Source organism: Labrus mixtus, chromosome 2, assembly GCF_963584025.1.
Source record: "Labrus mixtus chromosome 2, fLabMix1.1, whole genome shotgun sequence".
Lineage (NCBI taxonomy): Eukaryota > Metazoa > Chordata > Actinopteri > Labriformes > Labridae > Labrus > Labrus mixtus.
The window spans coordinates 25,561,022-25,704,159 of record NC_083613.1 but is presented as its reverse complement, the minus strand read 5'-3'; the positions used below and the strand labels follow the sequence as shown (position 1 = coordinate 25,704,159).

The 143,138-nt window shown below is 40.3% G+C and overlaps 9 protein-coding genes across 12 annotated transcripts; 4 read left to right on the top strand and 5 right to left on the bottom strand.

Moving 5' to 3' along the window:
- Nucleotides 1–6,616: 6,616 nt before the first annotated feature.
- mogs (mannosyl-oligosaccharide glucosidase) lies at nucleotides 6,617–14,947 on the bottom strand. 3 transcript variants are annotated; one of them, XM_061058660.1, is made up of 5 exons: nucleotides 14,911–14,947; nucleotides 13,086–13,449; nucleotides 11,784–12,007; nucleotides 11,456–11,649; nucleotides 6,617–9,881 (listed from the first exon to the last, which is right to left on the bottom strand). In XM_061058660.1, the coding sequence occupies exons 2-5, from the start codon at nucleotides 13,435–13,437 to the stop codon at nucleotides 8,111–8,113; spliced, it is 2,541 nt and encodes an 846-aa protein (XP_060914643.1). In that variant the 5' UTR covers nucleotides 13,438–13,449; nucleotides 14,911–14,947; the 3' UTR covers nucleotides 6,617–8,110. The 3 variants fall into 3 exon arrangements, with proteins under 3 accessions (XP_060914643.1, XP_060914634.1, XP_060914625.1); XM_061058651.1 differs by lacking the exon at nucleotides 14,911–14,947 and adding an exon at nucleotides 14,691–14,894 and having other exon boundaries at nucleotides 13,086–13,440; XM_061058642.1 differs by lacking the exon at nucleotides 14,911–14,947 and having other exon boundaries at nucleotides 13,086–13,480.
- Nucleotides 14,948–16,425: 1,478 nt separating this feature from the next.
- Nucleotides 16,426–30,867, bottom strand: pdcd4a (programmed cell death 4a). Of its 2 annotated transcripts, none has more exons than XM_061058618.1 (11): nucleotides 30,709–30,867; nucleotides 24,504–24,791; nucleotides 23,977–24,074; nucleotides 21,422–21,535; nucleotides 21,032–21,253; nucleotides 20,691–20,788; nucleotides 20,030–20,144; nucleotides 18,497–18,604; nucleotides 17,855–17,965; nucleotides 17,603–17,742; nucleotides 16,426–16,903 (listed from the first exon to the last, which is right to left on the bottom strand). In XM_061058618.1, the coding sequence occupies exons 1-11, from the start codon at nucleotides 30,752–30,754 to the stop codon at nucleotides 16,852–16,854; spliced, it is 1,392 nt and encodes a 463-aa protein (XP_060914601.1). In that variant the 5' UTR covers nucleotides 30,755–30,867; the 3' UTR covers nucleotides 16,426–16,851. The 2 variants fall into 2 exon arrangements, with proteins under 2 accessions (XP_060914601.1, XP_060914611.1); XM_061058628.1 differs by lacking the exon at nucleotides 30,709–30,867 and adding an exon at nucleotides 26,042–26,197.
- A 1,821-nt stretch (nucleotides 30,868–32,688) lies between these two features.
- Nucleotides 32,689–46,842, bottom strand: LOC132990369 (uncharacterized). The gene is made up of 6 exons (XM_061058608.1): nucleotides 46,639–46,842; nucleotides 42,713–42,757; nucleotides 42,260–42,304; nucleotides 39,721–39,865; nucleotides 38,715–38,876; nucleotides 32,689–38,271 (listed from the first exon to the last, which is right to left on the bottom strand). The coding sequence occupies exons 1-6, from the start codon at nucleotides 46,687–46,689 to the stop codon at nucleotides 37,136–37,138; spliced, it is 1,584 nt and encodes a 527-aa protein (XP_060914591.1). The 5' UTR covers nucleotides 46,690–46,842; the 3' UTR covers nucleotides 32,689–37,135.
- Nucleotides 46,843–65,990: 19,148 nt separating this feature from the next.
- Nucleotides 65,991–86,700, top strand: mxd4 (MAX dimerization protein 4). The gene is made up of 6 exons (XM_061058596.1): nucleotides 65,991–66,211; nucleotides 66,827–66,926; nucleotides 70,739–70,768; nucleotides 82,934–83,048; nucleotides 84,336–84,498; nucleotides 86,116–86,700. Exons 1-6 carry the CDS (start codon nucleotides 66,148–66,150, stop codon nucleotides 86,274–86,276), a joined length of 633 nt encoding a protein of 210 aa, XP_060914579.1. The 5' UTR covers nucleotides 65,991–66,147; the 3' UTR covers nucleotides 86,277–86,700.
- A 4,116-nt stretch (nucleotides 86,701–90,816) lies between these two features.
- LOC132990300 (PRELI domain-containing protein 1, mitochondrial-like) lies at nucleotides 90,817–106,596 on the bottom strand. Its single transcript, XM_061058477.1, has 6 exons — nucleotides 106,437–106,596; nucleotides 103,141–103,347; nucleotides 101,918–102,143; nucleotides 99,929–100,042; nucleotides 99,158–99,236; nucleotides 90,817–93,667 (listed from the first exon to the last, which is right to left on the bottom strand). The coding sequence occupies exons 2-6, from the start codon at nucleotides 103,230–103,232 to the stop codon at nucleotides 93,567–93,569; spliced, it is 612 nt and encodes a 203-aa protein (XP_060914460.1). The 5' UTR covers nucleotides 103,233–103,347; nucleotides 106,437–106,596; the 3' UTR covers nucleotides 90,817–93,566.
- Nucleotides 106,597–106,990: 394 nt separating this feature from the next.
- On the top strand, nucleotides 106,991–109,585 carry ndufb6 (NADH:ubiquinone oxidoreductase subunit B). Its single transcript, XM_061058488.1, has 4 exons — nucleotides 106,991–107,247; nucleotides 108,802–108,894; nucleotides 109,163–109,207; nucleotides 109,449–109,585. The coding sequence occupies exons 1-4, from the start codon at nucleotides 107,068–107,070 to the stop codon at nucleotides 109,512–109,514; spliced, it is 384 nt and encodes a 127-aa protein (XP_060914471.1). The 5' UTR covers nucleotides 106,991–107,067; the 3' UTR covers nucleotides 109,515–109,585.
- A 1,066-nt stretch (nucleotides 109,586–110,651) lies between these two features.
- toporsa (topoisomerase I binding, arginine/serine-rich a) lies at nucleotides 110,652–114,810 on the top strand. Its single transcript, XM_061058464.1, has 2 exons — nucleotides 110,652–110,822; nucleotides 111,658–114,810. Exon 2 carries the CDS (start codon nucleotides 111,661–111,663, stop codon nucleotides 114,277–114,279), a length of 2,619 nt encoding a protein of 872 aa, XP_060914447.1. The 5' UTR covers nucleotides 110,652–110,822; nucleotides 111,658–111,660; the 3' UTR covers nucleotides 114,280–114,810.
- Nucleotides 114,811–116,043: 1,233 nt separating this feature from the next.
- On the top strand, nucleotides 116,044–132,402 carry mtap (methylthioadenosine phosphorylase). Its single transcript, XM_061058444.1, has 8 exons — nucleotides 116,044–116,312; nucleotides 118,236–118,322; nucleotides 118,484–118,542; nucleotides 118,720–118,887; nucleotides 122,892–122,994; nucleotides 123,664–123,903; nucleotides 129,006–129,128; nucleotides 130,360–132,402. The coding sequence occupies exons 1-8, from the start codon at nucleotides 116,289–116,291 to the stop codon at nucleotides 130,396–130,398; spliced, it is 843 nt and encodes a 280-aa protein (XP_060914427.1). The 5' UTR covers nucleotides 116,044–116,288; the 3' UTR covers nucleotides 130,399–132,402.
- A 428-nt stretch (nucleotides 132,403–132,830) lies between these two features.
- Nucleotides 132,831–135,414, bottom strand: cdkn2a/b (cyclin-dependent kinase inhibitor 2A/B (p15, inhibits CDK4)). Its single transcript, XM_061058456.1, has 2 exons — nucleotides 134,999–135,414; nucleotides 132,831–133,722 (listed from the first exon to the last, which is right to left on the bottom strand). The coding sequence occupies exons 1-2, from the start codon at nucleotides 135,125–135,127 to the stop codon at nucleotides 133,468–133,470; spliced, it is 384 nt and encodes a 127-aa protein (XP_060914439.1). The 5' UTR covers nucleotides 135,128–135,414; the 3' UTR covers nucleotides 132,831–133,467.
- Between the last annotated feature and the right edge of the window lie 7,724 nt (nucleotides 135,415–143,138).

The window sequence follows — 143,138 nt, the reverse complement described above, 5'->3', positions numbered from 1 at the left end:
TTGAGGAACTGCCTCCAAGTAATCCAGAGTCTATTAAAACCAATCTGATCACACAGAGTTCAGATCACGGGATGCTGTTATGATAACTGCAGTGTGTCTAACCTCTCTCCTCCAGAAAATGCCACAGCACAGGGACTAAGTAATGGATTTATGTAATGTTAGCACTTACCGACATTATAGCGCAGAGCTAACGCCATACCTGGGAAAGTTAAATGAAAGCCTTTGTTTTTTATTCCCTGGCATCTGAGCACAGCGAGGCAAAAATGCTTCTGTTTCTTTGTGAACAGTGTGGAAGGTTGAATATATAGAGTCCATATTTTAGCAGGTATGTCGACTTCAAAAGAGATTCAAAGTCCTGGCTAATGAAGGAAGATGAAACATGACTTTAATGAAAGGATATCTTGGCACTTCTACTGATTGGATTATTTCAATAAAGTGCCAGTAGAACATGCTTTCATATATTCTTGACCTAAAAAAGGCGCAACATGCATCAAATGTCTTTTTTAATTTCAACCAGAGTATAACATTGCATGTCCATATAAGGTCATACATTAAACCTGTCTATGTTATGCATGCTTCTATGTGGGTATCTGTGTAAGTATGTAAGCATCTTTCATTACTTCTATGCATCTTTCTACTATACAGCTTATTTACTTCCAAAAAGACCATGCACAACTAGCGTCATGTACACATTTTCATTTGAAATGTAAATGTATATTTAGATAAAGCTAACAGTCTCCCTCTCCAGCCATGCTAGCAGCACTGAGGCAGTGCTTTGAACTACATGTGAACATCAGCATGCAAACATGTTTGCAATGTGGACACTAACATGCGTATGTAAAGCGGGTGTACTGTATATAATATTTTCAGCATCTTATTTAGTCATTGTTTAAACATGTGCAAATGAGTAAAGCAAAGAAGAGTCAAGGCTGATAGAAAAGCCTCACTCCCTGTGTAGCAGTGTGTAGCAGCCCCACTCTGACAACTCTCCACTAATGCATGTCCACAGGTCCTGTTTATGTGTGTGATTTGGGCCTGTGTGTGTGTGTGTGTGTGTGTGAGAAGCCTCTCAATAACACAGTGTAAACCAGAATTTCCCCTCGAGGATTAATAGAGTATTTATATAAAAAAAAAAAAAAACATTTTTTTTTAAAGCAGACAGTCAGGAATAAGTACCTAACTTTACTGGATTTACACGTCAGAAAAGAGGTGGGAAGAAGTTCTTTTACACATGTTTTATCCTGTTATGTTCCCCGAGATGAGATTAGGTGTCAGAATAAGTCTGTTTAATTCATCCTGTGGGGATCACGAATGTCTCCATTAAATATTATAATCCACTGCTAAGTTGTTAAATTATAGCAGTCAGGACTGCCGCCTTTTATACAGCAAAGCCATCACATTTTATATGAGGAAAAAAAAACAAATTCCATGTTAAAATAAATACAACAGACCTACTCTGACTTTCACATTTTTACTGTTATCTACATTCTTGTTAACATTACTCCAGCTTTATTGGTTGTGTGTGTGGTTCCTAATATTTTGATCATTGCTGAAGTGAAAGCCTTGTGCCCCAGAGAAGGTTAAATATTTCTCTTCATACTGTATGTAACCCCTTGGCGGTGTTATTTTCAGGTTCTCTCTTGGACAGGCTGTGGGAGTTGTGCTTGCAGGTGGGTGCCTGATAGAGTTGAAGAGGCAGTGAGGAGTGACTGGTGACTGCCCTCTGAGATGGCTGCCTGCAGGTTGGGCAGGTCAGTCATGTCTGTTATACATATATCTTGTCTTTTCAACATTAAAGAAAGGGGCATTACTATAACAAACACATTTTATTCCAGGATGAGATAAGCTGTATCTTGTTGATTTTTCTGAACTGTGCAAAAGTCAAACTATTGACAAAAACTAAACACACGTCAATGGATCATATTACATCTAATTCTGCTCCTTACATGTTGGTTTAAGGGTTTTCGACTGTCCAAACACATAAAACAACATTTGACCTCGAGCCTCAGATAGGGTCTTTAGGTGACTAGAGCCCGTTTGGAAGTAATGTGTGTATTACTGTTATTATTATTCTGGTTTAAGCAGTTAAGTGGAGTACCCTCACCCTTTATTGAAAACCAGTAGCCACTTTGTGTTCATCCATGGATTTACAAAGCAAGTCTAAATTTAGAAGAAAATAAATTCTCAGACCTTAACACATTTTTGACTGAAGTAACTCTTTTCTCGAGACCAGATACATTCAAGTGTTAAATGTTTTTTGTGCAACATCTACTTGACAGCAAGAAATGTGATCTTTAAAAAAAAAAAAAAAAAACGTATCATTCTAACTTCAACATGAAATATGTCTCACTTCATGTACAGTAGCTCCTCAAAGTCTCAACGCCTTGGCATTCTGTCAACCAACTATGCAACCCACACTGTTTGAGAGTAAATAATAGAAGAAGCTGATCCATAGCAGGAAATCCACTGAGATGCAGAGGCTGCCATTGCTGTTTGAAATACAAAAGCATTTAAAAGCAACCATGATCTGGAGAGGTTATACAGGAAATACTGTAGTGGGTCTGCAGGACAAATGCTAAAAAACCTGAGAGTGTTTTTGATGTATTTATTTTTTTTAATTATGGTAGATTTTTATACACCCTCATAGCAGTAATATGCATATTTATCCTACAAGAAACACATTTATATTCAGCCTTAAGTGCTGTGTTGTACTTTTGACTAATACCTTTTTAAGTTTAAGGATGCAAAGCAGATTTTTTTTTTTTGCGAAATCCTACGAAAGCCAGGGTTGCACAAGAGCCGGAGAAATCCATCTGCCTCCCCCAAATCACATTCTGACATGTCTCACAGTAAAATCTCCCCCCCAGGCGCTCGATGAGGGAACATCTTCAATCTAAACCTGGATACAATAGGGCCTGTAAGACACCGCAAAATGGATTGGGAGTGCTAAAACCACAGAAACCTCTGCCGGAAACACGACTTTCTATAAATACAGGATACTCGCTTCAGCTGCCAAGTTCGTTATTTTTTCTCTCTCTCTCTCTTTCTGTCATGTTGGGCTCTGCATAGTTATATATACTACATCATCATTCCAACACTGGGCAATTGAAAGGAAAATAGCACAACTAAGAAAAATGAAAGCAGCGGAAGCGTGGTTCTTCTTTTGAAGGAACATCTCTCTCCTGCTCTTCCTCTGAGAGTGGGAGTGGGTTAGGGAAGCCCGGTACCAGGCCCCGATGCTGCTGCTGCTGTTGGTGTGGCAGGTTTCCCGTGCGATCCAAAAATACTTTCGCACTCGCCCACTTTGGTCCCCAGCCGCCTGTACTCTTTGGTTTTACAACAGGGATGGGTGAGAATCATACTCAGCTCTCCAATCGTGATTGCGGAATGTCCCAGTGTTTCTTTAACCATGCCCCCAGACTCCTCCACACACACCGCACTCGCATGGCTCCCAACTTGCCCTCTTCTGCGCTGGATCCATGCTTGCAGCACTCTGACAGTCCAATTCTTGGGCCTGATCCAGCTACTGTACCTGCTGTTACCTAACTGCTGAAGAAATCCATGAAACACAAGAGAGCAGTTTTATATTTTCTTTTAATGTCTCCTCAAACGTTTCATTCAACCTAAAAAAAAAAAAAACAACAGAAAACTGCAAGTATGTTAGATAACTGTAGATGTGTGTCAAAATGCAAATATCTGGGTTATTTATGTACCAGATACAGCAACAATCTCTTTGGACCGCAGCTCAATAACATTCACAACAAAAATCATTATCATACAACATGGGACTAATTGCATGTACTGTTGACCAACAGAAGTTAATATGTCTGCATATTCTAGGCTCTGACTCATCTGCTCCCACACTGATTTCTATTTGTTGCACTTTCTCCACTCCATTCACACAGCAGCGTGCATGAAACAATAAGAAGGTAAATAATCAAAAATAACTGTATCCATTACAGATTTATCAATGCACACACACAGTCATTACAGCGACATGCAATGCAAACTGATTCAAACAAATAGCCAACATCAGACATGTGAGGAAACAGATGAAGAATGTTAAGAGCTTGCAGCTAACAAAAGTAACTATGGAAACGGCCAGCTCTACATTGCACTAGCTTCCACAGCTCTCTCCAGAAATAAAAACTGTTGGGCTAAGAGCGAATCAGGTAAAGACAAAAGATCCCGGGTGAACCTATTTATAGTGGGCCTTACATAACATACATAGACCTATGTTGGCTGAGGCAAGTTTGGTGCTCAGCAGCAAGCTTCTGGGGGGCAAAGGCAGGGTACAGAGAGCTGGAGAGACTGGATCCTGGAGGGTGTTTTACAGAAAAACATGAAGGATAAACAGCAATTAGGACGGAGTGGATTATAATGCTGACGGCGAATGATTAAAACAGAGGAAGGAAGGCTTGCTGCTTTGATGTCAGGGAGAACAAACACTGTTACACTGTCCTGGGAGGGCAGAGATGTCAAGGTCCAAATCTACGGACAACATTAACATACAGTGTGCTAATGATAATTGACATATTAAACAGTCCATTGTCATGAAGCCTGAGGAATACACAAAGATATAATGCATACGTCACATGAAGCAGGGATTCTGAGTCAATCCCCTTTATTTCTTTTGTATTGGAGGCAAAAGAAGTTATGCCAGAAGTGTACAAACACATACACTCTTACACACATACTACCATGTGGCCACTGACAAAACATCTGACTTCTCCAGTGAGATGATATGAGCATACAAAGCCCACATGCACACAGAAAACCTGTGTGAGAGCGGCTGTAATGCAGGAGCACTGATCATGGAGAAATACAGCCTGCCACCATATCTTAAATCCAAATTGAGCCATTAGCATAATTATCCACTTATACTGCTTTAATTTTGAGTAGCTCTCCATTGTAAGTAAAATGATCGCTAAGCTGTATTCAGAAAGCCTCTTTTCCACTCACAAATGCCTTATTAATTAGCTCCCTCTAGCATAAGTTCCCAGTAATTACATTCAGTACAGCAGTCATCGCTACAAGGGGGGTCTTTCCAGACACTATTAGACAACTTTATAATTACTCTGCAGATGTATAATGATTTCCATTTTTTTTTTTAAGAGTCTCTTTCAACACTAAGGGGCAGCCATTTGGACACCATGTTCACTCCATGTTCAGTGCACTCACCAGTCAATTCACTGGCTGCAGGCAATCATAAAATATCCCCTATATAGAAGCTCTGATAAGGTTGGGATGATATGCAAATGAATAGTCCCTGACTCATCTGTTTATTATGCAGTCACATTAGTTAGCTCTGATGCTGTTTGGCTATTATCCCATCTCACTGTGAAAAAAGGGTCTTGGGTGAGGGGGATGGATTGCGCAGTGAGTGCTTTAGTCACACAGATTGTCCGCACTCTTCAAAGAAATAAATGCATTTTCAACTGTAGTTGCATTGAGGGGATGTGGAATCCATTTCCCTCTGAGAGAAACAGCGAAAGGCAGAGGATATGGCTCATCTGTGTCCCATTCCCTAGACATTGGGATTTGCGCAAGCAGCTCAGAAGGTCAAAGATTAGCTTGTGTCTCCTACAACATAGCCTAAAGACAGTTATTGCACATTGATACATCATACACTCTTTTTCTGAGATTCAAACCTGCAAAAGATTCTTTCAACTGAACTATAAACCATGTTGAAAAACAGCTAAAAGCTAGGGCTGTAATATTTCTAAAAATGCACATAGTTGCAATGTTAATTCATGTTAATTTTTGGTATCTACTTTTCTCACGAGTATAAAATCTGAGCGACAGGCTGTTGCTTGAAATAAATGTGGCAAAACAACCATCCTGTGGCTTCACAGCCTTTCTGCTGTTCTGCTAACTGATAGAGGCACTATTTTTAGCCATGCAACCTTAACGCACCATGCCAAGCCTCCGACTATACAACTGCACATGTAGTACATTCAAAGGATTCATAAAAGTGTAGAGGGTGGAGTGCAGGGGTCGTGCACACAGACTCACAGCTTGTATGATCACTCTCAATCCTCAGTTTATATTTCGTGTCAAAGTATTAACATGCACATTGCCACTGCATGGCCGGTGTGTGACTGTATACCCGTGAAAGTGAAAATAATTTGCCATCAATGTAGCTTCCATGCCTTTTGATTTTAGCTAATTAGGCACTGAGCCCTCACAGCAACTGTGCACCATGGAAACCATGCAAAACAGCAGCCTGACGTCAGCTAGCGGCCTTCAAATGTGCCAGCTAACAACGAAAGAGCTCTGAGTGACAGAGGTTGGCTGACATTTGTACCGGATATGTGAAGTGTATTATCAACAGGTTGAGACAGGTAACGCTTTGGGCTTTGTAGTCATAATGCTGGAAAATCGATCAATAACTTCTGCTAAACCTACTATTAGAGCTGTAATTATTTTGAGTTTGAAATCCCCTGACTTCTCATTCAACCTTTTTTGTATTTTTTTGGATAATATAAACTCTAGGTATGGTTTGGATCATAGAAAGATTAGGACAGAACACAAAAGGGGATTCATGCTGGGGTTTCATCTAAAAAAAAAATGTGCATACATTCAAAAAGTATGCATACAGTACATCTTTTTCCCGTAACATGCAGCAACTCAAAGTTTAATCTACGAAAAAGGTGTTTACTGCCTCATTCTCACCTTTGAATTGAGGATTCAGTCACATTAAACAGTAGTCTATCCAAAGTTGTTCTACAATACATAAAATAAATCCAGGATTAGACGATAGTATTTTCAATTAAAGATAACATGTGTTTTTTTTGTGAAGGCATCATCTGATTCTTTTATTGACTGTAGTTACTCACGATCATGACAGACAAAATATTTAACAAAAAGAAGCAACAACTGAGGGATATGGTTATTTGTGTAATACAGAACAAGCTGAGACTGACGCTTTAGGTTCAATAAATAATTTGCTTTTATCAGCGTAGATAATGAAGAAAAATAACCAAAAATTACAGTAGTCTGGAACAAATTTGAACCATTTATTGTTTTTAACAAAATATGGCTGCTTTTTAAAGCAGTTATTTAAGAAATCATTGGCAAGATTTTTTAGAACAATGTTTTTCTAAGACTGTGACCAAACAATTAAATATCAAAATTGTCAATTATTGAAGAAAAAAACAAAACTTAGGACATTTGATAAAAAAAGAAATGGCGCTATAAAGTACAAAGGCCCTTTTTTTCGTCAAAAGATTGCAAAAATGTTAATTTATGCACTTCTTTTCTCCAATCTGAACATATAGTGCTTCACTTCAGAGCGCAAGAATGAGACCAGCACTTCTCAGCAAACAAAAGAAAAATGACTGTCATCATAAATCCTCATTTTCCAAATTTAACGTAATGTATGGTATGAAGTTGTGAGGTATATGAGTTCAGGGTTTCCTAAATGCATCTTAAGTATAAAATTGAAGCACCAGACAGTGCTTGGCACCACATAGCAAAAACAGAGTAGCTGCACTTACACTTGTATGAAATTGCTCCATAGAGAATACCTGTGTGAAAAACACTTCTTTTTTTTTTTTTTAAGTTAAACATGGCAATGCGATATGAATGATATTATTCTAGACTGGGAACCAGGCAATTTTTTTTTTTTTACCTGGCAGATGCGTTTGTTCCTCCTTCTTCTCAGACAGATTTCCAGCCAACCTGTGTGGTTGGGCCAATCTTAACTGTTAATTTAGTATTTAGAAGAAGTAAAACTGTAACGGTTAGAAAGCCACTGAGACATTTTCATTGTGAACCAGGATGGCTGCTGCAACGTGAAACAGTCTGAATTTCTTGTAACATCAGTATTTCCAAAGCGGACAGTAGTTCATGTTATGTACAATGAGTAAGTTCTGAATCATGTTTTAACAAACCTCTGTGCATGTTGAAAAAGCCTATTAGTATCAGATAGGAACTGAGACGTTCCAGATTTAATCCCATTTCAAATTGGTCTGGTGAGACATATTTTTATGCTGGATTTAAAGAGTTTTCATGCATTCAAGAAATACTACTTTCTATCCTGATCATGTTTTTGTTTTGGATAAATTAAAGGAAAACATCTCAGAACAAATGAGTTGAATACACAGTATCAGTACTGTTCAGCCATCATTAATACTGTCAGGGCAGACCAGCCGGTGAAGGGGTGGCTACCTTGGCCCCTGCCAGTGCTGTCATTGTACTGTTCCCAGATATAGCCTGTTTCAATATACTGTCTATAAACATTATTGATAATATTAGTCCTGAGTTCCTCATAAAGAGCAGCTGCTTTCTCTTTGTATGGTCCTTCCGTGTTGCCATAGTGGTGCAGGGCTCTGACTGCCAAGTAGTTGATGTTAATCCATATCGGTCCCCTCCAGTAGGGGGCATCATGTTCTGTGTTTCGCTTCATATACATTGGATCAGACTTAGAAAGTGAACGCAGGCCATAGGGTGTCCACAGCTTATTTGAGTCTCTCATGTCACGAAGGATATGTTCTAGTTTGGGTGAATCCGGTGTAAGAATGTGCAGTAAGAAAGGGAACAAGCTAATGTAACCCAAAGCATTAACAAACTGCTGCTTGGGGGCCCGGCGGACAGAGCGCACAAGGCGAGCTACAGGGAACTGATGTCGAGGTTGTCCGGGTGGCACATACACTTTCTCCTGCTGCAAGGACACAGCCTGGGTGTGGTTTCCAAAATCACTGAAAGACCTGAGTTGTTCTGACCAGTGGAGCTCATTCAGCAGGTTGTTGTCACTAAGTACTTTGTGGGAAAGTTCATAGTCCTGATGTGACTCACCTAAAAGCTTGGCTATACTGGCCATGATGCCTGAAGACAGGGCCATCCAGCAGTGTAAATCCACATGGCGCTCATCTGCAGATGGGTGTGAGGCCCGAGGGTAGTCATCCAGCCCAGAGGTCAATGTTTTGGGATTTAGGAAAAGATTGGTGTCCTTGTCACGTCCACGCCAACGGTAAGAGTTTGGTAGGGGTCCTGTCTGTGTGGTGTTGTACCACTCAAACCAGGTTTTAAGTCTGGGGAACAGTCTTCGAAGAAAAGGCAAGGTTGCTTGAGACGCCGTCTTATCTGGATTTGAAGAAAGCTGTTCAATAAGCTCCTGAAGAGCCAAGAAAAGAGTAGGTGGGTTGGCGTTCTCATTGCGCTGAACAACAAACTCAGCTGGGACTTTACTGCGAGCCTCGTCTCCCAGGATCTGCTCTCTGGGGATCCAGCCCTCCATATTCATCAGGTCCATCCAGTGGGCAATAGCCTCCCTGGTCACCTGGGGATCCCACTTGCTGAGCAGTAGCTGGTGAAAGCCTTCATCCCAAAGGAAGCCTCTGGGAAAGAAGGAGCGTGATGGTACTGCAGTGAATAAAGCACCTTCAGGGTATAGTAATGGGTATTCATTGTAGACGGACTGAACTACTGACTGGCCGTAGAAATAGCCCACTCCACCAAGCATGTTGCTGAGTGCTGCTTTGGCGAACTTGATATGTGAATGGCTATAACCTTTGCTCTCAAGCCCAAAAGTCTTTTCAAACTTTGTGTCAAACTCAGATTTCCTCTTCTCCAGCTCCTGAGTCATAATTGAGCCTACGAGTTGGTGAGGACGGTTGTGAAAGCTCCCAGACTCAAACAGGACTTCAATCTGGAATGGCGTTTGGACAGTCACCTGGTGGACCACAAAGTCGCTTTCTTTCCTTATGTCCGCAGGATTCTGTTGGTTTTGGTGGTGAGGGGGCTTGTAGGTGTCTACAGCTATGTAATGTCTCTTCTCACCAGAAGGCGAGCTGTATACAAACCTGCGGTTCAGACTGTGCTTGACAATGTCAGTCAGCTTCTCCAAGCCGGGGGAGACAGTCTGAAGATAGTTGTAACTGAAAAGACAAAGAACTTTATAGTTAACTGCCCTTTGTTTTATCAAACTTGAAATCAAAATAGTGACAATAGGCTTTTAAATTGTTTTAGTCATCCACTAATATGCAAGTGATCTCAACTGCACTAGCTATGTTTGTGAAACCTTAGCACATTGTGTCATCGCCTAAAGGCATTTTGCAAGCTTTGCAGTCTCATACTGTACTGGTGACTCAGATGTTAGGCCAACAGTCGCAGTAAAATCAAATTCTATGCTCCCACTAGCACTTGATGATCCATGTTCCTACAAGAAATCTTATTTCAAACCATTTGTATCATTTCTATCAAAGCATACCGTACCTTTTAATTTTGCTACGCTGGTCTTCTCTGGCCCTCATGCAAGTGTGAAATAGTGGAGCTCCATGTGAGTCCTGATCCACTCAATATAAAAAATACTGCAACGACGAAGTGAATGAACCCTGTCACTGATTAACATGACAGCTCGGTGCCATCTCAAAAAGGAAGACCAGAGCACCTTACATAAAGGGTTTGTTTTTTATTTTCCTATTTTGTTTTAAACCAAAATAGAAAAGCATGTGCTGGTATTATCCAGAGCACACAACATTCTGAAAATGTGGAATTAAGAAATCATAATTCCTCCTAATTCCAAATGTGTTGTTGGATTAAGAAATTGATGAAACAAAGACTGAAAATTCTCATTTTGCTGCCATCTAGTGGTGGGACTTTCTTCTAACCCCACTAATAATGTATGGTCACACTACAATACAGCGTGACATAACTAAGTATCAATCAATCAACTTTTATTTGTATAGCATCAACTCATAACAAGTGTTATCTCGAGACACTTTACAAGAAGCAGGTAAAATACCTTACTCTTTGTCTGTTAACATTACAAAAGAGCAGGTAAAAAGACCTTACTCATTGTTATGTTACAAAAAGCAGGTAAAAGACCTTACTTATTGCTAATGTACCATCCAAAGTTCATACATCTGATGGTAAGAATTAGGAAAGTTGCCACAGACTTCAGCATTCGAGGAGTCATTAAGTCAGTGAATTTCTTCTACAAAATGTCTAGAAATTTGTTGGATGCTTTTAAGAGGCTGTTAAATGACTTAGAGGCAGACACATCTAGCTGTGGATGTTCTCCCTGAAAGGTTTGTGGATGATCTTGACAAAAACATTTGCTGTCAACATTTGTTATTTGTGTCTTTTAAAGTTGTATGTTTGGCTGCTCGTTGTTTGGCTAACTCTGTTAGTTGTGCTGCTGCCTATCTCTGAGTTTATTTTCTGGTTAAATAAAGATTAAATAAATACAGTAAATTGTTTTTTGATTCCTCATACATTGTAAATATCCATATGCTATTTAATGCATGGACATTTTTACTCATGCAGTATAAACTGTCACTTTGTATTGCTACAATATTATGATGACTTGTCAATTTTCCCATGAAGCTTTGTGTGTTGGTCTGATTAGACTGAGCACTAGCAGGTAGTATATAGTGTTTCCGTCCTGCTTACTTCTACATGGTCACTCATTGCTGCAGACTTCACTCCTGTATTCTTGCATTTTTTTTACCTGGCATATTTAGCGCTGGATAATTCCCCGGTAACCGGCTTTCGGAAGGTAAGCTTAAAGTTGCCAAGCTCCTCTGAGAAACCAGTGATGGATGCAAGGCGGTTTCTCTCCTCAACATGAGCCTCCAGTGAGCCCTGTGTGTCTGCCGCTGCGTAAAACATCAGGGAGATGACTGGCGCTTGAGGGGCAGAGCTCTGGAAGAAAGTCACAAAAAGTATTTATATTATAATAAGTCTTAACTACAATTTACTGGTAAACGTTTACCATGCAAAACATATTTTGGTAATGAGAAGAATATCTGTACACAGAATAAATATTCAGTACTCACATGCTGTTTAGCAGTGATCCTCCAGGTCCAGTCTCCTCCGTGATCCCCTCCCATCTTCTTGACAAACTCTGTGGTTAGTGTGAAATCGTTATCTCTGATTTCCTGGACGCCAAAGGTAATCCCATCATGCATCAGCCAGCCATAGCCTTGCAAGCGATCCCCTTGCTCACAAGTGTGCCTCAAGTTTACATCCAGGTCAGAGAACTGACGCATCCACATCATGCCTGGGGACATATAACCATGTGAGAAGGAATATTCAGTTGTACAGCACAGATGATTAGAAAAAAAAAAAGACTTTCACATAAAATGTTAGTCCCAAAAATCAGTGGCTATCATCCAACTTAGTTTTGAGCACAGCAGTGCTTAATTATCTGTCTTAACTCAATATTGGAAAATACGGTGCCGTTTGTGCTTTCAGCTAATTAACAATATTGGTCATCCAAATTGGCTGACAGGGTAAACAGTGCTGGGAACTGTGGCAACAATTTACTTGATTTTGACAAGTGCCTGGGCTTTTTTCCCAACCTGTCCCTGATGTAGTGCAATTCAACTGTGAAGACTTGGTTATTACAGCAGGGCAAATATTTTGTTAAAGCAAAGGATTCAATATTAGAGGGAAAATCCAACCATGAAACAGTTTTCTATGATTTGAGATTTTCACATTAAAAGGTAGCATCTATTGTATGCATGTTCACTCTATGTCACTATTATATCAGCATGTAACTGTTCAAATTAGAGATTGATTTGGGATATTAATGGTACAGTGATTTATTCTAAAGTAGCTAAAAGATTGTAAAATTATTTATTTGAATAAAGTTTACATCTTGTTAACACCTTTTTAGATTCATAAAAGCCGCATGATGTTTGCACCTAGCTAAAACCTTTATTGAAATGAAAACCTTCTTATCCTATTATGCCTCATTTTATAAGATGATTCAGCCTGAAGTTTGAGTATCTTTAACATTTTTATAATCTCAGTTTGAATTCAAATAAAAACACCATATACAGGGAATAAATGAGGTTTAAAAAAACCCTTAACATGGTTTCAATCTTTAGACATATTAATGTTTACCTGAGTGACCAATACTCCCCTTCCTGCTTTACCATCACAGCCTACAAATCCCAAATAAGGACTCATTATCAAACCATATACTGTTAATCAGAGTCATCAGTCTCATTCTGTATGATATTATATTGGATATAAATAAACAATCAGATAAGAGAAAGCTTCTTTGGTACGATCACTGCTTTAGCTGTTCCGCCACAAATTGAATGAACTAGACTATTACTATGTCAGCCTACCTGTCACAATTGAACTGGGACTCCTGGTTTTCATGCCGAAATAGACCTGAGGCCTGTATGAGCCCCAGAACCTCTCTGGGGAAACCTTGGCACTGCTGCTGTTAGCATCCAGGACATGGGATGACGGATGCAGGGTCACCACACGTTTGGCCAGGCTTGACCGCATGTAGAGGGCGTAAAAGAACCAGATCAGGCTGAATATGCAGAGGCCAATTGAGATGTTGATGAAGATTTTTCCAATATCAACTTTCTTCTTCTTCTCTTTGCGGTGTAATGCAGAGGGCTTCTCATCTTTCCTTGGAGGGGGAGCAGCTTCACCAGTTACCACCCTCTTCCTCTGCCTGCCCATCATGCCCTTCTGAAGCTGGAGACACAAGTGGAGAGAGGAAAATGTTTTAGTTTTACAAAGGTAAATGTTTACAAATTTTATTATGTAGGTCCTAGAGCAGGGGTCTCCAACAGGTAACTCGGGAGCTACAGGTAGCTCGCGGGCAGGTTTTCAGTAGCTCACCTATAGCTTGACTGACTGAGTTAAAAATAAAAATAAATCTGACTACAGTAAATGCACCTCTTCCCACTATTCATGTATTTGGCCCATAAAAACAAGTGTAAAGTAGTAATGTTTTATTGGACATTGATGTGAATTTTCAGCAACATAGCTTACTATGTGGCCACAATAAGAAGTGTAAAATATTCAATTTTTTTTCTTGGACCTTGATGTGAATTTAAGATTATTGATAAGCACTGGCTTATTCCAGTTTCACATGTGTACAAACAGCAGCTTAATTCAGCTGATGTGCGCTGTGTAAATAAATGCAGGCGATTTGATGCAAGTAGCTCTTGGACACTTTCATTTTTTCAAAGTAGCTCTCAGATGAAGAAAGGTTGGAGACCCCTGTTCTAGGCACTAGTTTAGCACAATTAGTAGAGCAGGCACCCAAGAGTTTATGGTCCTTGTCACACTGGTCCCAGGATTGACTCCTTGTCCTGGCACAGTCTGGTGCAACCCTAACCCTATGGCTGTACTATCAAATAGAGGCTTAAAGGCCCAAGAAATAATAATTTTCTACTAAATTATGCACTGCAAGTATTAAAACATGTTCAGACTACAAATACATTTCATTAAAATGTGTTTTTGATCTGTTTATATTTAATTTTGGGTAACATTATTCAGCATTAACTAGTTTCTTATTTGCATGTTAATTAATAGAATACTGGCAGCTTATTATTTATTATCAGTATCTTATTGTACATGACCATAGTCAATAGCTATTAGGCCAATAACAATAACTAAGACTTTGGCCTCTTTACCATCTTAATTACAGCTTATTGATAGCAAGTTAGGGAGTTGTTGAACATGAATAATGATCTTAACTTCTACCTTATAAAGGGCGACACTACGCAAAGCATATTGAGGCCAAACTCTTAATTAGTTAGAAAACCTCATAAGCTAAGTTCACAGCAAGCGGAATATAAACTAGATTGACGGGTACCTTGAATGGTGCATGATGGCAGAAATGGCGCAATTATACGGCCGCGACCATTTTAAAATTACACTCGATAACTATTCAAAGAGTCTCAGATTCAAGTAGCGTCGAGAAACACCTGTTCTTACCATTAAAAACATCACGTTGGTGACTGACTCGCCTCTGCACCCCGGCAATGCAACATGGGGCTACTCGCTAGTGTTGTCGTAATGCTCACAGTTTTAACATAACCGACCAGTTTTCGCAGTACAATGTGGCTTTTATAAGACAGCTGCTGATTAAATACTGGGTCAGCACCTGGGTCTGGTTTAAAGTTAATTCATTAAATGGTTACCAACCTGTCAAAAAAATGGCAGAGTCTCAGCTGCTCATTATCCGTTGCTAGCTCACTAGCCACTTCCTGGTTACAACTCGCTTTAACTGACGTGTTAGTCCGCTCCCTGGTAGTGTCTGTGTGTGACGTCATCGAGGACACGCCTTCTCCCGTATCGAACTACCAAAATAAATGAAATAGCTGGTAAATACATTTATATTGAAAAAAGTATTGTCCCCTTTTGAGTTTAAAATGTACCTTTGATATGGTACATATATATGTATATATATTATTATTGATATGACACATACCGGTATGTACAAGAATGAAACATCAAAATATATCATTTACAGGGAAATATGTAATTTTATTTAAATATATATGAACTTCTTGTGTTTGTGAGTGTTATGAACAGTTTGTCGATCCAAAAAAATTGTCCATTGTACAAAGATGACTGTAGGTATACAAAAACAACATTACAGCCTCAACCATTTTTAACACAAGACAGCTCCATGCATTAATGTGTTCCATGTATTACACCCGTTTCCAACTATGAACAATTTTAACATAATTTCCCCATGACCAGTTATTTACACTTGGCATTAGGCTTAACTTGGCTGTGCTATGAAGACACATGACTTTGAAGTACAAGTACCATTAATGGAGTCAAGAGTTTGAGCCTTTGGAAAAGAATCCTTAAGACGCAAACTGCTGCTCGATGACAGGTTTACACCACCATCTTCATATAAGGAAAGATACAAGAGCTGCTACAAGTGCAAGACAAATGTGAAATCCCCATAGTGGACCACAACTGATGATGCTAATGATATTTAACTTCACTAAAGCTGCCCAATCATTTACTCTGGCTTTCATGAACACACAAAAACATAGAGAAACTTTATTATTTTGCTTTTTTAATGAATGAAATATATTTTTGTAGCAACATATTTTAACTTTGGTCAACATGTATAACTGTTACAGGCAGTGGCAGTAAAGTCTGAATATGCCCGACATATTGTCTTCAAAGAAAGGCTAGGGTTGCAATTTCACAAACTGATTCCAAGTCCAGAGAAACTTTTTTTTGACATAGGGTTTGTATAACTGTTGACAATAAATTGCTGACTCTGTGAGCTGAATATTTATTAATAACAATCAAAGTCAGAGTGCTCAGTATTTTTGCTTTTTAATTAATTTTACACTTCTTTTTTATTTTTCAAAACGTAAATTGCCCATAATGCAATATACCAAATAACAAACCCAAAACAGTTCCAAAAAACTTCTTGCTTTGAATGCTGTGTTTTACAAAGTGAACATTTGGCCTTAGAGACCAAGAACGAATGAAACAAAGAGAACAAAAAAAGCTGTTCAGAAAGGATCAATAGAACCAATTGAGCCAGAAGCTACAAAGCAGGCTGTCCTTGAAATAATTTCACATCATTTGTGGCAGAAAAAAAAAGGCTCAGTTGAGCTGAATTACTCAGGGCCCACTGACTGTACAGTTTGCTTTTTCTTTTAAGTGCTTTTTTTTTTTTTATATATATATAATGCAGCACATGAGAAAAAATAAACATGGCGAAAGGTAAGCAAAGCAAAAAAAATCTTCCAAAAAATTCAGCCTATCTACCTGTAATCCTGCCACTCTAGTATACTTCTGGAGTAACAGGTACAAAGACTGCAGAGAGAGGGGTGCATCTAATCCCAGAAATAAAGAGTATTCTTACAAAAGTCAAAAACGGTGATTAACAAGATGAATGGGACTGAACGCCTGAAACCACTCGTCAGTCTACTTTTCACCAAACGTCAACGCTGGTTTATGTATTGACAATATTTTCTAGAGAGGGAAAAGGAAACTTTGAGACTTCCAGCACGCCTGGTGTCAGGAGAAGACATGCTGGAGCAGAAACCGGGTGAATGAACCTGTAGACACCCATCCTCATCCTCCTGCTCTTCCTCTTCCTCTTGTGGATTAGCTCTTGATCACGCCACCGTCTCCTTCGCTGACAAAACGCTTCCGCCCTCTAGTGGATTAAAAAGAGTTTCAATAAATCATGTAATTGTAATGTTGTGCAACTAATATCGTAAAAAAGGTTAAGGAAGGTTACATTTGTAAATTGTATGTTAGATATTTGTCATATAAATATTAATAACAACAAGTGTAGTTATTCCGGACAACTTTTTTTTTTAGCTCTGGGCCAAAGAGCTCCAATGTTGTTCAAAATGTATTAAAAGCATTTCAAAGACCTACTTGGTAAACGTATCCATCATTAAAACAAACACAGTAACTGCAGTTTAATACCACATCATCATCCTAATATCACTTCATAGTGCTCAAAAATACATTTAAAAAAAAAACCCACACTTTTAACACCTTCTGAGGTTTGCTAAAAAGAGAAATCAGTACCTAGCTGTTCTAGGATATACATTTGTAAATTTCCCCATTGTGGGATAAATAAAGGATTATCTTATCTTATCTTAACCAGGCCTTTACTGTTATTTTTTCAAATCCAACAATATTCAAAAATGCATTTGTACTTCAATGACCAATGTTGGGCTAATAGCGCCACAGAAAAGGTAGCTGAAGTCTAAAAGGTTTTGTTAATCTTGTGGCATTTGTCGACTACGGCAAAAAAAAAAAAGAGCATAATAACACCAGCTATAGGGAATGATCTGAATATGACAATGACAAGGTTACTGGTGGTAATAAAATGATAACTAACCTGGAGGGACAGGCATCCCTCAGCTGCTTGGTGATGACAGACTCCTGGTAGCAGAGGTCCACAAAGGCCTCCATGATGGAGTGAGCGTGCGGCACGTCGAGGTTGATCTCAGGGAGCTCGCTGTAGACACGCTGGAAACCCTGCAAGGGTACAACATGGACTGTGTTACTATGAGGTAAACCGCTAACTTTATTAAGATCACGTCGTAGAGAAAGCTCCATGTTCCACTGATGAGAATAAAAAGGCACTGACCCTGTTCATCTGATCCACAGTGATGAGGCCTGTTTTCCAGAAGGATTGCAGCAGCTTCATCATCATGTGACTGGCAGTGTCGCCCTTCGACTCCAGCACCATCACTACAGCCTGGAAAACAATGATCAAACATTAAATATGTACATTGAAGAGGAGTGTGGTTCAATCTTCTAATAGTTCAGTCAGCATCAGCTGAAGTTGTACAAAATGTGTAAGATGCTTATTTTCTCCACTGGGTGGCAGTGTTTGCAGGGGATGCTGCAGGCGGACTGCTTTAAATCCTTAAAGGAAAACAATTTTTTTTATTGGTATTTATAGACTATAAAAAACTGATAAGACATATTTTCCACATGTAGAACACAAAGTAAAAGGCTACAGAAACAGCACCTCGTTCACTATGAAAACAGCTGAGGCCCTTCAATATGAAAAACAAAGCTAACTTAAATGTATAACTTTCTTCCTCAACCGTAATCACTGAGCTACATTTGGAAAGTTCAGTCCTATCTAATTCAATGTTCTGCTCCACCTTGGATCAATGTTTGTTTTCTTGTTCACTATGAGGGGAAATGTTGTTGTTGAGGTAATAAAATTAATCCGAATCATTTGGACTGTCAGGAAAATTCTTATGGTCTCTTTAAATACCTCATAGACCAGCTCGTGGTGAAAGTGCGGGACCTCCAGGTCTCGCAGACAGCGCTCTGCCTCAGACACTTCACCTGACACCAGGTACTCCTTCAGCAGGAGATTCATCTGAAACAAAGAGACAGAAAATAAGCACAAAGTCTTTCTGTGTTCAGACTTCAGCCAACACGGCTGGAATGAAGTAGGACCTGTAACTATTGTCCCGGGGGGGGGGGGGGGGGGAGTTGTTCCTACTGCAAATCCCCAAAAACGCAATTACCGGTACTGTCTTTTAGGATTTTTGCCTGAATGTAGACTTGATGATGGACAGGCAGAATGAAATGCTGTCTATTTGAAAAAAAAATATTTTCTACCCCGCTGGCTTTATCAAGGAAAATCTTTTTTATGTGTTCCAAAAGAGCCTACTTATGTAGAGTATCTTTACAACTTAAAATCACATGTGTTTTCACAGAACTAAATCCAAGCATTCAATCAAGCCACTGTATATTTACTCAGTTCTTGAGGAATATCTTTCAGATTGGGGCTATGCTTAAATCCATGAGTCTCATTTCTAAGCAATGTGTAGTTGTTTATACGCATCTGTAAATTTAAAAGGAAAAAAACATGTAGTTATGGAACAATTAGTCATACCTCCTGAGACTGGAGAGGAGCAGGATTGAGGCAACAAGTGTAAACCCCTCAAAGCTAGACCAACACTTGTGAGTCAAATCTGGGTCATATTCTAAGTGGTGACATAACATGTGGCTGCAGAGAATCAGAATGACACATTATTAAACCAGGAGAATCAACGTGGACAGGAAGGAAAAGTGACAGGAGAATAGGTAGACTCTGCTAAAGAAGTGCACAACAACAAAGAGAACAACAGCGATCAAAAGGCGGCTCCTGCAGCTCAATGTGTGCGTCAAGAGGGGGGGCACGCACACAAGACAGGCAGGAAATCAAAACTGGACAGGAGAGCCTGCAGGTCTGAGAGCTTGTGAGGCTTACACAAGGCTGCATGGCCGAGAACACACTCACTGACCACTCTCACTCATTTCTACACATGCAACAAGAAACTCTCCAAACCCTCGAAAAGTTGCATAACGCACAATTTAAAAGATGCACATTTTATACACCCACAGTCCACACCCACATAAGCATGAACAAATTCCAGATCATGGGGCAATACTTCTGAACAAACATAAAGCATGAGCACATAACATGTAATGAAAAGGGAAGGTGTGTTTGTGTGTGTGTTTTAGTTAAAGACGAGGGTGTGTATCCGAGTCTGTCCCTGCTGTGCCCTAGTTTTTGCAGATCTCCATTCTCACGGGAGAAAAGTATTCTGCTGACACAGCAGCATAGCAGAGGGCTGGCCCTGTGGCTCTCTCACCCAGCATGCATTCCTGCCTTCTGCTCAAATTATAAAGATGCAGGGTTTTGTTCGATACAAAAAGAGTGTGACCCAGGGCGTTTGGGATAAATGGAAATGAGCAGGTGACGTCAGTTTTTAAACAGTGCTGTGTTCTTCCCTGTGTGGGCCCCCGAGCTCACCTCTTTGACGAGATGTTTGACGGGTCTCAGGCCCCCGCCAACACCCCACACGTTATCCAGACGGACCATCTCTCTCTTCATGGTCAGAAGCACAACAGCACGGTCCAAAGCGACTCTAAGGGGGAAAGGGTATGCAGACTATTTATTGAGCTGTACAGTCATTGTTTTGGTGTTGAATCGTTAACTTTATCTTTGTATTTGATTCATTCTGTGTCGGTGTGATGACTTTAGGAAATGTTTTTTTCTTTAAATGTGTCTGAATAATCCCAGGGGAGATGGGCCATTTGAGGCGGGACACGGGAGGGAAAAAAAGGGAGCTCCAGAATCAACCAAATAGATTCACCCTAAAGAGACTTAAAGAATATCACAGCTCATATATTTAAAGCTCCTGTGAGAAACTCGCCATTTGTGTTGATTTTGGTGCCCCCCCCCCCCGTGGACAATGCAATAACCCATATCTCATGGCTGATTTTGTCCTGTACATGTACTGCACTCTGTCAGTCATATGGAGGCATCAGTATTCATTTCCGTCTGTTTCATAACTAGATTTAAACTCCACACTGGAGCCTTCCAAATTAATGGATTCTTTTATGTGAAAATGTTTTAATATGAATAAAAATTGAAATAGAGACACTGATTATTTTTGCTAATATAAGCTCACCTGGCGTGCTCACAGACCACTTTGCCCTTATAACAGTCCAGGAAAGACATGGGGAGGATGTGGTCAGCTATGGCTCTTGCTATAAACTGGCCCAACATCTGAGAAAATATGAAAAGGAAAAATCTTTCACCATCAATTCAGCCCCACATCTCTTGGTGTTGTTTTTTTTAATTGCAGCCATATGCCAAAAAGTTAATATAGAGCAAAGTCTAGACAATTCATTAATCCAAATATCCAAAAATATTTCTTAATGGCATTTTTTTCAGGAAATTCCATGAGCATTTTATTACAGCATCGATCTTATGCACAGAACATAAAATGACGGCCATTTTCATGTGTACCTGGGGGGCCTCTGGTGTGTCCAGTATGAGGTCTGGCAGCTCTTTGAGGATCTTGTCGAAGGCTCGGGACATGTCGTTTTGTGACAGCACCTTGCCGGTCAGATCAGAGAGCAGGCGGGAGGTCAGCTCTCTGTGGCTCGCCTTCCCCTCCAGGGAGAGAGACACGGCCAGGGAGGAGAACTCGTACTTATGTGGGCCAAGGTTCAGCTCCTTCAGCAACATCTGACCGGAGGGGGGGGGGGGGGGGGGAAGCAAGAACATGCTTAGTTAGGACTCAATCAGTGAACAACACTGCACGAGGGCAAACACATTTAAGCACTTTATTAAAATGGTTCACTCAGCCGTCAGTTTAATCATTGGCAGTCTGTGAAGAAGAAACACTTTGTTTACCTGGACCTCTTTTGTGTCTCCATGTTCAAAGTACTCCTTCACGATTGGGTTGACCATTTTTCCTAGTTCCTTCTCATCTACCTCAGGAACAACTGTTGCATAGACTGTGTCACCCTGAGCAAAAAAAAACAAAAAAAAACACAACAACACATCAGTTAAAGAAGACTGAAGTTGCAACATGGCCGTATCATTTGAGATCATTTTCACTGAGATGTTTTTGAAAGTGTTTTGTTTATCGGTCTCTGTTCCAACATTCTGCGATAAAGCCACTTTTTCTTCACTCTTCCCTTTCAAGGCGTACGTCAGTGAATGCCAAGAATGTCGGTCAGAACCGGTCCAGCTAACTTTCAGGTGAGGTTTTTTCGTTTGACCTGGAGAACAATGGGACGTTTTCACAAACTGTCAATCCTCCAAGCACACTGATTTAACAAGTTCTACATCTTCGAACTGCACAAACTCTAAAAGAATGGAGAGAAGATTACTTTGGCTTTTTTTTAGAGGGGAAAACTTAGGCAACTTTTGCACAATTAAAATAAGTATTAGTTGTCTTGAAGTCTTTTGATAAACCAAAGAGGAAAACAAATAGGAGCATAGGGAAGGAGGAGTGTAGCCACCAGTCCAAAAGGCTGATTCACTTTCCTGTTTTCCCCTCATGTTGTATGAAGTGATTGTTGACTTTATGGGCTGATGGAAGAGAACCAAAACAATCATTTACTGCCAAGAACAGGCACAAGAATGGAGCAGTGTTCAAAATCTCTGCAAAATGTCTTCACTTTTTGACTCTGACTTCTATGGAGTGCAATCATACTCAAGCCACTCATTTGTAAAAGGGGGGCAGTAAGGCAGGCATATTATAGTTTCCGATACAGAGCCTCTGAAGTTATGCCAACGTTTCGTCTTTACTTAGGAACACGATGACCTGGGCCATTTTGAAATCCTTTATCAGGATCACGATTTGAAGGTCAGCGTCTGCACATGCCCCGCGTGTTTTCCTGTACCACCCTGACCCAGTTCCCCGTTAACACACTGACATCTTTCCACAACATTCAAGGCCGAATCCCAGCAGCCCGTCTCGGCCATTATCGGGCCTCTGGCTGACAGAAGCTCCGTTCCCACTCTACAATTCAGTCAGCGTGAATCATAACGGGGAGGGGGAGACAGAAAACCGTTGGCATTGCACAGAGCCGCTGCTTGATAAGCGAGTTAAAGATTAAAAAACACTGTTGATTATGATGGGACAGAGCCACCTGGATCAAACTAATCATGTGCGGAGGCGTGTTTTATACAAGTTCAGGCCAAATCACGTGGACTTTAATAGAACATTTCCAAATGGTTTCATTGTCCAGTGAATGTCAAAGAAATGATACTTTGAATGTGTACCAATGGAGATTTAACTAATCACTGAGCGTGTGCGCTTGTTGTCTGAGAATGGACAGTGATCATCTTGTTCAGAGAGCAGAGGCCGACTGTTTTTTATATACACACGCTGCTTTTAGCTGCAGCCCTTCAACATCAGCATGTTTGTTTGACACGAGTAATAAAAGGAGTCGTGCAGTACACCACAGCTTTAATCAGTGGGCCTCTTTGGAACAAAAAGCTGCTCCACACAACAGGTCCGGCTGAAAACAACCGTGGTACACTACCTTCAGCTGGACAGGCTTTTTCAGACGTGCTCAAAAACAGGTTGGATCGCGAGCGGTCGGACTGCTGATACTCAGGTTATTTTACATGGATGGGCCTCTGCTGGAAAACATTCCTTCTCTCTAATCCACATATACTGTCACTCCTTTTTCTTCGCTGTTGAATAAAGGCATTATGGAAAAAAAAAAGAAAAAAAAAAGAAAACGGTTTCCCAAAACAAAAAAGTTACAATTTAAATGTAATGAGACAGAAAGAAAAAGTGTCGTTCCCTGTCAACCAAACAGTTAATTAGACCGTTCAACTCTGTATTTTTCTTTCGGGTTCAAATGCCAAACAAGTTTGAGTTTGGAACTATGGGTTCAAAGACATCACCTTGGCGCACAACTGTGAATTCCCCATTTTCATATCAATAAACTTCTTCATTAAGAATGTCCAAACTTGTTTGTAGCAGCCAAACTTCGATTGTCCAAATGTCCAAACATTTCTCAGACTGCGTGACAGAAAATCGTTTCACTATTACATAACGTTTTTTTTTTTTTTCCATTTCTGGTGAAATATATTTTAATCGTTGAGATATTGTAATTGAACATTTGAAACATCAGACGCTGCACGTTCTCTCGTTCTAACCACTGTTTTCCTTCCATGTCACCCTGTGTCCACAGTGTGCGAGACATTCCTTCAAAGAAAAACAGAACCAGGAGGTGTCCGGCTTTTGTTGGGAGTTCAGTCCAGAACCCATCAAGAAAAATATGAAAATAGATCTCCTGTACATTTGTGGGCTGTTGACGAAACCACAACATCTTGTTTTTTCTTCATTGTAAGTGACAATGTTTAAATGTATATGATAAAAAAATGATCACAAAAAAAAAAAATCTGTGAAAGGTCTAAATTCAAAGAGAGAAAAGTCCACTCACCTGAGAAGATTCATCATAGTTAGGGTCCCGCATGTCAGGCTCCTCGTCTTCATAAACCATCCCAGCAGCCCCCCAAACTCCTTTACCGCCCGCTCCACCTGCAGACAAACACACAGAAGGCCGACATGCAAGACGCGTGTTTAGACTTCAACTTTTGATTTGATTTGATGCAGCTGATGAAGAGCAGCCACAAATAGGGGACATGAGGAACTCTCAAAGACTTTCATCCTTGTAAATGCTAACCAAGGCTTCCACTGCTACCTTGTATTTTCTTTTCAAAAGGTTGGCCTACTTGATAACGTGTTGTACTGTTTAACAAAACCCAGTAAGTTAGTTTATTGGTGTTTACTGGTCATCCAGAGAGGAGGAAGCCTGTTGTTTTAGTGCTCCTCTAGGAAGCTAAACTTTCTCGGACTAAAGAAAATGCCTTTTTCTGAGAACAGCATCTGCAGCTGCTCCCCTTTGTGGCAGCTTCTTAGAAAACAAAACAGCAGAATTCTGCGTGCAACACTTTATCTCAGATGTACCTTTCTTTGGCAGGCCCCGGCCTTTGCCCGTCCTGGACTTGCGGTCGTTGGTGTTGACTTTGCCCTTCGGACTGTTCGGGTCGCCGCCCGCCACGTCTCCTGACTCGGAGAGCGACTCGCTGGTGGAGTTGCGGGACGATGACTTGCGCAGGCGGCGCTTTGCCTTGGCTTTGAGTCGCGCCTCGTGGAGCGCTTTCTCCTGAGGCGTCCAGTTGCCGTTCACCTCCGCCTCGTCGCCACTGTAGGAGCGGTTAGCGTCTGCCAGGTTCTCATCGTGAGAAAACATCCCTGTGTGCAGAAAAAGCAGAACAGAAGATGAAGAAGAATACTATGAAAATTCTGTGCAGGTAACTGGAAACATTTAAAAAGTCAAGTACACTGAATGGCCCAAGTTTAATTGGGGCTCTTATTTGTAGAGCAATCCCTCATTGTTACAAAGCAAGTGTCAAAACCTTTTCCTCTATTTTGTATATAGTCATAACTCTGAAGAATTAGGGTGAGGGTAGAGGATTCATAGATTTTAGGTATTTGGTGTGAAAAAGTCCTGAAGGTTATCGCGTCTCTGCGCCCAGAAAGAGAACAGTGATGTAGTTGGTGAAGAACTAGCGGTCGTTTCAGCTCATCCATGCCTCTAAAGCAAACAAGCAATTTAACCAAAAGGGAGATTGGCATTCTGAAATATGGGTACAGACGATGTTATGATAAGGAAACATTGTTGAGTTTTTTTTTTTTTTGCATGACTCAGATCTTAAGATGAAGTCATTTATCAATTTCATTTATTAAGTGTATGACCAAAGACATAAAGTCGACCAATGCCAAGACTGTGGCGGCTCAGGGGCAATGCATCCTGGTACATGTAGGCACTCCTGACACGTCTCGTGTAGCAGGAGAACTCAGCTTTCTCAGTCAATACAAACCCACAATGAGGAATTAATGATTTAAGCAAGACTTATTGACATCTCCCAGAAAGAAATCTCATTACAACTTAAACCCAGCAAAATGCTCCTGGAGTCAAAATGTTTCTATCTAGACTTCGAGAGTATATCATTTGCTTTAACTGGTGAAACTATTTTTTTTAATTTTTATTAAACTGCAGTAAAATTAAATAAATAGAGGTAAAGCTTTGCTGCAATCACTGAGGCTGGCCTCACACCTAACCATGTTGACTGCAAGCTGGACTCGGACATGGATGCATAATGGTAAAAAAAAATAATAATGACATTTTCTGCATATTACTGTTAATGAAGGATTTCGGATGAACCAAACAGCTCATGTCCATAGTGAGAAATTGCATATTCATAGACATCTTGCTCATATTGTTTGACTTAGAAGTATCTGCACAGCAAACTTAAGACATCCACGTGGGCTGCATTCAACAAGTTCCATGAGCACCTTCACCCTAAAGAAACACACAAAGTCAAACAGGACTGCATGTGCTGCATCCGTCTCCATTTGTCATGGCCATGTTTTGCACACTTTAAAGCATAACACAAAAAGATAGCAGTGCAAATGCCCACATGCTTTGACGTAACACTCACCGGCTCTATCAGCAGCCATAAGGTGGATCGATCCACTTTTTTTAATACTACTTCCCTATGAGTGTAAAGAAAACAGTTTATTTAAAAAAAAAAAAAAACACACTGTCTAGTTTGCTTCTTCCAGAGACAACAACAAGTGGGACTAGAGCGCTCCTGCAGGCATAACACGGAGGGAGGGAGGGAGGGAGGCAGGGAGCAGGGAGGAACACATGGCGCAGAAATGCTGACACCAGTTTTTTATTTTTCTGTCTTCTCGCGATTTGTCCGCAGCAGCAGCAGCTAGAGTGGCCCTGACTACATATGGCCCGGTTTGGTCTAGGAACAGTCACATGACAGAGCCGCAGGAAAGGGAGAGAGAGAAAGCAGGAGGAGGAAGAATGCCTGAGGGTGTAATGGATACTTAAGAGCCCTTATGCATGAGCCTGAAATGGCAATTTGAGGAGTTCTGGTCCTATAGATTACAGGACATGTGGACGAAAACACTCAAGAGGGAGGGGAGGGGAATATGTCCAAGCCACCGACCAAAGTAACTAGCAGCAGCAGTAGTCTGTGTGCAGTAGAAGTCACACACAAAACTTCTGCTGCAGGTCAAATTAGAGGTACACAAAAGGTGTAGGAGAATCCCAGGAATTGCAAATGTTTGCTGTTTAACTTGTGACTTCATTTAGGCCAGGCAGGTGAACAACAGATGACAGGGCAGCACCTTCAAGCCAAGCAGGACACCTCCCTGATATAACCTGTTGCATAAAGTGCAGCACCACACCCTTAGCCTTCAAAAACTGTAAACAGCCGACCATGTGTCATCTGCTCCTCTTTCTGTCCCCCCCCCCCCCCCCCCCTCCTTCCCTCATGTAGGCCACAGGGCCTGCCAGCGCAGTAAATAAGGAACTAACCAATGGTAACGTGCCAAATACAACACCGTCCAATGGGAGAGGAGCAGAAAAATGGAAAGACAGAGAAAGTTACTGCCGTTTGCCAAGTCAAGAGTTGCAAAACAAGGGGAGATCAAGTACGGCTGAAACGCAGCTGCTATAAAAGGATTTTAAAAGTTTACTCTACAGAATGTGTGTCACTGTCACAATCCCATAAAGCTGCTGCAGAAACAAACTCAGCACAGTGCAGTCCCAATGATTTTTTTTAAATGGCTCCCTCACTGATAACTTTTATAATTTTTTTTTAAAATCATACAGTGGGACGCAGAGACCTCTGGCCTACATGTTGTGTGGGAGCTTTCCACAGTCGGAGAGGCCGAGCAGCCCTGCTGAGGCGTTCAGTTGTAGGTGCCTGTACAGTAGCAGTGTTTATGAATGAGACGGAGGTCAGTGGAGCACAGTTCTCATATTACTCCCCGGGGACAGCCATAGTTTTCACAACAGCAAATGTAAAAAAGTAAGTGAGAATATGAGGGGCCCTATTGTCTAATGCTTGATTTGGGACGTGATCAAAACTGGATTCTTTCAATATAGAAGGAATAGATGTAATAATAATTATATCAAGATTTTTTTTTCGTTGTTGAAAATCATTTTACACAATATATATATATATATATATATATATATATTATATGTCTCATAAGATACCTTCACATGTCTGAAAACATGAGCACAGGACTTCTAAAATAACAGAAACAAATGTTATGCATCCGACACCGGATTTGTATTCATGTGTTTTGCTTTACTTATCAGTCAACACTTTGTGAAATTAAACACAGTTTAGAGTCCCCACAGTTTAAAAACTGTAAAAAAAATAATTTTAAAAACTAATTTGACAGCAACATACACTATATTAACTTTTGATGACATCAGTATTAAATGCAAGTTGGTACGTAGGGGTAGTCGAAGGCAACAGCATCTTAATGACCAGTTGCAATGCCCCCCCCCCCCCCCCCCATCATCAAACTTGTGTCTGTGCATTGATAGGGAGTGGACAAGTCCTGCTGCACGAGGCTGTGTGGTGGTAATCTATCAAAAAGAGAGGAGGGTGTGGATGTCCTGGAGGTTTAACTGTCATTACAGTTAATGAAAGGAGGCAGACTTTGACTTAAAAACACATTTCAGACACACAGCATAAACCTACGATCAAACTGAAGCAGGCCACACACACACACACACACACTCCACAAATTAAGCACAAAGGTTGCCACATCTGAAAGTGTGTTTGGAGTCTTGTTTTATGAATGCAGAAAGAGGTGAACATACTTCTGCTGACTGGGCTTTCTGCGACGGCTGCAGAGCAACAACACAGATAAAAGACGACACAAGCGATAAAAGCGACTCGGATAAACAGTCAAGAGTCTGGTAAAGTTTTTTTTGATAATTAGTCAATCAGGTCCAATGTATTAAACTACTGTATTTTTGTTTTGTGTTTTAACACAAAAGAATGGTGTATGCAAACATGGTTCATGAATGTATGCAGGGAGGGGGTTAACAAAAGAAGGAGCAGCAGCATAACATAATGTGTACTCAGAAGGCCACAAACAGATCTGGCTCCACATTTCAGACACTGGGGATTTTCTTCTGTGTATTTATCAAAGGAGGAAAGTTAGTCGGGGCTATAAATCTGCACTTAGGACACTCATCCCGTCACAGACCTGCCCTGAGTCAATCCAGAAACAGACACCCACCTCAGGTCGATCAAGGTTAAACATGTTTTCATGTTAACTTAGTGTGGCGACATATAAGGAATCATGTTTGATTTTTTAAGAGCCAATTCCTAAAGTGCATCATTTATGAAATAAAAGTCTTCTTTGGGGTTCTTATATTTCAGGACAACACCTCTAATGGAGAAAGAGAGTCTAAATAAACAGCCTGTGCACTCTTTGCACAATCTACTGTATGGAGGGACTATGGACGTAGAGTGTGACAGTGGCTCAGTGTCTTTCAACGAAGAAGATAGTCAGTTCAATCAGTTCAGTCGCATATTATTAAAGTGTCCACTGAAGCCCAAATGGCTCCCTGTGTGGCTTAGCCAGCAGAGTGTGAATCATGATGTGCGCCGCTTTTGAAAGAAATGTCTGCAGATTAAAAGGAAGCGGCATGAAAGTAGCAACAAAACAAAAAAACAAGCCTGCAGGTAAGGAGGTTAATACTGTGGAACTCCACTTAACATGACGGAGAACACTCACCCTAAAACAATGGTTAACTTCCTTTTAACACATATTCCTTAATTTAAATCTACTTCTTCTTTCTTTTTTTTTTTTAAACGGAGGTGAGTGACGGTTACATAGCTGCTAGATTTTTGGGTTATTGGCCAATAAACAGGAAGCACTTTAAAGCAAGAATAACTTTTCACTTTTTGAGGATCTTTACATATGTCCCGTACTGCTGTGTGAGAGTTCAGTGCTGAGACTGACCTGCATCATATGGAGGAGTTGCCCCCCCCCCTCCACCACCACCAAAAAAACAAACAAAGGAGTCTTTGACAGTCTGTTGCATGAGTGTGTGTGTGTGTGTGTGTGTGTGTGTGTGTGTGTGTGTGTCCACCTCAACAACAGAGTGCTGGTCAATCAAGCGTGGCTGACCTTTCTTGAGAAATAAGGGCGTGCAGAGTTCATGCAGAAAAGCCCATCTGTGCTCTGAAACACCACGGCAGCAGTATCGTACCCATTAGATGCTCTGATCCACCTCTGCTAACATGTTAACACACAAACCAAGTGAAATCTTACAATTACTGGTGTCAGTGCAAACAATACATTCATGCGACTTATGTAACCTTTAAACGCACGGGCAAGTGTACAGATTATGTAAGGCGCTCCTATTGGCTGCTATATCAGGGCTATACATGTCGACGTCATCGCCTGGCCGTGAGAGGAAAGCACGGAACTCAGTGTGCCATAAGCTCAAGTATCAGTCAAAAGGATCTGCGCAGCGATCAAAATCACTGCACATTGTACGTGATTGATCCGAACCCCGTGTACAATCATCGGCAAAAATGCATCCTTGTCAAACAACCGTAAAATACAAAACACACATAGATAACCGTAACACTGTCAAGTAGGCCGAGAAAGGAAAACGTGTTGACATCTAAGGAAGTGACTGAGGAACCAAAAATCACAACATACTACCGTACTAAAAAAAAAAAAAAAAAAAAAAAAAGGAACCAAAAAGAGCTCAGCTAACTCACAATGCACGATTTAATATTGACAATACATGCGTTTAACACAAGCAATGACGAGAAAACGCGTGTCTTTTGTGTTGGAAAATGCGCTCGCCAATTGTTTCTCAATGTATGCAAAACAACGACCTGTCAAAGCGGAAGTGAGCATTGCGTCCTCCTCCAATCAGAAACGTGAAAGGGTTAAACGCAAGCGGAGTGAAAAACAAACAACACCACAGCAAATCTTGTAGAAAATGTAAGAACTGTAATTGATCTTGATTGAGGGTTTTTTTATTTTATCGTATTACTTGTCTAGCTACACTCATACATGCAGGGATTATAGTAGCCTACCAGAGCTCAGTGTGTGTGTGTGTGTGTGTGTGTGTGTGTGTGTGTATAAGGTTTTAATGGAGCACATGGTGGAGCGTGGCTGGTGCTCACTGCAGCCCATCCCATGCAGGGGACAATGGATCCGGGAGAGCACGCCAACAGGCCTCTATGTAGCTCATTTGCACGGATGTATTTTTTTTTTTTTTTTTGCATCAAACGCAGGATGAATGTAATAAACTCACCGTCGGCTTGAGGAGCGGTGGACCACGTACCCACTTCGGTCGCCATGGCGCTCACCAAATGCTCGATTTAAAAACCCTCACGGTGTGCGTGTGTGCCGCTCTCCTCCTCCTGTCGAGCAAAGCTCCAGCTGCAAACAAACCCCCCGAAAAACTGCAACTAAAACCCGGTTGCAGGACAAGATATGTGGAGTTTGACACCCGGTAGAAGGAACACAAAGCCCTGAGCCTTTGTTCGTGATGCACGGTGTCAGCTAACTACTGATACAAACGCAAAAAAAATAAAATAAGAATAATAATCTCCAGATACAAAAGAGAGCAGGAAAAAAAAGGCTTCCGCGAGGTTTGCAGTGAAATGCAAAAGGTTGCAAACAACTCTCGGCGTTCACGGCTGGTGAGAGTTATAACGGAGGAGATGTGGAAAGGGTAGGAAGGAAAAGCAGCTTTACTAGTCGGAGAGCATTGCAGACAAACAGCCTGCAAGATAAACAAACTGTTTTTAACTTTGCAGGATCGAGCACAGCGCCGTCACGTGGGGGGGAAACGCGGACGGAGAGTGGTCGGTAGAGGGGGTGGGTACTGGTGCGATCCGACCAATCACAGCACGGAAAACAAAGTGCTCGGCTTAAATGTACAGAATTGGTATTTGTATAGAATTTGCTGTAAACTATTTTAGGGGATGCACAGACAGCCTCAGTTCCTTGGGAAATATTTTTTGAATGTATTAAATGACAGGTCAGGGTATTGAATCATGAAAAGTGTTACCTACTTAAGGTAACTTAACACATTAGTGTTTATTAATTGTAACTTTAATCCCATTTATGATGCATTTTGATGGCATTTGATGATGAGATTAGACATGCATTTATTTTATTTTATTTTAGTTCCGATCTAAATGTTGTATTTTGGATTTGCAAATAAAGAATGCCAATTTTCCAGCCTGTTTAAAGTTCTATTAAGACCCCAAACATGACACTATATTAGGCACCATTGTTATATTTTAGAGGAGAACACGTGACTGCTGTATAGCACCACTCCTGTCTACTGTGTTTGATTCTGCTCTCTTTCAGTACAACCTGTGTAATTTTTTTTTATGATGCAATACTTGTGTTTTGTTTCATTGGATTTGAGATGTTCTTTAGGAACTTTTTGGTTGTTGGATCGTATTCCCAATCTTTTAATCTCCTTTCCTGTCAGCTCAATACTGTCTGTCTGCATGGTTATTTGCTATTTTAAGGGAGGCATTGGTATGGCCCACTGGTTGAGAAACCAAACCTTTACAGTGGAAACGGATCTATTTTTTCTATTTATGCCATCCAAAGTCACACCACCAGATGGAGCTGAAAACACGCTGCTTGGAAAAAAAATACAATATAATGTTAGGACAGTTTTCAACACTATTTTATGGGTTGATTTGTATTTTGCATTGTATTTGTATCCCCATCAGCTAATAGTTCCTATTGCATTGCCTTATCACCATGTGGTTGACAGACTAACACAACAGGCTTGGATGGAAGGATGGTTAAACTCGTCTTTCCTCCACAATCTGCAAAATTAGAGCAGCTTATATATACTGCCTTGTTTCTCTCAATTTTGGGCTCAAGGACATAAAAAAGAAGACAAATTAAGGTCTAACTATTTCACACGGGGATCCTCTGCAAGACATAAAATGTAAGACTAAAAACGTAGCACTTGAGTCTTTTCAAATGTGTCCCTTTTAAAAAAAAAAAAGTATGAACAAGGTCTGCTGTCCGTTGTGTTCATCATATCTGCTGTCAGTAACATGATCACAGATTTAATAAAAGTCGAAGCTTTCAGAGTGCCCGGTGATTCATCCTGAGTCACAGGGACAGCTACTCATGTGTGGGTGTTTGGCTCATCGCTGCCTAAATTGCTGCACAACATTTTTTCATCACTTTTGCAGGAGACTACAAACAAAGTGTGAGTGTGTGATGTGTTTAAAAACGCATACAAGTATTTAGTGTCATTTTTTTTATACTTTATTTTGACACAAAATCCACAGTTTCTGTCAAATAAAGTGGCACACATGTTTGTGTCCAACATATTTCAATACAAATGAGCCTAAAAAAATTGAATGCAACCTAAAAATACAAATTCACTTATCTAGAAAAAAAAAAAAAAGCACCAGGATATGAGCAACCAAAACAAAATATTCAAAAGTGTGAGAGCATCTCATTTTTGGATTTAACATCAGATTTTTCTTCATTACACCTAGATACAAATCAACTTGATATTCATGATGACATAAAAATGTTTGGATATTCATATTGACAAATATCATGTTAACAACAACGATCAACTTTGGCCTGATAATAAGCAACAATGATTGGACATCACAACAACACAGCTGACAGCAACCCTCTCACACATGCATACGACACAGTAAGAGCTGCAGGTAGAAATGCACACGGATACCCTAAAAGAACACCGCACTGTGTAGTAATATTAATCTGAACTATTCCACTAAGAATGACATATAGATACTTGTATAAATCCTGCCGTCTCATAGCTGCAGGAGGAAAAGGAGAACACTTTGTTTCTCGGGAGACAAACAGTCTTCAGTAATCCTGAATCAACAGGATTTCATATTCCTGGCAAACGAGTTCAGCCGTTCCTAGTGTGGGCTCTGTGTTGGTTTTCAATCCCTCAATACTTGGCATTACAAAATAAAGTCAGTACAAATATAGAGTAAATACTTTCTTCATAAGCAGAAGTAAACAGTCCTTTTTACAGTCAAATCTCTGCGAGGTAACAGTCTTGTAACAGGCATTGGCCTTCTGTGGCAATGAGGGAGGGGTTGGGCAATTTGTCCGTATACATACAAGCTGCTGACAAGGCAAAGTAAAGTCAAACTAGTTATAAATACACTCAACTCAGATCAGGTGGTTCCGATGTTAAATCAGAGTGGGAATCAAAATAGCCTCCGTTTGTGCCGTATTACCATAACAGTCCAGCTCAGGAGCTCAACATTAGTTCTTGTAAGACAAAAACACATCTGACAATGTTTAAAAAAATCTATTTTTATCCACCAAGATAAACTTACATTAGGTTTTCAGCAGGTGGGGGGAAAAAGGCGTTTCATGACCTCCTTAGTTTGGAGTAAAGTTTCGATGCACAATCGTTTCAATTATTCAATTAAGCACAAGAAAAGAAAGTTTAGATTTATATGTAAAGGGAATAGAGCTAAACGTCCCACTTTAAAGAGACACAAAAAACTCATTTGGAGACAGAGTTAACAGGTGCATCCAGATTTTCAAACACAAGTTCAAATTGTCATAAAGGACAATTTCAACTTTAAAAGGTGAGACCCACAGAAACGTATATATCTGGGGGAAAAAACATGTATTTTATGAAATCAGGAATCAAACTAAATAATTATGTTTTCTAAATCTTGCCGTCATCTATGGTTGTTGCAGGAAACAGTCACAACATTGGAAATAGCTTTAAAATATTTGATATCGTGCAACAGTGCTATTTTCTTTTATTAATTAAAATGGACAAAAGTTTTTTTGAGAAATCAGAGGATTGAGGATTGTCAGGGTATCTATTTTTACAGAATTACAGTTTTTAATGTAATAGTAATAAATAAGGAGGCACAGACTGGGGCTATAAATGGAACCACATAATCAAAGTGTGCACTTGGAAAACCTTGAACCAAAGGCTTTTAAAATGCAGTTTTATGTACAATCACGGGCCTCTGCCCAGCACAGCCCACGGATCAGATATAAAGAGGTAAATGTCTTCTTTTTTGTCTTCTTCACAACAGCTAATTTCCTACCAACCAGCATCAACCAGAGTAAGGAAAAAGTGTGAATACTATTGCTAAATACTAGTTTTGCAAAGATCACATGAACTATGTGCTGTGTATGTTTCATAAAGACACTGCTAAGCACTGCTAGAAAATGTTTGACCATTTGATGTACAAATATACACAATTTACAGATAACACACACACTCTCTCTTTCACATAGCAGCAGTGAACTATAGAATACATTACCAAAAAAAAAATCTAAATTCATCTAGGCACCATATACTTGGATCATATCGTGTAAGCTCAAACTAATAAGAAAACAGCTCTTCATCCTAAAACCATTTTTTTTTTTTAAACTCGCCAAAAGGCTTTTCTATTATTTTTCAGAGGATGCACAGTCTATGTCACCTCTGAGACACACCTGTGAGTCACAGCAACATAGCTTTGAAAAGAGTTTCCAAGATAACCTTCCTGACCTTCCTGCAACACAAACCTGCTCACACACCCTATTAAAAGTACGTTCAAACAGGCCTTTTTCTTTTTCCTGACAAATAAAGGTGGTACTGAGTTAAACTGAGGTCAGGTTTTCTGCCCACAGAACCACACACGAGTTAAAAGCTTTCCCTTTCATGCACTTGACGATGAAGTTAGTTTTACACAGAGCAGAGGACATCCCAAACGTGGCCCTCTGCAGAGACACTGGACGTATATTAGCTACAGCAAGACAAACGTGTACAAAATGGGATTTGAGACATTCTCTCTTCCTTAATGTTGCTTTAAGCTTCAGCACATTTTGTACTCAGCAGTGGGAGTAGCAGACATGTACTGTCTAATCCTAAGACCCGAGATCGACTACCTTGATCTAATCAAAGGATGTACAGAGCATCAATCAAGGGTGTCAACCCCCCCTACTGACAGACAGAGGCTACTCTCTAATGACAGACACTGAACAACTACACAACAGTGGACAAAACCGTTTGACGTACAATAACAGACCAATCAGGACACATTTTAAAAAACGTGAGTCTCTAAAGTGAAAAAAAATGTATAGCCACAGTGATAATAATAAAAGAGGCATTATTCTAACTGTGACTCAAACCCCTACATGGTACATCTTCACTATGATGTTTCACGAGAATCACTGGACTCACATATTACAATGGGCACTTCACTTGAAAGTGTCTGCTCAAATCCCACACATGGCAGATTGTAAAGCCCTGCTGCAGTCTACAACACTTTTCCAGAGTTTTTTTCTTTTCTTTTCTTAAAGCAACATGCTATAACAGTTCTCCGTAAACATTGAAGTATATATATATATATATATGTGTTTGCTGCGATGCATAACCTTTTACATTCATTATCTAGATGAGATTAGGCTTAACGTTTCTGCCTGTTAAGAAAACAAACTCAACAGTCTGTCCAATGGAGGAATCAGATTTACATTGCCTTACAAAAAATGGCAACGGACGACCAGGAACATGTTAAAAACACGTTAAATCCAAAGTCAAACAGTCAGTCAATTAAACAGTATAATCATGTAACAGTCTGAAACAACAAACCATTGTAAAGCTTTGCCACCAACACTCTTTCAAATCAGCGTATGCACCCTTCTTTAGGGAGCAACATAAGACACAATGTATAAAACACGCACTTCTTTAATCAGCTGTAATAGTTGCCTTCTTTCATCATTTCCCTCTGATTAACAGAGTGATAAAGCTGGTGAAAGCAAAAAAAAAACCAAAAAAAAAAAACCCACCACACAAAAGGAAAGTCCCCGGTCAGTCTTGTGTCATTGAACCACATGTTCAATCATTGACCTTTTCAAAAGTTAGAAAGTAAATCAAGGGCACATTATGTGATCCAGACACCAATGTCAGAGCTGCTCTTTTGAAAATCAAATGTTCATGAAATCAACTTCATATACTCCCAGAATATACGAGAAAGATTTTTTTTTTAAAGACTACAGGAAGTCAATAAATAATAAACAGTCTTGTTCATTCTTATAGTCGCTGATTAAACTGCCTAGGATTATTGGAGAAATGTGAAATATGAGGCAATTGTTCCCAATCTTCTTGCTGTATGACCTCTTCAAATAAAAGATTTGAGACCACTGTTGTGTGACCAGTTCCACTTGTGATTGAGCTTCGTTTCTAAGACTGTTTAGGTGTTTTAGGTGCCAACACAAGTGCTAATTTGAACACCTCTGATTTATTTTGTGACTCCGTTGATGGGTCCTGGCTCCTCTCGCTGCAATGTTGCATCATGCAGGGGAAAGAGACGAAAGTAGAGGTATGTGCAGAGTGGCAGAGGTACAGTATGTTGGCCTTTTTAAAACAGAGCTGTTATTGAAAATTGATTTGTTTAGGATGTGGAAAAATGGAGGCAGAGAAGGAGGGATTGGCATTTCATCTAAAGATATGCCTTCTCCTAAACTACAATAAATGAACTCTCATAGGTCAGCTTCTTCTTGGCCTTCTTGATCCGAGATAGAATAAACTGAAACAAGAGAGTGCATCAATCTTCCCGTCCCTCTGTTTGTGACCATCACAACGAGACCTGCAAGACTTTTCTTCAGTGATTCAACTTTTCACCTACTCGTCTTGACCGATAAGGAAGCCATCAAGCGTCAACATCTCACTTTTTTTCCACTTCTACATCTCACTTGCTGACGGCGTACGATGTCTCCACGGCGGCAAAGGCCTCGCCCGTTTTCTTGGTTACACCGGAGGCTGAGGAGACACGGCTGCACCGATCGGCACAATCGTCCAGGAGTGGCGACTGAACAGCTCGGAGGGAACAGTCCACGCTGTCATGCAGCACGTCTGCCCTCTCCACTTCTTTCGCAGCCTCTTTCCATCCTTTACCAGAAAGCCCCTGCTGCAGCTCCTCTTCCGCCTCTCTCTTCACGTGGCAGCGACAAACCTCAATGCCGGAGTCACCTGTCAGCCGGCGATGGCGGAAATGATCCTCCTCATCATCTTCGTCTTCCTCTTCCTCCTCCTCTCTTTCTTGCTTTTGCCCCTCTTTGTAGTTAGAACGCGTGAAAGCAGGAACATTGGAGGACAGGCGAGCCTGTTTAGGTGGATAGACAGTAGGCCTGGGGGCGGGACCACAAGAAGGGGGCTCTTCTCCTTTAAATTTCTGAACGGCCACGGCTCCAAGTGGGTCCGAGAGGATGAAAGAATGGACTTGACTTGGAGGGAGGGAAGATAACAAGACGAGGGGAGAAAGCTGGAGGTGAGAGTGATGAGAAGGATGAGCGTGTAATGAAAGAGAGAGCGGTGGAGCTGAAAGTGAGGCTCCATTGCTTCCATTAGAGGAGCGTCTTGGTACAGGTACGACATCTGGAGTGACTGCAGGTATCACATCAGATGGGACTTGTGATGGAGGTGGCGGGGAAGGGGTTGAGGTGAAATTGGCTCCAACTCTAGGCATGACAGCGCAGTCGCCCCCTGCTTCGCTGGGGGTGGATATGTGGCTGCTGTCATATGTTTCATCCGTCACCTGGACTGAGAAGGATGTGCTGGATGGCGAGGTGAGGGAGCACGACTCGCAGGAGCAACTGGTGTAGTTGTCAGAGCTCTGGGAGGATGTCAGGCCACTAGGTCCAGGTCCAGCTCCAGGGCCAAGGTACGGAGGACAAGGCTGACGGTGGTGGTGATGGAGGTAAGAGGAGTTAGGACCCCCCATGGCACCTCCCTGCAGGGCAAAGACAGAGCTGTAAGACGGAGGAGGGGTGGTGGGCTGAGCTGCCACCTCCTCATAGGAGGGCAACTTGAAGGAAGCCAGAAAACCTGCAAGAAAAGAAATTGAACAAATAGTTGAAATGAACACAAGGACTGTAGTTTATTTAGCATCAATCCAAGAAAACACACCCAACTATCCCCAGTGTAGCCTAGCATAATGTTGTTGGATTACATAAAAAGTTACATTTGGTTCATATTGTAATGCTATGTTATCTTGCATTCAGATGTTCAGTAGTGTGCAATTTTACCCAACAACCATAAGCAAACAACACAGCATATTCAGCATGGTGTCATAATGTCCTAATGAGGCAAGGTAGTCATGATACATATGTATGGGGTTTTGCTTTTAGTGTATTTTTGGTTTTAAATTTGGTTAATTCAGAAGACCAGTGATTAAAAAATTGACTTCAAGATATAAAACACAAGGTCTATTTAGCCTTATTCAGGACCTGCGTTCATGAGAACATGTATACAAACATGTATAGACATACTGAGGTCCAGCATTGAGGAAGGGTAGCTGCAGGCTCCGTTATAGGCAATCAGGTTGATCTCCCTCTGCCTCTGCTGCTGCTGGATCCTCAGCTTGGCCCGGCGGTGTCGGTACGCACAGAAACAGCTGAAGAGGATCAGAACAGTCCACAGCAGCCAGAACCCTGCAGAAGACAAGGACATTTACCCACAATGACCCTTCAGGTTCTTCATGACAATGACAGTTTGGGATACTTTTTGTCATAAGATACAAATCTCTTGTGTGACATATTACTTTTCCAAAGCCTACACTAAGGTTTGTGAATTATAGCCTAGCTTTATTTTCACTCACTACACCAACAGGAACGTAAATTCAAAAAGTTTTTCTGTCACTATGTTCAAAGACAACCCATTAACAAAGTGGTTTAAACTAAAGTAGACAACAGATGAAGGTGTGGCAGATACATTTCAATAATAGATTTATGAATTCTTCCCGAGGTAAATGATCCTATAATATAACCAACAAAAAATACAGTTAAAGATGTCTTCAGAAAGATTTTTTTTAAACATGTAACCATCAGATTGAACTACATAGCCATGCTGCATGCTGCCTTAATTAGTTGTTTGCCGCCCCCTAGTGTTTATTTTTCTTAATCATGGAATATGAGTTGAGCTTGGGAAACAAATTCAGCAAATACAATAACTACAGTCTAAATTATTATTACTCACAATGCAAGGGAATGTTCCATAAATCTAAGATTAAACTCTGACCTGAAGTGAGATACTTTTGGAAGAAGACTGAGAAACTCTTTCAACCTTTGAATTGTCTGTAGACATTAGAGACCTGAAATCATTTAGATGACATCCCTCTCTGAATTTTCCAATCGAATTTTCGTGCAAATACACCAAACTGTCTGCATACTCAGCTGGGATATATCTATAGTCAAAAGCATCAGATTACCAATCACAAGGAAACACAAAACACTTGTATAACCATTTGAGGGAGAAGAAATCAGTCGGGTGACTCACACCAGAGTTCATAATAGTAGGTACAGCAGCCTGTCTCTCCGCAGCAGTGTCCTGTCTCACATAGGTACCCTGGATTGTTGTTGATCCCAGGACAGTATTTGGGACTCACAATTGGCCGACCACCAGAACCATTATGCTTCACCACCTAGTGGACAAAACACAACATTACATATCACCACTGCACAGGAACATTGATATTGGTCGAATGATTATTGGTCGAAAGTATTTATATCGTGAGCGTGAGACTTCAGCATTGACACCTAAAAATGTGTAAGTCAAAAAAAACACTTGATTTAAAAATCCACTTTTTCCATGTTTTTTCCCAAGATTCTTTGTAGAGTAGCTTCCCAGCTACCGAGGCTACTCTGTATGTCATAGTTTGATTTCTAAACTTTTTTTTTTTTTTATTCAGAGCAAAGTTGTAACATGTTTTGCAGCTAATATGTTAATAAGCTAATAATAAATAAGTTACAAACGTTTTTCAGAAAGTAAAGAGATAAAATAAAATAGGTATAAGACACAGTTGTCTAAAACATTCTTATAATAAGGTGGTAATAGTGGTGTGTCAAATAAAAAGAAAATTTGTAAAAGAAAATTCAAAGCCCTTGTGAGTAAAAATAATATGCCGGGATGGGTCAGAAAATGTACGGCAGCTATAATAATTTCTCATCACAGCGACCGTGGGTTCAAATCTGACCTCGGCCCTTTGCTGCATGTCATCCCCCCCACTCTCTCCTCCCAACGTTTCCTGACTCTCTTCAGCTGTCCAGTCTAATAAAGGCAAAACGGCCCAAAACATAAATTATAAACAAAACAAAAACAGGACCAAACTGTTATCGAGTTACCATTCGGCGTCTTTCGCAAACAACTGTTTTTTTCATGACGAAGACGAGACACAGACGAGCTTAAAACTAGATCTGTGATTAAAAAAACTGTGACGACATCTACGTCTAGATTTCAATGTGCGAGGAAAAACTGGAATAAATGTTAGTGACGGGCTGTCAGACGTTCAGAATCCATGGTATTTTCCCCTCACTGTGTGTCTAATCTATCTGTCGAAATACAAGCAGGAGAGAGGAGAGGTGTGTGGCACTGCCAGGCAGAGAAGCTCGACAAGCATGTGTGTGTGTGTGTGCAAGTTCAGAGAAATAGAGCGACGAGCAGGGCACGAGCTGATGTGAAAACGATCTTAACAAGCTTTAAGAGCCTTACCAAACTTAAAATGAAGGGAGTTATGTCTATATGGAATCATAATATTAGAACCTTATAAGGTGAAGAGATGTTTTAATAAGCTGTTTGATAGGTTGTTGCTCGTCTGTGCTCAAATGTCAGCAAGAGGTAGTAAAGGTTCTTTAACCACACTGTGAAAATACTCCACTACAAGTGAATGCCCCTCACTCAAAGAATATCAGTACTGTCATCCGTATGATGTTACAAACTACTGATAGCGCAGTAATATGTTACCTGTGAATGTGGTTTTATTCATTTTACAGCAACATTGACCGTTGTATTTTATTGCTTTCTGCTTTTCATGCATTAATGAGTTGAGAAAAACAGCTAATTCATCCTGTTGCCCTGACACCACTGTGTGATGTCTGTGTTAATCAGCATAACACAGACATCACACATGCTGATTAAATTAGTTTAAAGAGAGAAATTTGGAGGAAAAGTAATCACGAGAATGTAATGACTTTTAATTGAGTTGTTGACTTAATTAAATTAGACGAAACTATAAAGGGTGCAAAATGAGTTGAAGGAAGGGCTGGGCAATAAATGAAGTTTCAATGTCAGTTACCATTATGGCGACCCACGATCATTTTTAGCCACAAGAGCGAGCGCATCATCACTACCTGAAAACCACAGTAACTTTATTTTCTTGTATTTATAAATATTATTTTTGTATATTTATATTGTTTACTCGGTTCTTTTCACGCATTGCTTGTTTTTTTTCAAAGTGTTCAGAGTTTTAAAATCAATGGGTAATCGTGTTTAATAACCGTGATCCCAATATCGATCATAAAAACGGTGATTAGGATTTTTTCCATAATCGAGCAGACCTTCTTGAAGGTGGCTAAATCTATTTATCATTTTCCTCTCACGTAGACAAAATCTGAAACAGCTGCCAGAATGAACTCAAGTATTAATAGAAATGTAAGTCTGAGTTTCACTCCTACTGTATTTTAACTCTGTGGTAGTGTCAACCAAGTCCTCAGATAAGTGTCCGTCCCCTCAGCTGTTAAAGGAGCTACCCTGTTCAACAACTAGTCACAAACTTTGTCCGTCAGCTGTTTGGCTGTGTACAGTGATTTAATTGGAGCGTCTGATGACTAAGCCACCAGCGGCACATATCAACAGGGCTGACACGAGCCTGAGACTGTAAAATCAAAACTAAACCGCCTTTAGAAAATATTCTCTCTGGATTCCTCACTTCAAGGGACAACATGTCAGAGTAAACATCAGATTAGCACACATAAAAGGCTGTGACGGTGTGCGTGCTGGGAGTAACAGGTTGAATTACATTTTCAAAGAAATCTCACACCTTATTAACCGTGCGCACGTCAGCCTCCTTCTGAGAAACAGCCACCTAAAAGAAGAAATGAAAGTACCTCTGTGAATGTTACAGCTGCTTCTTAATAATTAGCGCGTCAGTGCAAGGATGACTGGTGAAGTGAAGAACTAAACAAAGACATTACATATCAAATGTTCACAACATGATAGAAAGTTGTCAAATATCGGGGCTTGGAGTGAAGAGTCTAAATGATGAGGACAGGCAGTCACAAAGCGCAATAATAATTCAACAAGAAGAGGTTTCTAAATCTGTTATGTACATAGTTACCCACACACGAGACGGAGATCTGCTAGAAAAGTAATTATGGATTGCCATAGCAACCAGTGTGGTTACGCTTGGAGGCTTTTCTACACATGGGGACAATGCTTTGTATTATCCAGTGTTATGAAATCTTTGGTTGTGTTTGAAGGTCGAGCTACCTACCGTGGCAGCCTCAGTCCCGTCCAGCCCCTGCAAGGACATGGTCATCTAGTGAAAGACAGAGAGTTACAATGATTGAGATGAAGACACCAGAAAGAAAAAAAAAACAATGTCTTCCAGTATTATAACTCATCAAGCTGCATGCTTCACAAAAACAAGTTCCACTTCTATATCATTCTAGTAATCTAGCATGTCAAGAAAAGACCCATAGAGGCTCCTTTTTTTTCTCCAGTCTGAAGACTCTGGTTGCAGCACACTCCTGGCTCATCAAGGAGATGGGAAGGTCAATGGCGTTTTAACAAAACCTGTGTCTCCCCTGTGGGCCGTGATAGCAGACAGAAGGCACCAATTCCCAGACACATTCCTGAAACCTTCTTTTCTTTCTCTCATTTTCTCTGCCCACTTCTTTGAGACGTACACATGCAAGAAAAAAAGTAGACTTCTAAAACTGTGATTACTAAAAACAAGAAATTATATTCAGTATTTTTAGTGTTGATTTGTTTCCTGGTTGAGTGAGTTGCTGTTTATTTCATAAAATGCAGAATAATGCACAACATGTATGTTTCCAAAAGCCTCAAGGGAGATGTCCAGATGACCACCAGTTCAAAAAAACATATATATTCAATTCCAATTATGTAAAACTAATTAAAATATTTGAAAACCCAAGAGTTCAAATTTTGCTTTTCAAAACATCGGATGAATCAGCCATTAAAATGGATTTACTTTCTTTAAAAGTAGATCCATTTACTTGGACAAAGCACTGTAATGCTGAAGCAGCCACATACATATGAAACACCTAAGAGCTAGCATATTAGTGAATGATCATGTGATGATTTGTGTCTGAATATTATCTGCAATATGTGCATTTACCCAACTAAAATGCTATTGTGTTACACTGCAGATTTAAAAATGGTGTGTGTCACTCACGCCTCTGTAAGTGTCATGCAGGCCCACTGTGAGTGGGGGGAAAAAAAGCCTGTGTGTGTGTCAGCTGCTGGATGTGGGCCCACTGTCAAAAACAATGTGGACACACTAGGGGCTCACAGGCCTTGCAGCCATGTAAATGAGACCTCTTTTGTTAACAACTGGCTTCTGATTATGTAGTCAGCATGGTGAACAATGTTGGCCCCAGAGACTGTATGTGTGTGTGTGTACTCACATAAGTGCACGCATAACAGGCTCAGGATTACAACATGTGTCTATTTAGGTAGTACAACATCAGCAAAAGAAGTAACAAAACAGCTAACTCCATCCGCTCTCCCGAGGCTGCAAACATATACCAACTGTGGCTAATAGTTAGAAACACTTATGAGAATATCGTTCAAATGAGCAATTATTGAGCAAGAGCGGTGGAAGAGCAACATCCAACCGAGGACACACAGAAACATTTTCTGCTAAAAAATGTTGTAGGCATCACTAAGTGTTAAAAAGAAGCAAACAAGATCTGCGTCAAAGGATATTTTCGACAAGTGATGTTTTGAGCAACCCTGCTCTTCCTCTCGTTGGTGTGCGGATCTTGTTTACTTATTTTTGCCTTTCTTTTTTTGGAATCGTTTTTTTTTTATTTTTGATTGGACATGAGCAGCAGGGCTATTACGGCTGAGTGCTGATACAACATGTACCAGCACATACTAAACACCATTTTTACCATCCTCTGTGAAATACAGTCAAGTTTCGGAGGCAAAAGCTTTCGCTTGATAACATACTGAACCAACATACAAAGAATCTTATCAAAGAAAAAGTTCATATCTGTCTGAGCAGGCAGATTTAGAGACGCTGCGGTCCCAACACTCTCTCTCTCTCTCTTTAAGTGTATTCAAGCTCTGAGTTCTGAGACTGTCTGGGTCAAGATGCAATATGATTTATTCTAGAAAAATACAATATCCTGCAAACCGTATTTTTGTTTCTAATATGAGTTGACTCGATGTTTTACAATATGAAATCACCATCATCAATCATGCTGCACATACCAACAGTCACATATAACCTCAGGTGGTTTCTTAGTTTCTATATCGTCATGAAAGTCAAGAGTCAGTTGGAGAAAGAGGGGAGTCGAGTTCCTGTGGTAAGCCCACCACACGGCACCGAGTATGCACATATGACTCTCAAGTGATCATCCAGACTTCCCCAAAGGAACCACTGACTAACCACAAGTGATTTTCCACCCTGGGGGACTCACAATTCTCAATAGCAGCGCCACACAACACCAACCTCCGAACTATATGACATTAAACCTGTAAGAACATTCACCTGTGTGTGTTGTTCTCTGTAACCTGAAAGCCCTCAAAAAGAATTACTGGATGGAAAATCAAAGAGACATTCAAGATTCTTTAAAGCACCACAACAACAACACCGTTAAAGTTAAACATGAGTTTTAAGTGGAGCCCGACCGATTAATCGGCCCGCCGATAGTATCAGCCGATATTGGCATATCAAGTGACTATATGTATCGGTTAACGCAGATATGTGCTGATCTTCCGAGGTGTATTCACCAATCGAATAACATTTCATTTGTATTACACTAGCAGCTCTCTTTCTGGCTGTCACCAGCAAAGTGTGTCATACGGATTACAGCAAGCGTTATTACTTTCAAGTGGTGATGCATGCTGCACGCACATGCACAGTTACTTTCCAGTAGAGTGACCATCTTGTCTTCATAACATATCTTTTCCACAAATGTTTGATAACTGCATTTGAGGGATAATCACAATAAATGTGTATGTCTTTATCTGTCTCTACAGATAGAAGTAAGATCTAAAAAAAATATCGGCTAACATATCGGTATCTGATTTTTCTCTCCCTATAATCGACATCTGCACCCCAAAAAAACAATATTGGTTAGGCCCTTGTTTTAAGAGTGTCAAATGAAAGCGTTCCAAAATAGACAAGAATAACAAAGACACTGGAACCATAACTGATGACAAATGTGTCAGCTCGTTATTTGAAAATGAATCAAATGTAAGAAATTGATGTTAAAGCTGTCTCCTTGATTCGTTTATAATCTTTTAGATTCAATCCAATGTGGTTGTCTGGTCCTCACATAAATACAGCGGTACAAGCCCTACTTCCAGACATCAGCAGACTGGAAACAAGGAAACACAATCTTCAGTATTGAGCTGGTCGTGTCCTGATTCAGCAGTGTGCTTTTCCTCTGTTGGACAAGCTTCTGTACATTATATTTATTATGCTTTAAGTGTCTGGCAGCAAAAGCTCTTGTAATCACACCAGCATAAATTACAGTCAAATCCTTAGCGCAGACACACAGACTTTTTCTAGCTACTTTAATTAAACATGAATTAACATAAAATCTTTCATAAAACAAATCAACAAGTCACATACTATGACTGAAATCAATGATATACCACCACAATTATTATTTTGGTATTCTCAGAGAATCTCAAACCTATCAGTATCTCCAGCCTGCAAAACAAATTTACCTTTCTAAGTACCAATACAAAAATAACTTCACCAAGCTCTCTAAATGTAGATTATGTCATCTACAGTCAATTGTAAAACAACTGTAAAATATTGACATTTTTTGTCATGCATTAAAGGTCTGCACCTCTTGAACTTATCAGATGTTTTGCATGACTACAAAGTCACAGCCTCTTCACCGACTTGAAACCAAAAAGAAAAGCACCACATGATGGGACTTACCAGGTCACAAAACATTTGCTGCAGTGCTGTCAAAGTGAACATAATGTCTCCAGAAATTATTTCAAAAGATGTATCGGAGTCAGGACGAAAGAATGAAATGACACATGAGTACAGAGCAAGTTGCGGCCAATGTTTGTCAACAACAACAAGAACAACAACAACAACAACAACAACACAGGCCGAGGGAAGCATGTTGCTCCGCAGAAGAAGTGAAGCCCAGCTGTTGGAAGCAGTGTTTGTACCAAAGGAAAAGCATGCAGCTAGTGTATTACCTCCTCAGCCTTCAGCCCGAGGCAGAACGTCAGCGTTTTCTCTGGATCCATGGCGACAGGTGAATACCAAGCTAAACAGAGAAAAGACGAATGCAGAGGTGAGACGCTAATCTGCTAAGCGCCCATCACCGCTGTCCCACTCCACAGATACGGTGGCCTCCTCATCCGCCATTGCCCGGACGGACGGATGGACGGACAGATGCCCCTCCCAGACTCCGTTGCATTCACACACAGAGACACACACACACACACACACACACACACACACACACACACACACACACACACACACACACACACACACACACACACACACACACACACACACACACACACACACACACAGGGGAAACTCGGGTCAGATTCTCAGTGGTTTTTTTTTTGTTGTTGTTATGGATGGGACCGCAGATTGTCACAGTGCAGACAAGCTCTGTCGTCGACTATTGTTTGTTGCAGTTAGAGAGATAAGATGTTACACTGTGATTTCGCAGAGAGGGTCGGAGCTGTGCATGATGTCATGCTTCCCCAGCCCACAAAGTACTTGTATGGGAGCGCTGCGGCTTTGATTGGCCGAGGCTCCCAGCAACAGCCGCACATGGGCTGCCTCGCCTTAGGCTTCACTTGATAGTGTAGCATTATTATTATTATTATTATTATTATTATTATTATTATTATTATTATTATTATTATTATTACACAGACCTGCAGCATGTCGGATAGGCTACTACAACTGAGCGTAAACCGTAACACCTGACTTTAGGAGGTCATTGAAGTGAAACAGAACAATGCTGTTTGAAACCTATAGGTTAATGCAGCTACGATGATTGACTCAAGCTTGCAAAATGTGTCCCGTGTGATGACTCGTATCACAGTCTATGATTCAACATAGGTACTCTGGAAACAGCTTCAAGAAGTTGCCTAAACAATTTAAAAAATGAGCAGCCTAAATAGTTTGAAATCCAAACGCACAATAAATAATACTTCCTGTAAAACTTTACGAAAACAAGTAACTTTAGAATCAAAAATAGGCTTAAATACAAAATAAGATGATAATAACTTTATTTGTACAGCAACTTTGAAACCAGATGTTCATGTTTGAGTGCTTTGACAGACAAATCAAAGGCAGGAACTCAGGAAAATATCAAAAATAAACATCAACAGTTAAACCAAAACTAGTAAAAATGCCAAAGACAAATTAAAGGAGAGATAAAGCAAGGAAGTTAAGGTTAAAAGGCAATACAATTAAAGAAAAGTCAACAAGCTGATGACATTAATATAAAATAAAAATAAAAGAAGATTTGGGCTAGGCCTAATATATGGCTAGATGTAGGAAATATATAATTACAATAGAAATAGAAGTGAATAGCATTGAGTGTCAAAGCTCAGAGGAGGATCTGAAGAAAGAATAAGAAAAATAATGTATCAATGTAAGCACAGGGAATTGAATATATGAACAATATTTACAAATAAACATGTGCAGTGCTGAACATTGTATATAGCCTACTGAAAATGGACTGCAATTATTTCATACAAAAGCAAACAAAGTAAATTATTCCCACATATAGACTAGGTGTTGTACCTCTTTCAACTAGCATGAAGAGGAAGTGCCTTGAGGATATTATCAGCTGACATGTATATTATAGACTTCTTGGGTGGTTAGATGATCCTAGCAAAAAATCTCTGGCGTTTTGTGTCATTTTGTCACTAGAGGGCAGCAGACTACAGGTTTTTTTTCCCTGTGAGACATTTTCTGCTCTCATGCTCTGAGGCTGTAAGACCTGTAGCAGAAAAAATAGTCTCAGTGAAGCTTTAGGAGAGGAAACCATGAGTCTTAAAGTAACAGTTCAACTTTGGAGCTGCTTCTTTTTATTTTGGACATATTTTTTTTTTATATGTATCTTATTCAGTGTTGGTCGCCCTACACTAGAAACAAATAATGAAGGAATCAATAATTAAAAAATAAATGAAATAAAAAGATAGTTAAATGCGAACATAAAACAAAACTGACAGGTAGATACAATTAGGCAACATCTTGACTTTTCAGTGCTTCTAATTGCATTTCCGCACTATTATCACTTAGTTTGTTCATCAGAAACACGAGTGTTGAAATCATACAGTATATTGTTGAAATTATGCAAAAATTCCCATGCGTCCGTTAAAAAGAAGAAGAGTGTTTTCTGATTTGCTGTAATTTTCAGTCCATGTTTCGGTCATCTTGGTTGCTTAGTCATATAATGACACAATGTGAAAAAAACACACTTCCTCTGTCTTAGCACATATAGCCTGCGTGTGCACGCCCATATTTACACACACACAAAGACAAACCGATACTGAAGTTTAACGTTCTGTTGGAGTGTCAGTGAAATTAAATATGAGGCAGAATTATTCAGTTTTCTTCTTGTTTTTTTTTGTTTTATTTAAATCAGCTGAAGGTACATGAGACATTTATGCCACATACGTTTATGAACAACTCAAATGCAAAAGAAAATAAACCTGTTAAAAACCAAGAAAAACTTCTTGCATTACACAAGATATTACCACTACTTCTGCAAAATCACCTGACAGAATACTTAAAATGAAACTTAATCTTCGTTTTGTTTTGCTTTCCAATGTCAGGGTTGACATGTGATTTATGCAGCAATTACTCATGCTAATTACTTTATGTCTTTACCGTAGCCCATGGAATTTGTTGGTTCCTCAAATAGCTAACAGGCATTCAGTATGTGAGATGTGACCTTGCAGCACGTCTCTGCCTCGCTCTCTAATCTCACCTCTCACAGTCATCAAACTTTTTTTTTTTTTTTTTTATGATGCAGAATGGGAGCAGCTTCACAGTCATGCACATATGCCTGTTCCAAGCCTCTATAACTTTAATTCAGAATTGAGGAGTTTAACTTTCTCAGATAATTGGTGTAAATTCAAACCTACCCCTCACTGTTTATCCTATTACCACTTCCTTACACTACATTACATGTATTTCCCTGCTTTACCTCTGGTTCAGCTGCTGCTAAACAGGATTTTGTTGTACTCTGTGAAAGGAAAATACAGATGAATCTAATACAAATATTTGAATAATTACTCTATTATAATATTTGTTTTTAAACTTCTCATTCCATCTTCTGATTATGTCTCACTTGCTCGATGACCACAAATAAGTGCTTGTAAACGTCCACTGTCGTATCTGAAGTTGACAGTCACTTCTTAAAGCACACTAACAATGGACAATGTATGACAGCATGAGGGATTAAACACATGTTGTTCTGTGAGGGATTAGATTCAGCCCGGGCCCAATCTCAAGAGTTCATGCGACAGACTTTGACACAGTTGTCAAAATTAAGCCCCTATACGACACAAAGGAATGTTTCCTGTGGCAACAAACTCCAGTTCCAGTTTCATTTTGAGACCTGTCCATCAAGTGATTGTCCAAAAATCTTCCCAATGATGCCACTCTGGAAAGACAATTAGCAAAAGCACAACTTGTGGTGCTTTAAACTTCCCTTATTCTGTAGATAAATGCCCAAACTGAAAGCGCAAGGATAAAGCACCAAATCTTACTCATTTGTTAATGCTGGGAAAATGCAAAGAGATCTGGTGCTGCAAAAACAACATGCATCGGCCTGCACTTACCACATTGTCAAGTCACATCCTGTGCCTCGTGGACATGTGACATTTAAAAATGCCACTGTAAATGACAGCACAGAGCATGATGGGTCCCTGAAGGGGAGAGAAAAAGTCGATATACTTTGCGTCATTGCTGTGAGGGAAACTAAGCGTTTTGCTAATCTGCATTTGAAATAACAGCTCGACTTGTGTGTCTTTCTCTCTGTAATGTCAGAAACATTAATGTTACCTGCAATTCTTTTTATGTTGATTTGCTTTTTGCCTTTATTTGATGAAGACAGTGGATAGAGTCAGAAAGTGGGGAGAGAGAGTGGGGAATGACATGGGGGATAGGAGTCACAAGTCAGGCCTGAACCAGGGGCTGACCTCTTGGAGGACTACAGCCTCCGTACATGGGGGGCAACCCAACCACTAGGCCATCAGCGCCCCAGGACAGGTCATTTTTACCACTATGTTGCATCACTTTTTTCTTTTAACAACACTTTGTAAGCGTTTCGGGAAAATTTTGAAATTGAAATGTTTTACCCTTCTTGCTTAATGTAGTGTTGCAGCTTCTCTACAGTTTAGGGCTTCCTGGGTCTTCATTTTACACTTCATAATGCTCCAAACCTTTGCAATGGGTAACAAGGGGGTACTGCAGGAAGGCCGAAATATCAGCCGACCTCTTTTACTACGAAGCCATGCTGAAGGTTATACGTCCAGAATGTGGATTGACATTGAATTGGATTGAAAAACATGTTATCTATCTGGCCACACATGTTGCTCCAACAGCTGTATATATCGTTTAGCATTAATGGACCTTCACAAACATGCAGGTTATCCAGGCCATGTGCACTAATGTAACCCCAGACTATCAGTGATGCTGGCTTTTAAAGTCTTTCTTAAATCTTTACTTTAGAAAGACTTAGCCAGGGATGCTTTTTATGCCCAATAATGTATCTGTGATCAGTTAACTTTGTTAACTGGGAGATGTTCCACCAGGTGTGTTTTTTTAAGCATTTTACCTCATTCTTTGCTGCTGTCCAAACTTTTTTTAAACATACTGTCAGCATTAAGATCGTAATGGGCATATCATTTTTTTTTTTTTACAACTACATTTCTCAGTTTCAATGTTTGACATTTTGTCTTTGTGCTATTTTCTAATTAATGATGGGGTTTCAGTGTTTTGCAAATCATAAAATGTTTTCATTTACATTTTTTACTTTTTAGAAGTGATGAAATCTATAGCTGATGTTTCATATTTCAAAGCATAATCAGATCTAACAATAGAGGTAAAAACATATATTCAAAGCCAGTCCACCCCCCCCCCCCCCCCCCCCCCCCCCCCCAATTCACTATACCCCTTATAAGTCAACACTAAAGATACCTGCGGTGTTGTGGGATAATTTAAGGTGTAAGAAGTAAAACGTGTATTTATGTTTTCCCTTCTCTAGTTTAGTGGATTGTGAGGTAATCAACAACTCTTACGGAGAACTCGTCTCTATGAGCATTCATTAAAGATCACACAGGGACTTTTATTTTTGTTTTATTTTTAGAGAGTCAGACACCTGACTTCTATTTGAAATCTTTTCAGGGCACTGTGTTGTCAAAATGTTTTCCGACTATACATATTATTAAAGTTAAATACATTTTTTTTAACCTTTATGAGGCACAGTACATTCTGTTACTAGTGGTCAGTCATTTAAAGCAATGACAAAATAAGTAGTTTAACAGCATGTGAGGTAGTGTGGGATCATGGGACTTGTTGTCTTCTTCAAAGCCGATGTATCTTCCTCAAAGATATTCATCAAAAATGTCTTTTTACTCTAATGCCAAGGCTAACTCGCTGACTTCCTTTTAACTTTCTGATCTGTTGTTCATCTGGTTCATCTGGTGTTTCCCCTGCAGAAAGACGGGACACACTGTGTCCTTGATGAAATTACAGATCTGTCTGTGTTTGATGTAAACATTTTGGGTTATTTATGTACACAAACCACATAAATAAACAACATAGGTGTGGTAGTTTTAAGATATGTGGGAAAGGTTGCGTCATTGAGTGCACAATATAGGAAACAGGAAGATTCAGACGAGGGGTTGTTTTGCTTAGGTTTTGTTGCTTATGTTGCCATGGAGATGTCACTGTCAAACAACTTTCATTTGACCACGCCCTTACAGTCCTGAGCCAAATGGCAGACGTTATGAGCACTTATATACTGTATATGTATAATGTAAGATGTTTATTACTTTACATAATGTGAATTTTATGAAGTGGATGGATAATGTGATGTAACCTTGCTTCAGTATGGTGCCTCCCACTCAGGGCAGTTTCTGTCTGCAAATGGAACACAGTCACAGATATCTTTTATTTAAGGGTTAAAATTATAACAAATGTATTGAGTTTGAAATAATCCACTTCTAGCGACTCGGTAGGCTGTGAAACTGAATTGCCCTTCTGGGATTTATAAAGTTGTCTGAATCTGTAAACTTCGACATTGGAAAACAAGTTGCTCCGGTGCGTTCAAGCTTTTCAACTGTCTCTGAAACCAGCATTTAGACACCTTGTCATTACATGTCCCATCAATCAAAGTACCTGCCGGTGACACCAGACATGCAACACAAGGCCTTCATGTGCCCCCAAGAAGATCCTCCAGCAGCTGTCAGAGCCCAGTCACCGGATCAGTGTCTTTGGCCTCTTTGTTTGAAGTCTGATGACGGAGTGTTATCATCAGCATTGTAAATCAGCTGTCCCTGTGCTAATTGAATACAGCTGTCAAACACAACTACACGGAAACATAAAAATATTTCCCCCATGTTTGTCTAAGGATCACAGGACTAATCCGGCTGCAAACATTTGACTTTTTGTGGAACAGCGCCGACACAAACCACATGCAAACACAGAGAAATACAATACAACACTCTAAAAGTCAATACACAGACACGAAAGGCCTCCCTGCTTATACCACCGTTCTGCTTTTCCAATTTACGATGCATCCTTATAGCATGTGATAAGACATCATGAGGTATTCTGTGGGAACCGTATTTATGCTGATGTGTGCCAAATCAGTGTGTGGTATGTGGTTCCATAAAAACGCCACAGCTGTATCAATGTGAGTCACTATCCTTCGGAGAGAAGAGAGCACATCCTGACTCTGCTAAATGATGAGCTGGCAATCAAAAAAAAATGCTTTTTGGGCTTTTTGGGCACAGGCTTCAGCTCAAAACTCTCACAGACACAAACAAAACGTGTCCTGTTCCAACATTTTTCTCCCCAGCACTGGTGTTTTTTGTTTTTTTTTGTCAATGAAAGTTTTGTTTCCACATGAAAGACGATGAAGCTAACATAATGTAACGCTCTGAATGTCTTAACAGGGAGACAAACACTGGTTCTTACTCAGAGAGAGAGCACACATGACCGACAGGCTGTTTTGCACCCCTGCTCTCCAGTTCCTCTGTTTGACAGCGGATTAAACTGACAGGCCACGCCTACTCCCTGCACACACACAAATACATGAGCACAGGCATGCACACACACACACATACACATACACACTGTCTGGAACCACAGGCCAAACAGAGGTTCATGACAAGTCCTGGCAAGTCATCCGTAGTTAACTTAATGAGGGAAGTAGAGACCTTGACGCACACGCACACACATACTCACGTACATGCACACACACCGACATACACACCGACATACACACAAGGGGCATTCTATCAAACGTGATTATCTTGCTGTTGAGTGAAACAACCAAAACATCATATGAGAAGGCTTGCATCAAGTTACAGATCGTAATCCTTCTGAGCTTCACATCAAAGCATAACAACCGAAGAAAACAAACCCAACGAGGAATATTTTAATCTGAAGACTTCACTTTTGATAGTTTTGTGTGCCAGCAGGTTAAAAGGGATTTAATATAGAGCCCCGCGCTTCCTTGGGTAAGCAGTCGTCAATTTTCTTTTGTACCATTAACGGAAAAATCAGATCTGCTTAAAAACAGATGAAGTGCTTTGGTGAAATAAAAAAACAGCACCTACAGTAGTGGCTGTTTGTGCAGTTTATACAATTTAGTTTGGAGGCAACAGTCGCACATGCATGATAAGAGAGCAATGATTGTATGTGACTCTGCTGTGTAATAAATGGGAGACTAGTCCTATAGACTATATGCTGCATCAAGGTGAGAGCTGATGCACTTATATAAAATCCTCAGTAGTGACAAAACCGTGTTTTTTACCCTGATAAGTGCTGGAAGAAAATATAATCAAAGGAATGGCAACTGAAAAAAAAACACAGCTAAATAAAAGAATTGGAAAAAGTTTAAGACATCAATATAATCTCTGTTCCTGCTTTCACTCTATTTTTGTTTTTAGTCCCTTGCAAAGATGACCTTGAATGCCTCCTTCAGTGCTGCTGACAAAGTTTGTTTTTGTCTCAGCCAGGCACAAAAACAAGAGGAACCCAGAGGACCACCAGAGCCCGAAGAGGAACAGAGATGCATTGGAAAGTAAGGACAATAAGTTGACCAAAGCGTAGTTGCAACACAGACTGCTGCAGAGGCATGTCAGCAGAGGGGCAAAGGAAACTCCACACAAGCAGAAAAGCTGGTTCTGTCTGCCATGTGTCTGATTACCCACAGTGTCTTATTTGAGTTCAATGACAGCACCTTTAAAAAAATTAAAAAACGGGAGCTAAATAGGAATCAGGCCACAAACATATGCACTAAAAGAACAACATGCATTTTGGATACACAACCTGTTATACAGTGTGAGACTATTCTTGTGAGAACAGTTAATGTGATGCATGACTGACTGATATCCAAACATGCCCCTCTGTGCTGTGTTGCAAATTACTTTTGTGGTTTGAACTTCACAGCGTCACACCTGCTTCGTTGACTCAATTTGAAAGTTTGCAAAATTGATTTGTTCAAGGTTCTCTAATACTGATAGCAGAACCAATTCGAGGTCATTAGCGTTTCCTTTTCTCCTTTTCGTGCAGTTTGCTACACATTTCAGTTCTGAGACTCCACCATGGACTCTCTGAATTTTCCCTTCTCCCCCATCTATGATGCTTTCCATTTTCTTTCTCTTTTTTTTTCTGCAGTCCTGAGACACAGTGACCCACTTCCAGTTCCTTCCTCTCTCCACAGCAGTGTGTGCAAATGTTAAAGCTAGCATTTTCTTTTTGTTTTTGCAGCATTTTTTCACCTCCTTCTTTTGCTCTATTTTCTTTCTCCCATACAATACACCCACCCCCCACTCTCTCGCTCTCTCTGCGTGACCCAGGGAAGCGTCCTGTTTGCAAGTGGGAGTGGATAGGGATCTTTGCCATGAGTCATTACCAGGGGACCCTGGCACTCTGCTGTACCCCTCCTCTGCATGCAAGGAATGCTAGCTAGATGCACTCAAGCCTTAATGAAAGGGGGCAGTCATTCAGATGAAGACAGCAGAACTTTATGAAAGTTTGACGGACAGCAGGGTGTTGACAAAGAAAGCAATTTTGAAAAATGAGGATATTTTTCCAAGCGTAACCAGTCCAAGCAGAGGACCAGAACATTGACAGTCAGGAAGTTTTTATGAGTCCTTTTTCCCCTCTTCTTTAGGTGTGCACAGCTGCACTTTGGGCTGTGAAAACATTTGCAGGCAGTTGCAGACCTCTGGCTCTGTAGCAAACTGTGTCATTGAACATGCATGCACGTATTGCAACTTGCGTCATATCTAAACCTGCAAACAGGGGGAAAAAAGTAAAGAGTTCTGTTTTTCTTTCTTTCTTATTGTCTTTTTCCTCCTGTTGTTTCTTCAGCCCCTCTTGACTCTAGCCTCTCCTCCCTCTTGTTTTTCTCCCTCATTCACTCTACCTTCCCCCATTGCTGAGTCTAGCAGGGCCACGGGTTCAAAGACGTGCAAGCACCAGAATGTAGGTCAGCCATCGGTGCTGAGTTACCGATTAGAAACAGCTGTGCGTTTGTGGGCTATTCTCCCTCTCTGGCCAGCAGCAATCACAGAGCCATACTGAGCTAGAACTTCACTTTTCAAACTCCCCTCCTGCTCTGAAACTCCCGCAGTTTGGTCCACTTTCCTCACCGTAAAGTGATGAATAAGGGGATTGCGTAAAGACTCAGGGTTGGGGTCAACTCTTATGAAACGTGCTCCTGGGTTTAAATGAAAACCAATCTAGTTAACATCATCACTGTTGTCCCATTAAACCTCTTTGCATGCAGAAAAATAACATTGTGTTGGCATGTTTTTTTTTTTTAGTCTTTCTTAACATGCATATTTCCTGTCTTGTTGTCCCTTTGATTCCTTCATTAAAGCACCCTGGAGGCTCATTGCCTTTCTTCCCTCAAAGCACTTAAAAACAGCCGGGCATATCTGTGGTTCTGCCTATTGTTTTGTGATGAAAACATTGCTCAACTGCAGAATGTGCTTCCCTCCTGCTGCTATGGACAATAGCTGATGTGTAACAAGAATTAACCAGCCAGTGCCAAAACTGAGGAAAAAGCTGCGGTGGTCCTGAAGGTAACACCAACACTGGCATGTCTGGATTAGCCCTCAGTGCCCCTCCAGACCTGCCCCTAATTGCTTGTGCTGGGTTTTATATACATAATGCACACACAGCACCTGGGGGTAATTACCTGCCACGACCCATTGGGACACCACCTGCCAGGTGCCTCAGAGTGTTAGTGTGCGCGTGTAGAAAAGAAAGATGTCTTATTTCTGAGAGAAGTGCCCGCCCTAAAACCAGGGGAAGAAAACACCACTGAAATTGCACGAGAGGAAAGTGAAGCAGTGGAAGAGTACAGCAGGAAAATAGCTGTGATGACTCTTCACAGTCAGGACCCTTTAACACCCCTCCCTCCACTGCCAGCTCAGCACCGGATATGAGCCAAACCCTGTACCTTGCAGCTGTGGGCCTGAAATGCCAGACGAGCAAAATAATGCACACAGACAAACCCAGACACCCAAACACACAAATCCACATATAGCACAGTCACTATGCAAGTATGCGTGCAAGCAAACAAAGAGTATAAACAAAGGCTCACATGCAGTCAGTCACAAAAACACATGTCAAAGTGTATGTATGAGCCTGTTAGATGGTTGCAATTACACTGGCGTGTTGTCTCTGACATTTGTCCTTGCCACGCCTTTTAACCACTTGTGATGTGGCTGATGAAAAGCTTAAGCCAGGCATCCAAGCAATGCAGGTAATAAAGGCAACCAATTATTGGTGGGGCATGTTGATACATTTTTTTTTTCACCAAAACAAATGGAGCCCAAAAACGGATAAATACACCAAAGAATGTGACTTCAAAATATGGCAAATTAAAAAAAATTTTTTTTTAAATTGTCTGAGATGAGTGCTTTTCTGCTGCTCGGTGTAATTTTTTTTCTCAGGCACAACAAGCCATAATTTAACATGGATAATTCTGCAAATGTAGTTAAAAATAGATCTTTGTTTGGATTATAGTTCGGCATTTTTGCACTTGAAGAGAATTAGATGACAAGGTCGAAACCACTCTCATGCCCATGTGTTATATAGTCAGAGCTAGGAGGCGATTATCTTGCTTAAGTTAACATAAAGGCTGGGAGTAGCCCTGTAAAACAGCCCCCCCCCCCTCAAAACAACAAATTTATGTTTAACTTGAGTAAAAAAGATGAGGTTTTTTTTTTTAGACATATGGAAGTGTTGGTAAGTGAGTTCTTAAACTTAGAAAGAAATGTGAAAGGTCAAAATTTGGTTTGTCTTCATGTATACAGTGTTATTGTTAGATATATTTAGACATGTTGGTACATGTATGGAACTGAAAATAAACTTGAAATGTGGTTTAAAACCTGAGAAAGCTCATCGCAAGCAAACACAAGCTGATTGTTAAAGAGCAGCTAGTCAGCCTATGTTAGCTTAAAAACTTGAAATAGCAACACCCCACAAAACCTCTAACTGATGTATTTTCTTTTACATTTCGGTTTGTGTATAATACACAGTGTTAAGCTTTGTTCTCCAGATGTATTGGTTGGTTAATTTTTTTTTTTGGAACTGGTAGTTTCAAACTTTTGAGGCAAATATTAAGCTAACAGCTGGTGTCAAACATGCAGGCAATTCACCTACTTACGTTAGCTAAATGATTAGAAGCAGCAGTGTGACATTTGACTCATCTAAAGACCTGAAACTGATTTTACATCATGGTTTGTGTTAAGTATTCATTTCTAAGAAAGTGTTGTGATGCAGCAGGTAAATGTATCTTTGAACTCTGAAGTGGTTTGAAATATTTCCTTTCAAAGTCTACAGGCGGTGATTGTCGAAAGACAGTATTCGGGTGGAGTATCACTGCAACTGAATGCGCGGAAGCACACTAAACAAGTCACAAAGGTAACAAGGAGTGACACACCAGGGGTTTGTATATCCAGACATCCTGACAAGTATTCTCAGTGGGATATCAGACTAAACCAGGGCTGGGGCTTCAGATCTGCTTCTTGTTTCATCGAGCAACAGCTTTCTTTCTCCAATATTCATCCATTGAATTGTTAGCAGAAGAGAATCACGTCCATTGGTGGGTGGTCTGTCACCATCTCTCTCCACTGCCCACCCACAAGAGCAGATAGGCCTGGTTTGCATATTTATAGGGAGGATGTTTGTTGTTAGAGACCCGCTGTTTGAGTGTATGAATTAGCTGAAGTTCACCAGTTGCCATGGTCACGGATATGGTTGTTTTATTTGAGCCCATTCAAACGCACATACTCACATCCCTGCCCCCTGCTTAGACTAGCTGAAGTCTCAGTGGCTGTTTTTCACGGTGTCTGCAGCCTGCTTGGATCTTTTCACTGTTAACCAGTTCTAACATTCACGTTTTTAAAACATGGTGAGCCACAAAATTAAAACGAAAGGATTTTGCGTGTCATTGTTTTTCTTTGAGCTGTTTCACACGACTTTAACATACTCAACTACATATGCAGTAAAGCCATGTGCACTCATGCTTTGGTGTCACGTGACTCCCCTGGTCCTGTGGAGGACATATGTCACAGCAACATGGTATTGTCATGTGAGCATAAGACAACTAAAAGACAGGCGCTCTATGGCAGCACCAATATGTCGGGAAGGCAGAGGACCGGAGGACCCCAGGAACCTGGAGAGAGGCCGGGTGAACGATGCCAGGCACAGAAAACAAGCGTACAAGAGGTCGGAGCACAACACTGAAACATTACGAGAGGCGAATAGTTTTCCACCTTTCAGCCTCTTGCTGAGTGAGCAGCCGTCAGCTCTCTGGGCAGAGTCACAGGGATACAGAAAGCAGGAAAGAGAAGGGGACACAGATGGGAGAATGCATGGGTGCACAGGGAGGAAAGAGATATTTTCAGGTTTTTTTTTTGCACATGTACAGACCCAAAACACACTGCTATAAGGGTGACAAGAAAATTACTAACAGAGCTCCAAAAATATATCCACTCAGCTATGTGCAAACTGCAGGAGCAAAACATATGGTGCAAGCAAATGTCAAGTAGTGGTTTCCAAAATCATGATATCAAAATAGGAGAGAATCGTCTGTTTAGTGTGATGTTTTTTATTCTTCATTTGTTTTTTAATTTTAATCCATGTTCAGCACTTTGATCGAAAGCTCCTTATACAAAATTGTATTATTATTATTAGCTAGCTTAAATTTATATAAAAACTTAAAGATTTTGGTTAACTCAGAGGCTGATTTGTTATCTATTATCCTTTTTTTTTTGTCTGTCCTTGTATGCCCCTAGAAATAAAACTGTGATCTAAGAATATCTCTGTCATGTGCTCATCACACATGCTGAGATAAGCATGGCTAGATATGACTCAAATGAACGTGACAGGCAGCATGTTGCAAGATGAACACACATAAAAAAAAAAACTTGGGGAAAAAAAAAACTGATGGTCATTTGACCCTTTCAAATGTTGCTGCAAAAACTTTTGATCAAAAACAGTCTTTTTAGAAGGAAAATGTCAAAATTGTATTCACATATGTAGTGTTGCGTACATACGGGGTGGACTGCCCTATACATCTGTGATATTCTGATTGAATGAAACTGCACAGACAGAGATTTGAAGTCTGGCAACATCAAAGCTTTCAAGTCAGGGTTGAGAATAGTCTGAGGCTGACAGAAGTTTCGTTATGTGACGCAAACGGTCAGCTATACGATGACAGCGTCTTGCCTTAAAATCACTAAAACATGATGCAATAGAGTTCTGTAAATGAACAGCGACTCTTTGTGCTGGTTGCTGCTGAAACTTTTGATCTCAGATACAGACCAATCTTAAAAAGCAAAAAATTTGTGACTTACAGGGTGACTGCAAGGTAAGCAAACATTTGGTCATGTGATTGTGTGTTTGGGTTAGGTAGCGGAGTGGGTGTATAGACTTAACCCTTTTGTGTACACACCCCACCTCGCCCTTTAGGAAGATTTGCAGACAGTTTACGCTGGTAATTTTCTGCTACGTCACCACCTATGACACAAAGGAAGTTTCGGAAATGTGGGAGGATTGGAAGACGATGGGGCATGTTATTTTGGTGACTAAGGCTATTTGTGTCATTGTCTAGTACGTGAACCACGCGACTCACTGTATCAGGCCAAAGTTAATGGAACATGATGCATTTTAGGTGTGAAATAACACATGCTTCAGAACATCTTATCATAGGACACAATTAGTCTTGTGAACATGCGATATTGCTCGAGACCAATCAGGCTGTGCTAACACTAACACGATGTGACCTCTGGTCGGTATTGGCAGAATGCTGCATTTCTGATCTTAGCTTGTAATAGGCTTTGACTCTATCAGCTCAGGGCTTTAGCGTCTATTTCAATGCAGACGAGCCCTGCACAGCTTGATTTGTATTTAAAAGAAGCTTTGAATCCTTTAATGATAATCTTATCCCGGGCCTGTTGTTTGTCTCTTCATACAGTTACACTAGAGCATACAGTGGCATTAGCATACCTAATCCTGATTACATGTGAAACCAAAATGGTGGAGGGTAGACTTCAGTGAGCGACCTTTGGCCTATAGGATAGAGTGGAGTGGTTCTCACACACGGGAGTAGGTGGTCAGTTAACAATCAGGGGTCAACGAGATAAACAACCTCCCTACTCTGCGATCTCTCTGTCTTCGTCTCCCATAAGCTTTCTTGATCAACAGCCATGCTAATATCACGTTAGCATTTAGCAGAGTTGTGATTTTTCTTCGAAACATTTTATTGTTAAATCCTAAGGGAAACACTTCTGGATACGGTGCCCAATATTAACTTTCAGGCATTCTCGAATATCTTACAATTTACTGATTAAAGGCAGACATTTTTTTTAAATTAAGGATCGTCCGGAGTAAATTTGGATCTCACGTGAGTATCCGAGGGGTGGTCAAACATCTTTGTCACAAACTGACTTAAGGTTTTTATTTATTAAAACTTTATTATGTATTATTGAAGATGGGTTTATGAGACACATGCATGGCTGGGAATGCAAAGAGGCTAACAAGGGAGTCTTCAGGAAAAATGAGCTGTCCTCCAGCCACACATTGAAAGCACTTGGGTCATTTCCTCTCGAGCATCATTTTGATTGGGAGATTACCACTCTGAGACAGCCTGCTAATGCTCAGGAAGCAGAGAACATATGTTGCTGATATTTTGTTCCTCTGTCATGCCCTAATAATGGAAACTGACCACAGCAGGAGAATTTAGCATTATGTAAAGCTGATTCTATTTGATGAATTATTATTGGATAATGAATGTCATATATTTTATTCTAACAAAGAACTACATGTATTACATGTGTTAATAGTCTCAGTTATCAGTGTGAAGAGCTGCAGCACATGCCTTATAGTGCTTTGAGTATCATGTGACTTTACATTTATTTTCATTAAAGCCAAATAGTAAACAAAGGGAAAGGGGAAATTAGACTTTTTTTGTAGAGGACATTGAAGCAGTCTAAAATACAACAATTTAGATGCTTGCCATTTCAGTTGACAATGTATGTTGGATGTATGACAATGTTGGACAATAGTTTCTGGAAAAAAACAAAAGGTTTTATTCCCACGATAAACTTAATTATAAATGATAATGGTGAATAGCCTCGCAGGGAAGCATGCTTCCTAAAAATGAAGACAACATTTCAAACAGAAACTAAAATTCAAATTTCAAACAGAAACTGGCTGATCAAATCTTATGTCTGCAACAAATATCTTGACCCAAATTGTCCAAGCTCATAATGCTTTCTTTGCAGGTTTTTGTCACTGCTGATCTTCTAAATGCAGTTGGTTTCTGGTGAGACTGACAGGACCAAGATGCCCCACTAACAAAGAGCGGCAAAAGATGGAAGACAACAAAGAAAGAGAAGAGTGGAGGGAGAGTAGCCATTTGGCTGACAGGCCCGAGGCAACGGGCGATGCAAGGCCTGAGCCACTACGATCAGAGAGCATGCAGATGATAAGTCTATAAATAGAAACATGCAGTGGGAGGGACAGCGGCTAGTTCCTTTAATACGCTGCAAAAGGGTGGTTGAATATCTGCAGTGTAATGAGCTTTGTAGGACATGACCGCTTATTGTTGAGTTTGTTCCAATTTTGACCCAATGACATAAAATACACGAGGCTGATGACTATTTTGACCATTTCATGTTGGAATGAAACATCACAAGTTAGCTGCTAAACACATATGTCACCAGGCCAGTCTAGGAGATGTCAAGAAGCAGTTTTATCTGATAAATTTGTCAGTAGGAAAACGTCAATATATAAAATACCAATTCTTGCTGCAAGGTCTGCATTGATACCACTGATTATAAGTTTAAGCCATTACAAGACTTCTTTATTGTTTTTTTTCTGGGTTACAGCAAATACTTTGCAGATGTCTACATTCAAGTGGTTCAGTTTTCCGTTTTACAACAGATTATAAATATGATACAGGCTTAAATCTACAAAATCCAAGTAGATTAACATGCATTTTACAAAACCAGATGTCGTTTTACAAGAATGTTCTATTCTAAGTGAACAGAAGGTCTCCCCCTTTTTCGTCATATATGTGCTTTGTCAGCTTTCCTTAACCATACTAACCTCCTTCCTACAAAGATTATTTGCTAAAGTCATCACTGTAACTGGGCCGATTGTCAAACCATGTCACTGAATTATTGCTGCAACTGCAGCAGCAAAAAGAAACAGCACAGTGTGTACAAAAGTACAAAAAAAACATAGAGGACAACATGCACACAGTGATGAATGGCTGCTTACATAAAAGACCTCTGCAGGGTCAAGGTCAACTTTCTCACAGGCTTTGCTAGATTGAATTGACCCGCAGTGAGGTCAAACAAATGCTCAAACACCAAAACCTGGAGAGAAAATCGCACCACGTGACTCCATAAACTCTACTGCAATCTGATATAAGCTGCAGATGTCCAAAGTTTGGTGCCAGAGTGAATCTATGTCACTTGATAAGAACTGGCACAACTTGCCTATAATTACCCCAGGAAGAGTCATGAGTTGCAGCCCAAACAGCACCAGGCCTGACCTGAGAAAGTGCCGTTGCTTATAGCTGTTGTTCAACACTGCATTTTGGTTATATTCTCAATATGACTGTACATCTGAAACAAGGATGTAGTGAGGCTAATTTGGTCTCTTGTTTACTGTGTCCTCACGTCACCATGCAAAGCGACAAGCAGGCAGAGCAGCAAACGATAGTCTCCTGTGAAAAGCTATCAAACCATCTCATACATAAATCATTGTATTCTATTAAGCTTAAGGAGTGACACACAAAAAAAGCAAAAAGAATACCCCCCCTGTTTTGATGTAGTACATTAAAATTGCATGGGAGGAGAGAGAACTCATCATCTCACAAGCAAGCAGCTTTGCCTCATAAGTGGGTTTTAAAAGGGAAAACAAAAGCAAGCTATCACAACAGGGAAACCATGCATAGGATCTAGTTTGCATCATGGCAACAATGAACAACAATGCTTTTTTTGTTTACATCAAGCTAGAAGTTTTTTTTAATTAACGGTAACCCTTAGCAGCCAGTTTGGCAACCTGAAACACAGATTGAATAGTCCTGCAATAAGTCTTAGTTTAATGATACTTATTATTTTGTTTCCTTTTATATATACTGTTTATATATATATTTTTTATTACAACCACATGCCAGTGTGTATATTTAACATTAGAACCCCCTCTGAGTAGGCTATAACACATTAATTTGAGCTAGTTTTTTTAATGGCAACTTAAAAACATCAAGCATTCAGCTTTTTTTTAACACAAGTCTCATATATATTAATATTGTCAATTTCATTGGCACCATCAATATACTTTCATTTGTGTGTTTGTGGTCGTCATAATAATACACAGCTCTATACATTTCATATTTTTTCTTATTTGTACGTCCCCCTCTTGCAAATATGTTTCTATTCACATAGACTGACAGCAACAGATTGAACCAACAATATATGCTGTCTGAACTCTTGCAATCTATGATAAATTGTGTGCAGTGGGATCCTGACTGACACTTACTACCAGTATCGTACAACAAAAACAATGTTTGCGGCTCCAGTCTTCAGGGGCCTTTTCCTCATCATTCACACTAAAAGTCACTTCCCCGCGGTTGCAATTTCTTCAGAAAGACTCCAACAATCACAGGCACAAACATCTGGCTTCGTGAAATATCAGCTGCCTGCCAATGCACACCGAACCACGTTCATACTCCGCAGCACTCCTGTTCAGAAATTCACAACTGATTATTGCTGTTGCAAAGTGACACTTCATAACCACAATTCAGCTGCAAGCACATATGGGATCCGAGACTTAAACAACATTATAGGCCTGATTATGATGAAGCACTAGGACAGAGAAGGACCTAATGTCGACTCAAGTCACATGACATTGACTTTAGTCAAGCCTAAGTGATGGATCCGATGGCATTAAGTTTATTTTAAAATAATTTTAAAAAGACATACAACTGCGTGAGCATAAACCAGAATGTGCTGAAAAAAGGCCATAAGTTGACCGATTTATCTGCACAGCAGAATGCCAAAACATGCTGGAATCACAAACAACATTTTTTTTTTTTTTTAATGTTTTGAATCATTAATAAATTATTACATTGTTTAGTCTACATTCATTTTCTGTTGGTAAACTGATAAACAGCTAGATAGTTTCCCTTTCTGTGTCTGTCAAATGCAAGATAAATATAGCAAAGTGTACCAGAAATGTACACCTGAAACACTGCAAATCATTTTATACTTTCAGGCATCATAAACTAATCCAGTTTCTGCAGCCCCATAAAAGACTTTCATAATGACTTGGACAGGATATGAACATAAAAACATAAGCTCTGTGGGTAGTTCCTCTGTATCACATTCTTAAATAACAGCTATCATAGCCTATATAAAAAGCTTTGACGGCTGCATTGTGTTTGGACTTTGTTTACTTCACGGTCCAAATTAAAAAGCAGACTTCACAGAAGTTAACAAATTTGGTAGCCGAAACAACACCCCAAGTTCAACTCTGACCCACGCCCAGATTTCGTCTCAGCCAATCAGACGCCGCTTGTATTCGTGTCAAACCAATCGGCCACGGGAGGGCGGGGAGCTCGGTCTGTTGCTAGGGCATGTACCTGATGACTTTTGCTACTTCAAGCCAATAAAATCACCCCTCCGCAGATAACCCCTGTTCATAGGCTAAGACATGCGCGGCGTCCCGCCTCCAGACGTCTCTGATTGGACAAATCTTCACTCGCTTCTCTGAGTTTTAGTTAGGTGCTGTTGATACTGTAGTTTGGAGTCAGCCAGACTAAGAACTGAATATAGCGACGCAAATACATCGCCCTGAACACTTTAGAAATCTCCATTCCATTATCTAATGACTTGTACATTTGTGTTATAGATTACATCTATTTTTTTTTTTTTTTACAACAGGACGACAACAAGATGGAACTTAATTCTCTTTTAATTTTGCTGGAGGCTGCAGAGTACTTGGAAAGAAAAGACAGAGGTATTTTCAAGCTACATTGACAAGTTGACAAGATGTGTAGAATAATTATGATTGTGTGTATTGGGTGGTGGCTGTCTTATTCTGTCAAAATGTGAAGTTGTAACGTGTCCTGCCATAGTGCAGGTATGATGTCACTTCACAGACAATGGGACCAGTCGATGGGTAGCCTACAAACTGGAACTATTATCTTAAATGCAATGTATTCAAACACTTTAAAGTATGTTATTTGTTTATGAACTGTGTAGTTGCATGTCTTATACAGGGCATGTGTGTTATATCGGCCACTCACAGTGAAGTGTGGTTGTGTGTCAGCTCTTCGGAAATGAGTAAACAAGAGTGACATTGAAAATATGAGCCAATATCGTAATGACAGATAATGGTGAATTGTTCTGCAGTATTGTTTGTCTAAATATTAGACACTGCTGAAGGCTAATGCAGTGCACAATAGATGTGTTACATGATCGATCACGTTTCCTTCTCTCTTGATGACATGTTCGCCTCCACATAATTTTTATGTTTCACTATTTTATCTAAGTGTTTCACTGGACAGTCTAGTGAAAAATCATACATTCATTGTGTGTTTTTGTTTTCTTTTTTTTTTTTTTTTTGAAAAAGGGGCAGAACACGGTTATGCCTCCGTTTTACCGTACAGTGACGACTTTTCCAGAAAGAAAACGAAAGCATCGCCAATCTCCAGAAAAGCTCAGAACAATAGGTAAATATGCGACCCTTGTCTTTGTGAAGGTTTGTCACAAAAACAAACACGGACACGCACACAGTGGAGAGGGGGGGTGTGGGGGGGGGGGGAGAGAGCTGTTATCATGCACGCTGCCATCTCTGCTGCCTGGGCTGGGCTCTCTCTCTCTCTCTCTCTCTCTCTCTCTCTCTCTGTTTTGGTCTTTCCAATAAACACTGCCACGCGTACACTGTCAACTCTGCTGCTGCCCCCTCTCCCTCTCTGTTTCTCACACACACACACACACACACACACACACACACACCTAAAACCCTCCCCATGCTGAGAGAGAAAAAAAACACACACACACCCAACATGCCTGTAACCTCACGCTTCTGCACCCTGTCTCATAATTGACTGTTGTCACCAATGCAAACCTTTTCAAATGCCTAATTTTCATGTATTTTGTGTGTGTGTGTGTGTGTGTGTGTGTAATGTAAGTGTGATTGGTGTTGCATGAAAGTGAACGTCATTCTTTGAGGGGTCCCCCTCTTGTTAAAAGTCACCCCGCCTCTCTTTCTCCTGTTTTTTTTTTTTTTTTTTTTTTTTTAAATGTTTTTGTCTGAGTCAGAGTTTCTGATGGCAAATCGATTCTGAGTTTCATTCTCTCCTCATCAAACTCTAATTAAGACGTGTTCCTCCTGACACCGACCACATTTATATGCTGTCAAGGTCCTCAGGTTATATATGTATACAGCTGTAATTATGACCATAAAATGACTCAGACGTACACTACACAAGAACAGTAGTAAATCGATTTAAGTTTCAGTTTCGGTTTGACGTCCATCATGAGCCAGCTAACTTATTAAAAGGCCATTTAAACGCCAGCATGTTTACACGTAGGCAATCTCTTATCTGTACGGTTATGAAACAGTTCAGCAAGAGGCCAAAAACAGAGCTGCTTTTATATGTTATTTTCTTCATTAATTCATCTGCTTAACATTTTTTTTTTCTACACAGTTTTCATTTTTGATAAAAGTCCATGTCTGATAAAAGTTCAAATAAAGAGCCCAGATAGGACATCTAAATTACCATGAACCAAGCAACCATGAATTCAAAAACATCCAGGATTTCAGCACTTTTCATTAATTTAAAGCTTAGTTTACAAGTTGTTCACACCTTGTAGACCTCCACTGTGATGGTATGAAAGAGGGTCCCTCGTCAAGAATCCCTTTTTCTCTGACATCATGTGACCCTGATTCTTTACATGCTAGGCCCTGGGCTACAATCAAATGAAATGCTTGTGGGGTTTGTTAAAAAAAACGAACTCTCTTAACTACCTGTGTTCTGTACTAAGAGTGTTTAACAGTGAAGCTTTGCACCACATATCCGCCCTTATGCGAGTTTCATTCCCAACAGCACTTTTACATCAAGATCTGATGAAAAAAAAAAAAGCTAAAATTTCCTGTTGGCTAATATTAGTTTAGGGAAGCTCAGTGAGCACCGTTTCCTCAGTAGTAAGTCTGAATGTTACGTCAGTGCACGTACAGCATGTTATCCAGTTGTATAATCTATCTTTGGTAATCGCACTTCTTTCTACAGCGTAGAGGCTAGTAAATAAGACTCGTCGTTTTAGACGGAAATGGAAAAGAAACGACCTTGTCCACATTCCTTTCTTTGACGGACTCACAGTTATTTAAACGTATATGTGTGTGTGTGTGTGTGTGTGTGTGAGAGAGAGAGAGGGTGTGTGTGGGGATGTGGCAGGTGGGTGTGGTGGCTAAAACAGACACTTACACACGGTGACAAACACCACCACCACCAGGCTCCGTGCACCACACCTGCTTTTCCCTCCTTTTTCTCGTGACTGCACTGTGGGCAAATTCCCCAATTCCCTTTATGCTCGCCCCCAACTCTCACACTGACTCTTTTTTTTTTTTTTTTTTTCATGAAGCATCAACAGGATGCCGGGGGGAGGGAAGTAAAAACATCTTACATGCTTGAACCCAAAAGCCGTATTTTAACTTCAACAGAGGCTGGCTGTTTGTTAAAAAAAAAAAAAAAAAAAAAAAGGCACAGTGCTTTACTTTGTTTGACTGATAAATAGAAGTTATAGCGTTTGATATCGTATTCAAATCCACAAATAAAAATGGATAACATGTTTTGCTGCCGTGTGTAACGTTCGGGCGTGTGAAAAAAAACCAAAACACATGGCCGTCTATTTCTGCACACAGTGAGACGAAACCCTGGTGGAGTTTACTTTTGAAACTTGGAGGCTGTTGTTAGATCAACATGTTTCCAAAAAAAAAAAAAAAAAAGAAAAGAGGGAAACCTGGAAGATTATTGGTAAGAGTTTTCCTGCTTCGCCTCCCTGTTATTCTAGGTATGAAATTAAATATAAAAATAGCTCAGATGAGAAGAAAAACCCCTCTTTTGTGTCACTGAATTCCCTCCTGTGATTGTAGTGACACGCTCACAATGTGCTCTGAGGATAAGCCCTGGCAGTCAATTAAAAGGGTGATATGAGGCTAATGTAAAGACCTTTGATCAACAGGGCCAAGTTTATGACAAGCGTCTCACAGCCTCCTTTGCATGCCACACCATTCTTTTACATAATAGGTAAAGGTGTGTGTGTTAACCTGCTCTTATTACGGGTCCGTGAGCATTCCCTTCCCTCTGCAGTCTGCTGGATGATTTCCTGGTCGTGCCCTGTGCTTTGTCTGGCAGGTTTTTCCCAATTATGATCAGGTTTGAATAGCAACACCTCATCCGTTGGCTGCCATTTGAATCAGGTTGTTAGCACCTGTGCGACACTCTGTGCTGCTTCCGGGTTGATTTTTGTGCGGCCGCCAAATCATCCCAGTACCACTGTAACCATTTTCGGTGCAGATGCCCTGGCCTCCTCCTCGGCACAGCTGTGGGAACCACTGCTAACGGCAGCACAAGGGCTCTCAAGCAGCGGGGGGAAGGAAAAAAAAAAAAAAAAAGAATCTGAAAAGGCTTGTTGTCAGTCTGGCCCTTTGTCGTTGCTGTTTTTGTTTTTATTGCCGTGGTATCCATGACGGTCTCATGAACAGAGGGCCTGTTTCAGACGGGCTGCTCTGCCCTCGATGCACACCAAGATAGCTGGGCTCTTCTCGTAATAGCCCACACGCTGAGGAATTCTGCAGTGGCCACCAGGCCGCCAGACGTCTGAGTGTGTTTTTTTTAATTCCGCGTGCACGCTGCTTTTCAGTCAGCGTGCAACAACAACAACAGCAGTGTGTGCATGCTGTTTGTATGTGTTAGAGCGGGCAGGGGAAAGGGAAGGGGGGGGGGGGGGGGGGGTGTTTCTAAGGGCCACATATCCTGCTCTATTTCAGGGTCAGTTTTGCCCTCTACTGCACACTCTCTGACAGATGTCACACAGACATGGAAAACTAGACTTCATTCTTGCGCACTTGTCGTGAATGTCTATTTCCTGAATGTGTGATCAAGACCTTTTTTGTCCTTAAATACGATACATTTTAGAATAAATGTGCAGCAGATATTGCTTGTGTCTTGGAGTGTTACAACTTTGTGCTACGGCATAAAAAAAACATAAGGCCACACGAGGAAGAAAGAAAGAAAAAAGCAAGGAAGAATCAAAGACGTTCTTTGATGTCTGCACTGCTTCTTTCTTTCAAACTTCTTGCTGTCAGCTTTAGATCTGAACTTTTTCTAACAAAGCCTCTCACCTGGGGCTTATTCACTACTTGCATCCCGTCTCTCATGTCATGCGAGCTGATGTTTTTGTCTCGTATTTTGACAGTATGTTAGCGACTTGCATCACTGACACTCATCCTTCGTCTTCTCTCTGTTTACCCTTTCAGATCGTCGCACAATGAGCTGGAGAAACACAGGTAAGGCGCCAGCTGAAACTCTTTGACCCACTGCATCGCTCACGTTCGTCCTGTTTACACGCACGTCTCTTTATTCAGCCCCTTACATTACTGAAGTGAAGGAACGCGTCAGATTTCTCTCCTCTCAGTAGGTCATCTTCAAAGAGATTTGATCAACTAAATTCCTTGTGTCTGAAAAAGGACGATAGTGTGATTTCATAAAGCACAGCCTCGCATCGATTAAATCCGTCTCTCCATTTCACGCTTTGAAAGTCGTTACCATGTATGGAGAGGGAACCCTGTCAGTAATGTGATAATCCTGCCCAGACTGACGCTGTGAGCAGAGGCGGGGTAAAATCTGGTACTCGCTTGTCATTTGTCCAAACTGAGAGGCCCACAGATGGCACAAAGACACACAAACAAACTCACATGCATCACACTCAAGCTCACAAAAAACATGGCATTTCTTTTCCTTCTTTTTTGGAAACAGCTTTTGGGTGATGTGCCAGCAAATGTCTGTTTTCGCTTTTTTAACCAACTCGGGAAGAAACTTCACAGATCCGATGGAGGCTTCTTGTAAGAAAAAAAGAAAAAAAAGAAGATGCTTAAGGGTTAAGTTCTTGTTGTTGCTTCAAAGTCATCTGAAGCTGATTCTTAAAGCACTGCCCGCACAGAGGATCTTTTGGAAACAGCTGATGTGACCATTAGCATGTGAGCAGACGTTGGGAAAGGCGTGTGTCTTTTTTTTTTTTTTCCAAGGCTGCATATGCATGACACACACTGTCACCCACGGTGAGGGACCGGGGTTTGCCAGTCACATGTCTGGGAGGGAGTGAGTAATGGCTGCGTGTGCAGTGCGGAGAGAGAAACAAGTGCAGGCATATTCCTCCTCTGACCCGAGACGCAGCGAACGACCTCGGCTGATTACACTGCAGGTGTTGAGACACTCAAAAGTTACCTCATGTCCGGTGCCGGGTGTGGTCAGAGTGACGTCCAGGCACACCAACAGATTTACCAGTAAAGGTTTTCATAATCAGTTTACGCACTTCATGTGTCATCACTACGACCGCAAATTTCTTCTTATTTTTTTTAAAAATTTTTATCTTTAAACGCAGAGTCATGACTGTCATGACGAAATATGTCACTTCCTTTACTTATTTTGTCATCACATGGTCACGTACATGGCTTAAATACGTGCAATTATTTTTAAACTACAGAAAAATCAAACATCATAACCATCTCAAGAAGAACATCTCATAACAAGACACTAAACAAGCTACATTTTCACTTCATACAATCGATTATGATAAGTGTAATGAGATATTTCTGACAAGAAAGAAGAAAAAAAAAAACACTCATTTGAGTTTTTGGAGTGCAGATTCTCTATCAATACTTTTCGTTTTATCCGCCAGTGTTTTTCCTGAAACATTTTTCTACCTTGATAATAGTAATGATAGCCCTGTAGCGTCGAGGTATTATTGTGATCCATTGCAACATCCTGTCTGGACCTGCGGCCGTAAATTACATGCTCATTACTCCCATGTACAGGTGTTAAGGGTCTAAACTTTGACTTCAGGGTTTGGCACATTTACAGTACAGCAGAGTTGTGCAACTTGAGTATTAAGGGCTTAAATTATTGATTTGTCAACTGAGAATGAATGGACAGCCATATCGATGTTCTTTGAAGTCATTTATTGGAAGATGCTTGCTGGTAACAGCTTCTCAAGTGTTAGGATGATTGCAGGTTTTCTCCCTCCTATCACAGATACTCAGTGTTTTTTTCTTTGGTTGAGGTGTTTTGTAAAATGTTCAAAGACAAAAGAGAGTATCAGAATGCATTCTTTAGATGAGCTCCAGTCCTGCCTGGATGCCTTTTTAACACAGTGGATCCAGCATTGTCAGTCTCCTCACATGATCTCTGTCTTTCTGTTGCTGATTCATAAGAAAACCTGAAGTCTGCAGCAGCTGTCCTGCTCGACCTGTTCTCACAGAGTGTGTGAGCAGCATTTCGTTAGCATTTCTTTTTTTTACGCGACGGCCCTGTCTAATCTCCAGCAATCCCGGTATCGCTTCATAGAGGCCGGACCTCCCCTCACGCCCTGTAACGCCGCTGCAGGGAGTTGCTGCTGTCTGAGGCCTGACTCACTGTCTTTGTTTGGTCATGTGTCGGTGTGTTTGGTTCACGCTGGCGCAGCACAGAGCCATCCTTGTGCTCTTATGTTCACGTGGTAGACAAGGTGACTGATTAATGTTTGGCTTGAGCGGAAAGCATCGACTTTGTTGTGAATAGTCAAATCGTGGGTTTATTAATGTTAGCAGGGCGGAGAGCAAATGTCTCTATTTTACTTCATATTCTGCAGGAGTACCAACATTGTTTGAAACTTCTTCATGTCAGTTAATGAGATAACATTGTACAGTCCAATGTTCAGTAAGAAGAAGAAGAATTTATACTTTATTGATCCCGCGAGGGGAAATTTGTTTTTACACTCTGTCTAGTAAACATGCTACACAAACATGAACTGAAATACACACACATGCACAAACAGGATCCTGTGGACATGCACTAATGGAGAGGTCTCAGAGTGAGGGGGCTGCCCTACGGCGGGCGCTCCTGAGCTTGTGGGGGGGGGGTTAGGTGCCTTGCTCAAGGGCACCTCGGCAGTGCTCAGGAAGTGGCCTGGCACCTCTCCAGCTACCAGACCAATTTCCGGACTTGGTCCGTGCCGGGACCTGAACCGGCGACCTTCCGATTCCCAACCCAAGTCCCTACAGACTGAGCTACTGCCGCCCACAACAGCACACACACATGTCTTTTAGGGCATTCCATAAGTGTCCATACAATGTCTGTGTGTAGTTCAGATGTTCAGGAACAGGTAGTACTACCTTGGTTTTGATAGGGCTATGAGTTTTTTTTTTCAATCCCCGCTTTTTCAGACAAATATGGCAAAAACATGTTTTGTTTTAATACCAGCTAGCTGGCCAAATCTAGGCTCAAATGTGTCCCTTGTTGTGGATCCTTTGCATGTTAGGTGTCCCCTCGTGAAACCGCCCGCTGCCTTGGCAGCCGCACTGCATATATATGTGTCCTGTGTTATCAGAGAGAGACGTCTGGGTGTTTACCAGCAGCGTTTGCCAGCAGCTCGTCTGTCCTGACTTGACCTGCTTATCTGCTGCAGCCCGATTGCAGCCGCCGCAGCTCCGTATAGACCCTGTCGATGATGACTCCGCTGCTTTTTTTTTGTTTGTTGTATTTATGTGTTTGTCCTCGTCATTGCATTGGCACAGCAGACTGAGCATCAGCTTGACGTGTGAAACCAAAGTAAGTGCCGCGCGGTTGGTCCCCGCTGGCACAGCTTCCTTCCCATTTCTGACTACAACCGCTCTCAATCACGCCTATGATGACTTTGTTTCCTTCTCGAGAATCGCGAAAAACCGACATACGTTTTGTTTTTCCCACACATCACCTGTTTACAGGAAATCTGACTCTGGTCTTGTAAAGCCAGCTCTCTGGTATGTTTGTGCCACATCAGTTGAAAAAAGGATTTGCAGCTCTATTTTTAACCTCTGCAGACACACCGTGTCTCTCCTGCGCTCTCGCTTTCGTTTCTCACTCAGTGATGCTCAAAGTTTGCAGATTGAATTCTACAAACAGGATTGTCTTATAGTGTAGGGCGGGGAGTGTCTGCCATCTACTGAACCTGACTTTAAATGTACATGCATGTCATGGACACAGGAGCAGGCACTCACTCTGTCAAGCTCTAATCTTCTTTCTAATTAAATTTACTCTCCCTGTGTCTTCTACTCCCAGCTGTGATGAATGACTTATTTAGCTTTGAGGACCTCTTTCCCCTCTGAGTGAAGCTCCTGTTGTGTGTGTGTGTGTGTGTGTGTGTGTGTGTGTGTAAGCCGGACTGAGCTATTTGAGTTATGGCAGTGTGTGTCGGTGGGAGGTGGAGCCCTCATTCCCCTGCTCTGTTACTTCACCTCCTTACCCTCTTCTCCTCGTCCCCCTCTTTTCTTTCTCTAGTAACCACATCTGTTTTTTTCTTTTGCCCTCTCTATTCCTCCTTACTCTGGCCTCCTTTTTTGACATCAAAAAAAAATCTTGAGTCAGCAGAAACCTGAGGCAGTAAGGAGGAGAAATGCAGAGCTCTCAGTGAGCCTTTATCTTGTACTGGTCCTCCTGTCTGGACTCCTCTGCGCCCGCCCGCCTGTCTGCTTTTGAGGTATAAATCTTCTTTAGTTCATGTGGAGAACAGCCAGGGTTTGATAGGCCTGTTCATCCTGTCAATCTGCATTTTCATGCAGATTATAAACTGCACAGCGTCTGTGAACACGTCAAGTTAAGGTCATGTTAAGTCCACATCGTGCTATTGAAAATGCCTAATGAGTCAAATATTATGATTACCACTTACAGGCAACTTTGGTAAACAAATCAGAATTATTGCAGATGTGGCATTCATACAGTCTTAAGATTGCGCATGACTTTTGAGCTTTTACTTCCTCACATGGCACACACTGTCTGTTACATTCCTCATGTGTGTGTGGTGACACAGTCATCAGTCATCAGGTTTGCACGGGCAGCTAATAACCCACAGTAATTGAGTGGGATCATTAAGGGAGGTTCAGACCGTGGAGGAATTTGTCGCAGCGCATATTTTCTCGATCTGGGCGTGCTGTAGGTGTGCTAGATGGAACTCGTTTGTCTGAATCGAATGACTTTTGTCAATAACATTGGACTCATGATTATTTTATCATTTGCTCTGAAAGTATAAAGTAGTCCTCGATGTATCCCAGGGTGACGTTTCAAACCTACACCACAAGTTCAAAACAACAATACATGAATTCACGATCACATTTGATAGACAAGCGCAGACAATTCTAGCGACTGTGGAGCTGGAACGATGAGCATTTGTTACGATTTAATAAAAAAATGACTCGTGCTAATTACATATCAAGAACACTTTCGTCAGTCAGCCTGCATATTGTTTCATCTTAGTTACTAATGATAATGCACAAGGAGACGTTATGATGAAGTTATTGTTGTGGAAACTTACTTTAGTGACAATTATCATAATAAAAATAAAGTTTAAAAAGGAATGTCTGTATGTTGCTTATCTAGTAGTTAAATTGACCAAGTTTTCATTTTAAGTCAGCATGACGCACAAACCCGCAAACCTATTACAACTGTATTGCCACTAAGCTTCCGGCCATGATGTAACGCAACCTGATACATATAAAGGATATTTCTTTCGGTGCAATCAGACAGCTGACACGTTTCTATCATCTCTTGTAAACCTCAGGACAGACTGGGTTTGTCCAGATTATTCCACATTTGCTGCAGTCAGTGGACGTACAGCCACAGGACAGGCCTGGTTGTTACTTTTCAGAGTCTGAACGTGTACAAAGAATAAGAAAGCGGCTACAGCTGGAGGTCCAGAGCAGAGGTCACATGTGGAATTTTCCGCACACTGAGGTCACCGAGCCTTGAGAAACTTGCTCAGGTCACGTCTGGCTGCTGTTACAGAAAGGCTCGCATGTGTACTATCTTTGGACGACTGTGTTGATGCACTGGCTTTTTTTTTTTTTTTTTGGTTGTACTCTGACACCAAGAGATTCTTCAGTGTGTGAATGCGACCACTGTAGACCTACATTTCATTGTTCCCTGCTCCCTCTCAGGTGTCTCTGCTGCAGGATGCACCACCTTTCTGTGTCAGTGAACTCACCGCTGAGCAGCTGATGCTCATAAAAAAACAGCAGTGATGGATGCACTTTAACAAGGTGCATGCATGGCTTTGGGGGCGGGTTTTTAATGGCAAGGGAAAAACAATTAACAAAATATGTTTTTTTTTAAAAAAGGGGGGGGGGGCGGAGAGTTTAGAGAAGAAGGGGGCAAAGTGTTCAAAGTCTGGCGCTGGAGGCCCCCGAGGAAGAGAAGGACGCTGAGACGTTCTCGAGCACTGCCAAAGGGGGAAGGCAGAGTAGGACGTGGCTGCTCTCTGGGTGTGTGTGAAGCTAGCAGCTTGAAATTCAGGTCAGCAGAGTATGCACACATACGCTGGAATGTAGAGTTAAGTAAGAGAGGCTGTTTCGGGGGAGAGCGTGTGTCAAAGAAGGGGCAGGCCGAGCAGGAGGCTCTGCAGCTGCATCCATGCACACTGCTGCATGCAGCTGTTTACGCAGGGAGATTTATTTGATTATTGATAGTTTAATTATTTAATTATTTGGCATTATTTGAGAGCTGTTAGTTACCTATTTAGGCCTATGTATGACTTGTGTGGCATTTTTTTAGTGTGGAAGGTAGTCTCCTTTTTCTCGTATGTATCTCACAACAACTCTGATTTTCATCTTTTCGGCCTCTTCGGTTGGCCCAGATCCTCAAATTGCCCCCCCCCCCCCCCCCCCCCCAATCAACTGCAACCTCCCTACAGAAGTAAACAACCGAACTGCATTTTAGTGCAGCTGGATGTGTCTCTCATATCACCAGATTCCTGTGTGTTAAACATTGACAGGGATTCATTATAAAACCTCCCCGTGTCAGGGGAATGTGTTTATTGAGCTGGCTCAACTTGTCTCTGCTAGTCCAACATTTGCAGACGTACTGCAAATGCACGCAGCGGAAAGCAATTAATGTCCAGGTCTGTCATTTGACATTGTGTTGAAGTGATTCAGAGATGCATAGGGAGACATTTCTTTAGCCTGACCCCACCCCCCACACTGTGTTTGCTCACACGCTCTGCTCTTTAACTTCTACTTGACATCTGTTTTTGTGTGTGTGAGCTGGCTGTGGTGAGGAAGAGATTTTGTAATGATCCGTGCTCACACACGGGGACTGTTTCAGTACATGAAAAAAAAAAAATCAAATGAATCTAATTGCTAGGCATTCCCGAGCACGCCCAGTGGAAGTGTCTTTTTGAGGAAATACTACTACAACAACGAGTGAACAACAACGTGCCTAATTCTGCAGTTTCCTATGTTCTAATCAGCAGTAAAGCATGCGCTGCTCGTTCTTGTTTGTAATCCTGCGAGCGGTGAAGAAACCAGGCGACTCCCTCTTGTTATGCTGGTGTAGTGGTTGTTTTGCTGCTCGCGTGTGAGAGAGCAGAGTCATGTGAGAGCCAGCTCCATATTCCTGCCGTCAGGAGAGCCTGTTTATGGGGGGGGGGACTTGTATTTGAGTGTCTCGCCTTGCATTTGTCAGGTCACAGAGGGCGGGCGTGGCAACCTCCATGACAAATACAGATAAACCCTTGTGATTGACATTTCAGATCAGCGTGATCAAACGACCCACACGTCCCCCTGTGCCGCTGTCGCTAGACTACGTGGTGAACCACTCTGCCAGTTTCACATGAGCTGCGTCAGCGCTCGCTCATGTGAAACTGGGCATCAGATCTCTGCTTATTGTAAACATGTTCAGGGCAGGGCAGGAGGGTGACAGAGAGACTGATGAGGGGCTGCTGAAAGGCCCAACGTGTGTGTGTTTGTGTGTGTGTGTGTGTGTGTGTGTGTGTGTGTGTTTGTTTGCCGGCTGGCCCCTGGGAAGGGTCCTTCACCACCTCTGCAGTCCCTCCTCCATCTGCCTCGTCCTCCCCGGGAACCTGCCAGCCAGATGTGGAGCCACTTCACTGGCAACCCCCAAAATTCCACCAGCTCAACGTGCTGACCCACACTCACTCACACGACGCAGCGCTGCTTTCACTTCACATGACAGAGCCGGCTGTAAACAAGGGAGCCAGACGCATAGAGTTTTTCGCTTTGAAAAAGTATTTGTAAGCGACTCAAAAGTTTAAAAAAAAAACAGAATTAGGCTTTAAATGAAAGAAATTTGGTACAAAATAAGGTTTTGAACTTATAAAATGGTTGTTAGAAAAGGACAAACGAATCAAAAGGAAATAAACTTAAAGTCCAATCCTGGTTTATTACAACTTTTATAGAGGCTTTAGACAAACTGGCAATAAACCTTTTATTATATTATTACCCAGAATGCTTCCTGATTGAGCTACATTCATTTTATTTGGATGTAAAGTACAAATGACACTCTTTGGCCAACACAGCAATGTTAGCAAAGTGATATTGGTTGTGCTTTACACATTGAAGCTGTAAACTTGATGCTTATACTTACTTCTTTATAATATAATATATAATATAATCATTTTTTTAGGGTCAATTATCTCATCTCATGCCTGCTTATAAAGCCGAGCAGACCAGGCTGTGAATCTTTCCCGCTGATGTCTTGTGGGCTTGAAGTCAAAACACTCGAGGCCTGCCATCGAGTGCATTTTCTTTTTCTTTAAACCCAACGGGGGGACAAACTGAGTCAGCTCTGGCAGCCAGAGGAAACACTGCAGCGGTGTTTCTGGCGACCTCTGAACTCAGCTCGGCGGCTTTGGCTCCCTGCCAGACTGGCCGCTTGGTCCTGCGCGTACGGGCTGAGGAATGCGCCGGGCTGCAGCGAGCTCATTAAACAGTGCAGTGAGTGAGGGGTGAGGGCTTGTTGTTTGCACTGGCTCGCCTTCTCAGGCCGTGCAGCTCTTTGTGCAACGACAGATCTCCAATCACAGAGTCCCCTGGGACGTCACTGTCACTGGGACACTGTGTGCAAAACCATTATGTGGACACTGTGAAAACTTTGCTTTGGTGCTGCATACATAAATGTGCTCTATTTGCGCCCATCAAGCTGCCGCAGATACACCGACTCAAGCTGCGAAACAAAACGTTAACCGCTTGTTCTCCTTCAAAGTGTGAGCACTCGCAGCTGTGAGAAAGGCCTGACGTGTACCCGGTAACCTCGGAGCACAAGTCAGCAGTTTAAAAAAGCTTGCTCTAGTTTCAGCAGCTTTCTGAGCAGAAGTTCCCTTTTTCTCCCCCCTCCCCTCCCCTCCCCCTTCCCCACCTCTGCCTTTCTTCCTTGGCTTTGTTTTGGCACCGACGTCGAGGGAAGAGGAGGGGGAAGGAAGGCCGCAGATCAGACACAAATCATCCCGTGGTACTCTGCACGTGAGAACTGTCAGGTGATCGGGTCCCCACAGACAGCAAATCCAATTTGAGATTTACTATCAAACCCTCACCTGAAGGGAAACTTCAGGCTGAATTGTTGGTGCAGCTTTAGCGAGTCTCTTTCTTGCAAAGTCAAATGCAGCTTTGACACAAGAAAAGAGGCACATTTAAAACGCTAACTTTTCAGGAAGAAGCTCCAGAAAACATATCCAATGAGTTTTGGGTCCATCCTGCATGAAAACCCTGAGATTTGGACTCATGCTTTAAGTTGATGAAAAAAAAAAAACTCTGAAACAAAACTCGTATGTGACACCACCAAAAAGTCTCACACTGTGCCGCTCTTCATGACCGGGACATCAAAGACTAATTTCCAACCCAGACAAATTGGAACGTTTAATGTGATTCAGGAACACGTGGGCCCGGCGGTGCAAACTGTCTGCTCTCCGTCGTGGACACAACACTCGTGTGGTGCCACACTTTGCATGGCTGTTGCAGGCAATCTGATAAACATTGCGTGACAAGGGCTTGGCTTAGAAATAACAAAACGTGAGTGAGGGAGGGTCCTAACCCGGCTGCAGATCGACTCTGCGCTCTAAAAGTAAAATAGTGAGTGTGTCTTGTGGCAGGAGAGCATGTGGCTGCTGGGAGGGGCAAAGCTGCAAGGTTTATCCTGGTCCTGTCTTGTTGATGCATCACAAACTTAAGAGTTTTTTTTTGTTTTTTTTTTCTTGGAAAGAGACGGGAGAAATGCACGACTCAAGATGAAGAGAATTTCATAAACTTCGACAAATGTTAAAGAGTCAAACTAGAAAAAATTACACCTGCACAGTTCGGATTTAGGTGGAAAGATGTGCCAGAAATGTTGTTTTGGATTTTTTTTGACTGTAGTTTTTGCAGAATTTTCACTTTTAAAAGTAACCAGCAACTCTTTGGATCTTTTGTATTATTGGTTGATTATTTAAACACTGTCAAATGATTTCTCTCACTTTAACGGCTGTTAGAAATAATATATATTTCAGATACTGTATGATTGGAAAGGTTTATCTTTAGTGTAAGTTCAGAAAAGTAAGGTTTGCCTCCAGGTCACCATATTTGTCGAGGGGGGCCGCTTATCTGCTTGTTATTGAAGATGAAATAAAAACAGGAGGTGTTTCTTAAGGCTCGAGAGGCAAACAGTGCAGACATTGATGTTATTTTTATGTGGTAAAAGAAATGGTGGAAGTGCACATTTCTGCCTTCTGCATGCCAGGTAAAATATGTGGTGAGCATGCAGGTGGGGCCTGACATGAGCAAGTCAGTGAAAAGTTTTCTTGTGGGGGAAGGGGGGTTGTCAGGGAGAGTATATGGGGAACGCCTTGTTTTTTTTTTTCATTACAAGAGAGTGGGAGAGGGGAAAGAGGGGGGAGCTGGGAGGGCAAGATGGTTGCCCATTGGCTCAAGTTACCCTTTGGATGGTGTGTGTGGAGCACTGCCTAGTGCAGCTGAGCACACTGCACTCAAAGAAGCCCTTTTTCAACCCCAGAGAAAGTCATCCCCAAGCCTGGACTCTGTGTCTAAAAAAAAAAAAAAAAAAAAGTAATCTCCCCCCCGTCTGCTGCAGACCCCCAGCTCCTTCCTGCCTGCTTCCCCTGGCGGCACTCCAAGTGCTTCATGTGGCTCGACTGGGGCAGGTTGAAGGTGGGCCCCCGCCCCTGTCCTTAGAAGACACTTGTTTTCCAGTGGGACCTGGGTGTGTTGGTGTTGGCAGGGTGGAGCAGGGGTGGAGGGGTTTCATTGGATGGGGGGGGAGGGGGGGTAAATAAAAGAACGAGAGCACTTTCACACGCCCTTTTCTGGGAACGCCTGTATGCACCTGTAGAGAGGTAGAGGTGTTTGAGGACACTTTTGCTGATCTTTTTTAAGTGTTTCTTTTTTTTTTTTTAATCTGGTGCATTTTTTTTTTACAGGTTAAGTCAAATCTTAACAATTAAAAGAGATATCACTTAGAGTTTGGGATTTTTTTGTTAAGTTTGCAAGACAGTCTTGATGCCCTGAGGGTGGTCACAGGCAGACCTCTAAATGAAACATAGGGGGGCTGGTGAGGGGGTCTTACTCCATGGGAAAAACAGAGGCGACGCCCTTCCTGAAAAAGAAATAGGGAATGACAGAGTGTATGTGTGTAGAGCAAAAGAAAGAGAGAGAGAGAGAGAGTGTACTTGTTGTGTCCTCCTGTGAGCCGGCCCTCGAGAGCTTCATTTCTCTGATTAGGTTGATTGTGGTCTCAGCGATGGCCAATGGAGACCTCGCATTGTTGGAGTTTGTTTACCGTTCAGACAGAGTTAGCCAAATGAACGGGAGAAAAAAGGGGGGGAAGGCGAGCTAAGAACAAAGAAACGGTTCATGGACAAGCTTGACTAATGGACGATTGAAAGGCCTTTATGAACGAATGTGAATGGACCAAGGACAGACAGGGGTTGGGAATCGGCTGTTTAAATTTTTTTCTGAATCAAATCAGTCCTTTGACACCATGTACAGTATCCTCTCAAAGTCAGAGTTTGTCTTTGGCTTCTGTGTCTCTGAATTCGACGTCAGAGTTCTGCATCCAGGGAGCTGTTTACTCGTGGATCCAGGGTTGTTGGCCTGCAGGGCTTTGGCAGTGATGAAGGGTTTTCCAGGGACACAGTGTGCGTCTTAAGTTCAACCTTGAGTTCAAACTTCTCCGGGCTGTCGTTTTGGCCAATAATGATTTGAGCACCCAGTGACTGCGCGTCTCTGAACTCTTTCTCAGTAGGGTTTCCATTGTGTTACAGACAAGCAAAGATAAACAAAGATGACGCTCCACCAGACAGTTTTGTAATAATGAGGTCAGTGTGTTGCACTAAAGAACAATCCTCAAACATTAGTGGTAGTCGTTCCCGTTGCTGCAGTGCAAGTATGTTACTGTCAATTCAAACCCAAAGGTCACACAGGGAAGAACAGCCTGAAGGGGGAGATAGTCTCCAAGATACGGCTCTTTGATTGTCGCATGTAGATTAGCGGTAAAATGACTATATTTGAGGCGAAGAGATGTCAATGTTTTGCCATAAGCATCAACTCACGCTGTTTGACTTTGATATAATATGTTTCACAAGCTCCTATCATTATTATTGATGCTGAATGTGGATGTCTGCTGACTCGCCCCCCTCTTCTGTGGCTTGTGTGTGTTTTCAGACGTGCCAAACTACGGCTGTACCTGGAGCAGCTGAAGAAGCTGGTGCCTTTAGGTCCCGACAGCACAAGACACACCACACTGAGCCTGCTGAAAAGGGCCAAGATGCACATCAAGGTACCCAAAATTGAGGATTGAGGAATTGCTGATTATTTTGCTATTGACACAACATTTCTGACATTTAAAAGTCGTGTCAAGACATCACTGTGGGCTCTGATATTGTAAATGATATGGCTTTCTGAATGACTTTTTCCCCCAGGCATATTTTATCCCCCAACATGATTAAAATTCACATCAATGATAGATTGATTTTATCTGATTATTGTGTCATGCCCTAACACTATGCCCAGCCCAAAACAGGCTTACAACACCCCATTAGTAATACTAAGAGACCAAAAGTAGACAGAAAGGGAAAAAAAAGGGACAATTGAGTCAACAAAGTGGAATACACGGGACATTTTGTGGCTGATTTATGGATAGTTCTGTTACTTCTTCTTTCCGGCTCATTAACTGCTGCAGTTTGCACACACTCTGTGTAAGATATTCAAAGCATGAAACAGCTAGCGACAGAGAGACTCTCACACATCTGTGCCTGCAGATGACAATGGCCACTTTAGAGGATGAATAGATCACGTAAAAAGTCGACTTTAGGAGACATGCTGTGCTGATCGTGCTGTTTACCAGCAGCAACAGTGTGGTTTTGTGGAAAGTCCAGACGTATGCGAGTTTTAACCCTTCATTTCCTGTTTATCACGCACATCCTCTGTTCTCAAACAAACGCAGATGATTCTCGACAACTGTGTCATGTTTTCTCACATCATGAGGGAACACTTTGGGCAGATTCACCACTGACAAAAAGTTAATGTGCAGATAAGTGCAAACTGTAATCCCACATCCAGTGTTAAAAGAGGTTGTGTTAATACGCCTCTTAGAGTCACCTGGCCACTTCCTTATTGCAGTCTAAACTTGTGTCTGACGGGTAGCTTTCATTTTGTTGGACTATTTTGCCGTTGTTTCGCCTTCTCTTCTTCCATTTATAAACTTGTGCAACATTTAACGAGTGTCAAAAATAGTTTAAATGAGGTTCAATTTTGGGCTTCTTCTACAGAGTCCCCAAAAGGTCACAAGGTTTTTATATCTACTTTTCTGTTCCCTTACAGCCAGGTTTAGATTCATGTTTCAATCAGGCTCAAAACCTATTAAGAAGGCCATAACAATAGACCAAACAGACATTTCCCATAATGACCTAAAAGGGGAGCTGTTTATTATGGCAGAAATAATAAAGAAGAGGATACAGTACAAACATCTATGGGTAAAATGGAGGGTGCAGATGGTGATGTTGGTTGCATCAAACATCATCACTGACTGATTGTTTTTGTCATATGTGTGTGTGTGTCTGTGCAGAAGCTGGAGGAGCAGGACAGGAAGGCTTTAAATGTGAAGGAGCAGCTACAGAGAGAGCACCGCTACCTCAAACGCCGCCTTGAGCAGCTCTCTGTGTCTGGATCAGTTGAACGCATTCGCACCGACAGCATGGGCTCCACCATCTCCACCGACTCTGAGCAAGGTACGCTGAAACCAGCAGCACTTTGATCAATCTTTTTGTCCCAAACAAGGAATTTCTGGGAAGTTCAAAGTTTCCCTGTCAGCCACTTACAAGTTCTCCTCAGTTTGCAATGGAAAGCTTGATGGTATCATGTGGACAGTGCCGGGCGTTGTTGTGGTTCAGAGGTAATGTGACCAAGACAATAATGTAAATCAAATGTAGATCACCTCCAAATTTAATGCAAAACAAAACCCATCAGGGCGTGCCCAGGCCGAGGATGACACTCACATTCTGAAGCCTTATCTGTTTGCAAACAAGTGCTCAACTCATCACTATTAGTGATTTCATCCTGAAAGAAACCCTCTCAGAGCTGTTTGCATTCCTGATGCTGATAAACTCTGAGCCTCACAGTGATCCAGGTGAAAAAAGCTGATCCAAGTTAAGTCCCAGTCCTGTTTGCAGTCAAAGGTTAACACCTCAGTTTGCTGAAAAGTGAATCTACTTTTCCTCTTCGGCCACTGATGCTGGGAGATTTTTTAAGTCGAGGGTCATAGGAGTGTCAAAATGACATAAACAACAAATATTTATCTGGTGTCTGTGAGGTTCTGGGGGCATTACTGATGCCTAATACTGCGACTTCCATTTGAATGCAGCTATGTTGAAACCCCAGCCTCATTACTTTATCATGTAACTGCCAGGAAGTGAGACAGTCAGCAGGATTTAAATTAGAACCCGGCTGATTTTGGATATTTGAGGCTGATACAGATTTTAGAGGAGAAATGTTTCAATTACAGATCGAGCAAAGAGTGGGAATGAAAATATAACTTTTCTACATGAATTTCTGCATCATATATATATATATATATATATATATATATATATATAAAACCATGCTACGGCACTCAGAAGTCTGCTTCCCTGATAGTTTACGAAAGAAAATGTGACATCTTTGTTCATCAAGAAACACTTCCCCTGCACGTCACTGCCGATCGGCTGTAATGCCTCGATATGTGCTGCAGAAAGTGCAGAAAGTATTGTGACGCGTGAAGGTGGAGCGCACTCTGCTGGACCAAACAAAATATTTACGTATATATCTGTTACAGTATAGGCCAATATCAGCTATACTGGTCTGGCTCTGGGCTGAACTTATTGCTTACATTTACAACTTTATTGCAGGTTTTAACATTGCACCGTATCAGAGATGTAGTCCATTTCACCACATAAACACATTATTTCATTTTATCTTTTACATTCTTTAAGCCGTTCTCAACACTTTCTCTGGCTTTGGAAAAAATGTGAGACGATCGAGTTCTTGTCGAGCTCAAAGGTGCAATCTGTTGCTCACCAGTCACAGACTCCTGTGCAGTGCCAGGTTAGGACAGTTACTAATCCAGGATGAGGTAAACACACATGCAGTTGTTTATCAATGAATGGGGGATAAGCTGTGTGAGCACAAAGATCCGTCTGTTAGCCCGGAGTTAATGGCAGCCTAAATCCTGGTTTAATCCACAGACACAGCAGCACACGACCTAATAAATATTCCCCCACGGTCTGATGCTAATAAACAGTTTCCCCCTCTCTTCTACTTTATTTCCAGCAGGACCGATTTAACCTTATGTATTTTCTTTTTGCGTGCAGAGGTGGACATAGAGGGCATTGAGTTCACTCCCCTGGAGGCGGACAGCGTGGACAGCATCAGCGACGGCGAGGAGGAGGACCACTACAGCCTGCAGAGCAGCTCCAGCGACACCAGCTACACAGCCACACATTCCCACAGACTGCAGCCGCACCACTGTTAAGACGCCACACGGCCATCCTTCTACCAACCAGCGTACTTCCCCCATGCTTCCCAACTTTCCCCCGACCATTTGCTCAAAGCTGAGGCCGCCTACTACCTAGAGACCAGTCTATAACAGGGGTACACCCTCAGCCTGTGTCTACTTCCCTGGTCCCAGCTTTCCAAGGAAGCACACAGGGCAGAAATGCCACTCGAGCCTTCATGACCCCACCCCCCCCCCCCCCCCCCCCCACCCCACTGACCCTACCTCACCCTACTGTATCCTGCCTGAACCTGCCCCTCCTCACGCGCCCTGCCTTCCCACTGCCCTCACAACCCCCGACCTAGTGTTGCAGCCGGCTCAGAGAGAGCACAGCAGAATATGTGGTTTTTAAAGGGGACATTTGTGGTGTGGTGTTCAGCTTTGACCTCTTAATCAGGATTTGTGTGTGTGTGTGTGTGTGTGTGTGTGTGTGTGTGTGTGTGCGAGAGAGAGAATGACTATGAGTGTTAAAGGGGGGAAAAACTCCTAAAATAAGTTTCACTCTTAACCTTGAAAGATTTTTAACATCACACAGTATCTTCCCTCTACGCCATAAGATTCACACAGTGTGGCCCTGAAGATGTTCCCTCAAATGTTCAACTGCAGAAAAACGATATGAATTAGAGGAACAGTTAAACATTTAGGGGAAAATATTCATCCACCTGTGTGCTATAAGGGAAATATCTGTGTGTTCGATATGAAGCCGGAGCTAGCAGCAGATAGCTTAGTGTGGTGCAAAGCTACAGTATATACAAAAGGAAGCAGCTAGCCTTCTTGTGCTCAAAGTTTTGAAACAAATATTCCCATCAGCACTTAGCCAACACGTATTATGTCATTTTTAATTTATCTGTATAAAAAACCGACGTGTAGAACTTGCCAAGTGATTGTTTAAACAGGGTACTGAAGTCACATCTTCTCGTAACAAAAAACCCTTAAAAAAAAACAACAACTTGTAATTTCTTTAACTTAAAGGATTAAATGTGTGTTTTCTTTTACTGAATGACTTTAGGTGCTTTACAGAGACTGACGAGCTGATTTTAACTGTTGGGACAGAGACAGGCTAGCTGTCATAACCATTTCTAGCCTTTGTGCTACGCTAAGCTATTGACTGCTGGCTCTGGCTTTATTTTTTGCAAAAAGAGAAGACAGCAAGAAAATTTGTTTAATCGAATTTCCCAAAATATAAAGTTGTTAATTCACTATTTTTAGAAGTGTGTGAAAAGAAACTTCTCTACCAAGTCTGATAGGTCGCTGATTGTGGGCCAAAAACAAACAGAAAACGTGACAGAGCTGTAGCAGAGATTAGATTATGTATATAGATGTACAGTTACTGTCCAAACCCTCATGTCTCCCGCTGGTTGGGTTGCCTAACCACTACTCCACACTACTGACCACTACACTATAGCCACTCATGGTGTGGATGGACTACTATGAGAGATCAAAAACAATTGAGTTGCCTCAGAATTAAAAAAAAAAAACTCTATTCCTCAAAGAGTGATGAAAATCTTTGTGTTTTCCTCCTCAGTAGCAATTGATGTAGCAATAAACACGAGAGAGGTGCTTCCTCTTCGTGTTTAAATGATTCTGGTGGACCAAGAGGTGTCTGGGGAGACTTTTACATTGTTACCCCTGATGATGGCAACTGGGTGCTTAAAAAGAGAGATGGACGTGCAGAGCGAAAGGGGAGATTTCTCCTTTTTCTTTTCACTAATGCGCCCTCCTCTTTGCTCGCGCCATTTACCAAGAATTCACGTTTCTCTACAGCTCTGTTACTTTTTTTTTTTTAAGAGGTGTTGAATGATGTGTGTCTGTTTTTTCTCTTTAGTCCTGATTAACAAGTCAAAGCACATGTGGGGAATAATATTAAAAGACAACAAAAAAAAAAAAACAACAAAAAAAAACAAGCCAGCTCTAATGATTTGCTCTCTTTAGGGGTGTTTAGCTAACCCTAGCAAACTAATCACTTTCAGATTAATGTTTAGTTTCTTTAACAAGGCCCATCTAATTTTGGCTCTGCAGCCTTGCTTTCTTCCTGGTGCTTCTGGGTACAGCTGAAGACTAATGTAGTTTAATGTGTTCTTTCACTTGTCTGTAATTTAATGCACAATAGTCACTATTGACGGAGGAGGCGCTCCTGTCGCTCTCTGACCTTTTTAATAATCATCAGACCTTAGTCTGTGGCAGTCTTTAGAGCTTGGCGTCCCAACACTTATCAAAAACTAAGGCCAGTCCACGATGGCAGGTCAGACCAAAAAAACAAAAAAAAAACAATGAAAAAAAGCATGAAAAAGTTGCATACAGAAAAAAGCTACTTGTCACTTCAGTGATATTAGCCAGTGTAGTCTATATTTCTTGTATTAAATTTTGTATTATATTTTCCTAAATGTTCTCTTGTAATGAAAAGACAAAAAAGAGTGATTATCTATCTATATATACATATAAATATATTATATATATATAAATATGAAAGACAGACTGATGTGAGGCCAGGCTTGTTTAAGAGAGAGTGGGGGCAGGGGAGCTAATACACTGGCCCCTCTCCCATGGGTGACTCTCTTTGCTGTCATTCTGTGCCTTGGTGAGCCTTCGACCTCCATACTCTCCTCCTCCTCCTCCTCCTCGTCCTCCTCCTCGTCCCTACTCAGGTCACACTCCTCTCCTCCTGTTAATCCCATCCTCCCTCCTCTTGTCCTCTGGCGGGGCTTAAGCCAAAACACTTCCATAAGCAAAGGGGGATCTGAAGAGAAGACCTCATCGGACATCATTTAAAAAAAAAAAAAAAAGCCTATTTGGTCCTTACTGAACATCCACTGTTGTTGTACACCCTTACCCATGGCACTCCCCGCCCTCTTGACACCTCCCTCCCTCCCCCCCCATCTGCCAGTGCCGCCTCTGTCACAGCAAAATTGTAAAAAAAAACACAAAAAAACAAGAACACACACTGGTAAACTCCCATGGCAGCTTCCAGTCGCCCCGAATGGTTACCAACGGGGCTGAAAATCTTCTGGGCTTGAAGCGTGTTAATCTTGTTTTGTTAATTTAGTGATTTTTCTTTTATTGTACGTCTACTTTGTGTTTGTTCAATGGGAGTCACTGGGACAGGAGCGATAAAAGAATAATCCAATCAATGGCAGCTTAAGGTGTTATCCTCCACGCTCCCGGTGGTCCGTCCCGAATAAAAATAGTGTTACCCATTGATCAGGGGACCTCTTGAGACACAGCAATATTACCATCTTGTGCTTTCCGAGGGTGTGGGTAGGGGGGGTAGGGGGGGTGGGGGTGGGGGGGTGGGGGGGTGGGGGTGGGTGGGTGGGGCGGTTAAGACAAAGCAGGTGGTCTTTTGCTTTTGACTCTGTGGTGCATTTTTTTTTTTGGTGACCAACTCTATATTCTGTTTGGATGAATTTGACCTCCTATCTGCACTCTCTCCAAACACTGCAGGAGGGCAAAACAAACTAACAAGAATTTCTTCAATTTTTCTTTGTCCTTGAGTTTACATTCATGTCAAAAAGATTTGTACATGACTGTTTGTAGCAACAACAACAAAAAAAAAGTCCTTTCTCAATGAGTTGGTCAAATGAACAACTTGGGTAAATCACATTGTTGGCATAAAGTGATTCTCTTGCACAGAACCTCCCAGCAGAGAAGAGACCGAGTGAATGAGACGAGCTGAGGGCCAGATATGAGATTATAATGTTTCAGTGGCATCATTGAAAAACATACATAGCACACAGAAAGAGTGACTTATGAGGAGCTGGACGTGGAAACATGTAGTTTGAATGCTGGCAGGATGGTGTTTATGGAAATACTATTAATGATGTGCCTTGGACAAAGTTATTTTTTTTCAAAAAGAAGCAGAGATTGTACCAATTAGTGAGGACTGTTGTCGTCTGTATTTGTACAAGAGGGAGGCAGCTGAAGATGTTACCGCCTACTCCATCTTTGCAAAAAAAAAAAGAAGAAAGGTAAACATGTCAAAAAAGCTGAACGAGCTCTTCATTTAACTAAGATCAAAACGTCATTTAAGAGTCATCAGAGAGACGGGGCTCAGATTAAACGGGGGGGGGGGGGGGGGGTGGTGACTTCAGAGCAAGCACAGACAAGGTCTGATATGTGCTTTCATGTTGCTGTTGCACAGAGATTTACTCCAATGTGTTGGTTTTTAAAAGAGCACAAAAGCATGGTGTGGTGTTTGGGGAAAGTCAGCAGGCAGAGACGGAGAAGGAAAGGGTGGATGAGGGGTTAAATATCAGGGTGCAGCAGCGACCGAGGGCCCCTCTGGATCAAGTCTGAGCACACAGATGAAACTCAACGACATCATCTTCTGCCTGCTGGGTAACGATGCTTATAAAAAATCTACACGAGGACTTCCATGAAATTTTATTCCTGCCAAATATGTAGTCACTTTTAAACCTTCCATGCTGAATGATTAGGTCCTTTATGTGATTCCAGATGAATAGCTTTAACATTTTGTAGGCTTTAGGTCAGCAACCCGCTTTCCACAGCCCCAGCCTATATGTTTATTTTTTCCTCCTTGTTTTGTGTTTTTCTTTTGTATCATTTGACACTCTAACGTCAGATATGGGTGTCACATTGTTATCCTTTGAATCTAGAGGCTGCAGAGGAGGGTGAAGCTGGCCAGGATTTAGTGTTTGAGAGGCGGTGGGGGGGGGGGGGGGTCTTTGTCTGGGCTGACATACTGTGCAGAGTAGGGAGAGTTCTGTGCCAGAGACCTGTGAATATGTTCCTTTTTAGCGGACGTGTAATATGCATTCAGAAGATGTTATATAAGTTCCTTTTATTTCTTTGTTTTGTGCGTGTGAGTGTGCGACACGAGTACCTGGTGCTGGCTATATTTGAGCAAACACTTGAAGGTATTGTGTATTCTCTCATTGTAATATAATTAAAAAAAAGGTTTTATACATAAAGTTGACAGAGTCCCTTCATTGCCTGTTGAGAACCACTGTGTGCATGTGAACGCTCCAGAGCACAGAGACAACATTTAGAGCACAACGCAGCAGGAACACGCAGATAAATGTGTTCAGATGTCACAGGGCTTCCTGTTTGACGTGTGCAGCGCTGAAACTGATCTGTAGTGTAGGATTATCGCTTTTAAATATCAGACGTCATCCTTTGTCCATGATGCAGCAGAGACACATTTACTGAAGAAATGCAGAAAAAGGGCAACATTTAACAAATAATTTATCTTTTATTAAAGCTCCATTTCAACACACAAAACAACAAAATGGACTTGAACTCAAAGCCTGAGTTGAAAATGCTTTTAAGTTACAAAACATGTTCAACTATTTCATGAGAAGTCCAATCAAATCATTTTTTTTTTTAAAAACATGCTACTACTACCTTATTAAAATAAATATACATATAATGAGTACTAAAAGTGTGTGATAGTAAATCATTATTTAAAAAAAAAAACATGATATTAAATATTCTAGAACTATTATTCAAGTCATTCAGAAAACTAATCCAGACATAATGTTCAGAAGGAATGCAATCAGTGACATGTTCATGATGATGTCATCTTTATCACAGCTTTAGCTTCATATCAGCAGGCAGGGTGAACTGTTTTCACTAATGCACCATAGCAAGCGTCTTACTATTACAGGCTCATCACAGTCAGAGCGCGGATGTGAAAACAAAACTTCATTTTGACTTATTTTGATATAAGTCACTTTGGTTTGTTGAGATCATCAACATGTCACTACAGGCTGTGCTGTAAATGATAGCATTTATGCTACAGTTTCTATCTTTGTGCGCATTGTTACAGAGCAGACTGTGTGTCGACACTGGCAACACATTTTAGTACAGTCTCCGACCCAGAAAATGTCAACCAAGAAAGACATCGTGATGAAAAGGGCAGTATACAATAAAGTTCACTGTTTAAATCCATGCATGAAACCATTTCATTCTAACCCATGTCCTGTGCTGCTTGAAGCAACATTATGCAACTGTTCTGACATTTAAAAAAATCCTGCTTTAAATATGAAATGCTCCTCCATTATTCAAACTAGAGCCCGACCGATTAATCGGCCAGCCGATAATATTGGCCGATATTAAAATATCCAGTGACTTTCGGTATCGACTAGATTTATCACAGATATCACTAGATTTATTCACCAATCAAAAAGTGTTTCATTTTAGTTTCATTGTATTACACTAGCAGTTCTCTTTCACCAGCAGAGGGTGCTATATGGATTACAACAAGGATTATCTACTACTTTCCAGAGTGTCAAGCTGTGAACAAGTGTTTGATAACTGCATTTTAAGGGATCAACGCAATAAATGTGTAAATCTAGATTTATCTCTACAGCTCGAACATAGATCTAAGAAAGATATCAGCCGATATATCGGTATCAGATTTTTTTTTATCTTTCCAATATCGATATCCGTATTGACCCCAAAAATCCCATATCGGTCGGGCCCTAATTCAAACGCCTATGTTTCCACTCTGCGACTTTGGCTCAGCGGGTATGGTGCATGCAATTGGTACAAAAAGCATCACAGCAGCGAGGCTGTCTGGCACAGAGCTTTGAAGACTAACAAGGACAACATGACTGTAAACAGAAAGATGGAAGAGGACTTTGATATAGAGAACGAACCAGTGAGAGGCCGGACGAGAGTGAATCTCCAACTGGCTTTTACCTGCTGCAGACTAAACTGTAGGAGCTAAAAATCGTAAAAATGTCTGTTCTTGCATAATGTTGCTTAACTTGAGAGTTCACCAACAGTCACAGCTCAATGATGGTCATGGCCCTTTTATCTGGATCAACATGCAAGGCCTTATTATATAGTTACTTCATATTACAATCGCTGAGTAATGTCAGAGAAAGTTTTTGCACTTTTCAAGAAATATATAATTTTACAAGATAATAAGTTTACTTTAAGACAATAGAAAGATGAGTTAAATATTGCAGTATGCAAAATATATGCACTAACACCTGACATAGTTCCAGCATTAAAGGATGCTGCTGGTCAAATTCTGAACGTTTTCTCAAAACAATAAAACTCATACAGAGACAAAGGACCTGAGACTTCATGAGAGCTCAAAGAGAAGACAGAAAAAGAGGTGAAAAAGATTAAAGACTTCCTGCAGAGAACAAAAGAAAGTCAATCAGAAAGAAGTTGATAAGAGCATAAACAGCAATCAGAGTGATCCCAGAAAAACTTCAGCCAAGTCCAAATGATTGATATGATCAGAAAGGCGTTTTGTTGAGTTCATGTCACCTGCACAGTCTTTCACACTCAGTCCAGTCAGATGTACTGCTGGGGTTTCTGTGGGGCTGCAGCAGCTGAAGCCAGGCTCTTTGCTGCCTCCTTCACTGAGTCCCTGAGTGGCCGCTGAGGCGCCTCTCCTGTGAGCCCACAGAGTGACCAAGAAAAAAAGAAAGATTACAACAAAGACGACAACCATGATGATCCAAAAAAAATGTTACTTTCTAACAAGGAGTAAGTAGTAACACAAGAGCAAGAGGAAGCATAATTGTGCTGAGACAGCGTGGAGTCTGTGACATGAAATCAAACAACAAAGACGTTGTCTGTGGGCTTCATTAATCTACATTGTGAGCTGGAAATCTGTTATCTTATATTACAACCAGTTTCATCACGTTTTTTAAATTCTGCACCGACGAGCTGGAACTTCTTGGAGACAGTATGTAACCGTGGTTGCATATGGACAGCTATTCTTCTATATTTTGCCCTGGTGGTGCAGGGGGGATTTTTTTTAGATCGACGTTGACCATCACAAATTGTTAATTTGGTTCATTTATAGTTTAAGGATTTTGAAAAATATTCTTACTAACGGAAAGGAAATAATGTGAGATATTCTTAAAATGTCTCCAACCCATCTCAGTCACTTTGAATTGCCTTTGATTTGTATGAGAGGTGCTCGAGAAAAATGAAGCTTGATTGATTGATTGTTTTGAAGCTTCATTTTGTCAATGTGTGTTATATAAAGACAGATGAGTCTTCCTTCTCGTGGCGCCAGGAAGTGGACCCTCATGTACCAAAATTCATGATGATTCTTTGACTGTGTACTTTGGCTTGAATCATAAAACGTATCCTCTCCCATCAAACCCTCTTCACTCATATGTTGGGATGTCATTTATTGCAGTTGATAGGGAATTTTTGCATCAAGTTTACAATGCAGGCAAAAGTGGAACCAATAAATGTCAGAAGCTTTAATAGCCACCAACGACAACAAATGAGGACAATGGTGCAGGACAAACTGTGTTTGAAGCTACACCAAACTACGTCCACAGACACAGAGGACATCTGCAGGCTTTCTTCAATAAAAAGCTAACTGAGACAGACAGAGTCTGAGTATTTCACCTTGTTCTGCCGCTCGCTGCCTGTGCTTTGCTCTGACAGCATTCAAGTAGAAAAGGGTTCATGTTGAAAGTGTTACACAAAAGGAGAAACAACTTTAAACCACTTTGATGCTTTTGTTTTTTACAAAAGAGCACATGTTTTTTGAGAAGGTCTTGTGGTAAGCACACCCATCTTTGATCGCTGTTATGAACTGCCTCACAATGGATTCACAGTCTATTTGTGTCTGACCTAACTGTGAACCTGCAAACCTAAAATACCTCACGAGAGAACGACAACCAGGAATCACAACACAGCAGGGCAGCTTCCCTAAACTTTGAGAGAGACGGAAAGAGAGCAGAGGCGACACCTTGATTCACAAACCTCTTCATGTCTGCATACTGATAGTAATGGCAGGTATAGGAGTCAAAAGCCACCACGTGTGTTAGATTCATTCACAGTTGTTTTTACTGTGTATAAACTGTCAAATGTCATCTACTTAAAACTGTGTTAATTGTGCAATTATGTCCCCCCCCTCCAACATTTATGTTTGTTGTGAGATGACGTAAGCCCTAACTTCAATCTAAAAGGCAGAGAAGTTCAGCGCAGGCAGCAGAATTAACTTTGTATCTGATCTAGTTCAGTGTTTTCTCATTTTAAGACAAATCCCACCAAAGAGTCAGAGCTTCCCTAGTTTGTTAAAAGAAAGAAACCAAGTTTTGTTTCACATAAATATGTCAAAGACAAAGTCAAAACATTTCAATCTTAAACTCATTCATCTGTGAAAGAAAAGCAAAACATTTTGCCTGTGGGATGAACACGAGTTGAAGTTTGTATCCTGAGAGTTTGAAACTAAGTTGAGCTCCTAATTGAAAGGATGACGTGTCAAGTGTTCTGATTTGGATTCTGTCAAATTTTGGATACATCACAATAACTTCAAATAAACAACTGTGATCCAGAGTACCAGCTTCTCTGAAAACTTCTGTGAACTTGTTTCATGGTTTTGCATCAGCATTGACTCGAGGCCTTCCTCAGGAGTTGATGGTAGCAGTAATTAACTGTCATGGCTGCGGAGCTAAATGTTGTAAATACTGTATGAGATGAGTGCTGTGACTGACTGTTCATCTGATCTATAAAGACGGACATTTTTAAAAGCACAAACTTCAGATCAGCATGCTGATGAGCTGACAGAACACGTACACAGATACAGGTGCTTTGAAAACCATCAGAGCTTCACATAAATCTGTGACACACGCGACACCACCCCCCCTAACGTTTATCAGAGTCCCTCAACTCATCAGAAAAGACTGTAGAGTGTAAAACATGATGGTTGAAACAACTAATGGATACGAGCTCTCACATTTTAAAGCAAATAAGGAAACACACCCTTCCAAATCACCTACCAATTACTATTTTGCTGTGCAATGGCAAAACCAAGCAGGGTTGGTCTCAATTGTGTTTTAAAGGAGGTGTTCGCATATCCAACTATCTCATGAAGTAGGTGCATAGGACATCACATTGGGCCAAAAAAACAACCATGTTTTGGTCCCTCTGAACCTTTGTCAAGTGGAACACACATGACAAAGGTTCAGAGGGACTGAAACGTTGTGATTTCTTCTAATAAATTGGTGATGTAGAGCAAAAGTGGTGTGCTGGATTTTTCTTTTCAATGCCTCAACTGTGGAACAAAATGTCTGAGCCAATGTAAAAGCATAGTGTGACGTTTCATTTTTAATAAAAGTGTAAATAGATACTGAAACATGTTAAGATTAAAAAAATAATAATAATCAGCCATAATGTTACTTAAGAGATAAAAAGTTGTGTTTTATTAAATTTAAAAAAAACAAACAAAGCCATTTCCCTGACTGCAGGTTGGTTGTAATATGACTCTACAGCTTTCACACTTGTAGAAAACTCCTGAAAAACTCCTTATATTTACAGGAGGAGCTGTATGTGTGAATGCAAACAGCCGAATGTTTCACTCGGACTTCACCCGGAGTTTCTCCTGCCAGACCCCTAGCATTTTTTCCGCTGCAAGTTTGAGTGAACGCAGCAGGATATTCTCCGGAGAATTCACCTCGAGCCAATGGGAGGGGGAGTGACGTTTACATAATGTGACTGATGCATAGTGTCTGCAAGCGACCACTATGATCTCCGTGCGAGTAATTACACGGCTGCATTAAGCTTTCTGTTCGTCATGTCGTTCTCCACTCTTTTGTGGATGTTGTCATTCCATTGGACTGCACATAGCAGTGATATAAAGGCAAATTTTATCTTTATAGCGTTACATGGTGGACTCTGTTGCTTTGCCCTGTACTTCAACGTTGTTGTTTTTTTTTACGTCAGGTCTTACCCCAGGAGACCCCCCCCCCCCCAGTCTGACAGGGATAGTCTCCCGCTGTGAGGACCATACATATGTGAACAGCCAGGTCAGGAGAATATCCGGAGCCATCCTCATGAAATGATCTAGATAATTTCAGGAGTGCAAATGTGAAAACGGCATATGGGCTATTTAATCTGCATATTAGCCATCACTTGTGAAAAGTTAATCATTTCATGAATTTGAGAAAAATACTGCTGGCACTAACAATCCTCTAATGAAAAGGTCATGACTAGGATTCAAGTTTTCTCTCAAACAAAATGCAAACAAGGGTCAGCTAAACTATTAGCTAAATACCATCTACTTTTATACTAATGCTTGAGTTTCAGTAACCTTTTTCTGAAGACAAATGCAGTGTCTACTTTCACTCACAACAACACAGAAGGGGTGATAGCCACTACCTCACTACCTTAACTACATCATCTACTAAGTGATCATCATATCGAGAACTATGTGACCACCTTGGGATGACACATTAATGTCCCACTGCTAACATACTCACCACAACGCTCAGCCTGATGCCAATCCCTTCAGTGGCATTGATAAAGGGGCAGTGGGACAGAATCACAACAATAGGAGAACGCCGTGGTCAACAGGACGCCGCATCAGCACAACACACAGACCTCGTCCGTGCCAAACAAGTCATCACTACTTTGATCCTATGGAGAGACTTCGATTCACCTCGCAGAGGGTTTAAACAGGCTTTTTAGACTTCAATGATTTGTGTTGCAGTGATTTGGTTTATTCTGAAGACGAAATGAGGATTCCTGCATGACAAACTCAACTGAACTGAAGGTGTTTTTAACAACAAAAAAAAAGCACAACCTTTACTTCTTCCAGCTACTGAAATGGTAACATATTTTTTTCAAATGTGTCCTCTACTTAAGCTTTGAAAAGTCATGGTACTCCTAATTACTGTCTGACGTTGAAAGGACAAAACAATGCATCCATACATTTTAAGAACAGAAGTAGGATCTCTACGTAAGATTGATGACACATTCTTGCTGATGTTCTACAAATATTTGTCACTGGATGCCCATATTTTTTTACGGATCACGCCTCTGAGTAGCTTGAGATCTTTGTTTATATTTAATATATCAGGTTATTTGCTGTTGCTCTATTTGTCTCATACTGGATAGAAACTTTGAGGTTCCCTGTAAACACGAGGTGCCCTCTAATTCTTTATTAATGACTGAATACAAGGACTGCCTTGGTCAGGGCTGAAATACTGTATAGCTACCAAGCTGTTTGTCACCATTGTTGCCATGGTTTCACATCCATCTTCATCTACAGTACTTTTGTGCATCGAAGAAAATCTCGGACAGACATCTAACAGTGCATTTTCTGGCAACGAGGAGAAGCTTGACTGAGAAAACTCTCTGTTACACTCCAGTCAACTTTGCAAATATTGTTTTTTTTTGTTGTTAAAGGGATAAGAATTACAATTTTAATTGTGCTCACTATATAGTGCAAAACACACATGCACGCAACACAGCTCGGACTGCATGTGATCCATGGATGAATCATCCTGGGGTAAAATGAATGTACTGCTGCTAAATCCATGTGCCGTGAAAAGAAGCCAGGGTTCAAATAGTGTGTGTAGGAGCCATGTAGATCTGCTGAACAACTAGGAAGATAATTCAGTCTTTTGTAAAATATTGTTATTGCAGCTGGCGTCTACAATCAGTAATTTAGCTTCAGTAACGTAATCTCACAGCCTGCTGTAGCTGTATGTTAGCCAAACAAACTCCAACATACAGCGCTGTGTTCGGCCCAAAATCCAAAACAAAAACAAAGATACAGTCCCTCAATGTCGATCTCCATCTGTTGTTTAGTCTAACTCACACAACAGGTATGCTACAGGAGCTCTAAAGATACACACCCGTCCATGAACTGTGTGTCTATGTCACATGTTCAACATTGTCAAAGCTCATATGTTTCTGCAGATTACAGCAAACATGCTATTCACAGAAAGGAAAGACTTCTGCTTTGTGTTTGTCATGTTGATGTTCTCAGTCCAATCTTTGGTTGGCAGACAGATTTCCTTCTCATAAATGTTTCCTATTTCCTCATTCGGTAACATATTATAAACAAACAGTTGTTTCCATTTTTCTTCTCCTGCACTTTTCTCCGGCTCCTGCTGGGGAAGTGTACGTACCCTGTAAGTTGGAGAGTGCGTGTTCCAACCCTTTCATGGACTTCACCTGGTTGCTTTTGAGGCGAGCCAATCCAAACTCCTGGGAAAAAGACAAAACAGGAAATGGCTTTACATGGGGAGGAGACGCCTGAACCTCTCTCTCTCTCTCTCTCTATTCTCTAGGGATATTAAAGCAAGCCTGGCATCTTCCAACACATCTAATAATAACAATTCTAGGTTGTCATATTTTTGGCACCGTGTTCACTCCCCCCCCCCCCTCAAATCTCTAACTTCTTCATTTTGGCGTTTGCACACAGACTCCCACGCCACGGCTGCTTATACTATGACCCACAAAATCAAAGCGAGGCCTGAAATATAGGATTTTGGATGTTACCATCCAAGATAAATAAATATGACTACTTATGCTAAAGCAGGAAAAACATTTATACACTTTAGGCAAGAGTTTAACACAGGATTATAAATAAATCTAAGTCAAGTCCATTTTTTTTTATAAAGCACATTAAAAAACAACGTTGTGCTGGCCAAAGTGCTGTACAACCAAGGCAGGGTGTAAAACTGAAATAAAATCACAATAAAAGCTCAAGAGCACCCACATACACAATAATACACACGTAATATAATAATAATAAAATAATAATGAACTATTACACCTCTATACTGTGGATCAATTCTTATCTGACTTATTGAGAAAACAATGATATAAATGATACAAACACGACATTAGAGTAGTTTGAAACATCGACTTTAGCTGTTTAAAGAGGGTTAAAGTACCTGAATGGGTCTGGAGAAGCCATAAACACTCGAAGATATCCACGCTTCACGTTTCAGCTGGGTGGTGGCCGGCTGCTCCACTGTGTCTTGGAAAACACAACGCTCTTCAACAGACTGACATGAAAGAGAGCAAAGTGGCAGCGGGGTCAATATGGAGGTCAAAGCTGTGGTTGATCAGGAACAGACATAAACAAACGCGTAATTCTCTTGTTATGTAGAGTTCTAACACGTGCTTAGAGCTGACACATTAAAATAAATCACTTTCTTTGAGCTTTGGCCGAAATAGAATTTTAGTGTCCCCTTCATTGTGAGGTTAAAGCTCCTGTGAGGGAGCCGGGTAAGAAACAGGCTAAAATACTGATGCATATTTATGGCATACAAAAGAAAACAAGACCATCAGGTAGAAAAGAGATAATTTCTAGATCATCGTTTTATATACCTGTCAAGCCTACTGCAAGATTAGCTTCAGACGATTAATCAACAGGCTGAGGCGATCAACTGCACACTTCAGATCCAGACTCTTTATAGGGATCTTTTCTGTACACACTACTTACACGTATACTGAACAACATCAGCAAACAGATGAATTGTCTGGCTTTGTCCACAAGGGGGAACAGAGACCTCTGTAATTGGCTAGAATCATATTCACAAGTTCAGTCAATTAGAGGTGGGCAAATTTGGGAATTTTGCAATTTGATTTGGACTTATGTGGTCATGATAACATCCTAAGACAATCTTAATTGTAAATTTATAATAATAATTAATGCATTTATCTTTTTTAATGTATATTTTTCCCCCATGGATCAGAAAGTCAAAGGAGGCAGCAGCTTCAATGTTACCTTCACTTTTCTCAATTTAATACACCGTATCCTCAAATGCTCTACCTGGAAATATTTGTTGATACTTTGCTAAATCAATTTCTGTGAACACAAGCAGCTCATTCGCCAAGTTTCCTGTTGTTTAAAATGTACAGTAGATTAAAAACATAACTCCACCCTACAGTTCCATGTCGGAGAATTAAGAGTGTGAAGAAGCAGACCTAAGAGCTACATAATGTACAAGTCATGACAAGGTCCTCCTCTCCCGAGTGATTACTACATGTGAACTGTGTTCAAAGGCTCTCATCCTTTGAACATCACACTGGCTGAATGAATATGTCCTCCTCCTTTCTGGAGTTAGCAGCTATAGAACATATGAGTGCACACGCACAGTGCAGTCACGGCAGTCTCCTCCTCTCTGCCAACACAACATGCAGTACCAAGGAAGCACAAAATCAACAAGAACTGAGTTTACTTGATTTTGTGAACTGACTGTAATGGCATCGAACAGTCATGTCAGAAGAACAGAGTTACTGATGTTCACTTTACATTCTGATTTCTTCATTTTCCATTAAGACATACATTAAACCACAGGAGAGCAGTAAAAACAAGAGCTCAAGAACCAGCACAAGTAATTACATTGACCACTTGGGGGCAGCAGAAATACATTTCCAATCCAACACACTGCAAGCCTTTAAAGATACGGCAAACTTTTCAAACAACAGTTGGTTATCAACCGTTACACTCAAGAACAAATACACATCACTTCAGGAGGGGCGACTGCGTTATTCCTCTAAGGAAGTCTGCTTTTAGTCAGTCAGCCTTTTCTGTTTCAGCCTCACGCGAACGGAACAACATCCCAACATTTATCAGAGAGCGCAACACATACCGGTCATTTAGTTCACATCTGAAACGCTGGCTAATTAATAACCTCATCTGTCGGCACTGAACCTGTTCCACCCGCTGCTGCTGCCACCTTGTGTCTGGTTGTTGGTGACTGTGTCCCGTGTTTTGAATTACTGTGGCCTGCACGCTTTAGTTGTCTATTGTGGTGAACTTCAGGTATAGCTCACTCAAAGTTTTATATGTGGCCTCATAAGTCAGTTCTGTTGGCTCAGTACACAAGATTCACACCACTCTAGCACTTTTCAACAACTTAAAGACACTTCACCATGAGAGTTGTGTGGTTGAGGTTCCAGGTGTAGGTGGTCAGGCTCCTGTTGACAGGGTCCACAATGGAGTCCTCTATGATGTACACGGAGCGAGATATGCCGGAGGGAAAGATATGCTCCGCCCAGCGAGGCAGCCGATTGGTCTTCATCAGGAGACGTCTGGAGAGGAGCCGGTTGTCTGCAGTCACCTCCCGGTAGACCACATCCTCTGTGAGAACATGGGTGCTGATCGATACAAAGCACACACACATCATGTCAGCAACAAGGATTCGGGGTTACTGGTGTAGGTTAGGATATTTTTTTTCATCTAAAACAAAGGTCAGGTGCTGATGTATTGATTGTAAGTCCTCCAAGTGTTCATGTGTTGTTTTCAATAAAGAATTGAAAAGGTCTAAGCGAACCTTTCACTGCCTGGTTTCATATCAGTTTGTAAATAATTTCAGTACTGTTTCAAACCTGAACGGTTTCACTCCAGTTAAGTTACTTTGTGTCATTTCTGAGTCATGTACATAGTTTTTGTTCAAATACCACTGTGAGGTTTGTGAAAGTCTATGGAGCAAAGATCACTGTGAATGTACATATAAGTATATTATTTAATTTAAATTTACTTTTTAATGTAAATGCTGTAAAGACTACCTCATTTTTACTTCAGCATCTTTTGCATTACTCACCACTGCACTATTATCTTATTTAGCCTTGAAGATATTAGTCTTTGCTTATTTGTTTATTTTTGTGTTTATTGTTGATATTTAATGTTATACCTTTGTACAAAGAGAACACAGTTTGCCGAAGTAAAATTCCTTGTGTGTTTAAGCATACCTGGCCAATAAAGCTGATTCTGATCTCTAAAATGTCTAAGATGTCAACATCAACTATCAGATTGGACACACAGCCACTGATATGCTGAAAGTATTATTATAATAATGAACTAAAACTTGATCTGATGTGTCAACTCTTTATATTGTAGTTTAAATAAAGTTGGTTGCCTGGGTAACGCACGGTATTAAAGATTCACATTGTCGTCTTGTTTTCACCTTGTTCTTGTCACTCACATCTGTTCACAGTGGAGTGTAGGTTGATTATAAAATCTTTTTTAGATGGCACTGAACAACAGATTAATACAATTTATTAAACCCTGGATTTACTTTCAACACCAACTAAATGTTTGAGAAAGAGCATTCATAAAATCTAAAAAAAAAAAAAAGTGCAAAGATTATCATACCTGAATGGGTTTGGATACCTCTGCCAAAAAGCAGAGACAACGAGGTCCCACGTACTCCTGACGTCTGTGTTATTACAGAAATACTTGACCATTCTTCTCTCGCTTGTCTACAGCACTGCATAAAACCCGAACCCTGGGGTTCCTTGCTGTGATGACATGAGTCAGTGAAAACTTAGATACTGACTCCATCCAAAGTCTGGCACAGTCCTGCAAATGATAAAGCAGACTTTTAGAAAGCTCATTCATCAGTATGAGGAAATAAGAGGTTACATGTAATATACTCTTTAAAAAATGATGGATAAAGTTTCACTCTGTGAGATAATATGTACATGTGATCAATATAATATAGAAGGAGAGCACACATCACACCTGTTTTAAAATCTTTACACTGGCTGCCTGTTGATTTTTTAAATTATTTTATTAGTTTATAAAGCATTACATGGCCTTGCACCAGACTACCTATCAGATATGATTTTAGCTTATGAACCAGTACGGCCCCTCAGATCCTCCAGTTCCTCTCTCTTAGTTGTTCCACAGAGCAGGACAAAAACCTTTGGCGATGCTGCTTTCAGCTGTTACGCTCCGAGACTGTAGAACAACCTTCCTGAGGGTCTGAGAGGAGCCCAGAATATCGAGATTTTTAAACACAGTCTTAAAACTAATTTATTCAGTCTGGCTTTTATATAGTGCTTTATATCAATTCAAACCTTAACATTACTGTATTGTCTTTTTATCCTACTACAATTTTAAATATTTTCCTCTTATGTATTTATTTTAATATCTTGTTGCTTTTATGTGTCGTATTTTCTTTTGTTTTCTTTTTATACATATTCTTTTAATTCTTATTGGTGTGCATTAGTCTCTCAATGATTTTATCAACTACTTTTTGTCAATAACTTTTCTGCACTCTTGTTAAGCACTTTGAACAGCAATTTAATTTGTCTGAAAGGTGCTATGTAAATAAAGTTTGATTGATTGATAATATAAATTCCTTGTGAAACAGGTCTTTTTGAGTAAAAAGTTCAGTTATTCCTCTCATGTAAATATCTTCTTACAAAGTAAAATGATTCATACCTTCACAGATAATATTATTCATATACACCAGCCCTGCTGCATAAACATCAAAACAAAACCACCCTGATATATAAACATATAGCACTGAAATAGCACTTCTCAGAATTACAAATGACTTGCTTTTAGCTGCGGACTCTGGTAAATGCTCTGTTCTCCTACTGTTAGATCTAACAGCAGCTTTCGACACAGTTGACCACTCAGTTCTCATCCAGAGACTAAACAAATGGGTTGGGGTCTCTGGTACTGCCTTAAATTGGTTTTCATCCTACTTATCCAACAGATCTTTCAGTGTTTCGATTGGTAACTTTTCAACCTCCTCTGCCCCCATTCCCTGTGGTGTTCCCCAAGGTTCCATACTTGGTCCAGTCCTCTTCTCCATTTACTTACTCCCGCTAGGCAAAATTTTTGAAAAATACAACACATCTTACCACTGTTACGCTGATGATACACAGATTTACCTCCCCCTGGAACCAAACAACTACAACAAACTCACAAACCTCACAAATTGTCTTCAAGACGTAAAATCTTGGATGGCCACAAACTTCCTCCAGCTCAACAACGAAAAAACTGAAGCACTTGGCAGACTCAATTTCACCCCATCTCGGCCCATTGTCCCAGTCCGTTAAATCTCAGGTAAAAAAATCTTGGCATAATATTTGATTCAGCACTAAAATTTGACAAACAAATAAATCAGGTTGTAAAATTAAGCTTCATGCAGCTCCGATCCATCTCCAAATTAAGACCGATCCTATGTTATTCCGATCTGGAGAAAGTTATTCACGCATTCATATCCACTCGCATCGATTACTGTAATTCACTTTATTTTGGTATCACTCAGTCATCTCTATCCCGCCTTCAACTCATACAAAATTCAGCAGCCAGAGTCCTAACACGGTCAAAAAGGAGAGATCATATCACCCCAGTTCTTGCCTCCTTACACTGGCTGCCAGTCAAGCTGAGGATTGATTTTAAAATACTTCTGACTGTGTTTAAGGCATTAAATGGACTTGCCCCCCGCCTACCTCTCAGAACTCCTATCCCCATATAAACCAGTAAGAAATCTTAGGTCATCTGCACAAAACCTTCTGTCACAGCCTAAATTGAGGACAAGGTGCAATGGGGATCGGGCCTTTTCTATTGCAGGACCAAAACTGTGGAACTCTTTGCCCCCAGACATCCGTCTCTCTCCCACTATTGGTGTTTTTAAAACTCGCCTTAAAACATATTTTTTCTCAATTGCTTTTAATGTTCAGTAACCAGTTTTTTTTTGTTGTTGTTGTTTTTTTAATTGTTGTTATTCTTGTCTGTTACTTTTTAATGCTTTGTTTCTGCAATGTTCAGCACTTTGGATCAATCAATGTTGTGTTTAAAGTGCTATATAAATAAAGTTGATTTGATGTAACCATTTGTTGTTCTCACTCTCGCCACTGTTACCTAGTCTTGATTTTAAATGTAATTTACACTACAAACTATTTCATAATAAGCCTGTATGAAAAGCTAAATGTGACCACAGTATGTCTTCACATAGATCGGGGGCCACATGCGGCCCCCAATCAACCCTCAACGTGGCCCTCAGGTCAATTTTTACACATCAATTAATCGGGAAGATGAAGAAAACATGACTAAATCTGCCATGAAATCATGAAAACCAGAAGTATGTCCATAATAATATTTGATCACTGGTATATGTTGAGTTAAATTTGAGACATAATTGACTGTAATTGTTTTGGAAACTACAATTTGGCCCCCTGGCAGTGAGAATTAAATGAATGTGGCCCTTGCTGTGACCAAAGTTGCCCATCCCTGACATAGATAATATATGTACATTAAAGTCTTAACTAGGTATTTCAACACCTGCTGATACTTGTGGTAACTGATTACATTACCTAGGCAGTGTAGTGTAAACATGTGACCTTGACTTATAGCTTTACGTTATAACCTCATAGTTATGTCTTACTCCCGGCTCAAAGGATTAAAGTCACTGTCATCAGTGACTTAGTTTCCTAGAAAGCTTATTTCAACCTAAAGCTAGCTTTAAAAACAAAAAGGCAGAACCTAAACAACCAGTTCATCCGTCACTATGTACCTGTGATAGTGAGATTAAGTTATACTATATGTTTAGATATCACACAGTTTAGTCATGTTCAGGGCTGGTAGACAACTAGCTTAGCATAACTATATGTCAACTCAGGATTAATACAAGACAAAAAGAGAAGTCCTACCTGAAGTTACTGGTAATGAAACTGGTTATGCACAGAGAAAGAGGCTCTTTTCTCTTGTGTTTATAACGGAATCATTCATGTACTGCATCCGTCAGTAACATGAGACCGACAGGGCAGCGATCAAGATAGTTTCTTCTTCTTCTTCTTCTTCTTCTGCTGCTGCTGCGAACTCGTCTTCTTCGACTTTTTCTTCTTCTTCGTCAATTTTTTTTTTTTTTTTGCTTCAAACCAACTTGACCGGTGCGTGTCGCCACCTACTGTACGGGAGTGTGTAACATGATGACTTCATTTATAGCTTATAAATTCCCCCATAGCCCTTTTAGTCTGCCTCATTCCTAGTAGATTTCTTCAGCAACCATTTCATACTCCATTCCCCTCGATCTTAAAACAATATGTTTCCTAGAGTTAAATGATGTTGTTGTTGTTGTTGTTGTGCTTTGTGCATCTCCCCGAAAACACGTGTTCTTCCCGTCCGGTAGGCGTCGCTTTAGATAAGATGAACAGTTCAGTCTGTCTTCCGTTTCCGCTTCTTTTTGTTCGTTGGTGCGCTTTTCCAGCAGTGCGAAGGGAAGTGTGTCCTCCATGGTGTCATTGTAGGCTTGTCGAGGTTGAATATCCACACTTTTTAGAAATGTCTGGCTACACACCAGACGAGAAGCTCCGCGTCGAGCAGCTGACAAAGCTCCGCCGGCAGTGGCTGAAGGACCAGGAGCTCAGCCCGAGGGAGCCCGTGCTACCAGCTAAACCTCTCGGCCCCATCGCCAAGTTCTGGGCTGGCTTTCTGGAGCCCAAGAGCCTGTGGAGACTTTACGTGAGTGCTAATTCAAGCTGTCAAAACAAACCGAGTGATGAATACAGTGGACAGTCAGTGTATACGCTAAATATCAGTAAATGTAAAAAATAATAAAGGGTTATAGAGTGTAAGTATTTCTACACTTCACTTGCCTGTGACGTGGGAAAACACTGAACTAACCATGTTGTTGTTTTGATTTTACTGAGCTGTGAGGACGTACTGAAGAATAACCTCAACCATTGATTGATAAAATTTATTTCAGACATATCAAATAAAATCAAACACATCAAAAATACAAAACAAAATGAAAAGCACGAAAATACAATAAACAAAAAACAAATGTTCAAATTATTTCACAAAAAAAGAAAAAGCAAATTACATATATTCAATTGATATGCCTGAAAAGGAGTAGGAAGAAGTATAAAACTTATTTAATCCCCTTTTCCACAGCTCAATAATTAATATTTATTCAATTAAATTAACTTCCTGTGTTCCTTATAATCTCTCTATATATACAATCTATCTATATACAATTTGCTATACTATATTTATGACACTATATTTGATATTTACAATCCAATGATTTTCCTTACATATATACAACTTGATATACTATGATTTTTTTATAATTTATATATTTATACAATCCATATATCTATATACATATCTATTTGTACAATTTGATGTACTATATTTGTATTATATTATTTTATAATTTATATATTTATACAATCCATATATCTATATATACATATCTAATTCTTCAAAAATAATAAATTATGCTAATTGTTTTTTTTGTTTTTTTTACAATACTATCCATAATATTGTGATTATGTCATTATGCCTATATTGTATTAATGTTTATATAGGTCTATATATACAAATAACTGATACAATATTGATAATAAACTAATCATTCAGTGAAGATTGTTCAAATTCATTCCCAAGATCACACATGATCCTCAGAGAGCTTCACAGTCTGTGTGACATCCACCATGCTCATTTTGTTTATTATGCAAATGTATCATTGTGCATAATAAATAGAAAAAAAGAGCAGGAGCTAAATGAAACATTCATGTTGTTATTAACATCTGTACATTTTCTGCCATTCCAAGTAAAATAAACCTATTTTAAGTGGCTAGTTTGCCACTTTAGAGTTTGAGAGGTTTTCATTGTGCATGTTTCTCTTTTTCTTATGATTTGTAGTATAAAGGTGCATTTTTTTTGTATTCAATAAAACTTAGAGCATGAGGTATTCAAAGAGAAAATACCAAAATGATTTTAAATAAGGTCATAGGTTGGTTCTTTAAAAATGTAACAGTCCTACTAGAAACCTCTCTGAGTTTTATTGGGTCTTCATATTTAGCGTGTATCTAGCGCAGCAACCCAACACTTATTTACTAATTCAATTCCCTCTTTTTACATTTTCCTGCCTACATTGATTGAAAGAACAAGCTCCAACATGTGTTGATGTCTGCGTCATCGGTTTGCAGCAGTAAGAATGAACACTATGATTAATTGTGTACTTGTCTTCTATTCATATTTGTCTTCCTTTAACGTGTCTCCATACAGACCTACAAAGCATACAGAGGAGGAGTTTTCACATTAACACGGGTGTTGCTACCTTTCTGGGCTGTTCATTACTTCGTGAAGTACCACGTTTCAGTAAGTGAACAGAAATTGAAAAAATGTGATAAATACCTTTTACAGTTTTTTTACATGTGGTACAAATCTGTTTAACATAAATACAATACTTCATGATATAGATATCACAATGTGTTTAGATGTAATGTGCATCTGAGTTAATACATCTGTAGTACAGCCAAGACTAGCACACCCAATGTCACTTATACACATGGAGATGGACACTTTGTTATGTGTCTTTTTATTTATCAGAAGGCATAATAAATAACCATGTCATTACCCCCGACAGGAAAAGCCATATGGCATCGTGGAATTGAAACCCAGGCTGTTCCCAGTAAGTATGACCCCCCTTTTACATGTTGTACCTCTATTACAAGAATTAAAAAGGACTATACTACTGCTGCGTATTAGCTTGCAATACTAGCTACAGCATGAACAGAATCTCCATCAGTCTTATTTCATACAGAAACGTCCACTTTCCTAAGATGCTCTGACAGTTGTCTTGAAGAGCTGCTCCCTTGAATGTCACAGTGGAAGAGAGTGTTTGTAATTTGTTTGTCCTTTATTGTGTTTAGGGTGACACCATTCTGGAGACGGGTGAAGTTGTTCCAGATCTCCCTGAGAGCCATGGTCATCACTGAACCAGAAATATTTCAATAATTTCGACTTTCTGTTGTAAAAACTGTATATGCCAATAAATATTCTAAAATTCTATCCGTTTTGAGCTTTTTTTTTTACAAAAGTAATTATACTTCTTGTTTATTTTATAGCGTGATACTGGAATGGGTTGAGATGAAAGAAAACAACTCTGGTCCTGTATTACAAACAACAAATGATTCACTTGATTTCCAGGGTGCAAGCATTGCTTAAATAAAATAATTTAGCATTTCTCAAATGTGAGTGTGAAATTCAGAAGACAAATGTGCAACTTTTTCTGTGATCTGCATCAAATGACGTTAACATGATTAAGAACTGTCATTCTTAAATAACCCTGTAGATTATGTTACCGTTCTTTTTCATCTAAATTACGAGGGAAATAGATTTGACTGGCATAGATTGACGTCAGATGAAGAGGATTATAATAGATTATAATATTTACATGATGGTGTCCACAAAATGCCGATTAATAATCTTATTTAAATTCACAGTGGGTTTTGTGTCACAGGGTTATTTCACAGATTGTTCTGACACTATTTGAATGTTACCTGTTCATCAGAGAGACTGTTGTCAGACTGTTTTGGTGCATAGAGCTTCGTATTTGCAGGGGGTGCTGGTAGTTTAAGATGGAGTGGCTGAGTGGTGTTTTAAGGTTACAGTAAACTAAATACGTTGTATTCTACTTTGTATCACTCAAATCACTCCTCCTGGACCTCTCTCTATCCCACCAAGTCCAACACAGTTTCCACAGATGGCTGTTCATTATGAGTCTGGTTCTCCTCGAGGTTTCGGCCTCTTAAAAGAAGTTTTTCCTTGCCACTTTTACTTTGCTAAATGTTGCTTAGAGTTGTGCTCATGATTGATTAATATTAAAAAGTAGATATAAAAAAAGAATGAGGATTTTTTTACCTGCTCTTTTGTAAAGATCTTGAGATAACATTTGCTATCAGCCACATCTCAGCGCTATAAAAATAAAGATTGATTAAAATGTAATTACAATTTAGAGACACTACTTTTGTAATTACTTTTTTGTAAAACGAAGAAACAAAAAAAACCGTATTTTTTTCCGGATCTTCAAAAATGTGGCTATGATGCTTTTATTCTGAAGGGCGGAAGTCGATTGAATTTAAAAATAATTGTTCGGTTATGGAAGAAGCTGCTGCTGAGCTAGGTTGTTCATTTTGTCAACAGTTGCTCTGGAACGAAATGATGTAGAAAATTACGATTTTTTTTTACTACATGGACGAAGATAACTAGTTTGCCAACCTGCTGCGTACCTGAGGAAGTCAGAGGTAAATATTGTACAACTTTTCTCGAACGTCATAAACTAGCCGATTAGCTTAGCTATATGTATGTTAGCTTAACGCCCTAGCTTCCTAACTAGCACCTTGCTTAATTTTGGCTGACCTCTGTCTGTAGTTCGTAAACGTGTGTCAAGTCGATTTCACATTGAGTGGACGTGTCAGTATAATGCCAATATAATGATTTATGTGTGTTTAGACAATACAAGCTTTAATATTCCCCACTGTTATACGACGGTAACATAACTCAAGCTCGACACTCGGCTTGGCTCTTGCCTGACCTGCTAAAGCTAAATACATGAAAACAGTGCTGTCGAAATCTGTAAAGGACCACGACATATACATATAAGATAGTTGGGTTGTTCTGATTCGTTGTTATCAGGTGAGAAATGTGTTTTAGATGATAAAGGTAGAGCCCCATGTTTACAGCACGAATGAACCAGATGTAATTGAGGTCTGTGGGTCATTGACTGTCTTAGCATCAAATGTTAAGACTTTCCATAAACTCAGATGTTTTAGCTCCTTTCTGGTATATTTAGGGCTCCTTTTCTGTTCTATTCCAAGCAGTGTTCCCCCAAGTTTTTTTTTTGTTACCTCCAGATACTTTTATGTGGTAGCAAAAGTAACTTTTTGTCTGATGAAATGTTGAAAAGTTTTACATGGCTGTGGACTCACCTGTCAGCAGCAGCAGGTAATAATTCTGTATGAGGATTTGTAGTTTTATACCGAATACTGAGAGAAACATACTCAAGTCAATAGAACGCCACAAGGCTGTCATGCATTTCTATTATGGTAAATTTGATGTTTTAAACTTGTGTTTTTACAGATAATGTCAGCGATTAAGGTGGCCCTGCAACAGCGCCAGAAGAGTGGCAGAAGGAAAACCTCTGGAGCCATGTCTGCAGATGTTTCACCAGACTCCAAGTGTCCCATCTGTTTGGACATTTTCAACAACATCTCTTACCTGAACCTCTGCCTGCACAAGTTCTGTTTCCGCTGTATTCACGAGTGGTCCAAGAACAAAGCCGAATGCCCGCTATGCAAACAGCCCTTTAATTCAATTTATCACAGTATAAAATCAGAGCAAGACTTTAAAAAATATGATCTGCAGCCGCTGGAAAATGGCTCCTTTGGAACTTTTGGGGGAGTGCGTTTTAGATACCGCACAACTCTTACAGGAGTAAATCGACAGATGCGGGGAAGGACATCGCCGCCTCCCGATAATGGGGTGATGTTTGAAGCCTCGACAAACCCTCCCCAACAGCGGCAAGATCGTTATATTAGGCGCATGATGATGAGGTTGGCAGCTAAGAGGCAAGCAGCAAATGAAGGCAGGGTGGTGAACAGTGTCAGGGAGCAGGAAATGATAAACTTCAGGAGGGAACTCTACCGTCAAGGGGTGAGGGTTCGAAGTGTACGGGATGGGGGACGCTGCAGAGACACTTCAGCTGAGTTCTTCAGAAGAAATTCTGCCTGTCTACACAGACTTGTGCCCTTTCTCAAAAGAGAACTCATCGTGCTTTATGGAGCCCATGGCTCTTTGGTCAACATAGTTCAACACATCATTATGTCCCGGATTACACGCTATGACATGGAGGATGGAGCTATTCAGGAAGAGCTCAGGCCATTCCTTCAGGCCCGCACAGAGCACTTTCTGCACGAGTTCATCAGCTTTGCAAAATCTCCCTTCAACATGGAGGCCTATGACCAACATGCTGCCTACGACTGCCCAGCCCCATCCTCAAATGAAGACAGCAGCTCTAACTCTTCTGTAATAGCCATCTCAGAGGATGAGGAGCTCTCTGTGGAGTTGGACCCCCCAGATGACTCTGCATCTACTTTGAGCCAGTCCGTGTGGGATGATGAGACACCTGGGCCTTCATATTCTACGACAGCAGAGCAGAGCAGGGCAGAGTGTCTGTCCGTTGTAGACTCAGAGTCAGACTCAGACAGCAGTCTAGAGGAGGAGACACGTGTGTTTGGAGCTTCTCCGCAACAAAGGATTCCTCATATTCAAACAGATTTGACACAGAGTGAAGTTAACAAAGAAGATTGTTTGTCTTCTGACAGTGACGACTGTGTCATTGTAAGTTTTGTGAAACCAACAGCAGAAAGAACTCCTGAACTGGTGAAGCTGTCTTCTGACTCTGACGAGTCGGCTAGTGAAGATACCAAAGAAGTGCCTCTTCTGCCTCAACACATCCGTTTCTCCAGTCTCAGTCCTATAGCCTCACAGAGAAGTGGTCGTGGACAGTCAGGAAATGTAGAAACAGATTATCAGGAGGACTCAAAAGACAGATATAGCTCTTTAACATCTAGCCTACACAAGACATCTAGTAAGTCAAGCAGAAAAGAGAAGGATAAAAGATTTGATAGTAATGACAAATCTAGGGAGAGCCACTGGTCTAAGGACAGAGACCACAGGAGGAGGAGGAGGTCGAGAAGTAGAGAGCGCAGACAGTCCAGCAGGAGCCCAGCGAATTCCCACAGCAGTGTCGCTACTCTATCCAAAAACAGAGGTTATTCTTACTCGAGTGGCAGAGACTCCTACTCAAAATGTGACAGTCACTATAAAAGGAGGGACACTGATCAAATCTATCAGTCAGACAGACACTACAGCAAAGAGAGAAAGGATAAGGGAATGCATTACACAGAGAGGCACTCCTATTACAGTAGTCACAAGCACTCAGATCGACACTCACACTCTCGCTCCAGGAGCCGCAACAGGGACTCGCGAAGACGTGACAGGAGGCATTCTCAATCTCGGTCTTATTCCGGCAGTCGCTCCCCATATGCAAAAAAGAGCTCACGCCACGACGACAAGCCTGGCGGGAAAAGGAAATACAAATCCAGACATTTGGAGGAACCATCCAGCCCTCGTTCCAACTCAAATGCTGACGACGAAACTTCGACTTCCACAAAGAAAAAGAACAAAGAAAAGCGTCGTAATAAATCCAAAGAGAGGTCGAGAAAAACCAGCAGGAGCCTGAGTGTGGAGCTCGTCGGTGAGGAAAACTCTCACGAACGAACTAAGAGACATCATAAGAAAAAGAAGAAACACAAGAAGAAGAGCAAAAGACACAAGAGTAATGAACGCACAGAGAAACACTCACCCACCGTCATCACTATTGACAGTGACAGTGACTCTTTTGCTAATTGCAGTGCCACTCAGGCCACCTGCACCATTAAGGACAGCAGCCCCATAGACAACCCAGGAGACCCCGCCCCATGCACCATCAAGGACAGCTCCATAGGAAACCCAGGAGGCCAATCCCCCGCCACTTGCACCATCAAGGACAGCCCCATGGACAACCCAGGAGAACCCGCCCCATGCACCATCAAGGACAGCCCCATAGACAACCCTGCCACCTGCACCATCAAGGACAGCCCCATGGACAATACCACAGACAACCCAGGAGACCACGTCCCTCTGGACTTACATTCGTAGTTAAATGAAAGTTCAGATTCCTTTTGTTTGTGCTGGGAAATGATGCTGAATGGGAATGATTCAAAACAATGTCCATTATGTTCATGGTTACCATACTGAAGTGTATGTAAACACATGTCCCTTTGAATGCCACTGCATCTCTTTCTTCAGCTAATGTGCCATCATTGGGTTCATGTCTGTTGTTGACCATTGCGGCCTGGGTTCTCGACTTTTAACTACACCTTCAGTAATCTTATTTTATGGGCCAAGTGCCAAATTGAACAAGGGCGAATTAAATAGTATTATCGGTTAAATCCATTTATTTTCTGGAAAGCCACTTTCTTTAACAGATGTATTTTATTTCTCAGGTGCTCTCAGGGATAATGATGAATGATTTTTTCAGAATGTTATAAGTCAGCTGTATTCTTGAAACAAAACCATTTTTACCTGCTTCTCTCTGAGTAGCACTTATTAAAAGATGGTATGTGGATTTCAGAACGGGCTCTTTGTATTTTATTTTATTTAAAATAAATTTTATTGCGCAACTCTGCACTATGTTGTTAAAGATATTTTTCTATTTGTTACATGTAGGAGCAGATCTGGTATGATTGGTCTACCTTATGAGGTGTTTTTTGTACAACACCAAATTATTACCATCATATGTGAGAGATAGTGGTGAACTAACATTCTTGCGTAGCTAGAGAATTGGTTTTCATTATATTTAGTTTCATTATATTACGTAAACGCCTCTTTCAGTTTGAGAAAAAGTTCAAAGAATACATTTTTCGCCTTCCAATATATATATTGCAGTACTGATTGGCCTCTGTTGTAGTTTTACAGAGATTGACACCATGTTAATTTTTTGATGTTTTAAATGGTAAACATTATCTAACTTTCAAATATCGAAATGCAAATGACTGCTGGTTCCAGGCTAGTGAGACGAGGACTGTAGGCAGTGTAGCTCTACCAACTGACTAAACCAGCGCCCCTCAAGATGATTCATTTTTACTGACCACCTTGATGTAAAACCAGACAAACTACAAAAATGTCCTTTTCCCTTGATAACCAAACATTCTCTCAATTCAAGTTTCTAAGAAAAATGACTTGCTTATGTCCAAAAGACTTTTCTAAATTGTCTTTATTGCTGTCACACACTTTTTAGTTCTTCAGCAGGCGATTTTAAATTCAGAATCTTGATTATAATTTGAAGGTGCCACAGCTTCATTTTAAGTTTTGTTTGATAAAAAAAAACAACACATCAATTTCGTTAAGACGTGCAATGAGAACGAACTATACGACTATCTTCGCATCTAGCTGCTTTGGTAATAAAGCTCAAAGAGCAGGTTAAGATAAAAACTCCTCTGGTTATTACTCAGCGCCATAAATATAAAGCAACTTAAACAGACATTTTGTTCACTGATTTAACACAGGGCGTTTCAAGCATCACGTGTATATAAGTCAGGGAGGGGCCACATTCATTTAACTCTCACGGCCAGAGGACCAAATTGTAGTATACAAAAGCAATTACGGTCAATTATGTCTCAAATTTAACTCAACATATACCAGTTGTCAAATATTATTATGGACATATTTCAGATTTTCATGATTTCATGGCAGATTTAGTCATGTTTTCTTCATGTTTCCAATTAATTGATATGTAAAAAATGACCTGAGGGCCACGTTTAGGGTTGATGGGGGCCGCATGTGGCCCCCGGGCCGCCAGTTGCCCACCCCTGATATAAGTTAATAGAAACCAACTGCGTCCTGTAACGTAAATAATAATGTAGAATAATAAGATATAAACACAGTGGTTGTGCAGTAGACAGGACAAACAGCCTGTACGAACAAACAGCAGTGCAGGTTAAATTCCATGCTTTTATTTTGAAGACAAATATCAAACAGGAAGGGGAATGTCTCGTGTCCATGCTCGTGTCCGTTGTGCAGACGGATGTTGTTAAGGGTTGTAGCTATATAACGTGAACCTCACAACTTGGACAATTTCTTAATTCTGCTGCAAGAAAACTGTCGACATGGCTTCAACGGTACCCATTAAGGTAGTAACCTGCATTTCACGACACTTTAGCAGTAACAGTAAATGGTGTGTTTTATATGGTTAAAGAGGTAAATCAATGATAAATGTTAGCTAGGTAAAGTCATGACAGATGTGCAGCTGAGACAAACAAAGTGCGGGAAAATAAACTACACATTACACATTTATTAAAAGTCTGCAGGCTGTTGGACATAGCTTAATAACACGGTTATATGTCAATACTGTTTTACCTGGACATTTGAATTATCTAAGTTAATTTTGCACGTGGCCAGGTAAAGTGCTCTCTGCAGCTGTGACTCAATGCACCGTGACAGCTCAGCTCAAAAAGTTAAATATAGGAGGAAAAAGAAGTAACCACATTGTCACTAAAAATGACTGTGACTACAACAAGTGTTAGCTGTTGTTGATTACCTGGGCGGTGTTGCCTTCAGGTGTCTTTAAAGTAACTTTTATTTTTAAACCTAACATACACATAATGACCACCTGAAATAAAATTAATCTCGGACTTAAAATATTTTACAAAACAGGTGAAGTGCTGTCTCAAAGCAAGCCAGAGCTGTACCCACTTTTAAATAGTATCTTTATTTTAAACTGGTTCATAGCATTTGTCTTGTTGCACATGTATTTGAATGTATCCTCATATCGTGTTATGAATGTTGTACATTTTAATCTGTTTGTTTACACAAAGGCCCAACTGGGGACACGAGCTGGAAATGAGCAATAGCTGTATACTCTTTGTGCAGCACATCAGTTTCATGCTTTGTATTGAAATTATGTTAAATTGCATTGTCCCTATTAAATAAATAAATACAATTCAATAATTATACGTCACGGTGACGATGTAAAAATAAATTTTTAAGTGCCAAAGACATGGAATGAAGACTGAAAAAACAGAAATATAAGCATATGAATTAAAATATATCATGTTATCAGTTGGTTTATTATTCCAGGCAAACAAGCTTCTGTAGATTTACCACATTCATTTCCATCAAACGTATCCAGGTGTCCTTAAAGGTTAACCCTTAATGTTAGATTTAAGTATGTGAAGAAGAAGAGTGTATGATGGACTCACAGGCCTTTTTTTGTTGTTGCTTTGGTTTGTTAATTTCAACAAGCCCAGCATAGATTGGTCTGCGTTTAATAGTGATTTAACAGTGATCTTCTAACCCGTGTTGCTTAGCTTACAGTGTGCCAGAAAAATAAAGATGATAGCTTTTCTTTAAAGCATACTTACCTGGGGAGATCAGATATTCATAATGTTATCTGCTGAAATGTTTAGGTGTAATTAAGCAGCCATTCTTGATTGATATTATTATAGTAGGTGCTGTCTGTCAATATATAAAAAGTCATTTTGATCCGTGATGATTTGTTTTCTTTTTGATTTTCATTACTTTTTAATTTCCAATTGGATCATCAGTTGTTTATATTTATATATATTTTTCATGTGCAAAGTACTAGTTAGTTATACAGCTATCATATAATTGTGGTTGTAACTGAAGTGTTGGTTTTACTGAAGTAATTTCTTTCCCTTTGAGCACTTCTGTTAACCGACTGTAACTGACAGTAAACAGGAAAGTAAACAGAGTGATGCTTAAATATATTGACTTATTTGAGTAAATATACCTACCTTCTTAACTGACTGTAAACAAACAATATTTATTTAATTTAAAATCAGCTTAGAGGGAAGTAAATAACAGCATCCAGTAAAATGTTTGTGCAGTGAATGAGTGACTGATGTCCTGTGAGCACAGCAGACTTTCAAACAGCAGCTTATTTAAGATCATTTGTGTTTATATTCATGCCCCAATGTCCCTATTCTGAATTTAAAACGCATACAAATTCATTACAGATTCATTTGTAGTACAAATTAAAGCATTGTGGTCAGATAATAGTCTGATTTTGTATCATTCTCAAAATGTTCGTTTAGATTGGAATAATTGGTGGTTCAGGCCTTGATGATCCGGATATCTTGGAGGGAAGGACTGAACGTTATGTGGACACCCCATACGGAAAGGTCAGTTTTACTTTGTGAGTTTGTGGTCCAAAGATGTTTACTGTCAAATAGAGAAGTGTAAACAATACGCCTGAATTACTTATACCTACGTATTTGCAAGCAAATAATTCCGTACAGTCGATGTTTTGGGAGTCTAAATGAATTGCTCTGCTCTTCCTTAGCCGTCAGACGCTCTGATTCTGGGGAAGATCAAAAATGTGGAATGCGTGCTCCTTGCAAGGTAAGAAAGATTGATTTACTTTCTTTTGGGAATGGAAATTGTTAAGTCTTTGCACCATCTAGTGGAAGCACCTCACACTTCACACGTGTGTGGATTTGATGTCCTAACTGTTAAACACGAGAATATATTTGAATGTTATTAAATAATATTCCACCACATATCTCCCCCTCTCTATAGGCATGGGAGACAACACACTATAATGCCGTCTAATGTGAACTACCAGGCCAACATCTGGGCATTGAAAGAAGAAGGCTGTACACATCTGTTGGTGACCACAGCTTGTGGCTCACTGCGGGAGGAGATTCAACCAGGAGACATTGTCATTATAGATCAGTTCATTGATAGGTGAGTGACAAGGGAGCTCTACAGCAGGTTACAGATATTAGTTTTTTCCCCCCACATTTTTTAAGGAAGTGCTGGTATTCAGGCCTGTTATTGCATTTCAACTGTATTATTAACAAGTGCTTTTAAGCAGTTGTCTTTCATTTTGAAAATGTACAACATGTGATCGGTTGAGTACGATTATCTTGGCTTTGGCTGCTGAAACTATTTTCCAATCCAGTTTTATTCATAAAGGACATTTAAAAACAACAAAAGTTGACCAAAGTGCTACAATCAATTATTGAAAACACATAAACAATGCAACAAAATGAAACGGGTAAAAAATGAAAATGGTAGTTTAGGCAGGATGAATAAAACAGTAAAGGGAAATTGTTGGTAAGATGAACAGGATACATAAAAGCTTTCTTTTACAAGTAGCACCAATTAGCAAATTCCCTATTGCACAAATATGAAGAATTATGATTCTGGCTGTCACAGCTATTGTTCCGAACCATTTCCAGTCCTCCACAGAGTTGCCAGTCCACCAGTGATGCTCAGAAATGTATACTTGGACTGAGAGCATTTTTGGCCAAATGTGTTACCTACCAATTCAAATGAAAAAGAATGCAGAAGCAAAGTGCAATCCAGCCCTCACTGCATCCAAATATATACAGGGGTCTGTCACCACTTTAATACTGAAAATTATGAGACCAATATTCTCACACAGGCTAATTCTAAAAACTGCTTATAATATACAATGTTCACCTCACACATATTAATATGTTGTTTTAGTGCTTTTTAATCTTTTGAGATTTTATTCTACAAGGCCTCACAATGTGAAAAAATGGCCACATCGTTTTGTTGGTATTTTATGAACAAAATCTAACAATTAAATGTAATTTTTATTGACATATTTTAATGACAACATATTAAACCAGACAAAAATACAAACCTATAACCTAACCTAAGGACACACACACACACACACACACACACACACACACACACACACACACACACACACACACACACACACACACACACACACACTCATTTACAACTGGGAAGAAGGGGTGCAAACAAAAAAGTTCATCTAAACCCTGTGTGAAGTACACCAAAGCATACATATCAATATCATCCACCTGTTATTGCTAAATCCAAGCTGTCCACAATGTAATTATCCATAAACAACAAGTTAACCCAAGATTTATGTTTTTATAGATTTTAGAATTTATAGATTATCCCATTTATGTTTACATTTTGAATTGTTAGTTTCCAGAAATTCAGCTATAATGTCAGGCCGACCCTAATGTGCTCCTCTTAGTTTGACCTTTGTTATCCAGTTATGATTGTCTACAAGGTGTGTTGTGATACGATTCAAGAATTTTCCCACACATCTCACTGTACTTGGGACTCATGTTACTGTGTGGCTAGCATGTCATACAGTATTAGACGAGTGAGAGAGCTAGAGGACTTGACTCATTAAATACATTTGTTGTATATTTGTTTTCTATCTCGTACAGTTTGAACACTTTTAACCTTGACCTGGTGTTTTGAAGGGCTTTAAAGTGTCCTAGCTTATTAAAGTTGTTGTGACTTTGAGCTTCTAGCTTTGTTAACAGTCAACACAGATGAGGTGTCGGATTGTATGGAGCTTGAACTTTGCTACTGAGGTATATTTGCTAACAGCCAGGGCTCCTTCCTGTTTGTATCCTGTATCACTTTCTCTGCGGCGTGAGAATTCTAGCTGTCAGTTCTTATACATTGAATTAACTCAGCTAACACCATTACATCTGCAGAGGCATTTACTCTCTGTGGATCTGAATGTTACTACTTTTTATTGAGTGTATAATGACATGGATTGTCTGCTCTGTGTTGGTTTTGATGAGATTTGATCAGAAATACCAACGGCAGCTACTGCTCTTTATTATTTAAGTCTCTACTCATACCAAAAGTCATTTTGAAGTCTTCATCACGAGAAACTTACACTCGTCCTTCTTCAATGAAATATTTCCTTGTAAACCTGAGAATCTTTCTCATTCATTGACACCTGAAAACAAACTTTCTCAGAGGTCTCAGCCCTCCAGGCATACACACACTAAACAAAGTGAGGCATGACCCTGAGGGAGAGTTGTTTTCTTTCCCAATTAGCATATTGCACACATTCCTTTAAACAACAGAATATCTACAGTGAGGGCTGCTGTAAGTAGGATGGCTGTTTTCTTACCAGGGATTTGGCATACAGCTGGTTAAATTGGCGTATACAGTAAACTGACTTCACACAGTCGTTTCAGTGTGTTTCCCTGTACACTTGTATACGGATGCATCACGTTGCCTGAGGTTTTGGCAGCCGGTGTTGGAGAATCTGATGAATAGTTAAACTATCAAGCACAGGCTATTTATAAGAAATGAGGAAGTTATAAGTCGGGACTTGTTCAGACTTGTCCTGCAGCATGTGACAGCATGTTTCTAAAGACATCGCACTGTTGATGCCACTTTTGTTATGTCACCTCTGCTGCTCCCAACCAAACACTCTGTTGCTATAGAGCTGTGGACTTTGCCAAGTTTAAAGCATCAGTGTCTTACACAGTGACAGAATTTCACACTCAGGTTTTAAGTTCTAACTTTTGACCTCTTTAATTTTAAATGCTCTGTTTTGCATTTTCACTCTGCATGAATCTGTAGTTGATAGACTGGTCATGGACTGCACTTATATAGTTCCTTTCTAATATTGTGACCACTCAAAGTGCTTTAGTCAAATGTCCTTATTTACGCCCTCGCACACATTCATACCCAGATGGATATGCAAGGCGCCGACCTGCCTATCAGGATCTGGGCAGGTCCTGATGGGCAGGTGTAAACTCTATAAACTCAAAAGTTAAGCCAGAAGTGTACTAGCCTATCCCAACTCCTGCTGGGTTGGATGTAGAGGCATGTGGTGAGATGGCTATGGGAAGCTTTTTGTCCTCTCACTATTTTCGCTTTGCAGCAGCAACTATAGCTGCAGTTTGTTTGTTAGTTACGTTATGCAGTATGCTGTTATTCACTACATTGTTAGATCATGGTATTTGTCCAATCAGAGTTTTAATGCTCTGATTTTTTTAAAGAATCGCATAACAACAATCATTCCCATTTTGTCCTATAATAAACATTGTCCATAGTTTTGAGAAAACATTCAAAATAGAAGGAAAGCAAAAGAAAAACACAGATTCATTTAACATGGATTCATTTTTTTATGATATCCAAGTATAATGCATCTTTACACCAACCTTTGTATGGTTTATGTATCTGGTAATGGTCCTGTGATTTCCAAAGTTTACAAACTTTCTGTTGAACAACATGTACATGGTGAGGTGCGTTGGAGGTACTCATGGTGTATATAATGCTTAGTTTCCAATAACAAATCCTTTGTGCATTATATGAATGATTAGAATTTCTGATAATTATAGGCTGTGATAGTCATTCTTTGCCACAGTGTCTCTCTAATGACGTTACTAACTAATGACCAGGTCATGATAACTTGATTTCTATAGCATAAACAGGCATTGTACTCTGCTCAGTTTGTCCCACACACTGCTGTTATTGACTCTCAGTAGGGCGGAGCTGCAGCTGGCTCATACCATTTCAGCATTTACTATTTTTTTTTTTCCACTGCCGGCATTACGCATGATAGAAAAGGTGGGGCATCATCTTCAAAGATAATTCTTGACATTCATATTATAAATGGTTGAGATAATTATGTCATGAGTATGTGTTCATGTTGACAGTGATTCCGAGAATGCTTTTATTTTCTCAGTCAGTGATTTAAAAAAAAAAAAAGATGATATCTTTCAGTGTTACATGAAAGTTGAAGGAACCGGTCCCTGTTTCTTTTGAATAAGTTTGAGTAAAATAAATCAAACATAAAATTTACTAAACCTGCTGGAATAATGGTTAACAGCCAAACAAAGGAACATATCTGTGGTTTGAAAGGCTTGAATTGACAATAATTGTCACTACTTCCTGTTTTTTTTTTTTTTTTCTTCTAGAACTTCCAAGAGAGCTCAGACGCTGTATGACGGACAGGCCACCAGTCCTCCCGGAGTGTGTCACATCCCCATGGCTGAGCCTTTCTGCAACAGAACCAGAGAAGTGAGTCCTTAAATTCCTGCACAGATATCCCATTTCATGTGTGTCATTTCCGGTACTTTCTGTTCTTTGTACAATGATTTCTTTTACATGATCATTGTAAATTTTAAATTGGAGTTTTTTTTAAATCACTACTTTTCCATTGCCTCTAATTTCCATTTTTGTATGTATCTACCTGCAATCTTGCAATTATTGTTCAAATTCTGAACCAGTAATTTTCCGATATATTCCCCTACAACTAGCACAACAAAAATAGAAGTTTGAAGATGTTGAAGGGGTGAAGAAAGTGGCACATTAGCTGCACAGTTCACACAACCTGTGATAAATATCTGACAACAAGAACAGCATATGATGAACTTTAAAGGGGTTGATTAAACAAGTAAATGTAATATTAACTTACTGTAATTAAATAAGCAAATGAAATAATGAACCACTGAACCAATGTGGCAAATCGTGTCCTTTAGGCTTTATTGTGTGATAAACAGTATTTGGTCACTGATTCATCATCTTATTCTCATTAAACTACGTTGGCAGCACACTGAAACACGGGGTATTTTATTTAAAAGATTTGTTCAAAGAATCAGATGAACATTTATTAACCAGCTCAACAGATCTCACCTCTCATGCCTTTGGTTTGATCTATAAAGTAACTGATGCTCTTCCCCGGTGCAGGTTTTGGTGGAGGTGGCGCGGAGCCTTGGGGTAAAGTGCCATGTACGAGGGACCATGCTGTCCATCGAGGGGCCCCGCTTCTCCTCGAGGGCCGAGAGCCTGATGTTCCGCCAGTGGGGTGCTGACGTCATCAACATGACAACTGTGCCAGAGGTGGTCCTCGCCAAGGAGGCTGGCCTGTGCTATGCCAGCATCGCCATGGCAACAGACTACGACTGTTGGAAGGAACATGAGGAGGCGGTGAGTGGCGGACTTGAGGTCCTCACAGTCTTTTTATTACTTTGATGTCTCTTCTGTCCTTGTTTGTGCCTCGTGTGAGTCATTATGGGCAAAAGGCGGATGCATGGCTGGTGCACTTCGGGCAACAACACTTCCTTTTTCTGTTTGGTTGTCAGTACATCAAAACACTCAAAATTAACCTGTAATTAAAGCGTTATTTGCTTTAAAGTGTCTTTGACTCTTTCAGTTACCAACTTCACAGAGTTAGCATTTTTTACATTTGGCTTACTATCACCCATGACCTTTTACAATCTTAAGTTATGAGCCTGTATACATTCTTCTGGTTTTAATACTTTAATGCTGTCTGCTTTCAACTGAGGTATGGTGGCTACAGATTGGTAACAGTTTTGTTTTAATTATTCTACATTTTCTTGCAACCTAGCAACCATGATGACATCGGTTTTCCCCAAGAATTCCACTCAAGGGCATGTATTATTTTCTATATTTAGGTCATCGCATCCTCATTAAGAGGAATCTCTGCTTATTCTACTCTTAACGTTGTTGAAGAAATTACTAAGACTTGACTCCATACAATAAGACTCAGCAGACATCAGATGGCTTACGTTGATGAAAGTTTATACATAAGATGAATACTCGAGGAGACATGATTCAACATCACACTTCTGTACTCGTGTCTTGCTCAATCACATCTGCAGAACTTTTTTCGAAAGGCATCACATATATCCTAAAATACATTATCATTATCAGGGTAATGTCACATTGACCCACCTAGACTAATCTGTGACGTCAATTGCACTGGAGCAGACAATAAGTCTACCAAACATCCTTGCATATATCAGAAAGATCAGTTGACACTCTAAGCTGGTGTTCTAATAAGAGTTGAACTATGTCAGGTCTGACTGACATTAGAGAACAGTGAATAAACCTAATGACATCTGTACATTATAATCTAAATAACTACAGAAATTCCACCACAAACATATATTTCACTGATATTTTCACTGTATAACCATGTAGGGCCCTTGTGTGTGTGTGTGTGTGTGTGTGTGTGTGTGTGTGTGTGTGTGTGTGTGTGTGTGTGTGTGTGTGTGTGTGTGTGTGTGTGTGTGTGTGTGTGTGTGTGTGTGTGTGTGTGTGTGTGTGTGTGTGTGTGTGTGTGTGTGTGTGTGTGTGTGTGTGTGTGTGTGTGTGGTGTGTGTGTGGTGTGTGTGTGTGTGTGTGTGTGTGTGTGTGTGTGTGTGTTTTAGCGCATTAACTTCTCTACAAATGGTTTACAAATTCTTTCTGGGATTACCCCCTCCGTGTTTACCACATTCTTTTTAACAAGAAAGCGGATTATTATAACAGTTTCAACAGCATTTGCCGGCCCACTTTACATCACCATTAGAGATGATCAGAGTCGGGCTGAGGAACCCCTGATGGTGTAAAACAAGTAACTATTTGCCCTGTGAAATAATTTCAGTACATGAAATTATGCAGCAGCGTTTAAATGCAAGGGTGTACCGCCTGTGTGCCAGGGTTTGTGCTAACAGGCTGCAGAATAAAGTGTATTTCCTTGATCATTATGATGTGTTATGCATAATTCTGCATCCCAAAAGACAGCCTGATACACAGTAAATCATTTAACGCATCATCTACACTCAGCATGCATTCAAACTCAGCATTTGACCTATCTGACACAACCCTCAATTAATACATTTCCAGCAATTGTATTCTGAACTAAAGCCTCCATTAGCAATCAGCCACCTCCAGATTAACGGGTGTTGATTATTGAGTGAGGTCTGCAAGGTTGGCTAGCACAAGGACAGAAGGAGGATAAAAGAGCCAGTACAATGTGTGTGATGAAGACCTTGTGAATGAAGAGAACAGAACTTCTGCTTCAATATTAAGTACATGTGTAAGAGACTTAACAGAAGAAAGCTTTAAGAGTGGTGATATTAAAACTTGTGTGCAGATTTTTCCTCATTTTGTGAAAGCCTAGATCACAATAAAACCATTATTACTTCATCACATTAGATCCACCCACATTCTCTCTGTGCCTAATGTGATTGTGACACAGCAAGATATAAATCTGTTTTTTTTTATGAATTTTTAAAAAATGTGCCTAATATAACCACCCAAACACAGATCTATGAATCTGGAAATGTATTGCATTTTGGATTGTAAAAGACAGTTTCATTTTTCATGATCATATTTCTTTCACAGAGAGACTGATCTGTCGCTTCTTTCCACTTCCTTTTCTCCAATTGTTAGATTTGTAATTGCATTTAAAAGATTGCGCTTGTTTACTGTAAACCACAGTGATCTGTCTCTTCCTTTTGCAGGAAACTTGATCTCACAGCGCATTAGGTCCTCCTCACATGTCTTTCTGATCATTTTGAACGCTTACACAGACGGAAACAAACTGTGAGGGGTCACAATCAGTGGCTTAGGGAAGACATTTTCTTTTCTTCATCAAACTAACAAACATGATTTTGTATATTTTTCAAAGAAGTTTAAATGATAGCGTAAATAATTTGTGTGTTCACTTTAAACAAAATTGATCTCTTTTGCAATAGTCACCGTCCTTCCTTAAAGTTGTCAGCCTACGGACATTTGAGCCGATATGCAGAACAGTGCTGAATTGTTGTTGAAAACAACAAGTCTTTTTTTTTATCATGAACATGTTGAAGTTTTATTACAGCTAACATACTTTCAGAACATTACTTTTGTAAGATAAACACAATGTTTGTAGCCCACGTGTTATTCATTTTACTTGCACAAGTGGTTCTTACCATCTGTGCTCCGTACGCACACTTGAGTGTCTGTGGCTTCTTATGGCTTCCGAGTGACCTCAGGAAGACACTGTTGATAGAGCAGTTGATGAACTGTGTGGGTGAATTTTGGCATATTTGTCACGGATCCAGCCAGACTCACAACTCAACTTCCGAGTTCCTGCAGCTGACCTCTTCCCCCTCCTGTTGCAGAACACTCGCCACATCCTTCCGCCTCACCCCTCCGCACCAATCCAGTCTTAATACCACCTCCTGCCCCCAACCTCCCCCCCCACAGTCAATTTGCTTGCCAGCCTCCGGTGGAAGCCCTGCCAGAGGAGGTTGAGTCACACTGAGTCATCAGCCTCACTGTCTTTAACCCCGGCAAACAGCAAAAAAAAAAAAGATTAACATTAACCTAACCGAGTAGGACGAGGACGAGGAAGAGAAGGACATAAAAACAAAGCACGAAAGCAGTGAAGGGAGGGGTTAATGAAGGGTGCAGGAGGTAAATATGAACACAGGGCAGAAATGGTGTCGCAGTTTTGTTTTACACTGCACATCTGGTCCATTATTTTTTATCTTTTTACATTTTGTCTTAATCTCATGGCCACGGCCTCAGCCTTTCTGTATCATAAATGTATCAGGTGAAACCTCTCAGGACTTTGTGCATCAGTGATACCACAGAATGACTCATTGGAGTTCAGCTGGTTCCTAGGAAAACAATTTACTGATCGTCACATCTTAAAGGTTTACCATGTAACTTCCAGAACAGAATTTTCGATCAAAACAAATGCTCTCTATCAAGCTCCCTCCACCCCTCCCCCGCTCCTCAGTTGTTGTGTTTGTTTTTTTTAGGCCATAGAAAGTCTGGTCTTCGGTTTGAAAAGTTTGTTGGTTTTTCTTCAGTCGTACTCTTTCGACGACACTCGGTTAAGATGCAGCTAGCGCCGTTTTCCTGAGTGGGCGCAGGGCTGTCGCTATTCCCTCACATGGTGCCGGGGCTAACGGTTGGACAGGAAAGGGTCCACTCATAAAAAGCAGGGGGCGTCGTCCCATCCATGTGAACACAGAGACCAGAAAAACAAATTAAAAGGGAGTTATTCTTCACTCCCTTTTTAGGAAGTCTTTACTCCACAATCTATTTACATATATATTTGTCATATTAATATTCAGAATGTCGCATATTATGCCTTTTAAGTTAATGAAAGTTTTACTCCAACCAGCTCGTCTTCTGTCAACAATGGAATGCTGGAACTCTTAACATTTATTCCTTATAATGTGACTTTTTTTTTTTGAATTTAAATATAATTTCAGCATATAAATTGAAATACACTGCTTTCACTGCTGATATAACTTAATGATAATTCTGTTCTATTGCTGCCTAAAATACTGTCAGTTAAAATTCCCCTGAAAATGTTATGAAAAGGGAGGTGTTAAAGTTTACTTTAGTTTTTTGGGATCCCCATTAGCTGCAGCATTGCAACAGCTATTCTTCCTGGGGTCCTCACAACAGACTTTACATAGTGACAATGCAACCATAACAACACATCACAACACACAACATTAAAGTGTCATGGTAAAAAGTACCAGTGAAGCAGTTTATTTTATATTACCTCATGTTCTTTATGCATTTATTTCATTTTGATCGTTTACAAAAAATAAACTTTTTTAATTAGACTTTGCATTTATATGGAAATGTACTGATGGAAATGCTGTTTTTTTTTTTTTTAGAAATCTGGGCTATCTCTACGAGATACAGACGTAAAAAAAAATGTTTTAATTGGTGCTTCATGAGAAAAAGAAAAACGGTATCTTAAGCCTTTTATCCAGCAGATCTGGTGATTTCTGTGTACACATGATTGGGTGACTCGTGGAGTTGGCAACATTAAGTTGAGTTAAACATTCAGACATTCCTCACAAAATCTGCATTTAAACAAAAGTGAAAATAAATACTGTAAGATGAATATGAACATAGATTTAACACATTTGTTATTGTTATCCCAGCAGCAGCTATGTCGGTTTTGTGGTTTAATTTGTAACAAATGTTTCATGTCATGTACGTCGTTGTAACCTGCTACTGGATGCTTTGAATTTCCCTCGGGATCAATAAAGTATCTATCTATCTATCTATCTATCTATGATTTCACTGGATACTGTAGATAGTGTCTTCCTCACATCATTATGTTACAAATAATCACTGTTGTTAGATTCACAGTGTGTGCATGGTCTCTAGAATCAGAGAAAATACTTGTTTATGTTAATATTTGGGAACTACAAAGTGATTGTGATAGTTGAGAGGAAGTGAATCTTATTACCTGGGGGCTGTTTTTTCTTCCCTTATCACAGGTCTGTGTTGACAATGTACTCAAGACAATGAAGGAGAACGCCAACAAAGCCAGCAGTATCCTGCTCACTGCAATACCCCAGATTAGTCAGATGGACTGGGCTCAGACAATGAAGACCTTGAAAGTAAGTAGTTAACTTTACAATGATTCATTTCCATGCAGCAGGCCATGGGGAAGTTATGAAAGACGGTTTGTTTACCTTTTAAAGTCCCATTAAAAATGTCTCTATTACACTGAAAGTTCAAAAGAATGCTCTAAAGCTTGGAGTGTCACCACTTTCAACAAACGACCTGTTTATGACTGTTATTGATTCTGTGCAGCCACAAGTGGGACGAGAATGTTACTTTCATCTGAGTGGCTAACTCTTAGACTCTCATTGTGCTGTGCCCAACTTTAAGTAGTGTTATGAAATGACTAGCTGGGTTACATTTGTATTGAGATTCACAACTAGAATGAAGATACACTACAACCATTAATCTATTACAGTCAATAAACTTAATATAGTGATAAACGTTAAAGAAATATAAGAATAGTGCACCTGTATTACATTGATTTCACCCCTGAAAACCATGTAACTAAAGCCGTTTCACTTACACACTCCTCAAAAGTTCTAGAGAATTTCAGAAGGACTGATCCTGATATCCTCCTCATCTGGTGGTTCACACATGCGTCTCACAGCAGACTCAGTCGGGGGGGGGGTTATCATCGCCTGAGGCAAGACTCTTGAAAAAAAGAATGACACAGGAGATTATTTGCCCATATATCAATGCTACTTGAAGTTCAACAAAGAGAGGAACATACTGGGCAACATGCACTAAGATCATAAAGGTCGCATGCAAACAATCTATGGTCATGCACTGATTGCAGACAGTTAACGTCGCTACCCCATCCCACTCCCTCGGGGTGAATTCTCCCGATACTGTCCGACTGCGTTCTCACATCAGCTCACTCAGAGTTTCTGTGGAATAAATACAAGCGGTCTGACCGGAGAAACTCTGGGTGAAGTTCAAGTGGGTGAAGTTCAAGTGGAAAATCTGCCTGCTTGTGTTTACACATAAAGCTCACCCCTGAAAACTTGCTTTTTCAGTTTTTCAGGAGTTTTGTGCGAGTGTGAAAGCACTATTACGGCATTGTTTTACACTCAGTACATCCTTTTCATCCTTGTTGATTGTTTAAAAGTTATTTTTGTGATGACAGCCTCATTAACTTCAACGTTCTATGTAAATGACTACACCTACTGAGTACTTTGACTTTCATGAAACAGACACTGCAGACAACTTTCACATGCTCTTACGGTTGATGTATATCTTTGACGCATACATTAAATACCAGCTGTTTTCTTCCTTCTGTTACAGTCAATGGCACAATCTTCAGTAATGTTACCAAAACACTAAGTGTGCAGAAAACTTTGAAGTAGACCCAAGACACCTTCGGCACCGACACGGACTGCAGACTCAACTTTGACTCATCACTGAACTACAAGAAAAGTGCCTCACATAAGTAATGCATGGACTCTGTCATCAGCCTGTGTTTAAATAAGTGTTCTTTTTAAAAAACAACAATACACATTACCACCTTTCTTCATACTAATTCATAGGTCTGTTTTTTTCTCTTGAACAATAACCAGTATTGTCACTCCTGCGGGGGTTTTCAATCACTTCAGTTCACAAAGATTTTTAGCCTTACATTACAGTATTGTTTGGGGAAATATACATTTGTGGTTCTTTACATTTCTATATTTGTGCTGTTTCAAATGTACAAATTTGTTGCCGCTGAACAATCGGTGTCTTTATAGCTGTTTATAACACAAGTACAATAAAGGCTTGCTAGTGTAGCACATGAAAACTTAATGTCATAGTCACATCTGATTATTTACTCACTATTCCACATTCCATCTATTTTACTGTGCTATTTAACCTATGTATTGGTTTAAACAAGTCATTTAAAGGGTGTGTCATTATCTCCAGATACACGTTTTGGTTGAAATTGTCGGCAGGTCATGACAGAAATTAATAACTCATGTGCTCAGAAAAAAGAATGAAGAAAATCAGTCATCTGTAGCAGTTGTAAGCCTGTAAAAACTTTGAACAATGTCTGCCACAAGGTACCAATCTGATGAACCAATCCCGCCTCCCTGTCTCCCAGCTCGTTCTCTACCCTTTGCATGCACTGGACCACAAAGCGTGTCACCGGTGACAGAGTTTATACTGTGAGTTTACTTACCGCTGAATGAGACATGAGATGATGTAGTTTCTACTCAATGCAAGCGATGAGCTGAGGTCCACTTCTGGAGAAACGGTGCTCACGCATTTAAGTGAGGGCCGTGGTTTTTTTGTGGGAGCGCAGAGGGGAGTGGGTGTAGAAGGACTTTCAAAATCATGCTAGTTTTTTCGAAAATGACCAACCCTGCCATTCACGTTTGGTAAGGCCAGTTGGAACTCTTCTCATTCAGTAAAGATTTGACATATTACTGATAAACTATTCAACATTTTTAAACCTGAAAAAAACAATGATTTTATTTACTCTCCACAACGGTTAAATGTGTTTAAAGGAAGTACTCTGACCTTTTATTTATCTTCTGTTTTCCAGATGTTATTACATCAGCTTATTAATAGTACTGATTGCTTTTTAAAACACATGTTCTGATCATACTTGTTTATTTTTTTGAACCACTCAGGTAAATAGACTTTTTTTTTTTTTTTTTACAAAGCTACAAAATGACGAGTTTGTAGCCGTGACGGTTGGATGCCCTCTCAGACCACACAACTGGATGTCATCACCCTGCTCAGTATCTGATGAAATGTGTTGTTAATTCTGCTTTGTTCCCCTGTCTCAACTTCAATACACCATGAAGGTTAAATATCAGAATAAAAAGGATGGAGAACTAACATCATGCTTTAAAGGTTGTTTTTTTTGCATGAACAAAAAGATCTTAATATGTTTGTTATTATAGTTGAGATTAAATGTTTTTAGCACATGCTAAATCCCATCTGCAGAGGAATGAACAGTGGAACACACTCTTCTGTGTGCTTACAAGGCTGCAGTGCATTAATAAAATAATTTAGAAAAGGAAAAGACGAGATAGAAAATAAATCCCTTTCATTGAAAGTCATGATGACCAGAATTAGGTAGAAACAGTCTGGCATTGTTCATTTTTAAATATCAGGACTAAGTATATACACTGTACACCAGCATGGATCCTAAACTTTAATTCAAAAGAGAAAAAACAATAGTTTTTTGGTTTTGTGTTTTTCTTTCTTAGCAGTCCTCTATTTTACAGAAGGACAGGCAAGCTCCATTTCGCCCTTAGGCCAATAATTTATACAAACCCATTTTTACAAATCCTATTGGTTTATTTATAACATGTTTCTTATTTCTGTTTCTACTTCTTTATACTTTTTAAAAAACAGCTCAATTGTGTTATTTTTATAACACAAAAAATACTGTTTAAGATGAGCATGTCTATCCTAACTTTAATGTAAAAAAAAATTCAAATGATGGCCTTCAATTTTAAATACATTGATTTTTTTTTTTTTTGTGTAAACTGAAAAATTGCCTGAAAATTACAACAGAAAATACAATTTAAAAAAAAAAATGAATGGATCAGCCTTGATCCTGAGGCCGGATTAACCATGGGCCTTTGTAGTCTAAAATGAACCCTTCAGTGTTTGGAAAAAGAAAATGTTCTTTCTATCTTTTTCTCTGCCAATACTCCTACAAACCTGTTTGGGTTGATATATTCACTCCTTTAGGCAACACATGTTCTTCAAACAAATTTAAACTGCCAACTGTATTCAAATGCTCTTTTTGAATAAACAAACATTGATAGATTTCTTGAAGTATTTATTTTTCCTGTACCAATTATGGTTCGTCAACTATGTAAAGCAAAAACAAACATAATACTAAAAACGCCTTGTCTTACGTTTGAATAAATTACATTTTATCTCAGATCTGAAAATCTTTTGTACAAATAGGAAATGAGACTTTAAGACCCTGCAGAATCAAAGACAGCAATGAGGAAAAAGTGCATCAATTGGACGCTCAAGTGCAAAACATTTGTTATGGCTATTGCGTTGGCTATATTTGTCACTGAAAAATATGACTAATCTTATCAGAAACCATAAGATTTCTAACTTTAAAAAAAAAAAATCACATTAAAACTGTAGATGTTCCTTGGGAGCTTATCGGATTTTTTCTATGATACAGCGGAAGTTAAAAAAAATGGTGTACGGCCTATTTGTCCTAACAGTGCTTATAGATAGGTCCCGATTTCGTTAACATTAATATTAAGATTGCTATTCCTAAAATAAGGCCAGCCAATAAATAAATAAAGCTGATATAACAGCAAAAACAGTCTGTATGCATAATTTAGGCTGCAGGCCTCTCCGGGCCTCGTTTCTCTGAACTCTGAGTCCACATTCAGAACAAGCAGCAGGGGATTAAATATCACAGCGTCCGGGAGATTATTCCAGAGAATCCAGAAAATCAACCACATTTGTATGGCCGTCTTTACGGGCCAAATCTCTAGGCCGAAGGTTGTCCTTGTCCCTGGCCTGCGGGTTTGCTTTGAACTCCACCAGCAGCTTCACGGTGTCCAGGAAGCCCATCCTGGCCGCGTCGTGCAGCGGGGTGTGCGCGGTGCTGCGGTCCGCCACGTTGGGATTCGCTCCGTGCGTAAGTAACAGCCGTGCCACCGGCGTGCTGCCCATCATCATCACCTTCACAACAACATGACCGTGAGTCACAATACTCATATAACCTGATTACCACCATAAAACCATCAAAATAAATTAATGTTTAAACTTGACATGGAATTCAAACCGGAGCATAAAGACTCATGCAGCTGCACTTTAATAAAGCCTGTTATCACACCGAGCAGAAATGAACAGCCCAACAGATATTTTATCAAAGGATATTTAGTCTATTGAAAATAATATTTGAAGAATAAAATTTAAAAACCTATAGGCTATATATATATATATATATATATATGTGTGTGTATATGTAAAAAGAATAAAGATGTCAAGGGACTAGGCTATATAAAGTAGAGTTAGTCTACGTAAAGTCATCGGCTAAGCAATAAAAATAAATAAAAAATAAGTCTTAACTCTGTTTTATGAGCCTCTGGAAGCATCCACATACCTGACATAGCATGCAAGGTGACACGAAATGCCAACGCCACGGTTTGCACAGCAGCCTTTAAGGCGTGTGCTATTAACGCTTAGTTTCGTTTTCTTTTATCTGAAAGACTATCTATCAAATTAACTGAGACAAAAGAGTGTGTTTTTTTTTTTCTTAGGAGGCCCTATAAACCGAATTAATCCAAGTTCAGTCACAAAGGCCCTTCATCTGCACTTAAAGAACAAACCAGTCTGTAATAGCCTGTAATACACAATATTTATGATTAAAGATAAAAGACTTTGGGCAGTGGGGAATACTGGCTTTCAGTGGAAATGGTTTTTATCGAACCACGTTTTTATGGGAACTCATAGTGAGCCGGGCTTTAATGACACTGTGTAGGCCTATGTTTAATGCAATCAGAATAGTACAGTTTATTCTACTAGGCTGGTCGTCACCTGAATACAAATTTTCAAGGTTTTGTTTAAACCTTAAAAATGTCCTAGAGGCCTTTAGAGATTATGCTGTTTTGGCTCCTGCATTTATGCACATTCTTAAAAAAAATTGAAGTTTATTTTCAATAATCTTAAAAATAAATGATGTTACCTTGACAGCCTCTAAAGGAGAGCTGCATAGTGTTGTAAGTTTAACTAAGTTTGATGCCGAGCATACACATACACACACACACACACACACGGCCCCGGACTTCGCGTCTATTTGGGGTTTTTCTACAGTGTAAATAAATTATTTATACACTTCTACACATATTATCAGTGCGCTACTTGTTGTCATTTAAAGCTGTCAGTGATTCAAACTGACTTCATGAATCACATTTCATTGTGAATATGGGCCTCTGTGGGCTGCATCTGCACTGACCTGTATTGCGGATCGTCCGAAATGATTGAGCCCGTTAACTTGAGCTCCTTTCCGCAGAAGATCCTCCACATCTGCCGTGTTCCCCTTCGCTGCAGCTGTTGTCAGCTCATCCTCCAGAGTCATTGTCATGTCCCGCAACCTGCGGCGATAACACCCTTCGTGACAGATTGCACTGACAGGTAGCCTGGTGATGAGGATGATGCCTATTTTAAGGAAAAAGAAAACAGCTGAAAAAAAAAAAAAAAGCAGCCGGGTGACGCGAGTCAAATATTCACGTCGCGGTGTGGACGTGTGGCCGCTGCTCTCAAAACGTCCACGGCTCCACAGTTTGTCCGGTCAGCCGGTTGTCTGAGTCGGAGAAGCGATCGTTGCATCGCCTTGTCCACCGATCGGTTGGTGTGTGTCCGGGCTTGCCTCGGTTTAAAAAGGTGACGTCACTAGCTCTGCAGTGGTGCGATTGTGCGCATGCGCAGACCGTCATGCTGACTTGCTGTCCCCGACAGCTGATAATACTTCAGTTTGCCCTGAGTATACCACACGTTCCTGTTTCAAGATGATGGACATTTAGGCCACTCAAATCGGTATCCATATTAATGTGAAAAAATGTAATTATTTTGTAGATCGTTTTCTTTTAAATTAAACGATCTGACTCTGATTCTGGTTATGAAATAAACGCTGATTTGTTTACCTGTTATGCTACTTTTATACCTGTTTCAAGACGCGATCTTGGCTATGACTTCTTAACCCTGAAGGAAATATTTTTAAAGACCTGAAGTTGACTGATTTAATAGCAGCTCTGGAGCTTTCAATATGGTACGATCTTCTTGAAACATACAGTTGTCATTGTGTAAATAATTTTATGGTTATATAGGCTATCCATTATAAACAAGAATACACAGCTAAAACAAAAAAGTTAACAATACTAGAAGTGAAGGGGAATCTTAAAGCTTAATTAAACCACATATAACTTTAGGAAAGCTTACATACACTACTTATTCAGAATGTGGTCAAGTAAAGTGTTAAAAAAAACGTGCTAAAGCTTTTAAACTCTGAGATGACAATTTTTAAGGTGACATATGACAATAGTTGATAAGCAGTATTGAACTGGATAATGAGTATTTCCTGTGATAGATTAAAAGTCAGTTTGATTTGCTTCTGCAGTACTGTATTGGGGTAAAAAAAAAAAAAGAAGGATTTTAGAGTCATCCTATTTCAACTTTAAACTCTGATAAGACACTTTTGTAATACAGCCTCACATTCACTGGGGAAGTTATCCTCAGTATGTTTCTATAGAGCATAGGCCTACCTGATATTCATTACAGCAAATCAAGTTGCAAAGTAGTGACAGATTAACAATAAAACTGGGGCCAGTTCTGCTGAGCAGATTAAAATAGATTTTGAACAGGACGCTGAGGTATGTTAACAGAGTCGAACCTCTCAATAGAGGCCTTTCATAAAAAATGATAAGAATGCTGCTCATTCACCGTGTAAGAAGAGACAGCAGCTATTGTGAGTAAATCAATGGTTTCTTTATTTGTTAATGTCTTAAAAACATATGAGCTAAAGTAACACAATGTTATAATGTACTTTTGACATGTCATCACACTCTACTATGCTTCTCCGTTCTTAAACCTGATGATTAACTACGACTGTAAAATAGGCTTTTTCATTTGAACGAGGTTTCTGATAACTAAACGTGGCCATGTTGAAGGAGGGACTGATTATTGGAATAACGGTTGCTTTTGTATCAAAATAAAATACGTTGAGGATGGGGCCGGGCTTTGAGTGATTTTATGTCCTGAAATGTGTCTTCTGTTAAAACCATTGGAAGTCGTCATAAGTGTCTGTGATGAACAATTTACTCTTTTTACATTCCAGTACAAAGTGAACTGAAACCAAATACACAACACACTGAGTAACTCGTCCACCTCTAGTTTCCCAGGAGCAGATGTCATTTTGTAAGTTCTTTAAATTCTGACTCACAGGGCTTGTGATTAATCTATCGTGGTGATTAAATGCAAGATGTTGTTTATTCAGCACATTTGTGTGCAGCCCAGTGGTTCCTGCTTCCATTCTTGATATGAATAATGTCGAGTGAGGCTCCTTTCAGCATGACACATACTGTAACCACACTATTCATGTCTGGGGGGAGGGGGGGAGACAGTTCCAAAATGTAGGTGCCACAACCTCAAAGGTCTCCTTTTGTTTTCAGTCCTGTGCCAACCAACCGGCAGGAAGGACGGTGGAGCGGACCAAACTGTTCACATGCTGGTCCAGACTCAAATTAATCACGGCCCAGCACGTGAATAAAAGTGAAAAAAGGAAGAACAAACATCCTGAAGACTGGACCTGGCTCCTGCCCTATACTGTACCTTTAGACATGAAGGTATTCATATGAAGGATAGTGAAATCATACGCCCATCTGATGTTGTTGCAGTAAACGGATTGTCAACTGAAGTCTAAGTAGTCATAGCACAATGTAGAATATGCTCTTTTACAGGTTTAACTTCTGAACCCAAAATCAAGAGTAATATTAACACACCAAAAAAATAAAATCAAAATTTCATGAAGTTCTCGCAATGGCCTCTGTCAGAGATTAATTTAAAATAACAATAATAATAATAATAATAATAATAATAAAGATATATTTTTGAGCTTTATGCGCCTTTAATGGACAGTGGATAGAGTTGGAAATCAGGGAGAGAGAGTAGGGAATGACATGCGGGAAAAGGAGCCACAGGTGGGATCCGAACCTGGGCCGCCCGCCCGGAGGACCACAGCCTCCATACATGGGGCATGCGCACTAACCACAGCGCCACCAGCGCCCCAGAGTTTAACTTTTTATCGGATGATTATTTCAGATGCATTAAAGTATTTATAGAAAAAATGTATTGTTTAGCTGGATTTCTTATTTATTTATTTATTCATTTTATCAAATTAAACTCAGAACTGAAAAAAAAAGCAATACAAAGTAAAGTGGGTTCCTCTGTAATGCAATGAAAAAACGCTGATTTGTATTCTTAAATACTCATAATACTCGTGGGAGTGAGGGCTCTGAAATGACAAATGATTATTCATAATCCCATGACTTCTAGCCCATCAGCAGATAGCTGACTAATAGGAAAAATAATATTTGCAGCTCAAGGAAAGTTGTGTAATAATAAAGTATATTAAAGTCTGCACTCATATTGTGTGCTGGTGGTGTATGTCCAAAGTGTCAATATTCAGGTTATCTGTGTTCATGTGAACAGACCTGTAAGGAATGTTGATGTCTCTGACAGCCCGCAGCGATGGTGAGTGAGTGAGTGAGTGAGTGAGTGGGTGGAGGTGTGTTGGTTTGGAAGTCCCCTGAGTCTCTATTCGTGCTTGAATGTGTGTGTGTGAGTATAGTCTGTGTGAGAAAAAGGCACTGTGCACCGCGCTATGGCTTGTGCCTTTTATGTGCTGTTTCAAATATGCAAGAGTAAACAGATCATAGTTTAACCTCGTGAAAAAAAAGAAGCTTCAATTAGAGCTCGCTTTCAATAACAACCAAGGCCATCATCAAACATGTCAGAGTCGGCGGTTTTTCTTTGAAGGGCTTGACTTCATTACATCAGTGCATTTGGAACGTCTCTCTGGTCAGAAGAAAAATGCTTTAAGAGGAGAGTCCTCCTCTTTGTTGCTAAATATAGCTGCTTAGCTTGGAGTAGAGTGGTCAATAGTGATGTGGGCATCAATGCCATCTGTACCATGGTGTTTTGTCACACAACCTCCTCTGAGTTATATTCTTCACTTTGCAGCCTGCTCGCTCGGCATTTTTGATCTCACAGAATGTGGCTTCTGCAAATGAATGAATGGAACATTACTCTGATTTACTGGGTCAGTTTTTATTTTCTATTTGTTATCATTCACACATCGCACTTTACTGCTCTGCATACTCACAAACCAACACAATGCAAACTTCGGTCCTAGACAGAGAGAAGGGGAATACCTGATTCCTGGTGAATGAAATCACCACTTGCTGACTGTTCATTTGAAATCCCCTGTTTATTTCTTCTTTTAAATGCTTCCATTGTCTGCTTCTTTGATCGCTTAAAGCCTGCCACACTTACTTGACTTAGTACTTAACAGATTTACACAAATAACACTATGCATTGACACTCACATTTTGAAATGCTGGTTTTAAGGGACATGAGGCAATCTACCGCCTGTGACACGCAGGCGTTTTTTTTGTTTTGTTCTTTTTTTGTTCCTGTCATTTTCACGTTTTCACTGTGAAGAGAAAAATGGCAATTCTGTAATGCACATATTGCAGTTAAAGTAAAAGTTGAAATGTGTTGTTTTCCTTTCTCTAAGCAGGATTTTTGTAAATGAACATGACAAATGAGTTTACACCCATACTGTAAGACGACTCGTCTATAGATAGCCTTTCACTCCTGTTAAGTAATTCAACACAATCTGTGGTATTTCACCGCGCCGTGATGAATTAAGGCTCGACCCGTCTTCCACACCAGCCTTTCACATTCTTCTTCTAATTTTCTTTAATACACAGTCCAGATGATACTTTTGTTTTAACCTTTCCTGACACTTGCAGATAATTAAACCATTCATACTAATACTGTGATTTCTATGTCGCAGTTATATTTCAAAACACATCAATGAAGTTCTTTGTCACGGTTTGACTCATGTGTCCTGAAATGACCCCACGCTTTGAACGAGCGCTATTTGCGGACAGCACATCACATCAAAGGCACGCCATAACCATGACTTAGGTTAAACACACACCATTCAGTATTCTGTATTGCTGATCAAGCCTGTGTTGTGTCTCAATTTTGTCTTGTCTGAACACTTTCCATGAGCAGAGGTTTAACTCCCAGACAGGGAAGGGAGGGCCTTGTTTAACAGTCGAGTTTACTTCATAATACCCATATAATTGATCCATTCATTCAGCCAAAATATGTCGAGTCTGGAATTCTTTCGTCTTTGCTCATGTCAATTGTTTTCTTAAAAAGAGGAAAACAAGTTACAACATGAGCAGGAAAACCTGTTAATGAATATTTTCAACTACTTATTGTTTTTACAAAAGTTGCATTAGAATTATCAATGTATTAACTGTAATACTGTAATTCCTTAGAGGACGTGGGCTCATACATGCGTATAAGAAAGTCAATTATTATACACAGGGCAGTCCTGCAGACAAATGTCCGATGTGGCCTTGGGCAAAACACTTAACCCCAAGTTGCTCCAGCTGCTTCATCAGTGGCGTATGCATGTGTATGAATGAGATTAGCCACTTCTGATGGTCACTTTACATCGCAGCCTCTCACATCAGGGTGTGAATGGGTAGGTGTGACATGCGGTGTAAAAGCACTTTGAGTAGTCAGAAGACTAGAAAAGCACTATACAAGCTCAAGTCCATTTGCCATTATCTCAAAAGTCCTGTTTGACCATGGCTTTTTCAAATTCAACTTGTCTACATTTGATTTTTGAATTGTTTGGTATAAGTCATGCTAAATACATTTGTACATAAAACACAAGTACTTACAAGCTGAAGCGATCTTCTTCTGTAACATATTGAATAGTTACAACACAACTTGTTTCAGATCCAAAGGGATCTCTTGTTTCAATCACTCTGTAACCAGGCTGGAATCATTCTGTGGAAATATCTTAATTTAACGCCGGTTATGTATCCACAATGCTATTTTGTACATGATGCATTCAGTTTGAATTTGAGTTTTTCAATTGATTATATGAGATTCATCCCGTGCATTAGTCACAAGACAGTTTAGAGAAATGCTCTCACACTTGATGGCAGCTCCAGTGTATTCTGAGTGTAGATGACTGAGACACACTTCATATCCACGGGAGGTTTGTGCATTCCTTGTGATATTTTAATGTGCATTTTTTTTTTCCTGCGTCAGCTGAAGGCCTCTTTTACACATCAAATGTCAAGCACGATGGAAAGGTTATCTGGCGTCTTTGTGATTGTTGAATCAGACTCTTTTGGTGACTGAAGTGGTTCCAGGTTTCTGTAAACATCTTCAGCTTATGTTCTTACTAATTTAGTGTGAGGCGATGGCACGGCACAGGGCGTTTTTAATGCCACTGGTCGTTGACTGAAAAAATGTGACTTCACTTCTAAGGAAAAAATAAGCCTTTCATTATCATGTTGACAAAAGCTAAAGGTAGCTTTTATTGATAGCTTCAGAAATGTCCTCTTATCTTGTTCTCATATATTAAATTGTACATATTTTTTTAAACAATATGATCATTTTCTCAAAGGCTAACAGGCAGTGCAAACATTTATTTTATTAGACACACAGGTTTTTTTTTTTTGTCAGTGACGTACATTGAGCTGTAATTATTATCCAAACTCCCATACTCTCCCCTTTCTGTTTTGTCACAGTAAAGTCCTGGGACTTTTTCTACATTTTTACAACTTTTATTCACAACTTGCAGCACCCAATATACAAGCCTTAGGTCCAAAAGGATTTTATCACTCATGTGTACACCTCATCCCCAACAGTGTCTGCATATTCCTTGAAGACCACACTGAAGACAAAAGTCTGGATTATTGTCACTGAATCTGTATAATTAAATACGTGTCAAATTAGTATATCAAAAAAACAAAACCCAGTATATCATGTGGGAAGTAGCTGCTGGCAGTCACAATTCCTTTCCTCTGAGGAAAAAAGACACACACACACACACACACACACACACACACACACACACACACACACACACACACACACACACACACACACACTCGCAATAATAAGAGCAGGCAACACCCACGTATTTCCAGTCGGTGGGCAGCCTTGACAGTACAGTAAATGACTTGGTAACACTACCTCTATTGTGCATTTAACAGTCTGGGGTCTCTTAGTGACGATGCTTGTAATGAACAGATTTGAGGTCTTTCATTCATACTGAACATCCTCAAAAGATTATGTGTAGTCAGTTTACAGCTCTTTGTTTTCCCAGCTTGTGGACAGGATGAAAACACTCAAACAGCCTGGCTGATAAAAGCAGCATTTGAGTACTTCCAAGGCTGAGTAATGATTAACTAGGAGGTAAGGAGGTGACATCATCCACCTCATTATGACAGTGATAACTGCACACACCTTATGATAAGCTCAAACTACTGGCTTTATAAGATAATCATTACCTAGTGGAAGCACTTTAGTATTTTGTATATATGTATAAATGCGAATGCTTAATTCTATATATTCAAAAGGGGAAAATTAACTTCTTTTGTATGTTTATTAGTGACTGGCCCAGATTTTCTAAAGCAGATTTGTCAGGCTGTGGTGCTTCTTCGGGTAAAAATGTAGAGCATACAGACTTTGAACTATAAGGTTGATCTGCAGGAAAGCACCAGGGCCGATGTTAAAAAGAGAAACTTGATGGCTAACTTAACAGTGACATTGTGGTTTGTGGGTTATGGTTGTGCATTCAGAACAGTTGTTCACGCTGACTGAGCACCTGTGACCTAATGAACTATTATCCAAAAACAAGCATTTTCTCTGCCTCAGGGTCATGTCTGTAAAACTATCAGAGGGTTTTTGAAGTGTACTGAAACATCAGGTCATCTGTTCCTCTTTGGGATTTCCAGCCATGCAAGGGTTAGAGTCATGTCTGCCTGCAGAAATGTGTGTGTGGTCAAAACATTTTCATTCTCAGCAGAAAAAAGGTCTTACATTCATATCACAGACATATTGATTAAAAAAACATAATAGAGACGTGCAAGCGGAGGATTATGCAGCATTGCTCTGTTGTACCTTTGTTTTCTGGCAGTATTGTGACTACTATAAACTATAAAGAGATATTTAAAAACAGCCAGTGTATTTGGGTTTTTATGAAACAAAGAACTTAGAGATATGTTTTAATTAGATTTAGTGTTGCTGAACTGTGTGCTCAGTGCTGCGGTTGTTGTCAGTTGTCTCTGACTATCAGAAAGTTGCTGAGATACACGTACCAGTCTCCATTTTTCTCTCATCTGTCCTAATAAAACAATCTGCCTCAGAGAAATCCAGCTCTGCTCAAACAGGTTGCATGCAGACATCCTGTTTTTTTTTTTTTTAAACTGTTGGTTGAGTGGGCGCATGGACGGTTACTGAATGCTGAATGGATGTGAGCTGATTACTCATTGCAT

What these genes read in the sequence shown, in the direction of transcription:
- ndufb6 (XM_061058488.1), top strand. Translation starts at nt 107,068, where the DNA reads ATGTCTGGCTACACACCAGACGAGAAGCTCCGCGTCGAGCAGCTGACA. An exon ending in AGAGCCTGTGGAGACTTTAC is followed by an intron (nt 107,248 to 108,801) that starts GTGAGTGCTAAT and finishes GTCTCCATACAG; the next exon opens with ACCTACAAAGCATACAGAGG. An exon ending in TCGTGAAGTACCACGTTTCA is followed by an intron (nt 108,895 to 109,162) that starts GTAAGTGAACAG and finishes TACCCCCGACAG; the next exon opens with GAAAAGCCATATGGCATCGT.
- mtap (XM_061058444.1), top strand. Translation starts at nt 116,289, where the DNA reads ATGGCTTCAACGGTACCCATTAAG. An exon ending in TCTGCAACAGAACCAGAGAA is followed by an intron (nt 122,995 to 123,663) that starts GTGAGTCCTTAA and finishes TCCCCGGTGCAG; the next exon opens with GTTTTGGTGGAGGTGGCGCG. An exon ending in GGAAGGAACATGAGGAGGCG is followed by an intron (nt 123,904 to 129,005) that starts GTGAGTGGCGGA and finishes CCCTTATCACAG; the next exon opens with GTCTGTGTTGACAATGTACT.
- pdcd4a (XM_061058618.1), bottom strand. Translation starts at nt 30,754, where the DNA reads ATGGCGACCGAAGTGGGTACGTGGTCCACCGCTCCTCAAGCCGACG. An exon ending in ACACACCAGAGGCCCCCCAG is followed by an intron (nt 20,789 to 21,031) that starts GTACACATGAAA and finishes ATATTTTCTCAG; the next exon opens with ATGTTGGGCCAGTTTATAGC. An exon ending in GTGGTCTGTGAGCACGCCAG is followed by an intron (nt 20,145 to 20,690) that starts GTGAGCTTATAT and finishes TTTCCCCCTTAG; the next exon opens with AGTCGCTTTGGACCGTGCTG.
- LOC132990300 (XM_061058477.1), bottom strand. Translation starts at nt 103,232, where the DNA reads ATGGTCAAGTATTTCTGTAATAACACAGACGTCAGGAGTACGTGGGAC. An exon ending in TCAACCACACAACTCTCATG is followed by an intron (nt 100,043 to 101,917) that starts GTGAAGTGTCTT and finishes CTTTCATGTCAG; the next exon opens with TCTGTTGAAGAGCGTTGTGT. An exon ending in GCTTCTCCAGACCCATTCAG is followed by an intron (nt 99,237 to 99,928) that starts GTACTTTAACCC and finishes TCTTTTTCCCAG; the next exon opens with GAGTTTGGATTGGCTCGCCT.
- toporsa (XM_061058464.1), top strand. Translation starts at nt 111,661, where the DNA reads ATGTCAGCGATTAAGGTGGCCCTGCAACAGCGCCAGAAGAGTGGCAGA.
- mogs (XM_061058660.1), bottom strand. Translation starts at nt 13,437, where the DNA reads ATGATGGGCAGGCAGAGGAAGAGGGTGGTAACTGGTGAAGCTGCTCCC. An exon ending in TCCCAGTTCAATTGTGACAG is followed by an intron (nt 12,008 to 13,085) that starts GTAGGCTGACAT and finishes ATATGTCCCCAG; the next exon opens with GCATGATGTGGATGCGTCAG. An exon ending in GGATCACTGCTAAACAGCAT is followed by an intron (nt 11,650 to 11,783) that starts GTGAGTACTGAA and finishes ACTTTCTTCCAG; the next exon opens with AGCTCTGCCCCTCAAGCGCC.
- LOC132990369 (XM_061058608.1), bottom strand. Translation starts at nt 46,689, where the DNA reads ATGGATCCAGAGAAAACGCTGACGTTCTGCCTCGGGCTGAAGGCTGAG. An exon ending in CTACTATTATGAACTCTGGT is followed by an intron (nt 38,877 to 39,720) that starts GTGAGTCACCCG and finishes TGTCTTCTGCAG; the next exon opens with GGTTCTGGCTGCTGTGGACT. An exon ending in TTCCTCAATGCTGGACCTCA is followed by an intron (nt 38,272 to 38,714) that starts GTATGTCTATAC and finishes CTTTTCTTGCAG; the next exon opens with GTTTTCTGGCTTCCTTCAAG.
- cdkn2a/b (XM_061058456.1), bottom strand. Translation starts at nt 135,127, where the DNA reads ATGACAATGACTCTGGAGGATGAGCTGACAACAGCTGCAGCGAAGGGG. An exon ending in TCGGACGATCCGCAATACAG is followed by an intron (nt 133,723 to 134,998) that starts GTCAGTGCAGAT and finishes GTTGTTGTGAAG; the next exon opens with GTGATGATGATGGGCAGCAC.
- mxd4 (XM_061058596.1), top strand. Translation starts at nt 66,148, where the DNA reads ATGGAACTTAATTCTCTTTTAATTTTGCTGGAGGCTGCAGAGTACTTG. An exon ending in CTTGGAAAGAAAAGACAGAG is followed by an intron (nt 66,212 to 66,826) that starts GTATTTTCAAGC and finishes TTTTTGAAAAAG; the next exon opens with GGGCAGAACACGGTTATGCC. An exon ending in AATGAGCTGGAGAAACACAG is followed by an intron (nt 70,769 to 82,933) that starts GTAAGGCGCCAG and finishes GTGTGTTTTCAG; the next exon opens with ACGTGCCAAACTACGGCTGT.